Source organism: Gorilla gorilla, chromosome 18 (assembly GCF_029281585.2).
Source record: "Gorilla gorilla gorilla isolate KB3781 chromosome 18, NHGRI_mGorGor1-v2.1_pri, whole genome shotgun sequence".
NCBI lineage: Eukaryota > Metazoa > Chordata > Mammalia > Primates > Hominidae > Gorilla > Gorilla gorilla.
This window is the reverse complement of record NC_073242.2, coordinates 4,485,950-4,624,329: the sequence shown is the minus strand read 5'-3', so window position 1 is coordinate 4,624,329 and position 138,380 is coordinate 4,485,950. Positions and strand designations below refer to the sequence as shown.

At 57.6% G+C, this 138,380-nt stretch overlaps 5 protein-coding genes across 17 annotated transcripts; 4 read left to right on the top strand and 1 right to left on the bottom strand.

Moving 5' to 3' along the window:
- Positions 1–888: 888 nt before the first annotated feature.
- SOX8 (SRY-box transcription factor 8) lies at positions 889–6,248 on the bottom strand. Its single transcript, XM_004056919.5, has 3 exons — positions 5,520–6,248; positions 3,904–4,136; positions 889–3,163 (listed from the first exon to the last, which is right to left on the bottom strand). The coding sequence occupies exons 1-3, from the start codon at positions 6,206–6,208 to the stop codon at positions 2,478–2,480; spliced, it is 1,608 nt and encodes a 535-aa protein (XP_004056967.3). The 5' UTR covers positions 6,209–6,248; the 3' UTR covers positions 889–2,477.
- Positions 6,249–6,278: 30 nt separating this feature from the next.
- LOC129527491 (collagen alpha-2(I) chain-like) lies at positions 6,279–12,007 on the top strand. 12 transcript variants are annotated; one of them, XR_008672452.2, is made up of 5 exons: positions 6,284–6,753; positions 7,624–7,823; positions 8,135–8,293; positions 8,782–8,867; positions 10,675–12,007. XR_008672452.2 is itself a non-coding variant. In XM_055364866.2 (4 exons), the coding sequence occupies exons 1-2, from the start codon at positions 6,938–6,940 to the stop codon at positions 8,218–8,220; spliced, it is 972 nt and encodes a 323-aa protein (XP_055220841.1). In that variant the 5' UTR covers positions 6,279–6,937; the 3' UTR covers positions 8,221–8,293; positions 8,643–8,867; positions 10,675–12,007. The 12 variants fall into 12 exon arrangements, 7 of the variants coding, with proteins under 7 accessions (XP_055220841.1, XP_055220840.1, XP_055220837.1 ...); XR_008672453.2 differs by lacking the exon at positions 7,624–7,823 and having other exon boundaries at positions 6,296–6,753; positions 10,675–10,990; positions 11,697–12,007; XM_055364866.2 differs by having other exon boundaries at positions 6,279–7,823; positions 8,643–8,867.
- A 4,585-nt stretch (positions 12,008–16,592) lies between these two features.
- LOC129527492 (lipase maturation factor 1-like) lies at positions 16,593–41,481 on the top strand. Its single transcript, XM_055364867.2, has 2 exons — positions 16,593–16,800; positions 41,168–41,481. Exons 1-2 carry the CDS (start codon positions 16,608–16,610, stop codon positions 41,479–41,481), a joined length of 507 nt encoding a protein of 168 aa, XP_055220842.2. The 5' UTR covers positions 16,593–16,607.
- A 19,453-nt stretch (positions 41,482–60,934) lies between these two features.
- Positions 60,935–138,073, top strand: LMF1 (lipase maturation factor 1). 2 transcript variants are annotated; one of them, XM_055364858.2, is made up of 10 exons: positions 60,935–61,164; positions 83,461–83,609; positions 100,666–100,731; positions 111,198–111,365; positions 112,950–113,117; positions 121,864–122,044; positions 122,418–122,571; positions 123,234–123,417; positions 124,253–124,365; positions 136,965–138,073. In XM_055364858.2, the coding sequence occupies exons 2-10, from the start codon at positions 83,598–83,600 to the stop codon at positions 137,137–137,139; spliced, it is 1,221 nt and encodes a 406-aa protein (XP_055220833.2). In that variant the 5' UTR covers positions 60,935–61,164; positions 83,461–83,597; the 3' UTR covers positions 137,140–138,073. The 2 variants fall into 2 exon arrangements, with proteins under 2 accessions (XP_055220833.2, XP_055220834.2); XM_055364859.2 differs by lacking the exon at positions 111,198–111,365 and having other exon boundaries at positions 60,967–61,164.
- Positions 88,869–91,784, top strand: LOC134757518 (serine/arginine repetitive matrix protein 2). The gene is given in 14 exon segments (XM_063700311.1): positions 88,869–88,886; positions 89,107–89,231; positions 89,279–89,330; positions 89,332–89,545; positions 89,548–89,787; positions 89,882–90,020; positions 90,112–90,171; positions 90,203–90,297; positions 90,345–90,442; positions 90,444–90,464; positions 90,466–90,662; positions 90,715–90,854; positions 90,948–91,225; positions 91,554–91,784. Coding segments are annotated over 14 exon segments (1,908 nt in total).
- Positions 138,074–138,380: the final 307 nt, after the last annotated feature.

Below are 138,380 nucleotides of genomic sequence, written 5' to 3'. Positions count from 1 at the left end.
CCGTGGGGCTTGGCACACCCCACCCCCAAGGAACCGTCATAAATCCGCACAGCGCCTCCCCCTGCTGCTCTTGGCAGGCCCTGGAACGGGATCCCCACTGTGGGGTGAGGGGCAGGGCGGCCAGGCGGGCAAGGAGACGGGGTGGGTGGCCCCCTACCCAGGCCACCGTGTTAAAATTGTAGATGCGGCTGTCTTTCGAATTTGGGTTCCTGTGAGCAGTGCATCCTCTGCCACCCCCGACCAAGATGCCTTGAGAAGCCGGGTGTCTGCACTCCAGGGGCGGCCCCCAGCCCCGAGATGCCCCCGCACCAGCCTCAGGTGCCCGGGAGACCTGGCAAAGGGACCGGCTGCCCCTCACTGGCTGTCACTCCCACAGCCATTTTCTCCCTGGAAACTTTCCTCCAACCAGACAGCTCTGCCGGCTCCTGCGGGGCGCTTTCATCCACTCCCAGCCTGGCTCTATGCCAAGGCCCGAAAGATGCCGTCGGCTTCCTGGCGTTGCACAGCCACCCAGAAACCAGCTCTGGGATTCGCCTGGGAGGAAAAACACAGCCCCGAATCGGGCCCATCCAGACCCATTTTGCCTACCAAGGAGGCCCTCCAGGAAGGAAGACGAGGAGCTTGGTTCCCAGAGGCCGCGACGGGATTCGCGAAGGGCATGGCTGTTTCCATTCTGACTGAAGCCTGCTGACGCCTCGTGGCACGACGGGCTGCCCCTGCCACTCGGGGGTCCGGGTGGGCTCGCGGCCGCCCTCCTTGCCGCCCAGCGTGGAGGGCACCGGGGTGAGGCTGGCGGCCGCGTGGCACGGCCTGATCCTGCCTTTGCTGGACACCTTTACCCCGGGAGCCCCAGGCTCACACAAAGCAACACACAAAATGCAGCCCACGTCCATAAAAAGCACTTTGTTTAATTTTATCAAATCGATCTATACAAAAGTTAGCGTTGCTTGGTCAGAAAGGAGTGAAGGCAGCAGGCGAGTGAGGGTGCGTCCTCCGAACGCGGCGCCGAGGGAGACGCTGCATGAAACGGGTCTGCGGCAGCTCCCGGCCCCCACCCCCATCCCCAGAGAAATAGAAGCAGAGGCATTATCTTTTTTTTCTACAAAAAAGTAGGAAAAGTAGAAAAAGTACAAAGAAGCAACTTCTCGGCTGTGTTTAAATTTACAAAGTTTAAAGGCACAAGTTTCCGTGAAGTAGGCGCTATCGTATGCTCTATGCTCAGCACACAGGGGAAGCAGTGCAGGTGAATCAGGTATGACTCGTCTAGAACTGAGGCCCTAACGACGTTTAGTGGAGAAGGTTTAGTTTCACAGCTTGGTAGGTGGCACTGGTGCCTGCGAGCCAAGATCACTTCTGAAGCCACCACTTCCCAGGAATTCCTGTGTCCTGTGTCCTACCACATGGCACAGTCGTGGGCAAGGACCCAGGAATTCCTGTGTCCTATGTGTCCCACCATGTGGCACAGTCGGGGACAGGGACAGAGTCCTGCTTCCCAAACCCCAAACTGGTACTGGGTGCTGGGGCACCCCAACCTGATCAGAGATGTCACAAGGCAGGTCCCTTCTCCTCCCTCGGGTTTTCGGTTGCCAAGCTCGAGGCATGAGGGGCCCAGTCCTCCCAGGGACCTTGGGACCTCCGGGCCCTGCAGGGAGGCCTCCCATAAGCCGAGCAACGTGATGCCGGCCAACAGCTGCAACCCCACCTCCTGTCTGCCCTCAAGGGAAGCTTCCCAGCTTCCGTTTTGTCTTAAATTCTACTCTTTGCCCGAATTACCTCATTAATTAAAGATAAAATAATACAGAACATAAATACATCTTCAACAGCTTTCAGAAGAAACACATTTAAGCTTCAAAAATAAAAATTATCAAAAACATAAAAATAAAAGAGAGATGTGTTCATCACAGCCAGCCCTCGCGTGGGCGCACTCTGCCAGCAAGGAGACACCTCAGATCTGACAGGCGGGTCCCGGAGATGCTCGAGCAGACGCGTCCCAGAGGGTCTGCGGACAGACACCCCGGATCCCGGACAGCCCGTGCAGCCGCTGTCGAGGGAATGTGGCCGTGAGTGCAGGGGCTCTCAGTGCCAAGGCCGGCCTGGACCTCACAGCGCCCTGCAAGGCCCCTGCCACCCCCTCCTTTGGTCCTTGGGCTGTGCTGCCGTTTCTCCTCTACCGAGATGCAAAGCGAAGGTGCTGGTGCCGCCAGTCCTCACAGAAGAGGGACCAAACGGCAGCCCTTCTTTGTGGAATAATCCCACCACCTCAAAAAGAAAGAAGGGAGAGGGAGCTGGTCCGTCGTCGGCGGAGGAGTGGCCATCTGGAGGCCGAGGGCCACAGGCAGCAAGCATGTTTCCCTGCAGACTTCAGCAGGCACTTGATGGAGCTCAGCCACTGGGGCCCCTCCCGCCCCGGCCACACACTCTGGGCCGGGACAAGGCTGCCCCCTGACGCCTGCGAGTCCCTCCCCACGGCTGGGCCCTCAGGGCCTGGTCAGGGTGGTGTACACTGGCTGGTCCCAGTGACTGGTGGGGCTGTGGGCGGGCGGCAGGGCCAGGCCGTTGAGCAGGGGCGAGGCGTAGGGTCGGCGCGGCGAGTGGAAGCAGGGGTACTGGTAGAGGCCGGGTGCGTAGCCGGGGTAGGCGCCGTAGTAGCTGGAGGCCTGCAGGTCGCCGTAGTCGCCCTGTGCGCCGGCGAAGGGGCCGGCGGGGGCGGCCGGGGTGGCGCTGGCCTGGCCACCGCAGGAACCGTAGTCGGGCGAGCCTCGGGGCTGGTCGCCGTAGTGGCCGGGGCTCGGCTGCTCCGTCTTGATGTGCGGCCGCGGGGGACCCGTCTCGGTGGGCGACGCGGAGGCCGACGGGGCACTCTTGTGGGCCCACACGGGAGACGCCCCGGCGTGGAAGTAGGCGCCCCCGTAGGCCTGGCCAGGCTCGGGTGGGGCGGGGCCGCCCAGGGGCAGGTACTGGTCGAACTCGTGGACGTCGAAGGCGTCCATGGTGCCCATGACCTCGCTGCTGAGCTCCGAGATGTCCACGTTGCTGAAGTCGATGTTCTGGCGCCCGCTGTCCGCCGGCCGGCGTCCCTCCAGCTTCAGCTCGGGCTTGGCGCCCGCCTGCTGCAGCTCCGTCTTGGGGGTGGTGGGCGGGGTGGGCGGCCCGTGGGTCTGCCCTGGAGACAGGAGAGCAGGCTTCAGGGATGAATGCCCCTTCTGTGGGGCGGGTGGGGCCGGCCAGGCTGGAAGGGGAGGGACGCCCGCACTAACTGCCAGGGGGATCAACGGCTTTTTGTTTCTTTACATTTCCCAGAAATTCCAGCAAAGTCAGACCTAGACCTCACTCCTCGGCCGAGAAAATTCTGTGAAGCGCTGTGCTATGGGAAGACCCGAGGCCCCTCCCAGAGACCAAGGTGGGGGAAAGAAGCCGACAGGCCCAGCCTGGCCAGAGCTGGCGTTTACAGGGCGCTGGGGGACCACACAGACCCTGTTCCTCCCCGGGCCAGCCAAGCACTCTGAGGCTGGCGGGCGTCAGCCAGCCTGACCGAGGCCCCGGCAGGACTCCACCCTGTCAGTCTGGCCCTGAAGCTGGGGCTGCTGAGTGCCGTGTGGGCAGCAGTTCGGTGTGGGAAGAGGAGCCCGCATTGGACGGAGTCTTGCTGAAAACACCACCTCTCGGAGTCCCTGCCAAGCAAAGCTGTCAGCCCCTCAGCACTCAAGGCGGCTAAGCAGGTCCCTCGTGCACCAAAAACAGGGGCGGCCGGGGCCTTGGGAGCTTTTTCAGGGAACCCGGGGAAGGCCCGGTTCTCTCGAGGGCGCCTGCCCCCCTCCACCATCATGCACCCTTCTCAGCCAGAAACCCCACAGCTGCCTCCCGTACAGGGACCCTCAGATATGCCGGGGGCCTGGAGCCCACCTGTGTGGTCGCCATGGTGGTGCCCATCTCCAAGCCCTGCTTCAGCCTTGTACACGGCACCGCCGCCAGGGTGGGGTCCCAGCTCCGCGCCCGAGTCGGAGTCGCTGTGGCCGGCTTTGGCGCTCTTCCTGCGCCGTGGCTGGTACTTGTAGTCGGGGTGGTCCTTCTTGTGCTGCACGCGAAGGCGCTCTGCCTCCTCCACGAAGGGCCGCTTCTCGCTCTCGCTCAGCAAGCTGCAGCACAGGGCAGAGGCAGGGATGGCCAGGGCGCCCACTGTGCCCTCGGCGCAGGCACACATCACAGGGGGAACCGGCAGCAGAGGCCGGGGCCAGGAGGCTCTGACCAGGGAAACCCGCCTGCCGTGCGCTCCGGAGCCTCCCGTGGCACCAGGCAGTACACTCCTCTGGGAGAACCGGCCGGCGCCTGTTTGGGAAGGTTGGTATGCTTACGACAGCCAAAGAAGAACAAGCCCCACGCCTCCCATCTTCTTCCTTCTATTTCCCCCCATTCCGGGCCTGCTGTTCCCTCCCTCTGGGGCTTTCTAAGGGAGGCGGGGGAGGCGGGCAGGACCCAGCCGGCAGTGGACAAAAGCGAGGCTTCCCGGGAACGGTGCCGGCCTTCGGCGGGCAGCTGGGCTGCTGTCCCTCCATTCCCAGGCACCCAGAAGCCCTGGCAGGGCCCAGGCGCCCGGGCCTCACTGAGCCACAGGACACACTCCCTGGGACTCTTCCCGAGGCTCCCTCCAACCGCCTGTGCGGCAGGACTTGGGGGAGCAGGGGCCTGCCGTCCACAGCGCCCCGTGGCTGCGCCCTAGATCCAGACAGAAGGCAGGAGGTGCAAATACGCAAGCTCCAAGCTCCCTTCTTCCAGGTGAGGAGCAGGATACGGGAACCTGAGCCCCAAACCAAGAGAACCATTTTAAACCCAAGCAGAAGACACTCGGTGGGGGCGGCCTGTCCTCAACAACAAGTTCTTCACTCTGCAGTCCTAATTTCTGGAAAACTGACCGGCCCCACCACGCCAAGGCGTGCACACGGCGCACCCCGTCATCTCCACTCCTGCCCTCCCTGCTTCGGACCGAGGGTGTCCAAGAGAAGGAGAAACTGCGGGGAGGGTACTCGCAGGCAAACCTGCTGCCCACCCATCCGCCTGCCGCACTCCCTCCCCATGGGTGGTCCAGGAGCCGGAGGAGCTGAGCCCTTTCTAAGGAGGGGGCACCTCCAGAGAGCCGCATGCAACTTGCTCTCGTGCCGGGCGGGCCTCCCGGGGCTGGGGCCACTCGTAGCGGCTGGAGGGCACGTCGGGGTGCCAGCCATGGCCCTCCGCAGGGTGTTCCCCGCCAGGAGAACTGGCTCCAGAGCGCACCCGCCACGAGGGTGCACACCCCAGGCGCTGTCCTCCGCGGATCCCGACTCCCATAGCTGGCGCCGGACCCCGGCTGGCCAGAGGGTGTTTTTCCACTGGGACCCGCCCTGACACCCGCCCGGGGTGCAGAGCCCGGAGCCTGCGTGTGGCCACCACCTCCGCGAGCTCTGCGCCCTCCAGGCCCCCGCTCGCAGTCCGAGACCAGGGGCGGCCAAGGTCCCGAACCCCACCCCCGGGGCGCCGGCACTCACCGCCACAGCTTGCCCAGCGTCTTGCTGAGCTCGGCGTTGTGCAGGTGCGGGTACTGGTCGGCCAGCTTGCGGCGCGCCGCCTGCGCCCACACCATGAATGCGTTCATGGGCCGCTTCACGTGCGGCTTGGCTTTGAGCGCGCCGCCGCCGCCGCCGCGCACCGGCATGGGCACCAGACTCCAGTCGTAGCCCTTGAGCACCTGCGACACGGCGTCGCGGATGCAGGCCGGGAAGCGCTCGTCCGCCGCCTCCGCCGGGTCGCCCCGGGCGCCCCCCACCGCGCCCCCCGCGCGGCCCAGGCCCTCGGAGCCGGCGGGAGACGGCGGCGCGTCGGAGTCCGAGTCCTCCACGTGCGACATAGAGCTGGCGGTGCCGGACGGGCTGCAGGGCGGCTGGGAGCGGGCCTCGCTCATGTCCAGCATCGGGGCCACGCGCGGAGGGGCGCGCACAGCAGACGCGCACCGCGGCCGGCGCCCGGGGCTGCCCTGCGGTCGCTCCGGGACCCGAGGTCGCCGCGCGGTGGCCCCGACCCTCGCCCCTGACGCCGCCGCCGCCGCCGCCGCCGCCGCCGCCGCCGCCGCCGCCGCCGCCGCCGCCGCCGCCGCCGAAGCTCGGTTCCCGCTCCGGGACCCGCAACAAGTTTCTTTAAGCGGCGGCCCCGCGGCCCCGCCCCGCGCCCGGCTACCCATTGGCGGAGCGCGCCCCGATCCCCCGGAGGCGGAGCCCGGCCGCCCCCGCCCCCCCACCCCCCCACCCATAAAGAAAGCTCCGCGGCTCTCGCCGCGCCCCCGCCTGCCCCGCCCAGCGCCGCACCACGTGGGCCAGGCGCCCCACGCCTGGAGCTCCCCTCTCTGGAGCCCCGGGAAGGGAAGCGGGGCAGGGAGGCCGGGTGGGAGCAGGGGGGGTCTCCTGCGCTTCCTCTCCTCTGCGGGCGCCGCGCGGCTCCTGTGAGTCCGCCCCCCGTCCTGACGCTCAGCTAGGAAGCGGGTCCTCGGGCCCCTCCCCCGACACAGACACACACACACACACACACACACACACACACTCTCTCTCTCTCTCTCTCTCTCTCTCACACACACACACACACACACACAGAGCCCGTCTCGCGCCCGAGGTCTCGCCCGCAGGCCGGTGGCGCGGGGTCAGCTGCTGCCTGCGGTCCGGGACAGGGTCGGTTCCGCCGCGCAGCGCCCAGGCTCAGCTCGTCCAGAGTCTGCGGACAGCGCACGTCCAGGTAACGCGCGCCAAGGGGCCGCGGCTCGGAGCTGGGGGACCCCGGGCCGCTCTCCCCATACGAGTGCGAGCGTGGAGAGCGCGGGCGGGGGCGCGGTCCCGGGGGCCGGGCAGCTGGAGGGGGCGGGAGCGCTGGGCGGGGCCTGCGCTGACCCCGGCGCTGAGTCCCTGGGGCCGCCGGGCGGATGGCGTGGCCGGACGCGGGGGCCCCGGGCCTTCCGGGCGTGACCCAGGGCTCGGGGGCGGGGAGGCCCCTCCGGCGGGGCGGCCCTGGGTGGTCCGGCAGAGGCGGAGGCCGCTCCGAGCCTGTGAGCCCTGGGCGCCTGCGGAGGCGGGGAGAGGGCGGGGTGTGCCGCCCTGGTGGGGACCGCGGGGTCGGAGAGGGGACATTGCCCCCCCGAGGCGAACGCCCAACCGCGGGTCCGGGTCCCCGCCCAAGGCCGCCCCCGCGAGGTGGCCTCGGCCCGGTCGTCCCCGAGGGTGGCTCGGATCCTTTCAACCAGCGCGCTGGAGGCGAAGGGGCTGCGCCATTCCGGGTCAGGCAGCCAACGCGGGACACGCGCGTCTCCGAGCTTGCGGCCCGCGAAACCCGGGTGACCTACCGCGCCGGTGCCCCCAAAGCCCCCACGCCCGGGCCGGTGGCCTCTGCAGCCCCTGAGCCACGCGGTCTCCCCGGCCCGGTCGGCAGAAGGAGCTGGTCCGTTACTAGAAAAGTCCAGATGCAAAGTCGGGGGTCGTGCTGCCGCTTCCTGCCAGCGCACCGCACCCACCCGGGGCCGCCACCGACCGCACAGGACGCGCCTCCTACCCCCTGTTCTGGTCCGGCCGAGAGCTGGTGCCTCCAGCGGCCGCCCCCCCCCCCCGTCCGCAGACCCCGGGGCCCCTGCTGCTTTGCATTGGGAACAACCGGAGCCATGCATGAGGGGGCCAGGGCCTTTGGAGGAAGCATTGGCCTCCAGGCTGAAGAGCAAGGGCCGTGCCACCTGCCGGGAGGGCGGTCTCATCTCTGCAGCCAGGTCAGAGGAAGCAGCGGTGGGGAGACGGACTGCGCGCTGGGAGGCTCCACGCATCGTAGGTGGAGAGCTGGCTGCCAGCCTGGCCTGCCCTCTCTTCCCCGTCCCACCGTCTCGCTTGGCTCTGGCACCTGCCTGGGAAGACCCACACCTCCGTCTGCAGTGCCCCTTCCCCCTGGAGGCCCTGCCCTCCGCTCGGGGTCCTCGCATCCTTCCGTGGCCCTCAGAGCATCGCCTGGGGCGCCCGTGGAACTCCTCTGTTAGGCCTGGGATGCAGGCAGGCAGAAGTGGGGGTTTAAGTGGAAGCAGTGAGGGTGGGGGCCCGGCCCAAACTGTGCCACCTTTCACCCCCTGCCCCTGGGAGAGCAGACATCGCCCACTCGGGCTCACAGTGCCATCCGGGTGAGGACCTCCATGGAGAGCTTCTCTTTGCCAAAGAAAAGCAGTTGCATTAGGTCTGCGAGCAGGCAGGGTGGCCTCTTCCTGTCTCCCCATCCACCAAGGAAGCTTCAAGTTCCTGGGACACAGGTGGGGAACTCCGGCACCCCTGGAGGAAGGGAGACTGAGGTTGGGGGGTGGCATCCAGGCCCTAACTCTGGGGCACGGTGGTCTGTGCAACCGAGACCCTGCCTCAGGCTCCAACAGCGCCTGCTCCTTTCCTCAGGTTGCAGTGACCACCAGGGGAGGTGCCGGGCGTGCAGGCTGCCACAGGAGGGCGGGGGAGGTGGGGAGTCTCTGCGGCAGGGTGGTGGGGGCCTAGGCCAGTCAGCTGAGGACGTGTTGGTGCACTCCCGGGAGGGCGGTATGTGGGTGAGGATCCCCATGCAGTGGTGCCCACAAGTCCCCCTTCCAGAGTCATCTCTGGTCCACCTTGAAGTCCCCAGGAAAATGACCTCGTTCTCCGCGGGTGTGAGCCACTAGGCCTGAGAGGACGCCGGGACGGAGCTTTCAGAGAGGGAGGTGTCGGGATGGTTTGAGTGTCACCAGGTATTAATTAAGCACTTGCTGTGTGCCAGGCACTTTCCCACACAGGATGGAGCCGGGCCACCCTCACAGCTCCTGCCCTGCAGACGCTGGCCTTGTGGAGGGAGGTGGGCAGCAGGTAACTCCAAAAGCACCTCTCAGAGGCGGGGACTTCAGGAAAGATGGTCTGGGAAAGCATCTTTGGTGTCATTTAAGCTGAGCCCTGAAGCTTCTGATCTCCTGCAGGGAGAGGCCAGCGTGTTCCCTGGGGAAGCTAGAGCAGAGTGTCTGATGACAAGAGATGGACCCGGGGGTGGAGAGTGGAGGGGCAGCCATCGGAGCCACCTCTGAGTCCACCAGATGGGCCCATGTCCTCATCCAGGGGGGAGCTGCACACACACCATCCTCCCCTGTCTCCCATCCCTGCCCCAGCCCTTCAGCTGGGGCCGGCTCCGCCGTGTCTGCATGGCCCCACCCACCCTGACCTCACCACCTGCTAGTGGGCCTTGCAGTTTCAGGGGGAGTGTACATTTCAAGTATACCCTGATGGGGGAATCTGGACCAGGGCTGTCCCCTGGGCCGTGAGTGCCGGCCGTGGAGAGCTGGTGTAGATGACATTTGTAGCTCCACATGCCCTGGCCTGGGCGCCAAAGACAGCCGCAGAGAAGAATGTGGGTGGACAGGCTCTGCTGCCCACGAGATGGTGGAGGGATGGCCTGGGGGGACGCTTCCAGATGACAGACCACCCCACCCTACCCGTGGCTCCTAGGGATGGCGACCCCGGAGGCGCGTGTGTTCATGTGTGTGTGTGTGTGGTGTATGTGTGAAGATATATGTGTGTGGTATGTGTGTTTGTATGGCATGTAATGTGTGGTATGTGTATGGGATGTATGTATGGGGTGCGTTTATGGTGTGTGTGGTGCGTGTATAGTGCGTATGGTGTGTATGGTGCGTGGTATGTATGTGTATGATGTGTGTGATGTATGTGTGTGGGGTGTGTGTGTGGTGTGTGCGTGTGTATGTATGTGTGTGGTGTGTGTGTATGGTGTGTGGTGTATGTGTGTGGGGTGTGTGTATGGTGTGTGTGTGTGCATGTGTATGTATGTGTGTGGTGTGGTGTGTGTTTGGTGTGTATGTGTGTGGTGTGTGGGTGTGTGATGTGTGGTGTGCATGTGTATGATGTGTGTGTGTGTGTGTGGTGTGTGTTGGGCCCAGGGCACGAGGAGGAAGCAGGGCTGCCCAGGGAAATGCCACCCTGGAGAGGCCCCTGTCCCTCCCTGTCTGTCCTTCCCTGTGCCCCTCCGTCCCTCCCTGTGCCCCTCTGTCCCTCCCTGCCCGTCCTCCCTGTCCCCCTCCATCCACCCCCAACCCGGCCTTCCTCCTGCGGCAGGCAGCCCATCTTTTGTGCAGCCTCTGAGAAGCACAGGGAGGGCCCGGCGGGCGTGAACCCGCTGGCAGCCGGTGTGTGCACAGCCTTGGCCCGGGCCTCCCAGCCCCTGCATCCCGAGCACCCGTGGGGCAGTTGGCAGCGTCCTGGCATGGCCTGGGAGATTAATTGGTGCTTTTAATGACGGCTGGTCTGGCAGAGACAGAGTGACTACAGGCTTGGCCGGCGCAGGCTGTGAGCAGAGGCTGGGAAAGGCCCCGCCCCCGGACGGGTCTCCAGGGGAGAGGAGGGGTTCACAGGACCCCTCTCAAGACCCCCTTCGGGAGTCAGCTTCTTGGCCACGCACACTTGGAGCTCTGGGCTGGGTTGCAGCTCCCTGTACTGCACTGTCTCGGGTGCTGACAGTGCCAGCTGGGGCACGAGTTCCGGTTTGGGTCAAGGCTGGCCTGTTGGCTGGGGTGGCGTCTGCCTGAGAACTGGCCTTGTCTGTGCCTTAAGCTTCCTGGCGCTCACAGGGCAGTGGAAAACCACTCAGTGAATCTTTCTTGGCACCCTGCAGGAGCAATGCTTTCTGGGCCTCTGTGGCCAGAGCTGGCCCTGCTGCAGCTCACTTCTGCCTGCAGCCCAGACATCCTCCTGGTCCTCCTGATGCCCCCGACCTCCACGGAGGACGAGCATTTCCAGCCTAGCCCTCCCCATCTTCACCTCGCACTCCCCTGACACACTGGGAGCCTCCTGATCCGTGAACCCACGCTGGCGGGAGTAGCTACTGACCGCTGGGGACCCCTGCCCAGGCTGTTCGCATGTGGAAAGGATTCAGGGAGCAGGCGATGCGCAAAGCGTGGAGACCAGCACTGCTCTCTCCCCAGCGACAGGTGCACGCCCAGATCACGGATGTGTCGGGAACAGCTGTGCTCCTGCTGCTCAGCGTCCGTCACTCCAGGCTGGGAGCGGGTCCCCAAGCTTCCGGCTGGGCCTATCCGTCTCCACTCTCAGTGTGGGGGTGGGGGGCGCCAACAGCACGCATTTGCTCTCCGCACTTCTCGTCTGCTAATGGGCAGAGGGTCCTTCTGCAGCCCCAAAACATCCCTAGGCAGGAGCCCTGGGGCCCCAAGCAGCCAGGGAGGTGAGCACCAAGGACCTCCCAGAGAGCGTCACCTTCCGCCGAGGGAGGCCCAGCCTGGGGGTGGTGTCTGAGACTTGGAATCAGCGCTTCCATTGGTGGCAGTAAATCCTGTCCCTAACCCTGCAGTATAGCTGTGCCGTGTACAGGAGGGTACTGTCTGACGCCAGACACCTGGACTACAGATCGCAGCCCGATTCCTGGTCATTGCTCCACTGAACCCCAGACCCTAGCCTCATTCTGGGCCCTCATCCTCTAGATCCAGGGACCCCAGCCCCATTTCAGCCCTTGGGCCCTTGTAGGATGCAAGGGCCTGGGCCCCAGCCCCCAGCCCATCCGTGGCCCAGGCAGTGGGGGGCTGAGGTCCTCTGAGAAGGGACACAGGGCCTGGGGGGCTCTCTCAGCCCATCAGCAGGAGAGGACTGACTCCAGAAAAATCAGCGTTTGTACCCACTCAGGCTGCCAAGACCTGTGTCCGTCCTTCCAAGCTCAACCTTCAGAGTTCATGAGGCCCCTTGCCCTGAACGTCCACAGAGTTCACGAGGCTCCTTGCCCGGAATGTCCACGTTTGAAACCTCCCAACGCCGAGCCCCATTTCAAGTATAACCAGGAGGGAAAATGGTGCTTGAAATAAGCATGCCGCAAAGGAAAACCTGCTTTCTCGAAATGGGCCCTGGCCACCCAGGCCCTGACCTCCCCAGCCAGGATGGAACGTTCCAGAGACCCATTAGTGCCAAAGGCAAATGAAAACACACCCTGTGAAAATGTCTCTGCTGTCTCCCAAGTATTTATTTTTCTGAGCATGGGGAAGGAAGGCTTAATTTAAGATGCCCTCAGGCGGGTACGAGGGGCAAAGTGGGAGCAGGGAGCGTGCTTCCTCTGTGGCCTTGGTTCAGACAACAGCCTTCAGCAAAGCTTTGCTCTAGAGGCTCATAGGAAGGGACAGAGGGCACAGGCCCAGCTCTGCCTTTCCCCTGCCTTTCTTGGGGCCTGGGCATGGACAGCACCGCCCGGCGACACGCAACGGTGGGCTCTGAGGCTCTTTGTTACGCAGCATTAACGTGGCCGTCGGTGACCGCTACGCTGACTGATAACTGCACTGTGGGTAGAGCTCAGCCCGCAGGGCTCTGGTTTGTGACCTCTGGGCCAGGCAACTCTCAAGGCTTCTTCCAGTGCAGAATATGATTCCTAGAGAAAAAAAAAATTACACATTCGTTTCCTCACATAGGGCCCTGCAACCAGAGACCACCACCACATTGGGAGCTGTGCTTTCCACTCTGTCTAGAAACCATGGCTTGCCAGCTTGCAGGGTCACATGGAGCCACATCTCCTTCTGGGGTGCAGGGGTGGGAACACTCGTGACCTGTAGCTGAGGGTGCAGGGAGAGGACAGGGTGAGCCAAGCAGAACAGCCGTCTGTGAGTCATCATCCCAGGACAACCAGCAAATGGCACAACACCTGCTCTCTCAGCCCCCACCTGCACCTGCCAGCCTCACGTGGGGGGTGGGGGGATTGGCCGCTGGACAGTCACAGCAGGATCTGCCCAAACTGACCACCCTTCCAGGAGGAGGCAACAGATGTTAGCATCGATGGGTCCTGGGCCCCCCTTCCATATGCAGACTTCAGGACATGAAAAATTGGGGTAAATGAAGGGTGCACGATTAGCTTCGGGCCCACACTGGCTTCCTGCGGGTGCCAGAGACAGCTGCCACCGCATGCCAGGGACAATGGCCCCGAGGAGGCGGGAGCTGCCAGGCCAGGGTGCTGGGGGACAGCTGGACGAGGTGCCGACAGGGGCTCATTCCTCCCTGAAGCCGGCCCGCAGCTGCTGGGAGCCTGGCCAGCCACGGGCTTGTGTGTGCCTGGGTCCTGGGGGCTGTGCTGGCGCAGGCCGGGATGGCGGGGACAGGGTCCCACCTAGGGCAGGCTGGTCGGTCTCCGGGGAGGCAGCCCAGTCTTCAGCCTGCGCGTTCTTGGGGAGTCCCTCCCTCCCTCCCCACTGTCCTCCTCTTCTCAGCGTCTTCTCCTCCAGCACCGGGCAGCCCTGGGGTGGCCGAGCCTCATCTCCACTCCCTCAGGCCTCTCCTGGGTCAGCCTGGCTTTTTCTCTTAGAGTTTTTGCTTGACAGGGCACTCTCAGGACGCCCTCCTCCTCCTCCCGCCTCGGGTTGGTGTGAGGCGCTCAGGGCAGAGCCCACATGCCTGTGGTCACAGGACACTGAGCTGCAGGGTGAAAGGACCACACCTGGCCGATCTCCCGGCCACTGCTGCTCACTCTGGGTTTGCAGAGAAGCCTCTGTTTTTAAGTGAAGTGCCTTCTTAGAGAATAAGACACACCTGTATCTAAATGTTTTTTTTTGAGACGGAGTCTCGCTCTGTCTCCCAGGCTGGAGTGCAGTGGCGTGATCTCGGCTCACTGCAAGCTCCACCCCCCGGGTTCACTCCATTCTCCTGCCTCAGCCTCCCGAGTAGCTGGGACTACAGGCGCCTGCCACCATGCCCGGCTAATTTTGTTGTTATTGTTGTATTTTTAGTAGAGACGGGGCTTCACCATGTTAGCCAGGATGGTCTCGATCTCCTGACCTCGTGATCTGCCCGCCTCGGCCTCCCAAAGTGCTGGGATTACAGGCGTGAGCCCCGGTGCCCGGCCTCATTTTACTTTTCTAAAATTCGAGGCGAAATTCACATAGCATGAAATAAGCCACTTTCCGGTGAACGACTCAGTGGTGGTTAGCACCTCACAGTGCTGGGCAGCCATCACCTAGTTCCAGAACATTCTCATCAGCCCAAAAGGAAACGTCCTACCCCCAGAGCACTGGCTCCCCACTCCCCGTCCCCAGACCTGGACCACAGAGCTCCCTCCTTTCCCCGTGGCTTTGCCCGCCCCGGACATTTCATGTAAATGGGCTCACACAACTCATGACCTCCGCGTCTGTCCTGTCCCACTGAGCTTGATGTTCTGAGGTTCATCTGTGTTGTAGCATGTGTCAGAACTGGATTCCTTTTTATTTTATGTTTTACTTTAGTGAGACAGAGTCTCGCTCTGTGGCCCAGGCTGGAGTGCAGTGGCGCGATCTAGGCTCACTGCAACCTCCACCTCCCGGGTTCAAGCGATTCTCCTGTCACAGCCTCCCGAGCAGCTGTGATTACAGGTGCCCGCCACCACGCCTGGCTAATTTTTTTTGTATTTTTAGTAGAGGCGGGGTTTCACCATGTTGGCCAGGCTGGTCTTGAACTCCTGACCTCAGGTGATCCACCTGCTTCGGCCTCCCAAAGTGCTGGGATGACAGGCGCCCGGCTCCTGGATTCTTTTTTATGGCTGAATCATAACCCAGTGCACTTTTGATTAAATTCAGGCTGAAATGGGCACGAACAGAGCTGCTGGTCCACCTCTCCCCAGCCCAAGCCCTGCCCCCGGTGACCTGCTCTGGAACCATTCTAGGCAGTGGATGGGACCCCTGCGGTCAGCGTCTCAAGAGAGCAGACCCTGAGGGAAACTTGAGCTCAGAGAGAACAGGAGCTCCCAGCAGACCCTTCCGCTGACTGCTCCCACCCTGGGCAAACGCAGAGCCGGAGCCCGGAGCGCTGGAAGCTGAAACAAGAGGCCCTTTTCTGCTCTGCACAATGCTCCATTGTGCCCTTTGAGGGGAGAGCAGCTCGGCCCAGCGAGGGGAAGCTGTGCACAAAGCCTCCTTGTGAGGGCAGCCCCACCTGAGGACAGCGCAGGGCCACACCTGATGCAGGGCAGTCCCTCTCGCCGTCCGTCCCCTAGCAGGCCTGGCACCCAGACAGGGCCCGCTCTGCAGGCGTGGTCCCAGGGTGTGGGGCTTCCTGTTCCCCACAGAGGAGGGGAACAGTGCGGGCTGTGCCGACCCTTCCTAAGCTGGCCCCCAGGTCACGAGGAGAGGCACGGGTCGTGGGCTCTGTGGAGGGACTTGGGTGCCGGGCGCCAGCCAGGGCCGATGGCTCCTGCGATCCCCAAGGCTCCGAGCCCTCAGGCACACACCACGCTCCCAGAGGCTGGGCCAGCATGCGGAGGATGTTTGCGTGTTCGTACCCGTTGCAACATCTTTAACAGGGTCCCATTTCACAGCTGGGCTCCTAAGGGAGGTTTCATAGAAAAGAAATGGAAACTAAAAATGAATTAAACCATAAGATGTACACGTATGCTACGACCCCAGCAACACAGGGAAGGTGGAGGCTGAGAGGAAGCTCGGGCCACTGCTGGTCAGGCCTGGATTTGGGGGCCCGATGTCCACAGTCAGTCCCTGCCCACACGAGGCTCACACTGCAGGTGGTGAAGATATAATTAAACAGGTAATTAAACAAGCAATAAAGACGGGTCATTTGACCAACCCAGTGGCGATAATTGAGACGCCAAAACGCTAGGAACACTAGAGAGGCAAAAGAGAAGAATACATGAAAACAAAAACAAAAAACCAGGACAAATATTTCCAATATACACAAAAGAACAGGATTTTTCATACGTAAAGAGCTCTGACAAATGAATAAGGAGAAATCTGCACTTCCACCTAAGTGCCCCACAGTTTACTCGATAACCCGTAGGTCTCCAATGCCTACTCTAGCCTCACGCCCTTTCTTTCCTCTAAGGAATGCCTGTGACCCCAGCCCTTCCTAGCACCCACTTCGGATCAGCCCCCAGAACCCCGCTCCAGTCATCAGAGTGTAGAGTGCTGGCGTCCTCCTTCACGTTCTGTTTGGGGCATTGGGCAGTTAGCCCTTCCCTCCTGAGTCCTGAGTCCCCCTCTTCCCCCACAGCTTGAAGTCCAGTCCCAAGGGCTGGCAGGAGCTGGGCTGTGCAAAGGCGGAAGGGTGCTCAGGCTGGGAGAAAGGGGAGGGTCCCCCGAGCATTCCAGGCACAGCCCCGCCTACTCTGTCCCTTGCTGGCTGCGACGATCGCCCCAGCACCCTCCTCCGCAGAGAGTGAGTGTCAGCTGTGAGGCAGGGGCACGCAGTGGCAGCACCGCCAGGGTCTCTGCAGGTCTTCCCCAGGACCAGAGCTGGGAAGGCGCCTGGCTGGAGGAGGGCACCCGGCCTCTGCAACTCGGACTGACGGAAGGCACGCGTGCATGCCCCAGTGAGTTCGGGTCGGGCGACGCGCACCACCTCCCAGGTACCCGGCCCCGTGCCCTACCCGCAGCAGCGCCCAGCTAGAACTGCGAAGGAGGCAGGCTCCGGGCACCCACTCCCGCGCGTGGGCGGGGCTGGCTGGAGGGGGCGGGGCCTCCGGGACTGTGAGTGGGGCCTCCCGGGGTGTGGGTGGGGCCTTCGGCCGTGGGCAGGGCCGGCCAGGGAGAGGCGGGGCCTCCGAGAATGGGCGGAGCCTCCGGGAGTGCGCCCTCCCCGCACATGCGCCCTGACAGCCCAACAATGGAGGCGCCCGCGGAGTCGCTGAGGAGGCGGAAGACTGGGTACTCGGACCTGGAGCCTGAGTCGCCGCCCGCGCCGGGGCGTGACCCCGCAGGCTCTCCGGCCCATCTCCACACGGGCACCTTCTGGCTGACCCGGATCGTGCTCCTGAAGGCCCTAGCCTTCGTGTACTGTGAGTGCCGGGCGGGCCCGGGACATCCGCCAGTGTCACCTCCGCGCACCACGACCTCCGCCCTCCCTCGAGACTCCTCCGCGCGGTCTCGCGGCCGCGGCGCCCCCACGCAGCCCTCCTTCCTGCTGGGGCCCGGGCGAGGCGGGGCGGGCAGGGCAGGACAAGGCTTGCTGGCGACAGCGCACCCGGCCCTACCCCTGTCGCCGCCTCGAGCCTCCGGCCTGGGCTCCTGGGCTCCCGGCTCCACCCGCAGCCCCGAAGTTGCACGGCCGCGCCCGCCAGGACCGGCTCGGGGCTATGCGAGGCGGGGCCGGCCCGGGCCCTGGCCCAGGAGTTCCCAGGACAGCTGGGCAGGTGGAGGGTCACCCGTCCGTGGGCAGGTCGGGGGTCTGCGTCCTGGCTGCGGGGCGGGGGGCGGCCTGGAGAGGCGAGGCGCTCCTGCTGCCCCCGGCACAGCGCTGTGCTGACGGTGAAGGTTCCCACTGTAACTGGACGCCTGCACGCCACATCCCTACCGCGTGCGGCCCCTGCCAAAATCCGAGGAGCCGGCCCGGGAGCCTCCTTCGCGTCTCCCAGGGGCTGAGGGAAGGTGACTGGCTGGTGGCCAGACTGGAGTTTCTCCTTTAGTGTTCTCGACTAGCTCAGTCTGCGTTCGGGAAGATTCCCAGCGGAGGTCTGGGGGCAGCTCCGGAACCTCATCTGCAAGTGAAGCCTGCGCCTCACTGTGGGATGTGGTTGGCCGGGTCCACTGGCGGAGACCCTTCACCCCACAGCTGTGCGGGGCCCGCGTGCGCAGCCTACAGGGCAGAGCTCTGAGAAAAGTCAGTTCACGCTCAAAACCTCTGGATCCCCTGGCCAGGGGCAGCTGGCGATTCCAACTCGCTCTCTCCCCAGTCCCTACAACCCAGAACTGGTTTGGAAGAGAACGGTCCTGTGATCACAGGGACATGTGATCACACGGATACATGTTTCATAAGCCCAACGTGTCAGTAGCAACGAAGCCCAAACTGAGGCTCTCAAATGAGTATGGAAGTGAGAGGAGCCTGCCAGGCCGAGATGCAGCCAGCGGGGCGCGTGGGCAGTCACCCTCCCAGAGGGCTCCGGAGCTGCTGGCCCCGGGCGTTGCCCACGCGTTGGTTGTAGGCCGTGGGCATTGGATGTCTCCCTTTCCTTCCATCGTCTACTTCCCTCACGCGTGGAAGGAAAGGGTCAGGTTGCAGAAGTTCTTCTTTGCACAGCTTTTGTCCCACACACGTCGCGGGAAGTTTGGTAGCCTGGCTGTGCTGGAGTGATGCTCAGTTCGACGTTTTGTGTGACATTTGTGTGATACTTTCCACCTCCTGGTGCAAAGTGATGAGACGTGCTCATCACTACAAGGTTTCCTGTGGGATTGCAGTATCGGCTTCAACTGGGTCTCTGTCTCTCTCTCTCTTTCTTTAAAGCAACTATTTTATTTTATTTATTTATTTTTTTCGAGATGGAGTCTCACTCTGTTGCCCAGGCTGGAGCGCAATGGCACCATGTCGGCCCACTGCAACCTCCGTCTCCTGGGTTCCAGCGATTCTCCTGCCTCAGCCTTCCAAGTAGCTGGGATTACAGGCACGCACCACCACGCCTGGCTAATTTTTAAAAATATTTTTAGTAGAGACGGAGTTTCACCATGTTGGCCAGGCTGGTCTCGAACTTCTGACCTCAGGGCCTCCCAAAGTGCTGGGATTACAAGCGTGAGCCACCATGCCCGGCCTGCAATTATTTTAAAAAGTAGTTCTTCCCAGGTTGCTTTTCCCTCCACAGTATTAAACAGTCATTTTAAATGGTGGTGCTGTCACTTAGCAAACGATAAAGTAGAGATAAAGTGAAGCTGTGAGGCTCTAATAGGCCTTCCACAGGGGAGCCCGAGATACAGCAGGAAGTCCCAGTGGCCTTGCCTCGGGAGCACAGCTTCATAAAACCAGCTCGGACTCTTTCAAACGAGCTGAGGCTCCTTTGATCTCCGCAGGGATTCTCTGTTCAATTCAGAAGGAACTGCTTTTCAGCCACTGGGTCAAGCAGATATTTTAAGCCTGGTGCCCAGCATTGAACATTTCTCCTTGACATATGCACGTTCTTCTGTCTTGTGAGTACATTTGAGGTAGAATCAGTGTTTTTCTGCTGTATCAAGGAACCAGTTTCCCATCTTTCAGGGACATGGTTTTCTGGCTGAGCTGGCCCAGGGCAAGCAGGCAGTCAGCCTGCATTTATCTCCTTCTAGAAAGTTCTGGATTTTACTGGGACTGTGCGCTACTCCCTGTTCCTCAGAATCCCAGGGTTTTTCCAAGTTGCCATAGGGGGTCTCCAAATATTTCACTTGATACTGAATTTTACAATGTTTATAGCTATTGAAATACTTGTAATTAAACACATAACCAAATGTATTCTGTGGAAACTCCCCTTGTTAAAAGACATTGAACTGAAGGAGGCTTACCCTTAGGCAGATTGTCTCGGCAGACATGTAGTAAAGATGTACAGATCAGGAGAACACAGAAACGCCTGCCCTGTCGGGGAAGCTTCGAAGCCAGACCTGGAGAGGCCGGCTGCCAGCGACGGGCCTCTGCATTCAACCTGACTTTGCATCCGTCCTGGGGCTGGCTCCTTCCCACCGCGGGCCTGGGCGTTTCCATGTGCTGCCACCGAGGTGTGTAGGTGCTAGGGGTGTGCTCGCTGCACACAGACGTGCGTACCGTGGGCGTCCCGGGGTGTCGGGCATGCCCTGCTGTGCTGTGGGAGCCAGAGTGTGTTAGCGGAAAGCGGCATTTTCACAGGGCTCGGAGTTGAAGACACACCTGTCTTCCTGACGTGTGGACTCCGGTCCCTAGTGTGGTTACTGTGTTGAGCAGTTGCTGAAGTGGCACCCTGCCTGGTGCTGACCTCCTGGTGACAACGCCACTACCCCCAGTGGACAGCGAGGAAGCAGGGTCTGCCGCTGGCCCAGCTGTGCAGCGAGTGTCCGTAGGCCCTGGAGTTCAGCCCTGCCCTTCATTCACGCCACTGTGCAGCCTGCGTATCCTGGACACCCGGTTCACATCTGGGCAGCGGCGTTCTCGGGCCGTGACGGCCCCTGGGAGGACCGAGGCTGCCCGAGGTGGTCGGGGACGCCTGACACTGAGCTTCCCCTCAGCACAGATGTCACTCCCAGGAATGGCTGAAATCCGGATGAGTAAAAGCTTATGTGACAGGAGTTTCCGGCCTAAGCAGCGGGACCTGGGTGCTATGTTCTTGGTGTGTAGGGGCAGTGCCGGCCGCCCATGGGTGCCGGTGCCTCCTGCAGTCAGGCCTGCTGCCGTCTGTGTGCGGAATAAGGAAACCGAACCCAAGAGTGGGCACCATGCCCAGGCTCACCAGAACAGAGGGCAGAGCAGCCTGGCCAGAATCCCTCACTGTTTTATGGCAGGAACCCCTACGGTCATGCGCTGACGTTGTGGCCCAGCGTTCCCCGCGGAAGATTGAGGCCCTCACTGGTCAACCCTGCAGTACGAGGGCGTGTGTGGCAAACAGCTGGTCTGGAGCCTCGTCAGCCAGGCCGGCTCCTTGATGCTTTGAAATCCCCCTCCCAGGGGGCCTGGCCAGGTCGGTCCATGGGCGGCCACAGGCAGCTGGGGCTGGACTCCTGGAATTTCCAGCAGCCCTGCGTCTGTTACAGCGCCAGTGGTAGAGCTGGATTCCCTGACAAGACGGGGGAAGGACAGCCTTGCAGGTGCTACTGAAGACACCCTAGGCTAGAGCTGCCCACCCCGGCTGGGTTCTCCTGGACTGAACTGACGTTGGTTTGCTATTGATGAGAGTCACATAGTATATGTACACAATGCATTTTAACTGCCTCAGAATTAAGGTGTTATCTGGAAACAGTGTAATTACAGTTGGTCAGAATTGGGTTGATAGCAGTTCACTGCAGAGAACTTTCTGGAAGCTGTGACAGGTGGAAGTAGTGGGGCTCAGGGTTGGTGGGCCACACCTTAGCTGTGTGGCCTTGGCCAAGTTGCTCATCAAGACCTTCCTGTCACTGACGAGGTGAGAGTGACCGCTGGGCCGTCCTGAGGCTGACATGGGATTCCTTGCCTGTGCACACTTCCCAGAAGGCGGACCGAGGACACACCGGCCCGGGAGACGGCTCGCAGGCGGCCACGGAGTATATCTGAACGTCGGAAAGGACCTTTCCTTTGAAGCTCAAACATTTATGAGATATTGTTACAATTCGGAAGGGATCTGTAGGTGAAATGTGACATGAAGACTGGGTAACGTTGGCATTTGCAGACTGACTTTATGACTGGCACTTTTCGTGGGTGCCATGGCGTCGGCGCAGAGACACTCCTGAGGGATTTGGTCTGTCGGTCCATGTGTTTGTGGGGGCCGAGTCCTGGACAGGCCTAGGAGGGAACCGCCCCGGCCAAGGCCGGCTGCTCGGCGCCTGCACAGGGCATGAGTGCTGGGGGCTTTGGGACACACGCTCCCTGCTGCCTCTGGGGCAGATGTTCACCTGCACTGCTTACAGTGAGAGGCTGGGGCCCCAGTGGACGAGCCGTGGTGCCTGAACTGCTCCCGCTGTGTCCCCGCCACGTGAGGCATCTCTTCCTGACCGTGGTCCTGAGACCACCTGGCCTCTGCCTTCCCAGGGTTAACTGTACTTGTTCTCTCCGTGGCTGCCGACGCCCTTCCGGCCTTCAGACTTAGCCCTCATCACTCCTGGACTCCTGACCCCACCCAGGGCTGACCACCGGAGCCCTGCTCTCTGCTTCCTTTGCGGCTGATATTGTCCCCATTCCAGTGTTGTTCTTGTGCCTATCTCCCCTCTAGCTCCTTGCAGTCAGGGAGAGGACTTTGTTTATACCTCTATCCCTTGTCTTCTAGGGGCATCTCCTGCTCAGTGAAATGTGCTGACCCGTAGCAGGTGGTCTCTACCAGGGCTTAGTGTCAGCATGGGACACTTTTCCAGCCATTACCCCTTCTTCCCCCTTCACCCACCTCCAGCCCCGAGGTGCGGCCCAGCAGGACAGATACTGCCACAGCCCTCCCTTGGTTGTGTTCATACTTCCTGGGCTGCTCATGCCTTCCTGTTTGCTGGTGGATTCTCTTTTTGCTGGAGTGTATCCCCAAGCAGCTTTTCCAGAAAGGACCAACTTGCCCGGATCTCTAATTCTCCATCAAAGCCACTTTCCCTCAGAGCTTTAGAGCATTGAGGAGGCATCTTCAAACATCTGACTCTTCTTCTCCCTGGAAGCTTCTAGAGTCTCAGTACCTTGCCCTCCTGCGCTCCACCTTTGCTCTCTGTTCTGGTTATTTATCGAGGAGTCTCTGAGGCTCTTTTTTTTGCTCTCTTGTAGTGGCCTCGGTGAGCTCTTCAGCCTCAAGGCATGTCCTTGGCTCTGGATGAGGCTCTTCTGGCCTCTCCCCAATCTGCCCACGTGTTCCAAACACCGCATGCCCCAGCTGGGTTCCAAACAGGGCGGGTGGGGGCCACTCTCCTGTCTAGCTTCCTAGCGTGGGCTGGAACCTGGGAAGGTCTCTCCATGAAGCTGAATGGAGAGGAACATGGCTTCCCCAAGGCCCTAGGAGCCAAGCACCACACAGAACCCACCGCTTGGCTGTGATCCCGAGTGACGGGGACAGCCTGGACTGCAGAAGGAACGCCCAACGCTGGCGGGAACGGAGGGGTTTTTCTTGCTTGTCTTTCCAGTTCCACATTGTCACACTGGAGTCCTGGGCTCAGTGAGATTATGTTGAAAATCCGACCTCTAGGGGATCTCCATGCTAGTTTTGTCCTTTAGGCGTGGAGGCATGCGTGCCGCACTGTGGCATCTATTCTGTGCACCTGCTCACCGCCCTTCCTTCTTTTCCGCGTGGGGCAGTTTTATCGCTTCTCCCCGGCAGCTGCTCCGGCGAGGTGGGGCCGCGGTGCCAACGGTAGCGTGTCTCTGAGTCTCACCGCAGCCCTTGTAGCTTGGCATCCTCCTCAGATGACACCCAAGGCAGGGTTGACATGGCAAGCAGAATCGTTTGCACCCATATTTGCTAAACTCTCAGCTGTTCTTCAGAAAATTTGAGGAGAAAATGAAACCAAAAAGAATACTTGAAACCCTGCTCAGTTGGTTTTGTTCTGAGCTTTCAGTGGCTCTAAGAGCTCATGGGAAATGAGTTCTTTTTCTTTTCTCCAGGCCACTTGAGTTCTAATGAAATGCACCACTTGGTTTTACAAGTTCTTCTATAAAATACTTGCTTGTTTAGAAAGCAAACAGCACTGCCCTACCTCGGAGCTCTGCAGCACATACCTTTAAAGAAAAAATACTTGAGGTCACTGTGCTGAGGCCCAGAATTTAACCACGGCCAGTAAGAACCATCACAGAGAACGGCATTTCTGGGATGACTGTTTTAATTTTACAACAATTTATCTGAAAGGAGAAAAGAGAAAGCTGATTTTTTTTTTCTGATTCTTTTTTTTTTTTTTTTTTTGAGATGGAGTTTCACTTTTTCGCCCAGGCTGGAGTGCAGTGGTGCAATCTCCTCTCACTACAACCTCCGCCTTCCGGTTTCAAGAGATTCTCCTGCCTCAGCCTCCCGAGTAGCTGGGGCTACAGGCACAGGCTGCCAAGCCCAGCTATTTCTTTCTGATTCTGAAACAAAGTATTTATCAGCCATGCCTGCTGTTGGCTGCTCGGGCGACACGGTATTTCCTCGGTATTTCCTCGTTGCAGCTCCCAGGTGAGGCTCTGGGTCCCTGTGAGAGGCAGGTGGTCGCCATGGCTCTGCCTCCTCCCGTGTGGGGTAGTGACGGGGCCTTCCGAAGCTTGACTGCTTGGTTAGTTTTGCTTTGAGAGCCTGTGATGTTTCAAGATTTTTACTGCATCTTTTTATGTAGCTATTTTTATAACATGAGTAGAGGTTGAAATAGTTTTTTTTCTCTGAAATCTCAATTCAGTCTGTCTTCCTTTTTCCTGATAAGCAGGAAGCATCCTATGCTTCTTGCCTTAGAATTACTGATTTAGGCTATTGCTTTGGTGAGGCCACATCTTGTTTTCCTCTGTGGTCCTGGAGTTTGCGTTGTGGTGAGGGGTGGAGCACATCCACCCTTCAGCCAGCGCCAATTAGGTCCCTGTGGGAAAGGGGCCCCAGCCTAGCACCAATGAGGGCTGGGCCCTGGAGTGTGCAGTGGCTGAACAGTCACCACCTGTGTTTCTCCCACCTGCATACATGCCAGGACATACACACACGCATCCCTGCACATGCACACATACATGTATACATGTGCACACATGTACAGAGACATGCATACACCCCTGCACACATGGACACAGGGCATCCATGCACAGGTGCACATGTATGCATGTGCACATGTGTACAGACACATGCACACACACAGGGACACACGGGCATGTCATACCCATATGCACACACACTGGCCTGAGCTCCTGTGGAAGCTGCTGGTGTGGTCCCTGCACGTGTGGCCGCCGGGGCTGAGGGTCCCTGCGCGTGTGGCTGCCGGGGCTGAGGGCCTGCCGCGAGGTGTCCTCTATGTTGCTAGGAGGTCAGCGCTCACAACTCAGGTCCCTTCCACCCAGTGGTGGAGGCGGTAGGGGTGTGGGGAGCCTTCTGCTGCAGCCCTGTGACCCACCCCGTGTCCCCTCTGTGTCCCACCCCATGTCCACCCTGTGTCCAGTCTGTGTCCCGCCCTGTGTCTGCCCCACGTCTGCCCTTTGTTTACCCTGTGTCCATCCCGTGGCCGCCTGTGTCCACCCTCTTCCTCCTCACTTGGAGCTGCCCCCACCCACCTGCCGTCGCAGCCCCTTTAGAGGTCACCAGCCCTGGCCCTTTCGTCGCCCAGGGCCCTGCGGTGCTCTGCCTGTGGCCCTGCTCCTGCTGCCTTGGAGGGAGGCTGCTCACAGCGCTTCATGCCGGGCACTGAGTGGTGTAGAGTCTTCGAGAAACCTTTACTTTTTAAAATTTTTTTATTAAAAATAAAACTATTAACTGAAACTGCAGACTCTATGGCTTTTCCACCCGTGCCTGTTCCGTTCTGGGACCCGGTTTTGTCCTGGCGTCTCCTCCCTCCCTCCCTGGTCTGTGAGTCTCCCAGACTTTCCTGTGTTTTCCGACCTTGACGGTGTCGAGCAGGCCTGTCATGGTGTCTGTAGAGCGTCCCTCACGTTGGGTCCGTCTCGTGTTTTCTCGCAGTTAGACTGGGTGATGGGTTTTGGGAAGATGCCCACAGAGGTGCGGGGCCCTTCCCGTCACACCGTATCAGGGTCCTGACGTCCGCACAGCTTTCTGATCACCTGGCCAAGGTCTGCCTGCCAGGTGTGCACTCTGACAGGTCCCTGCTTTCCCGCCCTCTCTGTCCTCTGGAAGCCGCTCAATGGGTCCAGCCTCTGCCTCCCAGAGGGAGTGTCTGCGGACATTATGTGGAATTCCTCTGTGGGGAAGATCTTGTTACTTACTTGTTTGTGGTCACTGATTTTGTCACTGTGGACCCACGCCCATTTATTTTCCCTCTGGGTCGTGATCCCGTGCTGTCACCGTGAGTCTGTGTCTGGGTGGTGATCCCGTGCTGTCACCGTGAGTCTGTGTCTGGGTCGTGATCCCGTGCTGTCACCGTGAGTCTGTGTCTGGGTGGTGATCCCGTGCTGTCACCGTGAGTCTGTGTCTGGGTCGTGATCCCGTGCTGTCACCGTGAGTCTGTGTCTGGGTCGTGATCCCGTGCTGTCACCGTGAGTCTGTGTCTGGGTCGTGATCCCGTGCTGTCACCGTGAGTCTGTGTCTGGGTCGTGATCCCGTGCTGTCACCGTGAGTCTGTGTCTGGGTCGTGATCCCGTGCTGTCACCGTGAGTCTGTGTCTGGGTCGTGATCCCGTGCTGTCACCGTGAGTCTGTGTCTGGGTCGTGATCCCGTGCTGTCACCGTGAGTCTGTGTCTGGGTCGTGATCCCGTGCTGTCACCGTGAGTCTGTGTCTGGGACGTGATCCCGTGCTGTCACGGTGAGTCTGTGTCTGGGTCGTGATCCCGTGCTGTCACCGTGAGTCTGTGTCTGGGTCGTGATCCCGTGCTGTCACCGTGAGTCTGTGTCTGGGTCGTCATCCCGTGCTGTCACCGTGAGTCTGTGTCTGGGTCGTGATCCCGTGTTGTCACCGTGAGTCTGTGTCTGGGTCGTGATCCGGTGTTGTCACCGTGAGTCTGTGTCTGGGTCGTGATCCCGTGTTGTCACCGTGAGTCTGTGTCTGGGTCGTGATCCCGTGCTGTCACCGTGAGTCTGTGTCTGGGTCGTGATCCCGTGCTGTCACCGTGAGTCTGTGTCTGGGTCGTGATCCCGTGCTGTCACCGTGAGTCTGTGTCTGGGTCGTGATCCCGTGTTGTCACCGTGAGTCTGTGTGTGGGTTGTGATCCAGTGTTGTCACTGTGAATCTGTGTCTGGGTTATGATCCAGTGCTGTCACTGTGAGTTTGCTGCTCAGCTCCTCCACCTTTGACCACTGGTGGGTTTCCCCTCCTTCCCCACGGGGATGCTTCCGGCCCAGCTTCTGTTTCTCTGCCCCAGCCCTAGAATGAGTTGTCTCCAAGGAGCCCTGGTTCTTTTTAGGGGAGCATAGAAACTTCAGTCTGGGCACTGGGAGGGCCGTTGCTCCCGGGGTGTCACAGCTGCTGGCCCTCTTCCTGGGCAGAGCTAGGCTCTGTGTGTCACTGTCTCATTTCACACATTTGATTGCTTCTCTGTTGTATCCACCTATCCATCTGTAAGTATACGAAGGTCAACCTGGTCCATGCCGATGACTCTGACTCTCACCTGGCACACGGTGTATTCCAGCCTCCCGTCCTGGCACACGGTGTATTCCAGCCTCCCGTCCTGGAACATGGTGTATTCCAGCCTCCCGTCCTGGCACACGGTGTATTCCAGTCTTCCCTGCTGGCCCATCTGAATCCTCCCTCTCTGCTAGTGGGAACCTGGCTCCCCTGACTCCTCTAGCATCTGCTCAGCCCTGGTGCACGTGCGAGAATTGCCCACCCAGGCCCAGGGGCAAAAGCCCTGGAGTGCAGCGTTTGTGTACAGCTCCTTCTGGCCTTGCGGTCTCCGCTCAGAACATTTTCCGGAGTTGCTTAGGCGGCTCCTGCCCTCTGGCCAGTGTGTTTCTGTTTCACATCCCTGCGTGTGGAGCCTGTATTCTATCTGCATACCCCAACCTCCTGGTCGGGTCTTCCCCCAATAGTTTGTGCACATTGAAGTTCATCTTGTGTAATGCTCAGTGCTGTGGGCTTTGCCTCCATCACCCCAGCTCCAGCCCCAAGTCCCCCGTGCATGGGAGTGACCACTTCCCCTGCACCAGCCCCTGGCACGCCCGGGTCTGTCTCCTGTCCCTCTGGTTTTGCCTTTTCCAGCGTGACATACGAATGAAATCACTCAGTATATAGCCTGTTGGGTCTAGATTCTTCTGCTTAGCAAAATGCACTTAAGATTCATCCATGTTATTGCCTGAACCAACAGCTGCATTCTTATCTCTGATTATTTTTCTGTTGCACAAATGCACCTCCGGTTATTTATCCACTTCCACCGTGAAGGATGTCTTCCTTGTTTCTAGTTTTTAGTGACTATGAACAGAGCTGCTATGAGCATCTGCACGAGGCTTCTGTGTGAGCACGCTTTCAGGTTGAAGGCCTGAGAGGCGCAGTAGTTGCTTTGTAAGGTAACCCTTCATTACCTGGGTCAGACGCCACCATCTGCATCCACAGTGGTACGCCACAGCATCCCCGGCACAGCGAGGGCACTCCTGCTGTCCCGAACCTTCTGCAGCATTGGGCACTGTCCATTTTCGTTTTTTTTTTTTTTTTTTTTTTTTTTTTTGAGACAGTCTTACTCTGTCGCCGAGGCTGGAGTGCAGTGGCACTGTGTCGGCTCACTCCAACCTCTGCCTCCTGGGTTCAAGCAATTCTCCTGCCTCAGCCTCTCGAGTAGCTGGGATTACAGGTGTGCACCACCACGCCCAGCTAATTTTTGTATGTTTAGTAGAGACGGGGTTTCACCACATTGGCCAGGCTGGTCTTGAACTCCTGACCTCAGGTGATCTGCCCACCTCGGCCTCCCAAAGCGCTGGGATTACAGGCATGAGCCACCGCACCCGGCCTGGGCACTGTCCATTTTCAAGCACTTCGGCCATGTGACGTGTGTGTGGTGACAGCACGCTGTGGTTTTCATGGGCATTTCCGCAGTGATGAAGGATGTTGAGCATCTTTTCACGTGTTATTTGCCATCCGTACACCTTTCCTTTGTCTGTTCAGATCTTGTGGCCTGGTTTTTTCTTCCCATCTTTAACATTGGGTTGTTTGTTTTCTAATTATGGAATTTTAAAAGTTCTTTAAGTATTCTAGATACAGATCCTTTATCAGTTGTGTGATTTGCCAGTATTTTCTTCCAATCTGCGGCTTGTGTTTTCATTCTGTTAAAAGTAGCTTTTGCAGATGAAAAGTTTTTCAGTTTGATAAAGTTCAATTTACAGTTTTTAATTTCATAGATTATGCTTTTGGTGTTGTATCTAAAAACTTGTTGCCAAACCCAAGTCACATAGATTTTCTTCTATATTTCCATCTAGAAGTCTTATGCTTTTATGTTTTACATTTAGGTCTATGATCCTTTTTGGTTAATTTTTGTGTAAGGTGTGAAGTGTGTTCAGGTCCAACTTTTTGCATGTGGACATCCATCTGTTCCAACATGATTGTTAGAGAGACTCTTCTTTGTTTTTTTATTTATTTTGTAGAGACTGAGTCTCACTATGTTGCCCAGGCTGCTCTGGAATTCCTGGGCTCAAGCGATCCTCCTGCCTCAGTCTCCCAAAGTGCTGGGATGACAGGTGTGAGCCACCGCGCCCGGCCCAAGGCTGCTCTTTGTCTGTGTAGTTGCCTTTGAACCTTTGTCAGAATTTGTTAACTCTGTGTGTCAGGTCGGGGGCAGGGGGGCTGTGTCTGGGCCGTCTCTTCCATTCCATTGAGTTCTGTGGCTCTTCCTTAATCAATACTGCGCTGTCTTGATGTGGTCTTGATTAGCTTTTTAGTAAGTCTTGAAATTGGGTAACATGAGTCCTCCACCTCTGTTCTTTTCCAGATGATTTTGGCTTTTTAATCCCTTTGCTCTCCCATGTATAGTCTAGAATCAGCTTGTCAGCCTCGGCGGAAGCACTGACTGGGTGTTTGGTTCAGATTGTGCCGAATTTATGGATCAAATTGACACCTTAATGATTTTGATTTTTCCAATCCATGAACATGGTCTATCTCTTCATATAGTTAGATCTTGTTTCATTTTTTTATCAGTGTTTTGTAGTTTTCCATGTGCAGATTCCGTTTATATATTTTTAGATTTATAAATGCACGGGGAAAAGTACATGTACTAGCTTCCTACATGTCTACACAGACACTCACTCCAAACCAGCACGCACAGTTACACAGACATGGACCCCAAGCCAGCTTCCTACACACAGTAGGAAGCCGCATGTACTTGTGGGGTTGCTCTTGTGATATTTTTATCTTCTTTTATCCCTGTGTCATTACTTGTTTGTAAATCGATTTTTTTCCTTTTGAGATGGAGTCTCTGTTGCCCAGGCTGGAGTGCAATGGCACCATCTTGGCTCACTGCAGCCTCCCGGGTTCAAGTGATTCTCCTGCCTCAGCCTCCCAAGTAGGTGGGACTACCGGGGTGCACCACCACATCCGACTAATTTTTGTATTTTTTAAGTAGAGACAGGGTTTTGCCATATTGGCCAGGCTGGTCCCAAACTCCTGACCTCAGGTGATCCACCCGCCTCAGCCTCCCAAAGTGCTGGAATTACAGGCGTGAGCCACCGTGCCCGACCCTTAAATCTACTTTTTTTTTTTTTGACATGGAGTTTTGCTCTTGTCATCCAGGCTGGAGTGCAGTGGCGCAATCTCGGCTCACTGCACCCTCCACCTCCCAGGTTCAAGCCATTCTCCTGCCTCAGCCTCCTGAGTAGCTGGGATTACAGGTGCCCGCCAAAACGCCCAGCTAATTTTTGTATTTTTAGTAGAGGTGGGGTTTTTCCATGTTGCCCAGGCTGGTCTCAAACTCCTGATCTCAGGTGATCTGCCTGCCGTGGCCTCCCAAAGTGCTGGGATTACAGGCGTGAGCCACCCTGCCCGGCCTTTAAATCTACTTTTTATGATGTTAATAGAGCCACTTCCACTTTCTTCGGTTTGTATTTTTTAATTTTTTTTTTAAATTTTTTTCAGCCATGATGAATTAGATCCAGCTTTCTTTTGATTCACATTTGCATGGTGTATCTATTTTACTTTCAGCCTACTTTTTCATTCTTCATGTTTACACACGGGAATGTGGTTCTCTCACCTGTCAACATCTCTCGGTAAGCATTCAGTGTTCTACAAATACTGACGTCCAGAGGAAGTGAGAGAGCCATTGTGGGGTGGGTGCCGTCAGATGTGAACTCGCAGACCTGTGGATGTGAGAGTACCGTTGTGGGGTGGGCGCCGTGAGACGTGAACTCGGAGACCTCTGGCTGTGACAGTGCCGTTGTGGAGTGGGCGCCGTGAGACGTGAACTAGCAGACCTGTGGCTGTGACATTGCCGTTGTGGGGTGGGCGCTGTGAGACGCCAACTCGGAGACCTGTGGATGTGAGAGAGCCGTTGTGGGGTGGGTGCCGTGAGACGTGAACTCGGAGACCTGTGGCTGTGACAGTGCCGTTGTGGGGTGGGCGCCGTGAGACGTGAACTCGGAGACCTGCGGATGTGACAGAGCCGTTGTGGGGTGGGCGCCGTGAGACGTGAACTCGGAGACCTGTGGCTGTGACATTGCCGTTGTGGGGTCGGAGCCGTGAGACGTGAACTCGGAGACCTGTGGATGTGAGACAGCCGTTGTGGGGTGGGCGCCGTGAGACGTGAACTCGGAGACCTGTGGATGTGAGACAGCCGTTGTGGGGTGGGCGCCGTGAGACGTGAACTCGGAGACCTGTGGATGTGAGAGAGCCGTTGTGGCGTGGGCGACGTGAGACGTGAACTCGGAGACCTGTGGATGTGACAGACCCGTTGTGGGGTGGGCGTCGTGAGACGTGAACTCGGAGACCTGTGGATGTGACAGTGCCGTTGTGGGGTGGGCGCCGTGAGACGTGAACTCGTCGACCTGTGGCTGTGACAGTGCCCTTGTGGGGTGGGCTCCGTGAGACGTGAACTCGGAGACCTATGGCTGTGACAGTGCCGTTGTGGGGTGGGCGCCGTGAGACGTGAGCTCGGAGACCTGTGGATGTGAGAGAGCCGTTGTGGGGTGGGCGCCATGAGACGTGAACTCGGAGACCTGTGGATGTGAGAGAGCCGTTGTGGGGTGGGCGCCGTTGGACGTGAACTTGGAGACCTGTGGATGTGAGAGAGCCGTTGTGGGGTGGGCGCCATGAGACGTGAACTCGGAGACCTGTGGATGTGAGAGATCCGTTGTGGGGTGGGCGCCGTGAGATGTGAACTCGGAGACCTATGGCTGTCACATTGCCGTTGTGGGGTGGGCTACGTTGGACGCGAACTAGGAGACCTGTGGCTGTGACATTGCCGTAGTGGTGTGGGCCCCATGAGACGTGAACTCGGAGACCTGTGGATGTGAGAGAGCCGTTGTGGGGTGGGCGCCGTGAGACGTGAACTCGGAGACCTGTGGCTGTGACAGTGCCGTTGTGGGGTGGGCGCCGTGAGACGTGAACTCGGAGACCTGCGGATGTGACAGAGCCGTTGTGGGGTGGGCGCCGTGAGACGTGAACTCAGAGACCTGTGGCTGTGACATTGCCGTTGTGGGGTCGGAGCCGTGAGACGTGAACTCGGAGACCTGTGGCTGTGAGAGAGCCGTTGTGGGGTGGGCGCCATGAGCCGTGAACTCGGAGACCTGTGGCTGTGACAGTGCCGTTGTGGGGTCGGAGCCGTGAGACGTGAACTCAGAGACCTGTGGCTGTGAGAGAGCCGTTGTGGGGTGGGTGCCGTGAGACGTGAACTCAGAGAACTGTGGCTGGGGGAGACCCGTTGAGGGGTGGGCGCCGTGAGACGTGAACTCGGAGACCTGTGGATGTGAGAGAGCCGTTGTGGGGTGGGCGCCGTGAGACGTGAACTCGGCGACCTGTAGATGTGAGAGAGCCGTTGTGGGGTGGGCGCCGTGAGACGTGAACTCGGAGACCTGTGGCTGGCAGAGACCCATTGTGTGGTGGGCGCGGTGAGACGTGAACTCGGAGACCTGTGGCTGTGACAGTGCCGTTGTGGGGTGGGCGCCGTGAGACGTGAACTCGGAGACCTGCGGATGTGAGAGACCCGTTGTGGGGTGGGCGCCGTGAGAAGTGAACTCGGAGACCTGTGGATGTGAGTGACCCGTTGTGGGGTGGGCGCCGTGAGACGTGAACTCGGAGACCTGCGGATGTGAGAGAGCCGTTGTGGGGTGGGCGCCGTGAGACGTGAACTCGGAGACGTATGGCTGTGACATTCCCGTTGTGGGGTGGGCGCCGTTGGACGTGAACTAGGAGACCTTTGGCTGTGACATTGCCGTTGTGGGGTGGGCGCCGTGAGACGTCAACTTGGAGACCTGTGGATGTGAGAGAGCCGTTGTGGGGTGGGCGCCGTGAGACGTGAACTCGGAGACCTGGGGCTGTGACAGTTCCGTCGTGGGGTGGGCGCCGTGAGACGTGAACTCGGAGACCTGTGGATGTGAGAGAGCCGTTATGGGGTGGGCGTCGTGAGACGTGAACTCGGAGACCTGTGGATGTGACACTGCCGTTGTGGGGTGGGCGCCGTGAGACGTGAACTCGGAGACCTGTGGATGTGAGACAGCCGTTGTGGGGTGGGCGCCGTGAGACGTGAAGTCGGAGACCTGTGGATGTGAGAGAGCCTTTGTGGGGTTGGCGCCGTGAGACGTGAACTCGGAGACCTATGGCTGTGACATTGCCGTTGTGGGGTGGGCCCCGTTGGACGTGAACTCGGAGACCTGTGGATGTGAGAGAGCCGTTGTGGGGTGGGCGCCGTGAGACGTGAACTCGGAGACCTGTGGATGTGAGAGTGCCGTTCTGGGGTGGGCGCCGTGAGACGTGAACTCGGAGACCTGTGGCTGTGAGAGAGCCGTTGTGGGGTGGGCGCCGTGAGACGTGAACTCGGAGACTTGTGGATGTGAGAGAGCCGTTGTGGGGTGGGCGCCGTGAGACGTGAACTCGGAGACCTATGGCTGTGACAGTGCCGTTGTGGGGTGGGCGCCATGAGACGTGAACTAGCAGACCTGTGGCTGTGACATTGCCGTTGTGGGGTGGGCGCCGTGAGACGTCAACTCGGAGAGCTGTGGATGTGAGAGAGCCGTTGTAGGGTGGGCGCCGTGAGACGTGAACTCGGAGACCTGTGGATGTGAGAGAGCCGTTGTGGTGTGGGCTGCGGGAGACGTGAACTCGGAGACCTGTGGATGTGAGAGAGCCGTTGTGGGGTGGGCGCCGTGAGACGTGAACTCGGGGACGTGTGGATGTGAGAGAGCCGTTGTGGGGTGGGCGCCGTTGGACGTGAACTCGGAGACCTGTGGATGTGAGAGGGCCGTTGTGGGGTGGGCGCCGTGAGACGTGAACGCGAAGACCTATGGCTGTGACATTGCCGTTGTGGGGTGGGCTACGTTGGACGTGAACTAGGAGACCTGTGGCTGTGACATTGCCGTTGTGGGGTGGGCGCCATGAGACGTGAACTCGGAGACCTGTGGATGTGAGAGAGCCGTTGTGGGGTGGGCGCCGTGAGACGTGAACTCGGAGACCTGTGGCTGTGACAGTGCCGTTGGGTGGGCGCCGTGAGACGTGAACTCAGAGACCTGCGGATGTGACAGAGCCTTTGTGGGGTGGGCGCCGTGAGACGTGAACTCGGAGACCTATGGCTGTGACATTGCCGTTGTGGGGTCGGAGCCGTGAGATGTGAACTCGGAGACCTGTGGCTGTGAGAGAGCCGTTGTGGGATGGGCGCCGTGAGACGTGAACTTGGAGACCTGTGGCTGTGACAGTGCCGTTGTGGGATCGGAGCCGTGAGACGTGAACTCGGAGACCTGTGGATGTCAGAGAGCCGTTGTGGGGTGGGGGCCGTGAGACGTGAACTCGGAGACCTGCGGATGTGAGACAGCCGTTCTGGGGTGGGTGCCGTGAGACGTGAACTCGGAGACCTGTGGCTGTGACATTGCCGTTGTGGGGTCGGAGCCGTGAGACGTGAACTCGGAGACCTGTGGATGTGAGAGAGCCGTTGTGGGGTGGGCGCCGTGAGACGTGAACTCGGAGACCTGTGGATGTGAGAGAGCCGTTGTGGGGTGGGCGCCGTGAGACGTGAACTCGGAGACCTGTGGATGTGAGAGAGCCGTTGTGGGGTGGGCGCCGTGAGACGTGAACTCGGAGACCTGTGGATGTGACAGTGCCGTTGTGGGGTGGGCGCCGTGACACGTGAACTCGGAGACCTGTGGATGTGACAGTGCCGTTGTGGGGTGGGCGCCGTGAGACGTGAACTCGGAGACCTGCGGATGTGAGAGAGCCGTTGTGGGGTGGGCGCCGTGAGACGTGAACTCGGAGACCTGCGGATGTGAGAGAGCCGTTGTGGGGTCGGCGCCGTGAGACGTGAACTCGGAGACCTGCGGATGTGAGAGAGCCGTTGTGTGGTGGGCGCCGTGAGACGTGAACTCGGAGACCTGCGGATGTGACAGAGCCGTTGTGGGGTGGGCGCCGTGAGACGTGAACTCGGAGACCTGTGGCTGTGACATTGCATTCGTGGGGTCGGTGACGTGAGACGTGAACTCGGAGACCTGTGGATGTGACAGAGCCGTTGTGGGGTGGGCGCCGTGAGACGTGAACTCGGAGACCTGGGGCTGTGACAGTTCCGTCGTGGGGTGGGCGCCGTGAGACGTGAACTCGGAGACCTGTGGCTGTGACAGTGCCGTTGTGGGGTGGGCGCCGTGAGACGTGAACTCGGAGACCTGTGGATGTGAGAGAGCCGTTGTGGGGTGGGCGCCGTTGGACGTGAACTCGGAGACCTGTGGATGTGAGAGAGCCGTTGTGGGGTGGGCGCCGTGAGACGTGAACTCAGAGACCTGCGGATGTGACAGAGCCGTTGTGGGGTGGGCGCCGTGAGACGTGAACTCGGAGACCTATGGCTGTGACATTGCCGTTGTGGGGTCGGAGCCGTGAGATGTGAACTCGGAGACCTGTGGCTGTGAGAGAGCCGTTGTGGGATGGGCGCCGTGAGACGTGAACTCGGAGACCTGTGGCTGTGACAGTGCCGTTGTGGGATCGGAGCCGTGAGACGTGAACTCGGAGACCTGTGGATTTGAGAGAGCCGTTGTGGGGTGGGGGCCCTGAGACGTGAACTCGGAGACCTGCGGATGTGAGAGAGCCGTTCTGGGGTGGGTGCCGTGAGACGTGAACTCGGAGACCTGTGGCTGTGACATTGCCGTTGTGGGGTCGGAGCCGTGAGACGTGAACTCGGAGACCTGTGGATGTGAGAGAGCCGTTGTGGGGTGGGCGCCGTGAGACGTGAACTCGGAGACCTGTGGATGTGAGAGAGCCGTTGTGGGGTGGGCGCCGTGGGACGTGAACTCGGAGACCGGTGGATGTGTGAGAGCCGTTGTGGGGTGAGCGCCGTGAGACGTGAACTGGGAGACCTGTGGATGTGAGATAGCCGTTGTGGGGTAGGCGCCGTGAGACGTGAACTCGGAGACCTGTGGATGTGAGATAGCCGTTGTGGGGTAGGCGCCGTGAGACGTGAACTCGGAGACCTGTGGATGTGAGAGAGCCGTTGTGGGGTGGGCGCCGTGAGACGTGAACTCGAAGACCTATGGCTGTGACATTGCCGTTGTGGGGTGGGCTACGTTGGACGTGAACTAGGAGACCTGTGGCTGTGACATTGCCGTTGTGGGGTGGGCGCCATGAGACGTGAACTCGGAGACCTGTGGATGTGATAGAGCCGTTGTGGGGTGAGCGCCGTGAGACGTGAATTCGGAGACCTGTGGCTGTGACACTGCCGTTGCGGGGTGGGCGCCGTGAGACGTGAACTCAGAGACCTGCGGATGTGACAGAGCCGTTGTAGGGTGGGCGCCGTGAGACGTGAACTCGGAGACCTGTGGCTGTGACATTGCCGTTGTGGGGTCGGAGCCGTGAGACGTGAACTCGGAGACCTGTGGCTGTGAGAGAGCCGTTGTTAGATGGGCGCCGTGAGACGTGAACTCGGAGACCTGTGGATGTGAGATAGACGTTGTGGGGTGGGCGCCGTGAGACGTGAACTCGGAGACCTGTGGATGTGAGAGAGCCGTTGTGGGGTGGGCGCCGTGAGACGTGAACTCTGCGACCTGTGGATGTGAGAGAGCCGTTGTGGGGTGGGCGCCGTGAGACGTGAACTCGAAGACCTATGGCTGTGACATTGCCGTTGTGGGGTGGGCTACGTTGGACGTGAACTAGGAGACCTGTGGCTGTGACATTGCCGTTGTGGTGTGGGCTGCGGGAGACGTGAACTCGGAGACCTGTGGATGTGAGAGAGCCGTTGTGGGGTGGGCGCCGTGAGACGTGAATTCGGAGACCTGTGGCTGTGACAGTGCCGTTGTGGGGTGGGCGCCGTGAGACGTGAACTCAGATACCTGCGGATGTGACAGAGCCGTTGTGGGGTGGGCGCCGTGAGACGTGAACTCGGAGACCTGTGGCTGTGACATTGCCGTTGTGGGGTCGGAGCCGTGAGACGTGAACTCGGAGACCTGTGGCTGTGAGAGAGCCGTTGTGGGATGGGCGCCGTGAGACGTGAACTCGGAGACCTGTGGCTGTGACAGTGCCGTTGTGGGATCGGAGCCGTGAGACGTGAACTCGGAGACCTGTGGATGTGAGAGAGCCGTTGTGGGGTGGGGGCCGTGAGACGTGAACTCGGAGACCTGCGGATGTGAGAGAGCCGTTCTGGGGTGGGTGCCGTGAGACGTGAACTCGGAGACCTGTGGCTGTGACATTGCCGTTGTGGGGTCGGAGCCGTGAGACCTGAACTCGGAGACCTGTGGATGTGAGAGAGCCGTTGTGGGGTGGGCGCCGTGAGACGTGAACTCGGAGACCTGTGGCTGTGAGAGAGCCGTTGTGGGATCGGAGCCGTGAGACGTGAACTCGGAGACCTGTGGATGTGAGAGAGCCGTTGTGGGGTCGGAGCCGTGAGACGTGAACTCAGAGACCTGTGGATGTGAGAGAGCCGTTGTGGGGTGGGCGCCGTGAGACGTGAACTCGGAGACCTGTGGCTGTGACAGTGCCGTTGTGGGGTGGGCTCCGTGAGACGTGAACTCGGAGACCTGTGGCTGTGACAGTGCCGTTGTGGGGTGGGCGCCATGAGACGTGAACTAGCAGACCTGTGGCTGTGACATTGCCGTTGTGGGGTGGGCGCCGTGAGACGTCAACTTGGAGACCTGTGGATGTGAGAGAGCCGTTGTGGGGTGGGCGCCGTGAGACGTGAACTCGGAGACCTGTGCATGTGAGAGAGCCGTTGTGGGGTGGGAGCCGTGAGACGTGAACTCGGAGACCTGTGGATGTGACAGTGCCGTTGTGGGATGGGCGCCGTGAGACATGAACTCGGAGACCTGTGGCTGTGACAGTGCCGTTGTGGGGTGGGCGCCGTGAGACGTGAACTCGGAGACCTGTGGCTGTGACAGTGCCGTTGTGGGGTGGGCGCCGTGAGACGTGAACTAGGAGACCTGTGGCTGTGACATTGCCGTTGTGGGGTGGGCGCCGTGAGACGTGAACTCGGAGACCTGTTGATGTGAGAGAGCCGTTGTGGGGTGGGCGCCGTGAGACGTGAACTTGGAGACCTGTGGATGTGACAGTGCCGTTGTGGGGTGGGCGCCGTTGGACGTGAACTAGGAGACCTGTGGCTGTGACAGTGCCGTTGTGGGGTGGGCGCCGTGAGATGTAAACTCGGAGACCTGTGGATGTGAGAGAGCCGTTGTGGGGTGGGCGCTGTGAGACGTGAACTCGGAGACCTGTGGATGTGAGAGAGCCGTTGTGAGGTGGGCGCCGTGAGACGTGAACTCGGAGATCTGCGGATGTGAGAGAGCCGTTGTGTGGTGGGCTCCGTGAGACGTGAACTCGGAGACCTGCGGATGTGAGAGAGCCATTCTGGGGTCGGCGCCGTGAGACGTGAACTCGGAGACCTGTGGCTGTGACATTGCCGTTGTGGGGTCGGAGCCGTGAGACGTGAACTCGGAGACCTGTGGCTGTGAGAGGGCCGTTGTGGGGTGGGCGCCGTGAGACGTGAACTCGGAGACCTGTGGATGTGACAGTGCCATTCTGGGGTGGGCGCCGTGAGACGTGAACTCGGAGACCTGTGGCTGTGAGAGAGCCGTTGTGGGGTGGGCGCCGTGAGACGTGAACTCGGAGACCTGTGGATGTGAGAGAGCCGTTGTGGGGTGGGCGCCGTGAGACGTGAACTCGGAGACCTGTGGCTGTGACAGTGCCGTTGTGGGGTGGGCGCCGTGAGACGTGAACTCGGAGACCTGTGGATGTGAGAGAGCCGTTGTGGGGTGGGCGCCGTGAGACGTGAACTCGGAGACCTGTGGATGTGAGAGAGCCGTTGTGGGGTGGGCGCCGTGAGACCTGAACTCGGAGACCTATGGCTGTGACAGTGCCGTTGTTGGGTGGGCGCCATGAGACGTGAACTAGCAGACCTGTGGCTGTGACATTGCCGTTGTGGGGTGGGCGCCGTGAGACGTCAACTCGGAGACCTGTGGATGTGAGAGAGCCGTTGTAGGGTGGGCGCCGTGAGACGTGAACTCGGAGACCTGTGGATGTGAGAGAGCCGTTGTGGGGTGGGCGCCGTGAGACGTGAACTCGGAGACCTGTGGATGTGACAGTGCCGTTGTGGGGTGGGCGCCGTGAGACGTGAACTCGGAGACCTGTGGATGTGAGAGAGCCGTTATGGGGTGGGCGCCGTGAGACGTGAACTCGGAGACCTGTGGATGTGAGAGAGCCGTTGTGGGGTGGGCGCCGTGAGACGTGAACTCGGAGACCTGTGGCTGTGACATTGCCGTTGTGGGGTCGGAGCCGTGGGACGTGAACTCGGAGACCTGTGGCTGTGACAGTGCCGTTGTGGGGTCGGAGCCGTGGGACGTGAACTCGGAGACCTGTGGCTGTGACATTGCCGTTGTGGGGTCGGAGCCGTGAGACGTGAACTCGGAGACCTGTGGCTGTGAGAGAGCCATTGTGGGGTGGGCGCCGTGAAACGTGAACTCGGAGACCTGTGGCTGTGACAGTGCCATTGTGGGGTGGGCGCCGTGAGACGTGAACTCGGAGACCTGTGGATGTGAGAGAGCCGTTATGGGGTGGGCGCCGTGAGACGTGAACTCGGAGACCTGTGGATGTGAGAGAGCCGTTGTGGCGTGGGCGCCGGGAGACGTGAACTCGGAGACCTGTGGATGTGAGAGAGCCGTTGTGCGGTGGGCGCCGTGAGACGTGAACTCGGAGACCTGTGGATGTGACAGTGCCGTTGTGGGGTGGGCGTCGTGAGACGTGAACTCGGAAACATGTGGATGTGAGAGAGCCGTCGTGGGGTGGGCCCCGTGAGACGTGAACTCGGAGACCTGTGGCTGTGACAGTGCCGTTGTGGGGTGGGCGCCGTGAGACGTGAACTCGGAGACCTGTGGATGTGAGAGAGCCGTTGTGGGGTGGGCGCCGTGAGACGTGAACTCGGAGACCTGTGGATGTGAGAGAGCCGTTGTGGGGTGGGCGCCGTGAGACGTGAACTCGGAGACCTGTGGGTGTGACAGTGCCATTATGGGGTGGGCGCCGTGAGACGTGAACTCGGAGACCTGTGGCTGTGACCGTGCTGTTGTGGGGTGGGCGCCGTGCGACGTGATCTCGGAGACCTGTGGATGTGACAGTGCCGTTGTCGGGTGGGCGCCGTGAGACGTGAAGTCGGAGACCTGTGGATGTGACATTGCCGTTGTGGGGTGGGCGCCATGAGACGTGAACTCGGAGACCTGTGGTCTGCGTACAGGGCAAGCGTGGCTCACCTGTAGGCCGTAAGCGTCAAGCCCTTCAGCGTGTGCTGGGAGTGACGCCGTTGACCACAGCCAGGGTCATCAGGTTGTGTTTCGTAATGGTGAATGCTGAGTGCAGTCCGAGTGGTCAGCTGGTTGTCTGTGTGTAGCCAGGCACGCAATTTATATACACGTGTTTTGTTTACTTCTATGTGTGTGCGTGTATACACACTGCATCTGCTGCAGACACGCAATTTATATACACGCATCTAGTTTGCTTCTGTGTGTATGCCTGTATGCACACACCGCGTCTGCTGCAGACACGCATTTTATGTAACGTGTCTGGTTTACTTAGATGTGTATGCGTGTATGCACACACTCCATCTGCTGCAGGTACGCATTTTTTGTAACGTGTCTGGTTTACTTAGATGTGTGTGCATGTATGCACACTACGTCTGCTGCAGGCACGCATTTTATGTAGTGTGTCTAGTTTACTTAGATGTGTATGCACACACCCCGTCTGCTGCAGGCACGCATATTATGTAACGTGTCTAGCTTACTTAGATGTGTATGTGTGTATGCACACACTGCATCTGCTGCAGGCACGCATTTTATGTAACGTGTCTGATTTACTTAGATGTGTGTGCGTGTATGCACACACCCCGTCTGCTGCAGGCACGTATTTTATGTAACGTGTCTAATTTACTTAGATGTGTGTGTGTGTATGCACACACCGCGTCTGCAGCAGGCACGCATTTTATGTGACGTGTCTAGTTTGCTTAGATGTGTATGCGTGTATGCACACACCGCGTCTGCTGCAGGCACGCATTTTATGTGACGTGTCTGGTTTGCTTAGTTGTGTATGCGTGTATACACACACCGCGTCTGCTGCAGGCACGCGTTTTACGTCACGTGTCTGGTTTACTTAGATGTGTGTGCGTGTATACACACACCGCGTCTGCAGCAGGCACGCATTTTATGTCACGTGTCTGGTTTACTTAGATGTGTGTGTGTGTATACACACACTGCGTCTGCTGCAGGCATGCATTTTATGTAACGTGTCTGGTTTACTTAGATGTGTGTGCGTGTATGCACACACTGCGTCTGCTGCAGGCACTCATTTTATGTAACGTGTCTAGTTTACTTAGATGTGTGTGCGTGTATGCACACACCGCGTCTGCTGCAGGTTGGCTTTTCCAGTGTTTCCCCCAAGATCTTGAGAAAGTACTCAGACTCCTGAGTCTAGGGTTTGGACCCCAAACCGTCGGCCAGGCTCTGCCTCCCCTTCCCGCCCGCCTCGCCCCACAATCTGAGCTGTGCCCATGGTGTCCACATGTGGTTTATTCCTAGTTACGCTTGTTTTGTCTTCTTTTTCTTCCAGTCGTGGCATTCCTGGTGGCTTTCCATCAGAACAAGCAGCTCATCGGTGACAGGGGGCTGCTTCCCTGCAGAGTGTTCCTGAAGAATTTCCAGCAGTACTTCCAGGACAGGACGAGCTGGGAAGTCTTCAGCTACATGCCCACCATCCTCTGGCTGATGGACTGGTCAGACATGAACTCCAACCTGGACTTGCTGGCTCTTCTCGGACTGGGCATCTCGTCTTTCGTACTGATCACGGGCTGCGCCAACATGCTTCTCATGGCTGCCCTGTGGGGCCTCTACGTGTCCCTGGTCAATGTGGGCCATGTCTGGTGAGTAGCAGGAACGGGGCAGTCGGAGCTCAGGGCTTGCTGTCACTTAGCACAGACACCGCCAGGTCTCCTGGCACTTGGAAAGACTGGACGAGTGTTTATCTTAAATTCATTCAGGAGGGTATCGTCATTTTACTTAGGCCATGGCAGAGCGGCCAGTGCACCAGCCACAGCAGCCACCCATCTTCAGGATTAAAACCCCACCTCTTTGCAATAGCTCCTCCTTACTTACAGGACTGCATTGCCAGCTTACTAGAGCCGGAGGGTTGGGGAAAGGGAGGCAGAAGCAGTGGGTCTGTGTCTGTGTTGACATGTAGGAAGCTGGTGTGGGGTGGGTGTCTGTGTGGAAGTGTAGGCAGCTGGTTTCGGGTCCTTGTCTGTGTGGACGTGCAGGAGGCTGGTTTGGGGTGGGTGTCTGTGTGGACGTGCAGGAGGCTGGTTTGGGGTGGGTGTCTGTGTGGACGTGCAGGAGGCTGGTTTGGGGTGGGTGTCTGTGTGGACCTGCAGGAGGCTGGTTTGGGGTGGGTGTCTGTGTGGACGTGTAGGAGGCTGGTTTGGGGTCCGTGTCTGTGTGGACATGCAGGAGGCTGGTTTGGGGTGGGTGTCTGTGTGGACATGCAGGAAGCTGGGGATGCGCTGGTTCCTGCGTGCCCAGCTTGGTTCCGCCCTCGATGGGACAGCTGGGCTTTGCATGGAGACTGAGGACAGCTCTTGTGTCTTTCGTGGACGGGAGACAGGAGGCAGCTGGCTCAGGGCTGAGTGGTCGGAACCAGGACCCTGTCCCAGGATGGAAGGCTGTGGTGGTGAGTTGGTGCGGGCAGGGTGCAGCCTTGGGCTGTGGAGCCTGTGTTTTCCATCCTGGTCAGGGCGGCTGAGTTGAGGTTGGAGTGTCTGGGGCCACGTGTGCTTCCGGGAGCCTGAATGCTCTGCCTCCAGCACAGTGCCTGTGGCTCCGGTGTTCCCTGGTCGGAGGCTCAGGTTGCTGTGATCTGGGCTTGGTGGCACAGCCCAGGCCCTGCAGGCTTATGCAGGGAGGGCTGCAGCTGGCATCGGGGCACCTGTGGGGGGGGGGTCCCCACTTTGTGGCTGTGCTGGAGTGGGCACTTGTAAGGGGGGTCCCCACTGTGTGGCTTTGCCGGGGTGGGCACCGCTGCCAGGTCCAGTTGCTGGTGTTTCCTCAGGTCTCAGCTACACTTGAGTGCGTCACCTCATTCAACAAGCAGGTCAGACAGTGTCACCAGGGCAGGGCAGGAGGCCTGGGGATGCCTTGGGCACCCACAACGTGGCTCTGCCCCAGGGCCCCTCCACACACACAGGCCTGACTTTGCCGAGGCACCCATGAGCTGTCAGCACAGGCTGAAGTGGTGTGCTGGGGTCAGGCGCTCTCACGGGAGTCTGCAGGCCTGGGGCCACGTGCAATGCATGTGGCTGTTTGTGGTTTGCCCCCGAAGCCCCAGGCCCTGTGACGCACCTCCCCCGCACATCACATTCACATGAGCTGTCTCTGCCGACGGTGGCCTGGTGGGGGCTGTGCTTCTTGGGTGTCTGGACGGTGAAGCGGCTTTTTCTCCCTTCACCGCATGCTCTTGGTGAGGATGTCGCTCTGCAGTCTTCACTGGAGGTGTGAGGTTCCGCCCGCCTCCGGGGGGCTGCAGGAGTCTTGAGCCCACCTGCATGGGAGGCTTCTCTCTGCTCCCCATTTAAAGTTCACCTGAGCGTGGTTTGTGGCAGCGTGGACTTGCACGTTTTTGTTTTGGTACTTTGGGGGTCTGTATTCTTGGTCTAGAAATTTAAACATCTGGGGGTTTGGCAACATTTATGACAGAGAGAGCCACAGCTTAATAATTGTTGCATAAAACTCTAAGTGATTTTAGAGAGGACTCTGACTCTGCTCAGAGCTGGCCTTCCTGTTACATAAAACCATGCAGCCTTGCAGGACGCTGGAGCCCTGAGCACAGCATCTGCTGCAGTATCTGAAGTCGCTTCAGCTTTTCCAAAACGTTGGCTCTGACTCCGTCGTTGGCTCTGACTCCGTCATTGGCTGACTCTGTCGTTGGCTGACTCTGTCGTTGTCTCTGACTCTGTCGTTGGCTGACTCTGTCGTTGGCTGACTCTGTCGGCTGACTCTGTCGTTGGCTGACTCTGTCGTTGGCTGACTCTGTCGTTGGCTGACTCTGTCGTTGGCTCTGACTCTGTCATCTCTGACTCAGTCATCGTCTCTGACTCTGTCGTTGTCTCTGACTGTCATTGTCTCTGACTGTCGTTGTCTCTGACTCTGTCGTTGGCTGACTCTGTCATTGGCTTTGACTCTGTCGTTGGCTGACTCCTGTCGTTGTCTCTAACTCTGTCGTTGTCTCTGACTGTCGTTGTCTCTGACTCTGTCGTTGGCTCTGACTCTTTCGTTGGCTGACTCTGTCGTTGGCTCTGACTCTGTCGTTGGCTGACTCTGTCGTTGGCTGACTCTGTCGTTGGCTCTGACTCTGTCGTTGTCTCTGACTGTCTTTGGCTGACTCTGTCATTGTCTCTGACTCTGTCGTTGGCTGACTCTGTCGTTGGCTGACTGTCGTTGGCTGACTCTGTCATTGGCTGACTGTCGTTGGCTGACTCTGTTGTTGGCTGACTCTGTCGTTGTCTCTAAGTGTGTCGTTGGCTGACTCTGTCATTGGCTGACTCTGTCGTTGTCTCTGACTCTGTCATTAGCTGACTCTGTCGTTGGCTCTGACTCTGTCGTTGGCTCTGACTGTCGTCCGCGCTTGGCTTTGGCAGTGGCCCTGCAGGCTGCTTTGCTGCTCTTCAGCACGGCAACACCGCCATCCCTTCCCCACTGTCTCGACCCCAAAAGGAAGGAAAGATCCTCTCCAGAAACTTGGACCAAAGTCAGGACACCTCAGGGGTCCTCCTTCCTGTGGAGGGAGCTGCCCTTGGAGCTTCCTTCCTGGGCAGGACAGATGGTGGCTCCACTTCAAAGAGTGCTGAGAGCAGCGCCAGGGCTGGAGGGGACGCTGGGAGGCCGCCAGCGCCCAGGGACACTGCCCTGGGTGCTTCATTTCTCACTGACGATGAACAGCATGTTTGGGCTCCAGGACTTCAATGTAAGGAGGTTCCACAAGTACCTGCAACACCTTTTCCACCACCTGCCCCTGCGTAGCCCCAACTGGGTGGGTGGGGCCCTCCGGGCTGGGCTGCAGCCTCTGTCTCTGTGTTAATGCATGGGAAGGGATTTGACAAGGCGTAGACATATTTGATGGTAAAAGTGACGTCCTCTTCATTTCACAAGGTTCAGGGACCCCGTGGTGGGAGGGGTGGCGGTTGCCACACAAGGCCAGGCACTCAGAGAGCCCACCCTGGGCGTCTCTTCTATCAGCCGGGTCATGGTCGTGTCCTCCTTCGAAATGGCGTGGGAAAAGCCTGACCCTGTTGCTGTGTGCTGGGTGTCTTTGTCTGTGATATCTGACTCCTGCCTAGCACTCGGTCCTGCCTGTGAGCTGACCTCTGAAACAACAGAGTTACCTTCCTGGCTAGACGGGGATTAGTCTCCAGAGCCTGGCAGGTGGGTGAGCGTCTCTCATGTGGGAGCCTGTGTGTGTCTGCTGGCGCAACTGTCATCACTCGGGTCATTTACACAGCTGGCAGATACTTGCTGAGCCCCTGCTTGGCACCATGGGCACTGAGGAGGGGGCGCCCTGACTTCAGCTTGGTCAGGCCCACCAGGGCACGTGGGGTCCCTTGAGAGGCAGCAGAATCCATGGCAGGGCATGGGCCGTGTAGGTGACTGAGCCCATGTTGTTTGGCTTGAGGTTGGAACTGTGAACGTTCTCTGTTAAGCCCACCTTCCGAACAGCGTACCTGGAGACGGGAACTCCCACGGGAGGGGCCTGTGAGCCCTCACCTTTCCAGTCTGCTCTAAAAGTCTGCCATAGCCTCAGCAGGAAGACCAGGACTGTCCGGGCCTCACGCTGTAAAAGGCCTCTTCTGGCCTTGGATCAGTTGCCTTAGTGGACACCCTGCCCTGGATAGGAGGCCACAGGACAGCGTGGCCGTGGGTGCCTTCTGCAGAGGCTTATCCCCCTCCTCTCTAGGACTTGCTGGGAGAAGCGCTTCCTTCTGGCTTCCGCTCCTGCTTGGAGCTGTAATGGCAGAGTTGGGATCTGAGGTTTCTGGGATTTGCAACAATACAGTGAATTCGGAAAGCACAAGAGTGGCTTCATCCGCTGCCACCCAGCTGTCCCCTCCCCTTCGTGGCTGCTGCGGCACATGGGGCTGGCAGCCGCCGCACCTCGCCCTCCCTGGCTGGGCTGTGGTCGCGGGTCCACTTCAAAGGCGAAAGAACTCCCATGTCCCATGAGTCATTTGCAGATAACCACAGCTGAAGCCAGCTCCGAGACTCTGCATTGACTTCTTGGTGAACTCTGTGTCCACCATTAGCTTGTTTTGGAGTGAACTCTGTGTCCACCATTAGCTTGTTTTGGGGTGTCCATGTCAGCTGTTTCCAGAGGGTTTCCTATCATTGCTGCATAACAAGAGAAACATTTCAGGCAGCTGGACGCCGGGGGGAGAACAGTCTGTCTTTGCATCTTGTACTGAGGCTTTTCTGGTCCTGCGGGGACTTGGTAACCCAGTGTCCTGCATCCAGAGCTTTCTTCCACAGTAGCTGTGGTGTGTGAACCGTGACTTACTTCATTTTCTAGAGGTGAGTGGATTCCTTGAAGCCATGTAACATGTGTTTCCCAACCCTTTCTGCCGAGACCTTCTACTTCTCCAAATAGATTCCTGACCCTTTCTGCCAATGCCTTCTACTTCTCCAAATAGATTCCCAACCCTTTCTGCCAAGGCCTTCTAGTTATCCAAATAGATTGTGACCCTTTCCATTCTTAACCTAAATCTCTTTCACATTTTAAACAGATATTTTTTCTTTTTTAAATTTTTTAACTCTGACCCAGTGCCAGCTGAACTTTTTTCTTTTTTTTTTTTTTTTTGAGACAGGCTCTTGCTCTGTCACCCAGACTGGAATGCAGTCACACAGTCACAGCCCACTGCAGCCTCAACCTCCTGGGCTCAAGCAATCCTCCCTGCTCAGCTTCCCAAATAGCTGGGACTACAGGCACCCAGCACCACACCTGGCTAATATTTTTATTTTTTGTAGAGATGGATGTCTCACTATGTTGCCCAGGCTGGTCTTGAACTCCTGGGCTCAAAGTTCAATACTCCTATCTCAGCCTCCCAAAGTGCTAGGATTACAGGCATGAGCCACCGTGCCCAGCCAAATATTTTCCTTTTTTTTTTTTTTTTTTGAGATGGAGTCTCACTCTTGTCGCCCAGGCTGGAGTGCAGTGGTGCGAACTCGGGTCATTGCAGCCTCCACTTCCTGGGTTGAAGCGATTCTCCCACCTTAGCCTCCCAAGTAGCTGGGATTATAGGCATCTGCCACCACGCCTGGCCAATTTTTGTACTTTTAGTAGAGATGGGGTTTCACCATGTTGGTCAGGCTGGTCTCGAACTCCTGACCTCCAGTGATCCACCCGCCTTGGCCTCCCAAAGAGCTGGGATTACAGGCGTGAGCCACGGTGCCCAGCCCCCTATTTTTTTTTTAACCTAACAAGAGATATGTATTTCTTTGACTCTGAAGAGTACATCCCATAATCATCAGGGTGCACCAAAGGGGCAGGGATGACACTTGAGACGAGATGGGGTGTTTAGGGCGCTGGGGCCGTAGACAGGGCGAGACTTCAGCAGGCAGCAAGGAGGGGCCGTAGACAGGGCAAGCCTGGCAGGGGCAGTTTGAGGGAGAGGACGTCTCACATTGAAACAATAATTTAAAATAAGAGATTTGTCTCCATGGCCTCCATGCCCATCCATGGCAGAGTGGCAGGTGCAGGACGAGCCTCCCCACTATGAAACCGTCAGCAAGTGAAATACCAGAGGGCACAGGTGCCCAGGACTGCTGTCCCCGGAAAGGAGATACATACAGGGTGGCCTTGGTGGCCCCGGCCTTCTGCCTGAGCACCTTGTACACCACAGCTAGGGCACCCAGCAGAACACAAGGCGTCTCCAAGCTCAGGAGGCAGGGATCAGAGTTGAGGGCAGCTTGCATTTGTGCGGCAAGGCACCAGAGTAAAGGAGCTAACACAGACATCGCCACAGAAAGCTACATGGATTTCACTAAGTCTTTGGGTTTGTTCTAAGCTGTGAACGTGGAGAGTGAGAGTCTTTGAGGGTTGGTGGAAAGTGGCAGGTAGAGTCTTTGAGGGTTGGTGGAAAGTGGCAGGTAGGGAGTGGTGACCTTAGTGGTGAGTCTGAGGGTCCCACAGTGCTGGCTGGGAGACAAGCCTCCCCATCAGCCGGTCCGGAGGCGACTTGCATAAGACCCTAGGCACTCAGCCCATGCCCCCAGAAAGGCCACATCTTAGGAGGAGGGTTCCTCTCGCCCTAGAAAAGGGCTGTTCTAGACCGACCCTAATTGAGCTTTTGGAAAGACCAAGTTCATCCTCCAGTAGCTCAACTGCTTACCAGACAGACTCATTTACTCTCCAAAGGAAGCAGACAAAATTAACCTCTCAATGATGTTATGATCTTTCATAATGTCAACTAGAATCAGAAACTACTACACAAGTAAAGAAATAGGAAAATAGGATCCCTATACAGGAAACAAAAAAGGGTCACAAGAAACTGACCATGATAGCCAAGATACCACAAGTAGAAAAGAGGATTTGAGGCAGCCATTACAGATACACACCAGGACTCAAGGAAGTATTCCTCTTTTTTTTTTTTTTTTTTGAGACAGAGTCTCATTCTGTCCCCCAGGCTGGAGTGCAGTGGTGAGATCTTGGCTCACTGCAACCTCCACCTCGCAGGTTCAAACAATTTTCCTGCCTCAGCCTCCCAAGTAGCTGGGATTATAGGTGTGCACCACCACACCCAGCTAATTTTTGTATTTTTAATAGAAACGGTGTTTCACCATTGTTGGCCAGGCTGGTCTCAAACTCCTGACCTCAGGTGATCCACCCGCCTCGGCCTCCCAAAGCGCTGGGATTACAGGCATGAACTACCACACCTAGTCTAGTAGTGGTCTTAATGAATGAACACATGGGAAATTTAGCAGAGACTCTGAATCTTTTTTTTTTTTTTTTTTTTTTTTGAGATGGAGTCTCGCTCTGTCGCCCAGGCTGGAGTGCAGTGGCGCGATCTCGGCTCACTGCAAGCTCCACCTCCTGGGTTCCCGCCATTCTCCTGCCTCAGCCTCCTGAGTAGCTGGGACTGCAGGTGCCCACCACCACACCTGGCTAATTTTTTGTATTTTTAGTAGAGACAGCGTTTCACCGTGTTAGCCAGGATGGTCTCGATCTCCTGACCTCGTGATCCGCCCGCCTCGGCCTCCCAAAGTGCTGGGATTACAGGCGTGAGCCACCGTGCCCGGCCGAGACTCTGAATCTTTAAAGAAGAGCCAATTGGACATTTTAGAACTGAAAAGTACAGTATCTGTACTGAAAAATCTGTTGCCTGGGCTTAATAATAGGTTGGAGGTGGGTAGAAGATAGCCTCAATGAATTTTAAGAGAAATCTGTAGAAATTATCCAAGCTAAAGAACAAACAGAAAAAAGATTGAAATGAGCAGAGCTTCAGTGACATGTGGGATAGCACCAGGTGGTCTAACATACCTGTGACTGGAGCCCCACATAGAGAGGACACAGAGAATGGGGCATATAGCACCAGGTGGTTTAACATACATGTGATTGGAGCCCTACAGAGAGAGGACGCAGAGAATGGGGCATATAGCACCAGGTGGTCTAACATACATGTGATTGGAGCCCCACAGAGAGAGGACGCAGAGAATGGGGCATGTAGCACCAGGTGGTCTAACATACATGTGATTGGAGCCCCACAGAGAGAGGACGCAGAGAATGGGGCACGTAGTACCAGATGGTCTAACATATGTGTGATTGGAGCCCCACAGAGAGAGGACACAGAGAATGAGGCATATAGCACCAGGTGGTCTAACATATGTGTGATTGGAGCCCCACAGAGAGAGGACACAGAAAATGGGGCATAAAAAGTATTTAAAGAAATAATAGCTGAATGATATAAATGTGTAAATCCAAGAAGCTCAGCACACCGTAAGCAGTAAAAGTAAGAGAAAATGTTATCTGGGCACATTGTAGTCAAACTACCGAACACCAAAGACAAAGATAGCACCTGGAAGGAAAAAGACGTTACACTCAAAGAATAAAGATTCAAATATGTCTGGCTTCTTATAACCACTGGAGGCCAGAGGATGATGGACTGGCATCTTTAGAGTTCTAAAGAAAAACGATTGTCAACCCAGAGTTCTATCCAGTGACAATATCCTTCAAAAACAAAAGCAAAATAAAGACATTTTCAGATAATGGAAAACTGAGAGAAGGCTTTGCCAGCAGACACACTATAAGAAATGTTAAAGGAATATCTTCAGGCTGAAGGAATTATTGCTTGGCAGAAAGAATTATTGCTTGGCAGAAAGAATTATTGCTAGGCAGAAAGTCATCTATAGAAAGGAGTAAAATCCACTGGAAATGGTAAAGGTAGGGAAATATGAAATGTTCTCTATTTCTTTTTTTCTTAATATAGACACAACTAAGGCAAAAACTGTAATACTGTAATATACACAACATTAGCGCAAAGGAGGGAGGGGATCCTTCCTGAATCTGTAACATCACTGGCTCTCTAAATTCTACATGAAGTGAGAAAATATTAACCCCAGGTCTGTTGTGAGTAGGTGAGATACCTGTTGTTAGCCCTAGGGCAATCACTAAAAGTAGTGCAAAGATATGTAGCTGAGGAGCCCATGGAGTGATTGAAATGGAGTGTTAAACATGTTTGCTTCCAGTAAGAAGGCAAGAACAGAGGAACAGGATGAAAAACCAGGTGAGACTCTGAAAACAAAAAATAACCAATCAGCCATATCAATGATTACATTAAATGTAAATGACTAAATCTTCCAATTAAAAGACAGAGATTTAGAATCAGGCCAGGCACGGTGGCTCATACCTATAATCCCAGCACTTTGGGAGACCAAGGCAGGCGGATCACCTGAGGTCATCAGGAGTTCAAGACCAGCCTGGCCAACATGGCGAAACCTCATCTCTACTAAAAATACAAAAATTACCCGGGCATAGTTGCGTGTGCCTGTAGTCCCAGCCACTCAGGAGGATGAGGCAGGGAGAGTCACTTGAACCCAGGAGGCAGAGGTTGCAGTGAGCCACTGCACTCCAGCCTGGGCAACAGACTGAGACTCTGTCTCAAAAAAAAAAAATCAATTTAAAAAAATCAAGTATCAAGTATATGCAGTTTTCAAGAGCTATGCTTTAAATATAAAGGTACAAATGAGTTGAAAGAGGAAGGATAAAGATAAAGAAGGATAGACTACATAAATGTACTGGAAAGCTAGAGTGGCTGTATTAACTTTAGACAAAGTGAAGTTCAGCACACGGAGTATTACCAGAGGTGTACAGAGACATTTTGTGGTAATAAAAGAGTTAATTGATCACAAAGACATAAAGGCACCACATACTGAACCTCACAATATATGAAGCAAAAATTGCAGAACTCCGGGAAGAAATACACAAATTCACAATTCTGTTTGGAGATTTTTAACGTCAATCAGGCCTTCAATAATTGAAAGAACAACTAAACAAACAAAAAAAAGAGGACACAGAAGATCAGAACGGCACTATCAGCCACTTTGACATAATTGATGAACCCCTTTACCCTGCAATACTTCCGGGTGTATTTCCTAAGAAGAGTGTTCTTTTCATTCCCGCAGGGATCAGCTGCAGTAGGTTTAACACGGTTGCCGTTCTGGGACTGTGTCTCCTGCTCATTTTCCGGTTTGTCATCTGACCTAAGAATAATCCTTATAGCATTTACTTTCCAGAATAGGGTTCGGCATTGGGTTTAGTTGTCTGGTCTCTTCTGGGACATCCATCTTTTATGACACTGATATTTTAAAGTTATGCATTCCTTTAAATAAATGGTGTTCTTCTTTGGGGTTTCCCAGCTGTTTCCTGTGGTCGTCGTCCCAGGCAGGATGCTGCCTGCGGGGAGGACCCTCCCACACCACCTGCCTTGTCCTCCATGATATGCTGGTCCCCAGCATGATATGCTGCTCACCCCGGTGGGTGAGCCTGTGTTTCGAGGTGGTCAACAGGCAATGGAGATATGTCCAAACCACTTCCCATGGCCCCATGAGAGATGCACAGCGGCATTCTGCAGCCATGACAGTGACCACGTGGGGAGGCTTCAAACAAGAAACACTTACTCTCCCACAGTTCTTGAGGCCAGAAGTCCGAAATCAGGGTGTCGGCAGGGCCAGTTCCCCCCAAGTCTCTATGGGAGGAGGGACCTTCCCTTCCCTCCGAGTCTCTGCGGGAGGGTCCTTCCTCGTCTCTTCCAGCCCCTGGAGGCTCCGGGCACCCCCGGCTTGTGGACATATCAGTCGGTTCCCTGCCGCTTTTCCTCCTCCCCTTTGGTCTGTCTCAGGGTTCCTGGTACCTCTCTCTGATGAGGACGCCTGTGATCAGATAGTCCAGGACGCCCTCACCTCGAGATCGTTAACTTAATTACCTCCACAGAGACCCCCTTTTCCAAATAAGACAGGGTTCAGGCATTAAGATGTGGACAAGTCTTTCTGGGGGCCTCCTTTTAGCCCACTGCCCTGGGCTTCTCTCTAACAAAGGTGGGCTCAGACTGTGCACCCTGTTTTATTCCCTGTCCAGTCACTTAATTCTTAAACAATTTTCATTACCTGGTCCTTATGACAATATTGGAAATAACCAAAGTTTTTTTACTTCCCATCAAATCACAAGTATCTTCCCATCTCGCCGACGTTGTCTTACAGCAGCTTTGGTCAGCATGTACTGCTCCTGACAGAGGCAGAGGCCACGTGGAGAGTGGGCCGGGTCGCCGCAGACACAGCAGGGTCGAGGCCTGGCGCCGGCAGTCTCAGCGACGCACCAGTCAGCGCCCCAGATGCCACGCGCCCATCTGGACCTCCGCTGCTCGGCGGCACGTGTGGTGGCCACAGGGTGGTCTGTTACGTGTGTTTGCTCGTTGCGCCAAGCCCACCGGCCGGCACGTTGGTTGTTCCTGGTTTTTATTGCTGGAAGTGGCACCTCGGTGGCCAGCTTTGTGGCGCAGGGATATTTTGCAGGGGTGTGACTTACTGTGTGAACTAGCTCCTGAGGTGGGCTGCCGGGTCAGGATGTGCGTGGTGGACGGGTGCTGCCAGCCTGCACCCAGGGTTCGTGCTCACGGCGGGGGCAGCGTGCTGTTGTCCCGTTCCCTACTCAGAACATCCCATTTCCGAGAAACCACTGAGAGTTTATAAGTGAAAATAATGTTATTTAAATACGCATTTCTCTGCCAAGTTATTTTTCTTGGTTTTGCTCTTGTTGTTTCTCTGGGGATTTGTGTTTTGCCTTTGCCGTTCCCCTTCGGTGTGAATGTTCTTTGTTTATCCATCTGTAAGAGGCCCTGCTGTCCGGGAAGGTGAACGCACGTGGAAGGTGTAACCCCTCGGCCGCATCGCATTCTGTATGCACGGACTTTGCTTTCCGCACGGGTTTCCTCTTGTGTCCAGTCTGCCCGTCTTTCCCCATTTTCATTGCTGCCTTTGATGCTTCGTCGAAACGGCCTCCAGCACTTTTTCCTTACACTTTTAAGGGCTATTTACATCCTGTTTTAAATTGCTCACCTGTAGTGAATGGACTATGTACTCTGAGGTCGGTTTTCGCACAGTAATGGGAGCACTGTCCATCCATCCCTTCGTCTGTCCATCCGTCCATCTGTCCGTCGGAGCCACGCATGCACTTGGTGCTCCCTGCGCTGCCTGGCTTCAAAGCCCGGGTCCTCCCAACAGCCCTGGGACCTGGACTTCCTCTTGGCAGCTCCAGTAAGTGGCAACAGGCGACAGATGTTTGCAAAGACACCTCTCGTTATTACCATTTTATTTTCTCTGTTGTATGAACTTAAACATTAGGGTGGCAGCAGTCGTGTCTTCAGTGAACCAGTTGCCTCACTGGCGCTGCCGACCTGGTATGTGTGGTCCAGCCCCATCCCTGCCATCCCTGCGAGCTGCCATCCAGCCCCATCCCTGCTGTCCCTGCAAGTCGCCGTCCAGCCCCGTCCCTGCTGTCCCCGTGAGCCGCTGTCCAGCCCTGTCCCTGCTGTCCCCACGAGCCACCATCCAGCCCTGTCCCTGCAAGCCACTGTCCAGCCCCATCCCTGCCTTCCCCGTGAGCTGCTGTCCAGCCCCGTCCCTGCTGTCCCCACGAGCCACCATCCAGCCCTGTCCCTGCAAGCCGCTGTCCAGCCCCATCCCTGCCGTCCCCACAAGCCACTGTTCAGTCTAGCGCTTCCCTGTACCAGGCAGGCCATGGCCCTGCACAGCGGGACCCAGCGTCCTGGCCTTGCCAGTGCTAGCTGGCACCCCGTCCCGTGATTGAGTGGGAGGCACAGTGGTCTGGTGGGTGCTCCACCCCCTCTCCTGCGAGGCGGGTAGACACGGAAGCCCCCCAGTTGCTCTCACCCAAAGGTGCCCCTCTTTTTTTGTGGTATTTTTTTCTGGTAACTTCTGTAAATAAATCCACGTTTGGCCTTCACCACATGACAAAGACTTCAGTCTTGATGATGTGATCAGCTGCAGACACAAGTCAGGAACCCGGGCGTGGTTCAGGAGAACATGGTTCATGATTAAGTCCCTACTACACACTCTAGATAGGCCTCCAGCAAAGTTCTTTGCACTAGGCCAGAAACTGGAAGATTTCTTACAAATTTACAACTAGACTGCCCCAAAATGGGGAGCATAAAATTTAAAAAATATTTATACATGAAGCCTTTTTACAGATGATAAGTAGCTGGAACCAAATGTGTTTTTAAATCAAAAGCTTCCTATAGAAATGGGAGCCCCCATCAAGTTCAAGGGGCAGGGCCTGTGCTGGGGCCGTGTGCAGCATCTGCAGGGCATCGGAGGTCTTACTGCCTCCCTAGCACAGAGACCCCAATGACCTGTCAGTCAACAGAGACCCCAGCAGCCTGTCAGTCAACAGAGACCCCAGCAGCCTGTCAGTCAACAGAGACCCCAGCGGCCTGTCAGTCAACAGAGACCCCAGCGGCCTGTCAGTCAACAGAGACCCCAGCGGCCTGTCAGTCAACAGAGACCCCAGCGGCCTCTCAGTCAGGTGTGGGGGCTCACAGGGGAGCAGGTTCCTGACCTCACTAGGCAGTCAGAGGGAGCGTGTTAACCCCGAGCATCCAAAAGCAAAATCTACGTCCCGCTGTCCGGGGAAGGACTTGAGTTTCTTTAAAGAACAAAACAGCAGAACAAACCCAGAAGAACTCCATGGAGTCGGTATCTTCTAACGTGAGTTCCAACTGTTGAAAATATAATAAAAGCTATGAAAGTAATAAGACGTTTTAGTTTTTCATGTCATTACCTTAGCTAAAACCTGCTATTTAAAGATTCTTTTATCAGGAAGCCTTGAAATGCAAAATTCAAAGCAGGTGAAGTGACAGAAGAATGCGTTTTCAAACACCCTCAGCTGATGCGAAGGCAGCTGCGTCTGGACTCACCCCTTCTCTGCACAACGCTTGTATTTTGGTGGCCCTGAGTCACTGAAACTCTTCCAGGCCTTGGTCCCTTCGATAAAAGCGTGAGGCTGCGTCTTTTTAGCTAGGATCTCCCACCCTGTCGCCCAGGCTGGAGTGCAATAGTAGCGCGATCTTGGCTCACTGCAGGCTGGAACTCCTGGGCTTAAGCCATCTTCCAGCCTCGGCCCCAAAGTCACTGGGACTACAGGTGTGCGCCACCACACCTGGCTAATAAAAGAGCAAAGCTTTTATTCTCTATGGATTTTAAAAATCAGCTCCTTTTCCTTTCTCCGTTCAACTAAGGTTATATATTGGGAACATTTTGGGGGTAAATTTATTTCTAGCATTAGCCAGTGTGTACAGCGGCTGCTTGGAAGATTTTGGTCACGGAAAGGGGGGCAGGGGGTGTATCCTGCAGCCCACAGGGTGCCCTCTCTCCCTCCCAACCTCCTTCCTCAGCCCACACGGTGCCCCCTCTCCCTCCCAGCCTCCTTCCTCAGCCCACGGGGTGCCCCCTCTTCCTCCCAGCCTGCTTCCTCAGCCCACACGGTGCCCCCTCTCCCTCCCAGCCTCCTTCCTCAGCCCACGGGGTGCCCCCTCTCCCTCCCAGCCTGCTTCCTCAGCCCACGGGGTACCTCCTCTCTCCCAGCCTCCTTCCCCAGCCCACAGGGTGCCCCCTCTCTCTCCCAGCCACCTTCCTCAGCCCACGGGGTGCCCTCTCTCCCTCCCAGCCTCCTTCCTCAGCCCACACGGTGCCCCCTCTCCCTCCCAGCCTCCTTCCTCAGCCCACGGGGTACCCCCTCTCTCCCAGCCTCCTTCCTCAGCCCACGGGGTACCCCCCTCTCTCCCAGCCTCCTTCCTCAGCCAACACGGTGCCCTCTCTCCCTCCCAGCCTGCTTCCTCAGCCCACGGGGTGCCCCCTCTCTCTCCCAGCCACCTTCCTCAGCCCACACGGTGCCCCCTCTCCCTCCCAGCCTGCTTCCTCAGCCCACGGGGTGCCCTCTCTCCCTCCCAGCCTGCTTCCTCAGCCCACGGGGTGCCCCCTCTCTCTCCCAGCCACCTTCCTCAGCCCACACGGTGCCCCCTCTCCCTCCCAGCCTGCTTCCTCAGCCCACGGGGTGCCCTCTCTCCCTCCCAGCCTGCTTCCTCAGCCCACAGGGTGCCCCCTCTCTCTCCCAGCCACCTTCCTCAGCCCACGGGGTGCCCCCTCTCTCCCAGCCTCCTTCCTCAGCCCACAGGGTGCCCCCTCTCTCTCCCAGCCACCTTCCTCAGTCCACGGGGTGCCCTCTCCCTCCCAGCCTGCTTCCTCAGCCCACGGGGTGCCCCCTCTCCCTCCCAGCCTGCTTCCTCAGCCCACGGGGTACCCCCTCTCTCCCAGCCTCCTTCCTCAGCCCACGGGGTACCCCCTCTCTCCCAGCCTCCTTCCTCAGCCCACAGGGTGCCCCCTCTCTCTCCCAGCCACCTTCCTCAGCCCACAGGGTGCCCCCTCTCTCTCCCAGCCACCTTCCTCAGCCCACGGGGTGCCCCCTCTCTCCCAGCCTCCTTCCTCAGCCCACGGGGTGCCCTCTCTCCCTCCCAGCCTCCTTCCTCAGCCCACGGGGTGCCCCCTCTCCCTCCCAGCCTGCTTCCTCAGCCCACACGGTGCCCCCCCTCTCTCCCTCCCAGCCTCCTTCCTCAGCCCACGGGGTGCCCTCTCTCCCTCCCAGCCTCCTTCCTCTGGAGTGAAAAGCAAATCTAGACTTCGTACTCTTTTACCTATAAATAGTGTGGACCTCTACCGGGTAAGGGATGATTTAAAAAGATATCAGAGCCACTGCGGCAGCCACACACCTGATGCGGTTGAAGAATGAGCCCTCCAGTGCCCTGTCCCCGCCCACCTCCCCCACGGCTCAGATGTCGTTTGTCATGGCCTTTGCTGTGCTTTTATCATAATGTCAAGGTGGAAAATCACAGACATATTCAAAGGTCGGACGGTGTAGGGAGCCCTGGGATGGGCAGTGGGCCCTGAGGGCCGTCCCACACCCTGTAGCTTTTCATTCCTGTGGATTTCATTGGGCAACGTTGCTTCTTAATGTCTTTAGTGAGATAGAATTCACATACCATAAAACTGCATTTAAAGCAAGCTTGTCCACACGCAGCTCAGGATGGCTTTGAATGAGAGCCAACACAAATTCATACACTTTCTTAAAACATTATGAGGTTTTTTTTTTTTTTTAGCTCATCAGCTGTCACTAGTGTTAGTATATTTTATGTGTGGCCCAAGACAATTTTTCTTCTTCCATTGTAGCCCACAGAAGCCAAAAGATTGGATAACCGACAACCCTGATATAAAGTGTACAAGTCAGTGTACATATTCGTGGACTCTGAAGCCATCAGCACCAAGTTTAAAACATTCTGGCTGGGGCAGTTCACACCTGTCATCCCAGCACTTAGGGAGGCGGAGGCAGGAGGATTGCCTGAGTCTAGGAGTTTGAGAGCAGCCAGGGCAACATGGCAAAACCTCTATAGAAAATACAAAAATTAGTGGGGCATCATGGTGTACACCTGTGGTCCCAGCAACTCGGGAGGCTGAGGCGGGAAGATTGCTTCAGCCCAGGAGGTTGAGGTTGTAGTGAGCTTATGCACCGCTGCACTCCAACCTGGGTGATAGAATGAGACCGTGTCTCAAAAAAAAAAAAAAAATTCTGATCAACCCCAGGATAAACCTGGCAATCTACCTCCTGTGTCTGTGGACCGGCCTGTTCCGTACACTTCGTGTCCACAAACCACATGCTGTGCCTTCTGCGTCAGGTGTGGCACTGAGCACCTGAGGCAGGGCTCCTCATGCGGGCATTGGTGCGTCCTGCCCGCGTCTTGCAGGACCATAGGTGGCAGAGGGGGCTTCTTCTAGAGCCCAAGGGTAGGTCTTGCTGTGAGGTGGGGTGGGGTTAGAGAGGTCAGAGGTTGAGGCAGGTGTGGGATGCATTGGTGCTGCTTGCCCGCGGCTCTGCCTCCTCTAGACACGCGTGCTGCTTGCCCACGCCTCTGCTGTCTGAGGGTAAGAAGCGGGTCACAGCATCACTGAAGCCCCTTTTGGTTGGGATTCAATAGTAAAGACACAGGCCTTGCCCAGCCTTTCCCACCAATTCCTTTCATTTAAGATCCGTTTTCTAATGAGCTGCACTCGAGGTCATGTGATGTCCTTAAATTTTCAGATTCCAGAGTATGACATTTGCCGTGGCATTTAATTGATGCTGCAAAAAAATAAGAATTCACTCATTCGCAAAATACATATTTTCAAATTTCTATGGGTACTTAGTAGGTGTATCTTGGAATATGTTTTGGTTGCCTGTTCTGGGCCTGCCTGTGTGTGAGCCGTGGGGAGGGGCTCCTGTTCCCCTAATGCCCAGCGGGCAGGTCCTCCTCGCAGGGCTTCCCTGACCCCACGCCGTGCTGGGTGCCAGGGTGGGCTTCACTCAGTGGGGAAACAGTGGGTTTTTGGTTGAAACAAGCCAAAGTGTTAATACTCGTTTCTTCTTTTGTTTTTCAGGTACTCTTTCGGTAAGTGAGATGCATTTAGAGAAAGCTCTGCGAGAGTTGAGCGTTGTGTGTTTGGTATGTATCTTCACGCACTTTTCCTGGCCTCTCCCGTTCCTTAGCCTCTGCCATCAGCCTTCCCAGTATGCACGGTTGGCAGTGGTGGGCGCTTGTGATCTGATCCGTGCCTCCTCCCTGGATGTGGGAGCTCCTGGGCTTCCAGGCCCCGGGCACCTAGAGATGGGTGGCCGCACGCGTGATTGTGGGCATCTCACAGGTGTGATCACCACCACTTCCCTGGGGCAGAGGGAAAGCACCCACAGGCCCATCCCTCGTGGACACTCAAGGCTGTGTGCCCCTCGGCATAGAGGAGGTTCACGGTGCTCACGGCACTCACGCTGGCGGGCGCTTTGGCTCGTGCTTTGTTTGGTGGAGGGGACCGGAGGTCTTCCCCATCCCACACAACGCAGTCAATACTAGAGGGTGGGAAGAGGGCAGCCACCCAGTGGACAGGACAGGGCCGGGAGGACAGTGGATGTGACCTCCATTGGGCCCGGAGGCCTCCAGAATGTCATGGGACACACGGTGGCTTGGTAAGCAGACATGACTCCAGGACCTTGGGAAGGATGACCATACCCCACCCCTGCCTTTCTCCGTGACCTCAGGGCGCAGGCAGAGGGGCCCATCTTTGCTGGTAAAGGCCCTGGCCTGGGCCTCGCACTCAGGCTCTCTCTGCCCCGACCTCTCTGGCTCTCAGCCCCTTTCCCAGGAGAGCAGGGGTGGCCTGTCTGGGCGTGGATCTTTGCCTGCCCCCTTCACAGTCTCAGCCTTCAGGGCCTGTGTCCTTGCGGTAGAGGTCACTTTCTTCATTCTTTTATTCCTCACGTATTTTCATTCCTTCAATATTGAGTACCAGTGATGCTGGAAATCTGGATCGAATCAAAGAAAGGAAGAACATCAGAATCTGTTAAAACGTAAATACAAAGGAACCTTATTCCTGATTTTAATCACCTTGAAAGGCAGGTTCCTGTAATTGCAGACGACCAGGCCACCTTGGCCACTGTCACTCATGGGTTTCCTGGCTGCTGGGTGCCACCTGGCTCGGGGTGCACCGTCAGGGCGTGCGGCTCTGCATGCTTGCATCTGTTCATTGTTTCCATGTTTTTCTTAAAGCAAGAAGCAAGGAATTATTTCAGGAATTCCTTTTCTGTTTGCAAATCTGACACAGCCTGGTTGGAACCAGCTGGTTTTTTGCCTGCCAGTCCTGTGGCTGCATCAAGGGAGCAGAGTGCTCATGCATGTGGGAGCGAGTAGACGTGAGGAAGCGTGTGCGGCGGCCTGAGTCCCCTGGCCTCCCCCAGAGTGCGCCAGGATACATTCAGTATCAAAATGCCCACAGAGAAAACTACATTCTTCAACATTTAGATAAACAAATCTTTTCTTAGTAAATTTTATTTATTTAAAATTACAACAGGCTGGGTGCAGTGGCTCATGCCTATAATCTTAGCAGTTTGGGGGCTGAAGCAGGACCTCTTGAGCCCAGGAATTCCAGACCAGCCTGGGCAACATAGCAAGACCCTATCACCACAAAAAAAATTTTTTAAATTAAAATCGTACAATTACAACAGTATTATTTTTTCCCAGTTCTTATAAGGAGGGAAAGCTTTAGGTCCTGACACCTGTGTCTAGCGGGAGAAGTCCCTGCTGTCTGATGTTGTGAACTCTGAGCAGTGATCGCAAAATCGAGTCCGTGAGGCAAGAGCCCAGTGCGCGGGTCAGAGGGTCAGCACTGCGGGGGCTGTGAGCGGGCGGGCCAGGGCAGGCTCGGGGGGCAGCGGCTGAAGCTTGTGCGTTCCCTATGAGAGATGGGCCTGCGAGGCCACGGTGCTGCCCTGTCTCAGCACCGGGGCCACAGGACCCATCGCTGAGGATGAGAGGGCCTGGAGCCCACCCTCCCCGTGCCCTCGCCTGTGAGGCCTCCTGCGGAACACAGGCTCTACTCTAAGTAGGGTGCGGGGGAAGCGCCTGGGGAAGTGGACTCCCAGAGGCAGTGCTGGAGCGGCAGAGGCAGTCGAGGAGCCGGGCGACTCTGGAGCCGGCCTCCCGTGTCCCCAACCACTTGCTGAAGCAAAAGCAACGGGGTCTGCATGGGGGGTGGGACGTGAGCCTGTGTGGCCGCCATCGGGGGCTGCGCTTGCGCTCCCAGCCCAGGGAAGTCCGTCTTCTGCGTTTGCGGCTCCCTGGATGTTTTCAGGTGAGCGTCACACATTCTAACTGATTCTTCGGTAGCAGGTGGTAATTGTAGGGATTCAGAAGCGAATCATTGACTCATTAATGTTAATGTTTTCCGCCTGAGAGCCCTCGTGAGCCTGAGTTTCATGTTGTGTCTGACCCTGCAGCGGCTCAGCACGTCACTTTGGACTGTCGCGCAGAAATTCAGAAGACTCGTAGTAGCTTCGGCAGTGCTCTCCCTGCCTTCCGAGCAGCCATGCATCTTTGAACTGTCTTCCCTTCCCTGATCTTGGAGAACATAGAGCTGCCAGTTACTGAGGTATGACGCCGGGTGCTGGGCCTCAGAACAGCTAGACCAAAGGCACTGGAAGGTCAGGCCTCCTGATCTGAGACCTCTGGGGAGGCTCCTTTCCTGTGGCCTCGTTCGGGACGGCCTGGGAGAACGCAGTTTGTGCGTGCGTTCCTCAGCTCATCCGAGCCGCCTGTGCGTCTGTGTCCATCTCAGTGACATTCCTTGTCTTCATTTTGCACAATGGGCTTTAGTGGAGATCAGGTGGCTCAGGGCGGGGCGCAGGGTCGGTCACTGGGACCCTGCAGCCCGCAAAGCAGCATCCTCAGGCAGTTCGTGCCCCGAGGCAGCAGCCAGCCGGCTCTAGGTGGGCCAGGCTTCCAGGGCCCCCACCCAGCCCGGCCACTGGGCACATGTGTTTCTAAAATTAATTAAAACTAAATGAAATAAAAAGCTCCAGTCCTTGGTTGCGTGGGCTGCACCTCACGTGCTCCGTGGCTGCATGTAGCTGTGGCTTCCCCACTGGGCGGCCCCAGACCTTTTTTTTTTTTGAGATGGAGTCTCGCTCTGTCGCCCAGGCTGGAGAGCAGTGGCGCGACCTTGGCTCACTGCAAGCTCCGCCTCCTGGGTTCAGGTGATTCTCCTGCCTCAGCCTCCCGAGTAGCTGGGATTACAGGCGCCTGCCACCACGCCCGGCTATTTTTTGTATTTTTAGTAGAGATGGGGTTTCACAGTGTTGGCCAGCCTGGTCTCCAACTCCTGACCTCAGGTAACCCGCCCGCCTCAGCCTCCGAAAGTGCTGGGATTACAGGCATGAGCCATTGCGCCTGGCCCCAGACCATTCTCAGCCCAGCAGTCTGCAGAGGCTGCCAGTCAAAGATCCTAACATTTCACCAGCAGCAAACCCTGCCTTCTGAGGGCTCGTGGCTCGGCGTGGGCTCCCCGGGACATGCTCTCACAATGCTGTGGGTGTGAGCGGGACCCGCCTGAAAATATACACGGCTGCTCTTAGTGAAACGGCCGCTGGCCGGGAAGTCTGCACAGCCCCCGTCGCTACTGTCTTCCTTTTTCTCAGGATGACCACACCATCCACAGAATGTTTACGTTTCCTTTCTTTTCAAGGCAGGGTCTTGCTCTGTCACCCAGGCTGGAATGCAGTGGTGCAATCTCAGCTCCTTGACCTCCCGGGCTCAGGCGATCCTCCCGCCTCAGCCTCCCGATTAGCTGGGACTACAGGCGCACTATCATGGCCAGCTAATTTTTAACTTTTTGTGGAGACAGGGTCCCACTGTGCTGCCCAGGCTGGTCTTTGGGTCTCTGTTCACATTTCTCTACTGTTGTAAGAGCCCCTCCAATGAGCTTGCCTGCTGCTGTCCTGGGCTCTGTCCCAGGGCCCTGTGCCCCTGTTCACACGGACGCGACCGCTGCTGTCCTGGGCTCTGTGTCCCAGGGCCCTGTGCCCCTGTTCACACGGACGCGACCGCTGCTGTCCTGGGCTCTGTGTCCCAGGGCCCTGTGCCCCTGTTCACACGGACGCGACCGCTGCTGTCCTGGGCTCTATCCCAGGGCCCTGTGCCCCTGTTCACACGGACGCGACCGCTGCTGTCCTGGGCTCTGTGTCCCAGGGCCCTGTGCCCCTGTTCACACGGACGCGACCGCTGCTGTCCTGGGCTCTGTGTTCCAGGGCCCTGTGCCCCTGTTCACGCGGACGCGACCGCTGCTGTCCTGGGCTCTGTGTCCCAGGGCCGTGCGCCCTCGTTCACAGACGGACGTGACTGCTGAGCAGGATGAAGCTGCGTTCGTTAGGGCCGCGCTTTCCAGGACACAGGAAAACCACAATATTTGTTAAACCCCATTCTGCCGTCTGTGTTTCTGCTGGAGTTTAGATAGAGCTGAGCTTTGAGGGCCGCTGAGTTTGGTAACATTCACTTCAAAGAAGGAGCCTGACGGTAATGAATTCCGCAGCCCCGAATGTGGCCGCTTCCTGCCGCCCTGCAGCGAGTGCACCTTTTGATATTCAGTGAGCCTGGATCTGGCAGTCTCTCGAGCCTCCAGCCGCCCTTGCGCATTGGAAAGGACGCGGGAACCTGAGAGGACCTGCAGCAGCGGGTGGCAGGGCTCCGTGGGGCTGCCTGCTGTCCCTCCAGGACCAGACCGCCTTTGCCGGCACCCTCCCGACAATGCACCGTCCCCCAAGTGTGGGCCTGACCCCCAGCTTGGCCCCATCCCCTGAGTGTGGACCCTGTCCTCCAGCGTGGTCCCTGTCCCCCATGGGGCGCCATGCCTAGCACCTGGTTCTGTATGGAGAGCGGGCTCTGGGAAGGTGCTCCCGTCTGCAGAGTTCGGTGAGGTTGAAACAGCAAAGGCCACAGCCGTTGCTCTGGGACTGAGATCAGGGCCGGTCCCCAGTGCTTCTGGAGACGCTTTCTGGCCCCTCCCAGGCCTGGGGCAGCTGGGAGGGATGGCTGGGCTTTCAGGCGCGGGATGGGACAGCATTGTGATCCCACTGGCCGCTGAGATGTGACCAGGGGAAGGAGACACTCGTGGTGAGGCATTCTGGAACCAGGGGCAGCCTTGTGTGAGGAGGGGGCAGAGTTCACAGGCACCAGGGCAGGGCTTCCTCCGGCTCAGCTCCTGGGCCACTTTGCCGGGTCTTTGTGCCCAGATAGAGTCCCAGAGGAAGACCAACAGGTTCCCAAGGCCTTTGGATTGTTTTAGGCCCCCAAAATCGTTCTGTAATTTCTCTGTGATTTTAGCCTGATGGACTTGGGTGTGTACGGGTGTCTACCTCCAGGCGATCCTACCCCCATCTTGCACCACTGGGCCCCCATGGGGGTGTAGGGATGGGCCCGTGGGGGCGTGGGGTGGGCCCGTGGGGGTGTGGGATGGGCCCGTGGGGCGTGGGGATGGGCTCGTGCAGGGGACCAGGCTGTTGATGGTGACTGCCTGTGGGGAGGGGCTGGAGGCCTTTGCCCCCCTGCTCCCTCAGGGCAGTGAAGTGAGGGCGTCAGCTGGGGGCATGCAGAGGAGTGAGGGTCCCAGGACCCAGGAAAGGGTTCTGGAAGTCTCCACCTTCCCAGGATATTCCTTTGTAGGAGGTGGGTTCTGTTTCTTACTACAGTCCCATCCAGGGGAGGGTTGGACAGGCCAGGGCCTGAGGGAATTTGGGGTCCTTGGAGTAAGAAACTTCGTTGATGAATGATTGGTTTATCCTCATCTTCTGGAAGGCCAATGCCAGCTGGCCTGGGGCCTTCCTCCATGCTGGGCCAGGTGTCAGCGCCAACACACAGGTGGCCTGGGTCTCACTGGGATTGGACTGTGGTTATGCTGAAAACACGTGGAGGCTGTGGGGGCCCATCCACGTAGTGGGTGCGAGGAATGAATCTCAGCAGCAACGGGCGCTCCTGTGTGAGCCACGGAGGCGGGACGGCCGGGCTGTCCCAGCGTCGGGTGCCTGTGTGGGGCCGCGGCCCAGGTTTCGTTGCAGGTTGTGCTGGAATTAGGTTGTTTGTCGCTACATTCGGAGGCTTTCCAAGCGTACCAGGCGCCTCCTGGGTTTTGCTGCTGTGCTCTTGCCAAGCGGGAAACTTCCCCACCTCTCGGGTCTGCTTTCTAGGCTGTCCCCGCACAGGCCAAGTGTCGCCGTGCGTGTGCGGGGCCCCAGACACGGGGCTAGGGTGTTTTCCATTGCGGCAGCACCTCCCGCCAGCCATTGTGAATTAAATGCTCCCTGTGACCCTTCACCCTTGCCGCTCTTAAATTCGTGCTTTAAAAACAGCTTAATGAGGGGTTTACTGGCCCATCTGGAAGTTTTTATTAAGCCCTATTAGTGCTGGAGCAGAGCCTGCCTGCAGGAAGCGATTGCCGGGTGAGCTCCGCCTGGGCTGCACCAGGCTCCACCAAGCAGCCCCAGGCTTCGCCCTCCTGTCCCTGCTTTAGCTGATGGCCCTTCCCTCCCCTTCCCAGCTCCCAGGGTCAGGAATGCAGTTTCTTTTAATTAAATTATTCCCTAATCAGAGGCAGCCTCCACGGCCTCTGCCGTGAGCTCGCCCAGCTGCCAGGCTGCAACCGGCAGGCCGAGCCAGCTCCTCTCTGGGTCCTTTCTCTTGCATTCCTGTGTTGATTTAATTGCACGGCCCCTCCCTGGGGGAGAAGCATCCTGTAGAGTGTGGTTCCAGAGGGTTCCCTCAAACCGGGAGGCGGAGCCCTTCCATGTCACCTGGGGCGTGAGTGACTGTGGTCCTGCGTGTCTCTGGTCTCAGTGTCTGGTCGTGTTCTTCATAGGAAGGACAGGGAAGCCCACTTGGGTGACTTTTAGAGCCCCCCACGTGACATGGGCTAGCTGTGAGCCATCTCCACGGGCCATTTCCAAGGTGAGAAAGGGCTCTTGAACGGCTTCCGCCACTTCCTCACCACGAGCGGCCCTTGGTTGGCCATGAGAGAAGGAGAGGCTGCCCTCAGACTCGGCTCCATCTCTGGAGGCCTCTGGGCCTGAGTCTCTGCCTGGGTGCAGTGGCCCTTCTGGACCCTCCAGTGCTCTCCACTGGGGTCTCGGGGTGTTTTTTGGCTCCAGGAGTGGTGTTCTTGCCTGGTGGCTTCTCTGTCACTACTTGCCAGGCTGTCTTCTTGGGCCACAGGGACCCCAGCATAGGCCCGGGGTGCTGCCCGGGGAGGACTCCTGTGGCTAGAAGGGGAGGACTTGTGGAGAGGAGAGGTGGCAAATTGGGACCCGGGGAGCAGCTGACATCCTGGCTGTGACCTGCAGGGTCCCTGGGGTCCTGCATGCAGCCAGCACAGTGAAGGAGGAGAGGAAGCCTCTGGGTGGACGCCGGGACCCCTTAGGGTGTGTGCCGTGGTGCTGGGTTCCACCTTCTTCACACGTGTGCATGCACAACTTTGGTGGGCACTTGTTTTTAGGGTAGTCTTTTTTCATCCACCCTATGTTAACCTCCTGGTTCTGTCCATTCTTATCTTCATGCCAACTCAGATTTGTACCCAAACACAGACATATGCAAACACACATGCGCACATGCGCACAGACACACGTGTGCAGATCCTATGCAAACACACGAGTACACATGGACATACACAGACACGTATGCAGATCATGCAAACTACAAACATGGACACAATGCAGATCATATGCAAACACGTGTACACATGCACACACATATGCAGACCATATGCAAACCCACGTGCACACATGCACATGTATGCAGATCATGCGAACACGTGCATATGTGTGCACACAAATACGTGTGTAGATCACATGTAAACACGTGCACACATGTGCACACACATGCAGATCCTATGCAACCATGTGCATGTGTGCATGCAGACACATGTGTAGATCATATGCAAACACACGTGCACACATGCACACATGCAGATCATATGCAAACACGTGCACACATGCAGACACTTATGCAGATCATATGCAAACAGGTGCATGCATGTGCATACAGACCCACGTATGCAGATCATATGCAAACGTGTGCACACACGTACGCACATATGCAGACCATATGCAAACACAGGTGCACACATGCACACACAGACATATTCAGATCATATGCAAATGTGCACACATGGGCACACAGACCCATGTATGCAGATCATATGCAAACGTGTGCACACATGCACACACACGTATGCAGACCATATGCAAGCACACGTGCACGCATGCGTACAGATAGACACGTATGCAGATCATATGCAAACACATGCACACATGCACACACATAGACACACATGCAGATGCACATACAGGATTTAGGGGTAAATGTTTGCTTTACTCAAACAGGGCCATGTTAGATACATTTCTTTCATTCCCTTTTTTTTCACTTACTAATATCTGGTGAAAATTACTAAGTTGAACCTAGAAGAATAGCATATATATATATAGTTTTTCTTCAGAGACAGGGCCTTGCTCTCTTGTCCAAGCTGGACTGCACTGGCACAATCACGGCTCATTGCAGCCTCGACCTCCGCAGACCCAAGTGATCCTCCCACCTCAGCCTCCCAAGTAGCTAAGACCACAGGCATGAACCACCACACCCGATTAATTTTTTTATTTTCTTTTTTATAGTGACAGGGTCTTGCTATGTTGTCCAGGCTGGTCTTGAACTCCTAGGCTCAAACTGTCCTCCTCTCTTGCCCTCCCAAAGTGCTTTAGGGGATTACAGGCATGAGCCAGCACGCCCTTCCAGAAAATAGATTTTAAAGGCCATTTTGTCTCATTCACATGAGCATTAACATTTTGTTGGTTTTGAATTTCTCCCATCACGTTGTTAGCCATTTCTGTTTTAAAAAATTCTCTTTACTATGCAGAATTCTAAACTACTGAAGAACTGTTTTGTTGCTGTGATTCATACTTCCAGTGCTGAATCCACTTGGGTGGCTTTAATCTAGAATCTTCAACATGGCTTTTTAATTGTTTTTATTAGACTGTATGGATGCAGGATGTTTGGTGGCATCTGCTCTTCATTGGTAGTGGATTAGTGACAGTGACAGTGAGCAAGGGGCTTCCTGTGTGGCTGAAGAGGGCGGTTTTGTCACCACCCATTCCGCAGGGGGCAGCTCAGCCCAGCAGGCATTTGGGGACTTGCTCCCAGCACTCTGCGGATGGGGGTCTGACTGCACGTGCTCCTCCCCTCCACCCCCCACTGCTGCCGGCTGGAGGGCACAGTCTGTGCAGTGGCCTTACCACCCCCTAGCAGGTCTGCATCCATTCTCCCGCCTGGGCCTTAATACTTGTTTCCTCCTTTTCCTCACTTTCCCTTGCCTAAACCGCCATAGATCATCCCCTTTATGGGTCTGTTCAAAGAGCTGGTTTTATCTATCAGAATTTTAAAATATACTCTAGCTCATTCATTTTTGCCTCTTGTAGTTGCTTGCTTTTTCTGGGAGAAAGTGGTTTATCATTTCCAGTGCCTGGAGTTGGTTCAGCTATGTTCTGTCTCTTCTTCTCTAATGAAAGCCAACTGGAGGGCGGCTACCCACTTCTGGCTATGTCCCTGCCCTACCCTGTCATCTGAGACCCCTGGCTGCCCCTGACAGTGGCCGATGGTGTGGTTTTATAACCTTCAGCGCTAATGCCTGTAGACCAAGGACCACCTGGAGAAATGCTTCGAAAATGCCACATGCTCAGGGTTTTACAGGTGGCCTTTTGTTTCTCAACTTTGATTTTATTGCACTGTGGCCAATGTGCCCTGAAGATTGTTCTTTTAATTATTAAAAAAAATTAGGCATGTGCATGAATGGTCAAATTGTATTACACGACTTATAATAAAAACAGAAGCCCTTGCCGTACCACTTCTCAGCCACATGCTGTTCTCCAGACAACCCTTTTATCACTTCCTGCACTTAACTCTGGTATTTGTCTGTCTTTCTGACTGATAGGTTTATATGGGTTATTCTTTGCATATCACGGTTAGACACTGTGTATACATGTCCTCTTATGAACGACAGGGATTGCCCTCACACACCCTAATGTTCTTCTCATCATCATCAGTATAGCTGTGTCACAAGTATAATTTTTATTAGTTTAATTGTCTTTACATTATTTTGACTCTGTAAATATTGTGACTGCTGAGCCAAATAGTGAACTATAGTAACTTTTTTTCTAATAACTCTTCATTTTTCCTGGAGTTCATAGTTGCCTTTTCTATTTTGATTGGCTTCATTTTTCATCTCTGATCATATCTCACTCATTTGTTCCAACTTTACCAGCACAACTGGTCAACCCTTTCCAATACTGTTGTTTTTACAGAATCAAACACATTGGACAATCCATCAGTTTTTTCTCTCCACTTTGTGAAGATTTCCGCTCAGGACCTCATTGTTACTGCTTGGAGCAGATGCTTTGTAGGCCTCTGGATTTGGAGATTGTGGGGCAGGTTAACTCTGCCAGATTGGGTGCCACTGATGAGTTTGTCCCTCTGCCCATTCCAGGGATCCTAAGATGGTTCCCAGGAGCAGGTGACCTCATTGTATTGAGGGTAAGGCTCAGAGTCCACAGCCCCTCCTCCATGTCCTTCTAAAGCAGTGCTCTTAAGGAGGATTTCTCTTTTTTTAGAGCTGGGATATTGCTCTGTTGCTCAGGCTAGTCTCAACCTACTGGGCTCAAGCTGTGCTGCCGCCTCAGCCTCCTGAGTAGCCAGGACTATTGGCTTCCCTGAGAAGCCTGATGCTTTAGTGGGGAAGGTGTTTAGAGACCAAGATGTGGGTGCTGGGTGCCCGTTGCTACTGGGGTGCTGCAGCTTCTCAGCCCCTCAGCCGGCAGAGTTGGGAGATACATGGCTGTTCAGGAAGCCACGCAATGGGGAGGAATGAACTGTGGACAGCTGGGGACCCTCGTAGGCCACAGTGCACCGTGCCGGTGTTAGCAGCTGCCACATCCACCCCACACTCCTTGCCCCTGCTCTGTTTTGCCATGACGCAGATCCCAGGCATCACATTCCTGCATTTGGAAATACCTCCTCGTACACCTGAAGACAGGCCTTCGCAACAACACGACACCAACAGCACATCACACCCGAAAACCGAGGCGACTTTCACACAGGGCCTTTGCAACAACACGGCACCAGCACCACATCACACCCGAAAACCGAGGCGACTTTCACACAGGGCCTTCGCGACAACACGACACCAGCACCACATCACACCCGCAAACCGAGGCGACTTTCTTCACGTCTATGTTAGTAATGCCTTTACTCAGCTGTTTGTCCACACAAGGGCTGGCCGCATTAGGTGGACTCCCGTGCGCTGTCTCCCTGCTTCAGGTCCTGCTGGATCAGTTCCCCAGTGGCCGCTCTGCCTGCCATTCTGCCTACCTGGCTACCGGTCGCTGTGGGCTGGGGGTGAGAGCTCACAGCTGGATCAGAACCCCCTCTGTGGCCCCCCTTGGGAGGTGGCTGCCTTCTGCCACCTTGCTGTGGAGGCGAGATTGTGCAGGGACCAGAGGCTGCCCTGGTCTGCCTGTGAGAAAGCCCCTGGGTGGTTGCTGCCAAGGAGCATGGCTGGGCCTGCGAGACAGGGTGCCCCGATCTGCCTGGAAGTTTTCTGTCCAGGCCGCCCTCCCTCATCGCCTCTGTCCCGTGTCGGCTGCTTGGAATGCGTCTCTCTGGGCCTCATCTGGGATAAACAGCTGCTTCTCTCCCCTTACTCCTCAGCTGTGGGGAACGCTGGTTTCCAGGCCCGCTCACAGGATTTTTAATGTTCCGCCCAGACCTTGCTAACACCTCTCAGCGGCTAAGCCTAGTTCTGTAGATTCTCTTACTTCTGTTTTGTTTTTAAATTTTCTATGTAGTCAATCTTTTTACATTTCAAACCTTTTAACCTTTGTTTTTCTCCTAAGAATTGTATAGTAAAACCCGCACAGGGACTGCCTGGATGCCGTAGGTTCTGTTCACGGGGTTTGCTGCGTGGTTACATAGCGGGTCTCCTCGCCCATGTCCCCCGTCCCTGCGTCGGTGCTTCAGCGCACATCAGGGTGGGGCTGGTGTCAACGCTTCCCACGTCATTAGCTGGAACTCACCGCGCACTGCGTCTTTCCCTCGATAAAGAACTTGCACGAGCCCCATCAAGGTATAGGGAGTGGCCGTCACCCCAGAAAGTCCCGTCATCCCCACTCGTCACCGCCCCCATTTGTACAGAGATACAGCTGTCTTGTTCTAAGGGCGAGTCCCTGTGAGAATGCGTGGAGCGTTTTGTCTCTGCCCCCACACACTCCGCCAGGGGGTTTGGCTTTGTGCCGGTGCCTGGCTCGCGGGTGAACTTTCCACAGGGCCTGCCTTGTCCGCGTCTCTGCAGGGAGCGCAGGTCCGTGTGCCCACCCAGGAGGTCTTGGACCCAGTGGCCCCTCAAGAAGGGGTATGGCGACTGTGTTCACCACAGGAGGGCTCTGCACTGTCTGAAAAGGGGAACAGAATGCCCCAGTGGAAGCAGATTTGTAGGTGATATTAGGGAAGCTTCCTCCTGCCTTCTACTTACCTGGACTTCTTATCCTCCAAGGCGCTTGACTCACAGTCTTACCTCCTTGAGTTGCCTCCAGAAGAAAATGGTCTTTGTTTTACTGAGTTCCTTCTAAGCACAATCTGTGATGGGGCCCGTTCTGTCCTGTCCTCGCCCTGCTGAGCACTGAGACAGAGACCCAGGCGACCTGCTGACCGAGGCCAGCTCCCGCCACACCTGCTCTGGGCCAGGTGGTGCCGAGTTGCTTCCTCCTTCAGGCTCTGATGACACTGAAGCTCCCCGGGGAGAACAGCGGTGTCCTTTGCTGCGGGAGACACCTGCAGATGCCTGCTCTGGGCGTGCAGGGGCCTCTGGGGAAGGATCCGCGCCTGGCTCCCTCTCTCCATCTGTCCCTCGTTTTGGACGGGAAGTCGACTGTCATTCCTCACGTTCCAGTGTAACGTGTTATGTTTCTCTGATGGCTTTGGGGATTTTATCTTCAGTTGCCAGTTTTTTGACTATGATATGCCTACTTTTTACCAAATTTGGATAATTTTTGCCAATATTTGGGGGGGTTGCCCCATGTTCTTTCTCCTCTCCTGTGGCTCCATGGACATGGACATCAGGCCTCTCCCTGCCTTCCACGAGCTCCTGGGCCCTGTGCTTCTGTGTGGTGTTTTCTAAAAGCCTCTCATCTGTAGAATGAGTCACTGTGGCTGCTATGTCTTTGTGTTCACTGCCTTTTCTTTCATTCTCCACTCTGCTGCTGAGCTCAGCCAGGGGCATTTGTGCTCTGGAGATTTTAGTTCTTGATCTGGAGTGGGCCTGGCCTTCCTCTGAGACTCTGCGTCTCTGCTCAGCTCTCCAGACTGCCTGCCTGGCAAGCACGTTTTCCTGCGCTTTCCTGTCCTGATGCTTTCCTGCATCCGTGCGGAGCCAGCGCTTGGGGTGTGGTGTGGAGAGAGGGGAATGTGGACATGCAGTGCGTGCTGTGGGGGCTGACGGGCTGGGGCCGGTGTGGATGTCGTGTCGGGGGCTGAGCCAACGGGCCAGGGCCGGCGTGGATGTTGTGTTGGGGGTTGAGCCGACAGGCCAGGGCCACTGTGGATGTTGTGTTGGGAGCCGACGGGCTGGGGCCAGTGTGAATGTTGTGTCAGGGGCTGAGCCGACGGGCCAGGGCCGGTGTGGATGTCGTGTCGGGGGCCAAGCCGAGGGCCAGGGCCAGTGTGGATGTCATGTTGGGGGCCGACGGACTAGGGCCAGTGTGAATGTCTTGTTGGGGGCCCAGCCGGCGGGCCAGGGCTGGTGTGGATGTCGTGTTGGGGGCCGACAGGCTGGGGCCATTGTGGATGTCGTGTTGGGGGCTGAGCCGACGGGCCAGGGCCGGTGCAGATGTTGTGCTGGGGGCCGACAGGCTGGGGCCAGTGTGGATGTCCTGTCCAGCAAGGCCCTGGAGGTGGTGTCGGGGCAGAGTCTTGACCGAGGCCGGAAGGATGGTGCCGGGGGCAGGAGCCTGACTGCCTTGGAGGAAGGGGGTCCCGGGGCGGAGCTGTGGGGTGGGGAGCCCATTGTGGATGCTGGCTGCTTCACCCTCACCCCCAAGTTCTGTCTGTGGGTCTCCATGAGGCTCCTCCCAGGGCAGCCCTGCCACCTGCTGTAGCTGAAACCCAGTCCTCTCTGCACACCAGTGTTTCTAGGAAAACACTTCCTGTCTTTCTCCCCAAGACCTCCAGGACGTGGGCCTGAGGTCGTCGCTGCCTTCTTCAGTTGCTGCTGCCCGAGGCCCCCGAGAGTGACCCACATGAGACTGCGGCCCAGACGCCCTCCCTGCCTCTGAGGGCGCACACTGTCCACAGCAGGTCTGTGGGTGGTACGCCCTCCCTGCCCCCGAAGGCGCACACCGTCCAGAGCGGGTCTGTGGGTGGGACGCCCTCCCTGCCCCCGAGGGCGCACACCGTCCAGAGCGGGTCTGTGGGTGGGACGCCCTCCCTGCCCCCGAGGGCGCACACTGTCCAGAGTGGGTCTGTGGGTGGGACGCCCCCAGCGGCCTCCAGGCCCCTTGTCTGTGGGGCCTGTGCCCTGGTGCTGCCGGCACTGCTGTCCTCACGCGAGCGCCGGAGATATGAGCTTTCCCGGGGGGGCTCAGCAGTGATGGAGGTGGGGCGGGAGCTGTGTGTGTCCACCATAGGTCCTGACAGAGATGAGGCAGAGGCCACAGGGCTGCCCTGCCCCCTGCCCCGGGCATGTGGGGTGATTCCCGCCCACTTCCCAGGTGTGCCAACCCCCACGTTCCTTCCCTGTGAGTGTGTGAGCTCACATAACCCCTGGACGTGGGTCATCCACCCTCCACGTGGGGTGGATGGTGCCTGTTGGCCACACTGAGCACACCTGGAAACGCCGACTGCCGAGTGTCAGGGGAGGGTCTGGAAAAGCCGCGAGTGAAAACAGACTGTCTCCTGAGACTGTGTGGTGAGGGGAACACCTGATTCTGCAGCCTGGGAGTCCACGCCGACACGCCGACTGCCTACACAGGTGTCACGCAGGGATGTGGATGCTGCTGGGCTGTGCGGGCTCCAGCCCAGGAGGCCCCGTGGGAGGAGCAGGTGCCATGAGCTCGTCCCACGGCTGCTCGGGAGTGAGACCCACATCCCACAGGTGTCTCTGAGCAGGCGCCCACCCCAGGACTGGCTGAGAGTCAGGGTGCACCCCGGGACACCGGCCCCACATGAGAGTCGGGGTGCGCCCCGGGACACCCCCATATGGTCACTTAAATTCACATCCAAGTGAACCAAAGTTAAATGCGATTTAAAATGTGCTTCTCAGCCACGTGGGCTGCCTTTGAGTGCTTCAAGGCCTGAAGGGCCGGGGCCCTTGAGGCACACCGTGACCCAGGACAGCTCCGTGGGCACAACGTCCCCGCAGCCCACGATGGCCAGCACTTTTCTGGGGTCTCATGAGTCGCTTGGAGGCTCGGCACACTTCAGCCATTTTTCATGCCCGGGACACAAAAGACAAAGAAATGGTAAGGTGTGGTGCCCACCAGCCTGACTTAGGTGAAATACTTGGAATACATTAATCCTAAACAGTCTTTGCCGCGAAGTCTAATTTCCGTGGACGGGAAGCATTTTCGTATTTATCCAAAACCCATAAAGATAGCTAAGGTCATTACTGCGGATTTGTTTCCCGAGAGCTGGTGACACCTGCAGAGCTGAGCCACAGGGACACCTGGGGCTAGGAAGTCTGGTTGTCACGGCAACCAAGTATGCACAAGCCGCGCGGCCGGGCGCAGGGGTCACTGAGGCCACTTCCTGTTTCTCGGCAGCGCCCACGGACAGCCTTAAAATATGTAACAGTCCGCTAAATTACTCGTAACTGAGAGCGTGCAGTTAACGTAATTTTATCTAAAGCACGAAAGCCCTTAACCAGCACTTTCAGAGATGTCTGGTTACTAGAAAATGCCCTCTCGTTTGCCATCTGATCTCTGGTTTAACCCAGCCAGCCGCCCCGCGCCACGTCCCGACGCCATGTCCCCAGCTCTGCACCTGTATGTCTTGCGGGCAGCACAACGGCGACCCTCCTATGAAACGTCCTCAGGACGTGAGACATGGCCAGCGGGCAGATGCAGCTGTGAAGCTCAGGCCGGTTCTGGAGGTTCCTGTGCAGAGCTTGGCTCTGGGTGACCACAGGCCAGGGAGCTGCAGTCCACTCCAGACACAGCCTGGTCAATCCCAGAGGAGGGAAGGAGCCCACGGTCAGGAGGAGGCCAGGGGTGCCGGGCGAGCACAGCAGCACTCCTGTCCCCTGGAACACCTCTGGGGTGGGGCTGACATCAGGACCTCCCAGCACCCCTGCAAACAGCCCCAGTACGGGGGCAGGCATGTCTTTTAGGGGAGGGCAGCCCTGCCTGGTTATCTCCAGTGAGCCGGAGGGGTCAGCGGGCCTGGACAAGCCCCAGAATGGCGCCCGCCCGCAGCGCACACGTGTGGCATTTCTTCACGTGGGCCTGCGCAGCGTGTGCTCTGTGCGGCCACACCATGGCTGTGTGTTGCCCATGTGCTTGGGGGAGGTGAGATGGTGGTGACCCGTCCCCCATGGTACCGGGATGAGAGTGGCTTTGGGCCTGGTTCCGCACAGGATTGCTTCTGTGTGCTGGGCTGCAGATGGCCCCACACGCGTGACTTTAGCTCTGCCTTCAAGATGAGTTTGCAGCATGGCAGCCCCTGGGTGGCGTCTCCATCCCCGACGCTGAGCCGTACTCATGCTCTCAGAGCTGGCTGCGCAGAGAAATAGCCGTAACAGATCCGCAGCTCAACACTCAGGGGATCCCAGAGCTGGCTGTGCAGAGCAATGGCCATAACAGACCCGGAGCTCAACACTCAGGGGATCTGCGAGGGGACACCCGGGACGTGGCCAGTTGCCAGGAGAGGGGTGTTCCTGACGTACCTTCATTTGCTGCCAGGGAGCCAACGAGGCATCCCAAGGCTGCAGGCCTCAGTGGCAGAGCCCGCACTTGTCCCTCTGAAGCTTTTTCAAACATGGTCACAAAAGATGTTTTCCCCGTGGCCAGAGACATGGAGAAGTGCGGTCTGGGGCTCTGCATGTGGGCGGATCACAAAGGCCACCTGGTGTCCCGGGGCCACGTGGGTGTGGCCTACCAGTGCCCAGCCCCGCCACTGGCGCGCAGCGAGAGCCGAACTCCCCAGCCCCCATCATCCAGCCCCAGGGGCGTCTGTAGCCCACAGCCCCTGTTCCGTGATGGTGCAAAGTAAGATTTGCAGTGCTATTTTGTAACTTTTCAGCCTAAAATATAACCTGTAAAAACGAAGGAAACTTTTAAAAGCTCCCAGCTGTCTCTGGGGCCGCCATTAGAAGCCCCTGGGGTGGCAGAGGGCGGCCCGGCGCAGAGCTGAGTGACAGGCAGTCAAGAGGGAAGCGTTTTGCTCCCTCGTCCCCGATTTTAACAGCGAACTTAATGGATTTCCTGTTTCTAACGTGGATGGTGGCTGTCATTTTTGAAGGATCCATCTGTGCTATATTTAATGACTCTCTGTAAGTAACTAAAATAGTTTCCACAGAGTTAATGAGGCCTCAACTGGCGTTCTCTCCTACGGTGGCCATTGCAGTGACTTGCACCTCCAAAGCGTTGTGTTAAATCACGTTTCTTCCTTGGTCAGAGGCGGCTCAGCCCACAACCCACTGGCCCCTCATCCCTCCCTGTGCTGGAGGCTACCCCGTGTCCCTGCCTGTGTCCTGAGGGCTGCCCCCAGCCTGCACACCTTCTGCACCCTCCAAGCCTCTGCCCCTCACTGGTGGCCAGGCAGCGCCTGGGTGTCACCTGCCCCAGCTGCTGACTCTCACCTGCCCCGGCCCCCGCGTCTCACCTGCTCTGGCCCCCGGTGATGGTGCTCGTCTCACCCGCCGGAGGCACCGCAGTCGCCCCACCCTGCGTGTCTCTGGTCCCACACGGCTGCTGGCCTCCAGGACTTCCGTCTGGAAAACCCCATCTCAGGCTCCACCCCAGCACTCTGCCTGGCCAACAGTGCACCCTGACCCTAGGCTGGCCTGGGACCCTCCATCCGCTGATTGGGGTCGCCAAGGCTGGTGGTGCATGAGTGTGCTGCTGGCCGCCCAGCCCAGCCCAGAGCAGCCGCCAGGTGCCCCTCCACATGTTCCCACATGCCCCAGGCCGCCAGGCGCAGATCTCGCCTCTTGGTGGAGAATCTTCTGGTTCTTCAGTGGCAAAGGGTCCCTCCTCAACCTCTGATTCCCATAAATAGAAAAGAAAGGTGAGCACGCACCTCTGCCTGGGTTTTATTTGGGGAGCAGGTGCCTAGGACCTTGGCCGCGGAGTGAGGGACCCCGGCCGTTGTGAGGATGAAGAGGGCTCTCCGCACCACCCTGTGGTCTCTGCCTGCCCTCTGCCCCCATCCTGCGCCTGGCTCCTCTGGTGTTTCAGACCCATCCATACCCATGCCTCACACCTATGCACACAGGGCCCACCCAGCCTGAATGTCCCCAGAGTCACCCCTTGGTCGCCCCTTGGCTCTGCAGAGCCGGATCTAGGGTGAGTTTTTCTTTGGCTGTTTTTATATCAGTGGTATTAAAACAAGTAGCCCAGGACCCTGCCATCTAGGAAGGGAGCACGGGACGGTGAAAACCCTACAAGCCCTCAGGCCTCGGGGGATGCCCTTCCTGGGCCATCCGAGCAGGCAGCAGCGAGGCCGGAGTCCTTAGAGATGCCGATTTAGGGCTGAGAGCTGTGTGGCCCTCTGCGTCAGTCACTATGGAACATTACTGATTAGCACTCGGATATTTAGTTCAGAGAAACCACATTTCCATCTGATTCCAAGGCAGTAAAATGTTGTCACCAATGGTCATGGGAGAGAGGGAGATGGTCATGGGAAGGGAGGGAGGGAGGGAGTGTGTCACCAATGGTCATGGGAGAGAGGGAGGGAGTGTGTCACCAATGGTCATGAGGGAGGGAGTGTGTCACCAATGGTCATGAGGAGGGAGGGAGTGTGTCACCAATGGTCATGAGGGAGGGAGTGTGTCACCAATGGTCATGGGAGAGAGGGAGGGAGTGTGTCACCAATGGTCATGAGGGAGGGAGTGTGTCACCAATGGTCATGAGGAGGGAGGGAGTGTGTCACCAATGGTCATGAGGAGGGAGGGAGTGTGTCACCAATAGTCATGGGGAGGGAAGGAGAGTGTCACCAATGGTCATGGGAGAGAGGGAGTGTGTCACCAATGGTCATGAGGAGGGAGGGAGGGAGTGTGTCCCCAGTGGTCATGGGGAGGGACGGAGGGAGTGTGTCACCAATGGTCATGGGAGAGAGGGAGGGAGTGTGTCACCAATGGTCATGAGGGAGGGAGTGTGTCACCAATGGTCATGAGGAGGGAGGGAGTGTGTCACCAATGGTCATGAGGAGGGAGGCAGTGTGTCACCAATGGTCATGGGAGGGAGGGAGGGAGTGTGTCCCCAGTAGTCATGGGAGGGAGGGAGTGTGTCCCCAGTGGTCATGGGAGGGAGGGAGTGTGTCACCAATGGTCATGGGAGGGAGGGAGTGTGTCACCAATGGTCATGAGGAGGGAGGGAGTGTGTCACCAATGGTCATGGGAGGGAGGGAGGGAGTGTGTCACCAATGGTCATGGGAGGGAGGGAGTGTGTCACCAGTGGTCATGGGAAGGAGGGAGTGTGTCACCAGTGGTCATGAGGAGGGAGGGAGTGTGTCACCAGTGGTCATGGGGAGGGAGGGAGGGAGGGAGTGTGTCACCAATGGTCATGGGAAGGAGGGAGTGTGTCACCAGTGGTCATGGGAGGGAGGGAGTGTGTCACCAGTGGTCATGAGGAGGGAGGGAGTGTGTCACCAGTGGTCATGGGGAGGGAGGGAGGGAGTGTGTCACCAATGGTCATGGGGAGGGAGGGAGTGTGTCACCAATGGTCATGAGGAGGGAGGGAGTGTGGCACCAATGGTCATGAGGAGGGAGGGAGGGAGGGAGTGTGTCACCAATGGTCATGAGGAGGGAGGGAGGGAGTGTGTCACCAATGGTCATGAGGGAGGGAGGGAGTGTGTCACCAATAGTCATGGGGAGGGAGGGAGGGAGTGTGTCACCAATGGTCATGGGAGGGAGGGAGGGAGTGTGTCACCAATGGTCATGGGAGGGAGGGAGTGTGTCACCAGTGGTCATGAGGGAGGGAGGGAGGGAGTGTGTCACCAATGGTCATGGGAGGGAGGGAGGGAGGGAGTGTGTCACCAGTGGTCATGGGAAGGAGGGAGGGAGGGAGTGTGTCACCAGTGGTCATGGGAAGGAGGGAGGGAGGGAGTGTGTCACCAATGGTCATGAGGAGGGAGGGAGGGAGTGTGTCACCAATGGTCATGAGGAGGGAGGGAGGGTGTCACCAATGGTCATGAGGAGGGAGGGAGGGAGGGAGTGTGTCACCAATGGTCATGGGAGGGAGGGAGGGAGTGTGTCACCAATGGTCATGGGAGGGAGGGAGGGAGTGTGTCACCAGTGGTCATGGGAAGGAGGGAGGGAGGGAGTGTGTCACCAGTAGTCATGGGGAGGGAGGTAGGGAGTGTGTCACCAATGGTCATGGGGAGGGAGGGAGGGAATGTGTCACCAATGGTCATGAGGAGGGAGGGAGGGAGTGTGTCACCAATGGTCATGAGGAGGGAGGGAGGGAGTGTGTCACCAATAGTCATGGGGAGGGACGTAGGGAGTGTGTCACCAATGGTCATGGGGAGGGAGGGAGTGTGTCACCAATAGTCATGAGGAGGGAGGGAGGGAATGTGTCACCAATGGTCATGGGGAGGGAGGGAGGGAGGGAGTGTGTCAGCAATGGTCATGGGAAGGGAGGGAGGGAGGGAGTGTGTCACCAATAGTCGTGGGGAGGGAGGGAGGGAGTGCATCACCAATGGTCATGAGGGAGGGAGGGAGGGAGTGTGTCACCAATGGTCATAAGGAGGGAGGAAGTGTGTCACCAATGGTCATGGAAAGGAGGGAGAGAGTGTGTCACCAGTGGTCATGGGAAGGAGGGAGGGAGTGTGTCATCAATGGTCATGGAAAGGAGGGAGGGAGGGAGTGTGTCACCAATGGTCATGGAAAGGAGGGACGGAGGGAGTGTGTCACCAATGGTCATGGGAAGGAGGGAGGGAGGGAGTGTGTCACCAATGGTCATGGGGAGGGAGGAAGTGTGTCACCAGTGGTCATGGGAAGGAGGGAGGGAGTGTGTCTCCAATGGTCATGGAAGGGAGGGAGGGAGTGTGTCACCAGTGGTCATGGGAAGGAGGGAGGGAGTGTGTCACCAGTGGTCATGGGAAGGAGGGAGGGAGGGAGTGTGTCACCAATGGTCATGGGGAGGGAGGGAGTGTGTCACCAGTGGTCATGGGAAGGAGGGAGGGAGTGTGTCTCCGATGGTCATGGAAGGGAGGGAGGGAGCGTGTCTGGTTTTTCACTTGGAGAGCTGGAGCGATCACGGGGCTCAGGGCCCACAGCGGTGTGCATTCTCTCGTGGACCCTACGAGCAAGCATCTGGTCTGTGTCCTGCAGAGCAGGAAGGTCGGGTGTGGGGAGCCTCCCCAGGTGTTGGCCTGCCCAGCCTTATCCCCATTTGGGTCAGGGCTGTCTTCACAGGGTGCTGGAAGGGTTTGTACTGAAGCAACCTGCAGTCCCCCTTCAACGTGGAGACGTTTGCTCCCCTCCCAGGAGGGGTCAGGGACGGCCCAGGTTGCAGTGGTGGAGACGTTTGCTCCCCTCCCAGGAGGGGACAGGGGTGGCCCAGGTTGCAGTGGCGGGGATATCCCTGTCCCCAGGGCTCAGCATCTCGTAGGGCCTCAGAAGACCGTGCGTGTAGCTGCAGCCGCCCAGGCCTCGCGGTCCATCAACAATGGTGAGAACTGATTCCAAAGTCTAGAGCTCTGGGAAGCCACTCCAAGAGGTGCCATGTGGCATTCGCCATTGTCTGCAGATTTTCTCTTCCAGGTATTTCATCTTAAACTTCCATTATAAACCGAGGCCTCAGAATCCCTGTCGGGGTGTCGGGGGCCTGCAGGTCTGGCCCTGGCCTCGCCATGTGCCTCGGGCTGCCCCACGGCGAAGCCTCTCTCTTCTGTGTGCCCCACGCCTCCTGTGGCTGCAGACCTGACATCCAGAGCCTTCAAACCCTAAACTGTCTCCAGCAAGGCAGTTATGAGGCTGCATCCTTGTTTTTGCCTTTTCTGATGCCCCGAGACGTCTGTGAATGGCACAGTACAGTTACCTGCAGCGCTGGCTGGGCCTGCAGGCCACAGGCTCCTGCCTTGGGCACCAGCCTGGCTGTGGATCTGTGTGAATCCTGAGGGGGAGGGCAGCTGAGAAGCACCAGTGCCCACCTGTGCCTGGGTGCTGGGGCACCTGCATTTCCTCTGCACCAGCATCAGGGCATCCAGCAGGCAATGAGCCATTAACATGGGTGCACCGGGCGAGGCACCAGGGCAGGAGTGGGGCGTCGCACCCTGTCCAGCGGGCAGGGCTCAGGAGCGTCTCCCTGGACCCTGCACATGCAGCGTCTCCGCTGATTGGGCCAACGCTGTCTGTGTCACAGGAAGGAGAGCAGCGGCCGTGGAAGTGAATGTTTCCCACGAGAGCTACTGCCCCGTTCCCCAGGCAGAACGCGTCAGGCTCCTCACGGGGCTGTGCTCAGTCTCCCGGAAGGCCCAGCACAGCACGAGGTGGAAACGACGCCGGGGCCGTGGAGTGGAGCAGGGGCCCTCCCGGAGCCGTCCCCCTGGCTAAAGGGAAGGGAGGTCCCTGGGGAAGAGCAGGGCGTGCAGATGCTGGCGCCCAGCAGGCAGTGCGTGCAGCTGCGCAACGGGAAAGGCACTGAGGCGGGGGCGAGGACGGCTCCTCTCCCCGGCAGCGGCAGCGTGTGCTGTGGCCCTGCGTGTTGCCGCCTCGTTCAGGTGCCTGGGGCTCGCTTCAGGCAGCGCTGGTGTTTGCTGGGTGAGAGCTGCCTGGAGAGCCCTGGCCCTGGCCTTGGCGCTGAGGCCGCCCTGGCAGCGTGCTGCTTATTGACTTTCCTGGGGACGCACTGTCCGCCACGCTGAGGCGGAGAACAATGGCAGCCCTTGTGCACGCCGCGCAGCTGCTGGAATTCCTCAAGACCCAAGCAAAGAAAACAGAAGCAGGTGGGCCCAGGGCAACCCTTTTCTTCCCAGGGTGTCCGCAAGGCCCAGCCAGCCAGGCGGCTCTGGCTTCCGTGGGGAAGATGGGGCCCAGCGAGCCTGGGGCGTGAGCGAAGTGGAGGGGGTCCCGCTGAGAGACCAGCAGGTGTCAGCTTGGCAGCCTGTGCCCTCCATAAGCCGGGGCAGCATAAGGACCGACCGTCTGTCCATTCAGAGACCAGGGTCGCGCTGCCTCCACGCACGCCGATCTGTTTATTCAGTAATTGGCGCACGTCAGTGTGGATTTGCAGGCGTTTATTTTGTACTTTGGGTTACAATCCAGTGCTGCTGTAGCAGCTTCTTCACGGGCTTTTGACTTTACTGTAGTATCTCAGGTAGAGATGAGTTGCACCACTGGTTGGAGGAAGCTCCCCGCGAGCCTCCCTCCGCTTCCCCTCCGCACTCTCCCGTCCTCTCTGTGGCAGGTAGACACTTCCCCCACAAGCCTCCGTCCGCTTCCCCTCCGCATTCTCCCATCTGCTCTGTGGTGTGTAGATGCTGCCCCTGCGAGTCTCTGTCTGCATCCCCTCCGCACTCTTGCATCCGCTCTGTGGCGCATAGACACTGTGGTGTTGTGAGTCGTGTCATCGTTGTCATGCTGGGCAGCGGGTGGCCTCTGTCCCATCCAGCATCCTCAGAGCCCAGGAGGGAGCCCGGCCTGTGGGGTCTCTGGGGCCCTGGGATGTGACCTTCCATTGACAGATGCGAGCTGTGGGCAGTTTCCAGCAGCCACATTCACGGTGGCTTCACCTCTGAGAATAGCACTGGGATGGCAACCCGCATCCGCATTCTTATGCTGGGTTTCCAGTGCGAAGAATCCGTTGGGCCCCCACGTGTCCCCCGCATCCAGTGGCAGAGCTGCTGCCTTATCCTGGGCCTGTGAGGGGCTGACCAGTGTTGGTTCCGTGTGGACCCACCATGACCTGCCTCTGCATCCTTGCCTGGCTTCCATGCCCATCTGGGAAGGACAGGGCCAGAGGGAGACGCTGCCTCACATGGAGGCTGGGCTACCTCCCCAGTGCTGCCTCCCCAGTGCTGCCTCCCCCAGTGCTGCCCCCCCATTGCTGCCCCCCCAGTGCTGCCCTCCCGGTGCTGCCTCCCCCTTGCTGCCCCCCCAGTGCTGCCCCCCGATTGCTGCCCCCCGATTGCTGCCTCCCCAGTGCTGCTCCCCCTAGTGCTGCCCCCCCAGTGCTGCCCCCCCAGTGCTGCCTCCCCAGTGCTGCCTCCCCATTGCTGCCTCCCCATGCTGCTTCTGGGCTGGGAGGAAGGTGAAAGCTGTTTTCATGCAAACCTATGGGAGGGGAAAGGCTTCCCCCAAAGTCTGCCGGCAGCATGTTTGCAGGGCGCATTCTCAGATGTCAGGTCCGTGCAGCGTCCTGCAGGGTGGCAGGTGGCGGACCTCAGAGCGGGGCCTTTCCCTCCAGGGCGAAGGGTGCTGAGGTCACAGGAAGCCCCAACCTAGGCCCTGGGTCCCACGCCAGAGCTCCCACTCCTGCAGACCTGACCTTGCGTGTCGATGTTGAGACTAATACGTGGGGGCTGGTGCCTCTCAGTAGCAAGATCAGCCCTGTCTCAAGGACCGTCTCCATTAAACTGAGTTTCTGAAATGGTTTCTTTGTGAAATGTGTGGCTTCCATTAACTCACCTTTGGTATGTCTCGTTGTTTTAGGATGGGAGTCCCAGCTTCTGGAGACGGGGTTCCTGGGGATCTTCTTGTGCCCGCTGTGGACGCTGTCAAGGCTGCCCCAGCACACCCCCACATCCCGGATTGTCCTGTGGGGCTTCCGGTGGCTGATCTTCAGGATCATGCTCGGAGCAGTAAGTGGAGCTCTTCCGCATGGTGTTTGGGGAATAACAGTGGCTCTTGTAACCTGTGCGGCTTTTAGGAGAGGTGAGGCTGTTTCCTTCCTCCCCCTCTGCCCTCTGTCCTCCTGTCGGCCTGGCCTGGCCAGCTGCGCACTCTTCTGCCCCTTCAGGGGCCTGTGTTTGAATGCTGGGGACAGGCTGGCTTTTCCCGGGCATGTTCATGATCCCTGTTTCTGGGACAGAACCACACCTCTGAGTCTGTTTCAGGAGGAGACTCAGAGGAGCACTGGACGCCCTGCTTCCCCCACCAGCCCTCCTGAGCTTCCCCCACCAGCCCTCCTTTGCTTCCCGGAGTGTCCAAAATATTTCAGAGCTCGTTTTTAAATGACAGTCTCAGGCCGTGGTGGGCACGTTGGCAGACATATTAGGGTGAGGGAGGTATGAGACCCGCCGTCCTGACGCTCAGGGAAAGCGCGGCCTCCTCATGGTCTCTTGGCTGCGTCCTTCCTCCCGGGTGCTTTGCCTGCTTGGCTTTGACGTCTCTCGGGACGACCAGACTGTCCAGGTTCCCTGCTGAGCCCCGGGGTGGGGGTGGTGGGTTCCCTCCTGGGCCCTGGTGTGGGGGCGGCAGGCTGCGCGTGCTTCCTGCCCAGCCAGGGGCTGCTCATCTGCGTCTGCCCTGCAAACCGTGAATCACATGCCAGCCCCCTGTTCAACTTCAGTAATGTGACCTCTGAGTTCACAAAAACATGATGTGCACTTTAAAAGCAGGAGCGACGTGGTCCTTTTGACGTCTGCCACACTGACCAGAGCTACGCAGCTCTCACCTGCTCTTCCGCTTCACATGGTTTGGTAGTAAGATTTTCATTTTGTGCTGGAATGATAAAATCTTCATGTTTTTGTGTTGGAAACCATGTCATACAGATATGCTCTCTGAGCATCTGTTTGCTTAAGTGTTTCGTGGAGGATTCGCTGAAGACGTACGGAAGAGTTGGGCACTGCCCCAAGGAACTTGTGCCTGCCCCACCCGACAGCGCGCTCATGCCAGGGTCACGGCCAGAGTGTGCCACCGTCTTGGCCACTCCTTCAGTCCGGAACGTTCCTCTTCCTTCCCTGGCCTCGAGGCGTGGCTGCCATGCCTGTGTTCAGCTTCCGGTCATGCCGCAGGCAGGGGGCCCGAGTGCTGGGCAGCTCCTCTCACCCTGTCCCCCCGGGGCAGCTGCGGACCCTTTGGACACCCAGTCCTGAGACAGCACTGGCCACGGACTCAGGAAGCGACGACTCCGCGTGGTTTGGGGTATCATGTAGCACGAAGTGTCGCTCGGTGTAGCGTGTAGCATGGTTCAGTGTAGTGTGTAGTGTGGCTTGCTGTAGCGTGTAGCGTGGTTCTGCATAGTGTGGCTCGGTATAGCGTGTAGCGCGGCTCTGTAGCGTGTAGCGTGGTTCTGTGTAGCGTGGCTTGGTGTAGTGTTTAGTGTGGTTTGGTGCACTGTGAGGGGCTGTCTGGGCCCATTCCTCACCGTGTGTTCCCTGCATCATAACGTCCATGTCTGGGCATAGCTCTTCTTTCCATCTCGTTCAGCTCGGGGCTTTGTCCCCCTGTGGCTCCCATCTTCCCCAGCGCCCTCCTTTTCCCTCCCCCTCACTCACATCCCTTGCGTCTCACCTTGCGCCAGCCCTTAGCCAGTGCTGCAGAAACGTCAGCCATGCATGGAGTGAACTGGCCATTTCTTGAGGTGCTCCCTGGTGGTATGCGAGCACCTAATTCCCTTTATTCCTTTTCTGGGAGGGTTACATGGCCTCTCATGATGAGCACTTGCTGGGGTTGGGAGGGGTCACTGCAAGCTCAGCTGCACTAGCAGGAGACCCACAGAGAGGGACCTCAACACCAGGGGCCCTCTCACCCCCCAGGACAAGGTGTCCAGAGGGTTGTCCCAGGCAGGGAGCCTCCAGCTTTCCTCTCTGCCCTCTGTGGCATGCCAGCTTCAACCCAGGTGTTCCTGCCCCAGCCGCACGGGGGTGGTGGGCACCCGTCCGCGATGTCACGGCACACCTGTGGATGGCGGGCACCAGGGCGTCCCTGACAGGTTGGTTTTCTGGGGCTGTGGGGAGTCTTGGGTGCTTACTCTAGGTCCTCACTGTTTTTACTGTGTGAACCCTGCAGGGTGACTCCGCCTCCCAGGAGCCGCTCTCACATGCTGCAGCGTGGTGACCTCTGGGCTGGTGAGCTCAGTCTCTGCCCATGAGGCCAGGTGTCTGGGGAGGGCACTGGAAGCAGCTGGAGGCAGCAGGGCCTGACCTGCCCCATCCCCTCGAGGGCACGAGCAGGCCCCCAGGGCTTGTCAAGGGCCAGGGCCTTCCCATCTCTGCCTCCTTGCCCGGTCGGGTGTGCTCGGGGCCATGGCACAGCAGGAGGGAAACATGGGTGGGTGGGGTGTTTGGAGAGCTTTCTGGATGTGGTGTCGGGCAGGGTCCTGGCTGAGGGGTGGGTGAGTGGCTGCAGAGCCTTCTGGATGTGGTGTCGGGCAGGGTCCTGGCTGAGGGGTGGGTGAGTGGCTGCAGACAGTTGGCCATGGCTTGTTGGAGGAGGGCATAGCTGCAACCCGGCATCCAGATCCTGCAGGAAAGTGGGATGCTGTCTCTGGGTTTACTTTTCCATTTAATTAGAAATACTAGAGTTGTTTCCATGGCTCCTTTTAATGGGACATTGAAATTCTTCATTGTCTCCAGCCAGAATACAGATACTCTCACAGGCTGTGGGTCCTGATCTTTCCAGGGCTTAGTTTTAGGTTCCACCCTCTGCTGGCTTGAATATGCACAGACGTGTATGCAGCATTTCAAAGGACTCTGTGGACAGCAGCCGTGCGGGGGAAGCGCTGTCAGGCCGAAGCCCTGGGAGAGAAGCAGAGCTCCAGGGAGAGGAGCCGGCCCCGCAGAGGAGCCGCCAGGTGGTTGTATGCAAAGCTCCTGGTGCCAAGAGTTGAACAGCTCCCACAATGCCTAGTGGATGCAGGGACTCATCTGCTCATGGGAAGCACCTTTTATAGCATTTTGAGTGATTGCTAGTGCCAGCTGGAGAAGAAATTATCAGGTGCACTAAAAGGTATAATTACTTGATAGACTCCTATGTTGGGTGTGATTAATGTTCCTTTGGTGGAAAGCAGAGGGTGAGTTGATAAGAAAGAGCAACAGCAGCAGAGTGTCCACCTGTTGATGAGGAACTGCGCCTGTGGACAGAGCCAGCTAGGAAGGCACGCACACCCCTTCCCCTGCTCGTGCACTTGGGTCAGAACCAGCGCCGCACCGTCAGCTTGGCGGATTCACTCAGAAACCAGCACCTGTGGTTCTTTGGCCTGGAGGGTTTCAGATGCCCTAACCACTGGGTTCCTCAGAGCCATCTCCGGGGGAGCCCCGTGACCCTCCAGATGAGGGTGCCAAGCAGAAGGGAAGGAGAAGCCACAGCCTCTATGCCCGCCGGAGCTGGACGTCAGCTGCAGGCCTCAAGGCCACCACACAAAATCAGTTGTATTTCTTTTTTTTTTTTCTTTTTGAGATGGAGTCTCGCCTTGTCACCAAGGCTGGAGTGTAGTGGCACGATCTCGGCTCACTGCAAGCTCTGCCTCCTGGGTTCATGCCATTCTCCTGCCTCAGCCTCTTGAGTAGCTGGGACTACAGGAACCTGCCATCATGCCCGGCTGATTTTTTGTATTTTCAGTAGAGACTGGGTTTCGCCGTGTTAGCCAGGATGGTCTCCACCTCCTGACCTTGTGATCCACCTGCCTCAGCCTCCCAAAGTGCTGGGATTACAGGCGTGAGCCACTGCACCCGGCAAATCAGTTATATTTCTATATGCTGGGAGAAAATGTCAAAATGAAAATGTTAAGTATAGCATTTATAATAACATTCAGAACCATAAAATAGGAAATTTTAACAAAAGAAATGCAGCCTCTATGCCTCGAAAGATACCACACACTGCTGAAAGTAAGGAACACTTCAGTAAATGGAGAGGTATACCATGTTCATGAATCAGTCTTCATATTGTTAAACTGTCCATCGTCATCAGTTTGAGCTATAGATTCCATGACATCCCAAACAATCCCAGAAGGATTGTTTTTTCCAGAAATAGATAAACGGACTCTTAGATGTATATGGAAATGCCAAGGACCTAAATAGCCAAAACAATTTTGAAGAAGAATAAAGTTGCAGGAGGAGTCACACTACTTGATTCCAGGATTTACTGAAAAATGATCATAATGAAGACAGTGTGACACAGGTGTGTGTAGGGTTCCCTCAAGGGACAGAACTAACAGGATAAATATATATATAAAGGGGTTTATTGAGTATTAACTCCACAATCACAAGTCCCCACGATAGGCTGCCCGCAAGCTGAGGAGCAAGGAGAGCCGGTCCCGAGTCTCAGAATGAAAGAACCTGGAGTCCCATGTTTGAGGGCAGGAGGCGTCCAGCACAGAAGAAAGATGCGGGCTGGGAGGATAGGCCCGTCTCCCCTCTTCTCCTTTTTCTGCCTGCTTTATATTCTCTGGCAGCTGATGAGATGGTGCTCACCAGATTAAGCTTGGGTCTGCCTTCCCCAGCCCCCTGACCCAAATAGGAATCTCCTCTGGCAACACCCTCACAGACACACCCAGGATCAGTACTTTGCATCCTTCAACCCAATCAAGCTGACACTCAGTATTAACCATCACAAGGCGTGAGGACAGATAGCTGCATCCGCAAAATAGAGAACCAAGAAATAGTCCCACACCAAAGTCAGGATCAAATGATTCCTGGACAAGCCACCAAGTCAATTCAACTGAGAGAAGCCTTTGCAACAGTTGGTGCTGGAAGTTCTGGATATGCACCTGGATAAGTGAACCCCCCTCCGTCACCACACACAAACGTTAATTTGAGATGGATTGCAAACATAAAAGCTAAAACTATTAACACTTCTTGAAGGTAACATAGAATATTTTGTAATGTCATGATAGGCAAGAGTCTCTTAGGACACACAAAAAAATTAACCATAAAAGAAGAAAATGGCTGGGTGCAGTGGCTCACACCTTTAACCCCAGCATGTTAGGAGGCCGAGGCAGGAGCGTCCCTTGAGCTCAGGAGTTCAAGCCCAGACTGGGCAACATAGTGAGACCCTGAAAGAAAAAGAAACAAACACATACATTGGACTTCCTCAAAATTAAAGTCTTCTGTTCTTCAAAAGACACCACCGAGAAAATGACAAGGCACAGATCAGGAGAAAATATTCACAATGCCGTTATGCCTGACAAGGAACCTGTATCTGGAATACATAAAGAATTCATAAAGTTCAATAATAAAGATAATTTGATTTTTTAAAGAGGGAAAGGATTTTAGCAGGCACTTCACAAAAGGAAACATGCAAATGGCTCTCACAGCACTTGAAAAATCCCTCAGATGCACTGGCTATTAGGGAAATGCCGAGCTTATCTACGTTGAGACAATTCCTCCCCACAAGAACAGCTGAAATTAAACTGAGATACTTCCTCCTCACAAGAACGGCAGTGCAGAGGTCACCACCACACAGCAGAGACAGGCGTCCTGTGGGCAGTGCAGAGGTCACCACCACACAGCAGAGACGGGCGTCCTGTGGGCAGTGCAGAGGTCACCACCACGCAGCAGAGACAGGCGTCCCCACAGGCAGTGCAGAGGTCACCACCACGCAGCAGAGACAGGCGTCCTGTGGGCGGTGCAGAGGTCACCACCACACAGCAGAGACAGGCGTCCTGTGGGTGATACAGAGGTCACCACCACGCAGCAGAGACAGGCGTCCCCACGGGCAGTGCAGAGGTCACTACCACGCAGCAGAGACAGGCATCCCCACAGGCAGTGCAGAGGTCACCATCATGCAGCAGAGACAGGCATCCTGTGGGCGGTGCAGAGGTCACCACCACGCAGCAGAGACAGGCGTCCTGTGCGGTGCAGAGGTCACCACCACGCAGCAGAGACAGGCGTCCTGTGGGTGATACAGAGGTCACCACCACGCAGCAGAGACAGGCGTCCCCACGGGCAGTGCAGAGGTCACTACCACGCAGCAGAGACAGGCGTCCCCACAGGCAGTGCAGAGGTCACCACCACGCAGCAGAGACAGGCGTCCCCACGGGCGGTGCAGAGGTCACCACCACGCAGCAGAGACAGGCGTCCTGTGGGCGGTGCAGAGGTCACCACCACGCAGCAGAGACAGGCGTCCCCACAGGCAGTGCAGAGGTCACCACCACGCAGCAGAGACAGGCGTCCCCACAGGCGGTGCAGAGGTCACCACCACGCAGCAGAGACAGGCGTCCTGTGGGCGGTGCAGAGGTCACCACCACGCAGCAGAGACAGGCGTCCCCACGGGCAGTGCAGAGGTCACCACCACGCAGCAGAGACAGGCGTCCTGTGGGCGGTGCAGAGGTCATCACCACGCAGCAGAGACAGGCGTCCCCACAGGCAGTGCAGAGGTCACCACCACGCAGCAGAGACAGGCGTCCTGTGCGGTGCAGAGGTCACCACCACGCAGCAGAGACAGGCGTCCTGTGGGTGATACAGAGGTCACCACCACGCAGCAGAGACAGGCGTCCCCACGGGCAGTGCAGAGGTCACTACCACGCAGCAGAGACAGGCGTCCCCACAGGCAGTGCAGAGGTCACCACCACGCAGCAGAGACAGGCGTCCTGTGGGCGGTGCAGAGGTCACCACCACGCAGCAGAGACAGGCGTCCCCACGGGCAGTGCAGAGGTCACCACCACGCAGCAGAGACAGGCGTCCTGTGGGCGGTGCAGAGGTCACCACCATGCAGCAGAGACAGGCGTCCTGTGGGCGGTGCAGAGGTCACCACCACGCAGCAGAGACAGGCGTCCCCGTGGGCGGTGCAGAGGTCACCACCACGCAGCAGAGACAGGCGTCCCCACGGGCGGTGCAGAGGTCACCACCACGCAGCAGAGACAGGCGTCCCCACGGGCAGTGCAGAGGTCACCACCACGCAGCAGAGACAGGCGTCCTGTGGGCGGTGCAGAGGTCACCACCATGCAGCAGAGACAGGCGTCCCCACGGGCAGTGCAGAGGTCACCACCACGCAGCAGAGACAGGCGTCCTGTGCGGTGCAGAGGTCACCACCACGCAGCAGAGACAGGCGTCCTGTGGGCGGTGCAGAGGTCACCACCACGCAGCAGAGACAGGCGTCCCCACGGGCAGTGCAGAGGTCACCACCACGCAGCAGAGACAGGCGTCCCCACGGGCGGTGCAGAGGTCACCACCACGCAGCAGAGACAGGCGTCCTGTGGGCGGTGCAGAGGTCACCACCACGCAGCAGAGACAGGCGTCCCCGTGGGCGGTGCAGAGGTCACCACCACGCAGCAGAGACAGGCGTCCCCACGGGCGGTGCAGAGGTCACCACCACGCAGCAGAGACAGGCGTCCTGTGGGCGGTGCAGAGGTCACCACCACGCAGCAGAGACAGGCGTCCTGTGGGCGGTGCAGAGGTCACCACCACGCAGCAGAGACAGGCGTCCCCACGGGCGGTGCAGAGGTCACCACCACGCAGCAGAGACAGGCGTCCTGTGGGCGGTGCAGAGGTCACCACCACGCAGCAGAGACAGGCGTCCTGTGGGCGGTGCAGAGGTCACCACCACGCAGCAGAGACAGGCGTCCCCACGGGCGGTGCAGAGGTCACCACCACGCAGCAGAGACAGGCGTCCCCACGGGCGGTGCAGAGGTCACCACCATGCAGCAGAGACAGGCGTCCCCACGGGCGGTGCAGAGGTCACCACCACGCAGCAGAGACAGGCGTCCCCACGGGCAGTGCAGAGGTCACCACCACGCAGCAGAGACAGGCGTCCCCACAGGCAGTGCAGAGGTCACCACCATGCAGCAGAGACAGGCGTCCTGTGGGCGATGCAGAGGTCACCACCACGCAGCAGAGACGGGCGTCCCCATAGGCAGTGCAGAGGTCACCACACTGAGCCAGACTGTCTTCGGCCTTCCCTGGGTTGAGCACCAGATGAAAACCATGTGCTTTGAGCCCTGGAAAGACAATCAGCCCAGCCAGAGCCTGAAACAGGCAGCCCCCAGGGTGCAGCTGCAGGAAGCTGCATCCTCTCGTGGGCTCCAGCAAGGCGGGGGACGCTGTGTTCCCTCAGTGGCTTCTTGGTGCCCCTTGATGTCCAGGAGTGTGAGGTGAGGTGAGGGCTCTGAGCTGGGAAGCTGACAAGTCAGGGAGAATGCCAGGCCAGAAGCATTGGCCTGCGGGGGCTGGAGCAGAGCCTGGCACTCACTGTACTTGCTCCGTCTCACTCCGGCTGCTGCGCTGGCCCAGGGCTGTCCACCCCAGGCGTGTGGCAGAGCAAGCCTGGCTCCCAGAGCTCCCCTCAGGCCCTGGAGCGGCAGGCAGTGGGCATCCTCAGCCCAACCCGTGGCCGTGCCATGCACAGGACAGCTGAGCTTCCCGCTGCCACAGGGTGTCAGCGGGTTGGGGCAACAGACAGGGCCCCGGTGCTGGTGGCCAGGCTGGCTGTATGTGTGGGTCAGCTGCCACCTGACTGCGCTGGAACAAGAACCACCCCCACCCCACCCCCCACGGCTCTCCACCCGGTTCAGGGCCAGCCCTGGCTGGGCTTCGTGGATCCTCAGGTTGTACGGGTCATGGCTTCCTGGGGCTGGGCCAGAGCCATTATGGAGTCACCACGGTTCCTTGCAGACAGAGGCAGGGCAGGCGGCGCCTCTCCACCTTCCTTGCCTCAAGCTGCGGGGACAGCACCGAGAAGCCACGTGGACCCAGATGGCCTCGCCGGACTTCCTGACTCAGGGCCGCCTCCAGCCTACATCCTACCGGGGCTGCACACACAGATGGCTTCTCCTGGAACCCTGGAGCATTTCCCCCATGTTTCGGGTTTTCTGCTTTCAATGAGTTTATTTCAATCGTGTCAAAGTGAAGGTCTCTTTCACTCAGGACGTGGTCAATGGCGTGGCCATCAAGTCACAGCGTTGAAGGCAACAGATGGCCTTTAATGACGCTATTTAAAAAAATAATTTCCCCTTTCTTTCCCCATCCTGGTTTTGTGAGGACAGAGCATCGGCATCTCAGGGCAGGGTGGGTCTGCCTACTCTGTGGCCGGCACGCAGCAGATCCCTGTAGGTGGAGCCCACAGCTCTGTGTCCCGGCACCTCTGTGCCACCTGCACAGGGGCAGAGAGTGGGTTTTCCATGAGGCCCCCTGGAGCCAAACCACCGTTGATCACTTCCTCCTGATGAACTGGGCTGGGTTGGGGTGCAGAGCTCTCGGTTGCGTATGTTCTGGGAATTGAGCCAGGGTCCTTGTTGCTGGGAATTCTCAGACCTGGACAATATCAGTAGAGGAGACCACTTGATTTTTAGTTTGACCCATGGAGAATTGAAAAGCTGGAAATCTGTTTTCTGTACCTTCCCCCTCCCAACCCTCCCCCGACTCCCTACCTGGCTTCTGTCTGGAAGGGACGTCTGCATGGCTGTCCTGGGGTGGCTGCAGCTGTGCAGATGCTCACCGCCACTGTCTCCCCATTCCTGCTGGAGCCCACTTTGGTGTGAGTGTTGCCTGGCAGAGGCATCACAGGCCCACGGGAGGATAAAGAGAAGCCAGAGAACTCATAATTCCAAAAGCTGGCAAAGTTAAAACGTGATGTCTGGCCGGGTGCAGTGGCTCACACCTGTAATCCCAGCACTTTGGGAGGCTGAGATGGGCAGATCACCTGAGGTCAGGAGTTCGAGACCAGCCTGGCCAACATGGTGAAATCCCGTCTGTACTAAAAAAACACACACACACACATAAAAATTAGCGGGTATGCTGGCGGGTGCCTGTAATTCCAGTTATTCGGGAGGCTGAGGCAGGAGAATTGCTTGAACTTGGGAGGCGGAGGTTGCAGTGAGCCAAGATTGTGCCATTGCACTCCAGCCTGGGCAACAGAGTGAGACTCCAGCTCAAAAAAAGAAAAGAAAAGAATAAAATAAATAAAATAAGATGTCCAAACTCACACCTGTGCAGCTCATGGCTCTGCAGGGCTCACACCTGTGTGGCTCATGGTCTGGAGGGCTCACACCTGGCTACAGCACCCAGAGGTAGGGCCTTCTGATGCTCCTTGTGTGCAAACTGTCTTGGTCCTCATTAACACAAGAAGAAAAAGCAACGGCTGAAATGTGGAATACGTAAGCCCACAGTGTGAACCATTTTTGGGTCAGAATCGAGCAAAGGCCAGGAAGCCATAGCCAGGCTATGTGATTGCAGGCACTGTGGAAACTCCAGTAACTAAGATGGCACCATGAAGAGCTGCCTGGGATGTTACAGAAGCCTTAGGCCAGTCAGTGTGACAACTTAGATCAGATGGACAAAACCCTTGAAGAAGGGTGCAGGGGGAGTGCCAGGTGCAGTGACTTCTTTCCTCAAGGAAAGCCAGGATTTGGGACGCGTGTCGGAGCTGAACCCCACGTCTCTTTTTACACCCAGACCTGCTCACCTTTTGTGGGATTCAGGCCCGAGTGTGCGGCATCGTGCAGTGGAGCCTCCGACCCTCACGGGCAGGGCACGTCCCGCGTCCAGGGCGTGTGCCTCCCACGTGTGTGCTGCCACCCCAAGCCTTGTGGGGTCGGAAGGAAGGTGCCAGGGGCTCCACAGGTTTGCGCCTCCGTCGTCTGCTCTTTTCCCACAGGCCCAGGACTGTCTGCAAAGCGCCGAGCATGCTTCACCCCCGAGCGTGCCAGAGGGTCCGCAGCCCATGGGAGGTGTGGGTCATGGGCGGCGCTGAAAGGCAGACGTGGAGCGGTGCTGCCGACACCAAGACCTGACTTTGAAGTCCACAGGCTGCTGCTTGGCATCAGAGCCACTGGTGAAATCACATTAAACGTAATGGAATTGGTATCGGCATGCAGCCCTGTGAGGCCAGGATCAGGCAGATGGGCTGCCGTTTCCCCGACAGGCCTGCCCTGGTCCTGGGCAGCCACACTCCAGAACGAGAGTAATTATCCTAATTGCTTTATTGCATCAGTGTGGGGGCAGCTCGGGCAGCTCAGAGGAAAAGGGGCTTCTTTCAGGGCCCGTCGGCTTCAGGGCGACATGCACCACCTGGAAGGGGCAGACCTCTGACTCCGGCACGGAGGCGTCGTGGGAAGTTTTAGAAAATGATGTCTATGGCATCCTGACCTCTGGCCCCCAGCTGCAGCCCCCTGTGAGGCCGAGGCCCAGACCGGAGTCCCTGAAAGCGCTTTGTGCCTCCGACCTCCGGCGTTTTTGGCAGAGCTGGGGCAGGAGCCGGGGTGCTCCTCGCGGCTGAAGCGCATCAGCCTCCAGGGCGAGGGTGTCTCAGATCCCCACACAGCCCCTCACACAGCCCCTGGGACAATCACACAGGACAGTGCTCTCCTGTGATCTTCAAAGGATGTCCTGGGTTGTGGGGGCGCACAATAAAACTCTGCTACAAAGAGCATTAGTAATTCCTCTTCCCAACCGCACAGTTCAGCTCAAGCAATCTCCTGGTAACAGAACCAGCCGCTGTGCTTACCGTGAACACGCCTTTCTGGGTTCACGCCGAAGGTTTCTATTGAAGTGCACGTCGTTTGCCAAAAAATAAAAATAAAAATACGGTAAGTCCAAAATCTCTTCTGTCTGATTTCTAAGTTAAAACCGTGATCACAGCAAGAAGAATTTATGTGGTATGGTGACTAGGGCAGCAACTTCTGGAAGGCAAACCAATCCCGTCAGAGAGATAGGCGGCTGAGAGTCTACAGCAGACCTGCGCTTCGGAGACGAACTGCCCTCCTCTTAATTCCCCTCGCCCGACTAAGCTGCCAAGGCATGGTGATTCTTGGGGTCTTCGTGGTGTCTGGTGACCTGACAGCATGTGCCCCAAATCCTGGCCCCTGCACGGCCTGGCTGCCACCCCTTGGCTCTGCCCCCACCTGGGCTGCTCCAGGCCCCAGCAGCCAAGGCCTCGAGGGCACCCAGAGCCGGGGGAAGGAGCAGTTCAGGTGTTTTCAGACAGACAAGCCTCTGAGAACAGGCCTTAGATCCCGGAAGCCCAGGCTCTCCCGGCTGGCATTGGTCAGAAAGTCGGCAGTGTGGGTCCCCTAGGCTCTGGGGTGGCCCGACTGTCAGCTTGGGACAGCCTTTTCCAGGTGCTTGGGGAGGAAACAGTTGCCCTCAAACTCATGGGAATTCACTTCCAGGCAGCAAGCCAGCCCAGGGCGTTTGTCCAGGTCCAGGTCCCTTGGTCTGCAAGTTAGAGCCCAGCCAGTGTCGATGAGCCAGTCAGCTGCGTGTCTGAGGGAAGAGCTTTGTCCTCATTGTGAAGCCACGGGGGACCTGGGTCCCCTTCGTCAGGAGCCATGGAGACCCCGGCCCACTGCACTTTGATGCTCAGCCCACTGTTCTGAGGCATGAAGTGGCCCAGAGGCGAGGCCCCTCCTCCAGAGGACGCCTGCCGTGTACACAGCTCCTGGTGCAGCTGTGCCACAAGGAAGTCTGCGTGAGCTGAAGCACTTGGGGGCGGAGCCCACCTCCCATGCCAGTTCTCTCTTGCATGAGGGCAAGAAAGTGCGGACACCATCCCAGGAAGACAGGAGAGCCACGGAGCCAGGCGGGACCCCAGGCACCACCCCTGCTGCGGCTGGGCCCCCCTCAGATATGGAGACTCGAGGGTCTTGATAGACCCCACAGTGCCTCTGCCCACGGAGCCTGCCAGCAGTCCCCTCACCCTGAGGCACGGTTTCCACCCACCCACAGCTCTCAGAGCACTCGGGGAGAAGCAGTGGCTGTTGCAACAAGTCTGAGACCCCTGCAGCTGCTCACAAGGGCACTGGGTTGTGACCTGACTCCAGGACAAAGCTCTCCCCTTTGAGTCTCTCCTACGGAGGTAGGACCTGTCGCGAGTAATTCCCTGTGTTTACAGGTGGGGAGGAAGGGCCACTGATACAGGCGAGGGGACCCTAACGCCAGAAGGGTGGAGGAGGTTGTGGCTCGGAGGGAGGCCTGGCGGCGCCCCCTCCTCAAACACCACGTTAGCCGGTGCTTTCAGGGACTGTAGGGGCTGGGGGTCTGTCCTGAGCCACTGTGCAAGGGTACACAGGGGGCTGTCACTGCAGGGTGGATGGCGGCCTCTGGGGGCCAAGTGAGAGAAGCGGGGTCTCCACAGAGTCCTTCTCCGCATACGACCGTCAGACACTTCGAGTTTCCAGATGGCAGATTTGGGGAAGTGTGTCCCAGGACACACAGGCATCAGGAGAGGAGCTGCTGCAGCCACACGCTGCAAGGCGGGAACATCGTCGATGGGCCTGGAAAGTTCTGGCATTCTGAGCAGAGCGGGAGGGTGGCAAGGGCAGTGTGGGTCCCCGGCTCCCTTTGGGTCTGGTGCGTTTATTGGCCTGTCTGTGCCATTTTTTTTTTTTAGAATTAATTTTGGGCTGAAAAGCCTCAAAGAAGGCTTTGTTCCTTTGACACTTGCTCTGGGAGAAAAAAAAATCCGTGGAAAATCTGACATGTGCAATGTAGAGAGAAATCAATAGATGGGAGGAATATAATTATCTTCCACTCCTGAAAGAATTTTTCAGATTTTTAAGTGTCTCATATCAGCTTAGAATTTGAATGACATTTTAATTATTTTGTTTTTTTCTTCTTTTCCTGGTTTGAATCTCCATAGAGTTCCACTCTCGGATTCTGCAGGGAGCAGAGCTGGTGCTCATGCGGGGGGAGCAGTGGCGGTGGTTGTGCCCCTGCCCAGTGGAGCCGTGCATTTCATCAGAAGCAGCAGCTACCCTGGGTGTGGGCAGTGCCTTGAGGAGTGGGGCCTGCTCCGCCCGGTCAGCGGGACACCCTCGGCTGTTTTCATGCATGTTTGCAGAACAGGAGCCCAAGCGGGAAACAGTCTCCGGTGCTTTTGTGATCTGAGCAAACCCAGCCTCCAGAAGACCTGACTCTCGGTTTTTAAAGCAGTTCACCCTTCAGGTCTTTAAACAGTAACACTCCCGGGTGTTCGGTGCCCTCCCTGCCGTTGGGGGCACAGGGCGTGTGAGGGCAGGGGCGTACAGCAAGACCCTAGAGACGGCGATGCCGGACCCAGACATGGCCCCGCCAGAGGCAGCCTTCATAGTGCGCGGGGTGGCTGAGCCTCACAACCCCTCCGAGGCGTGTCTGTGGACCGTGCAGCCTGCGTGTGGGTGGCTGAGCCTCACAACCCCTCCGAGGCGTGTCTGTGGACCGTGCAGCCTGCGTGTGGGTGGCTGAGCCTCACAACCCCTCCGAGGCGTGTCTGTGGACCGTGCAGCCTGCGTGTGGGTGGCTGAGCCTCACAACACCTCCGAGGCGTGTCTGTGGACCGTGCAGCCTGCGTGTGGGTGGCTGAGCCTCACAACCCCTCCGAGGCGTGTCTGTGGACCGTGCAGCCTGCGTGTGGGTGGCGTCCCGTCTGGCTCACATGAGGAACAGGTGCCTGTTGCTTGGTGTTCCTGTAGGGCCGGGCTGGGCTCTTGGTCCCACTCCCCTGCCATTTCTCATTCGTGTCCCTCTCGGCATCGGTCACTTGAGCCACGTGCCGTCCTTCAGGGCGCAGTGCAGCCTCTCCTGGTTGTCCCACTCCCCCGCCAGTCTCGCGGGCCCCATGTTCCAAACACGTTGGAATTGGACACGCCCCTCCCCTGCCCAGGTCGTCCTGCACAGACAGCCGCAGAGCCTGCTGCCTTCTCGGTCACATGTAGCCAGAGAACCCGGCGGCTCCCATGCTGCCTGGCCCTGGCTAGGGGCCCTTGGCCACCCGAAGGCCCTCCTGTGTGTGATTGGTTTTCTGTTGGCCTGGCTGGCCTGGGGTCCCTGGTCCATCACCAAACACTGGCCTCCGTGCTACTGGGAGGTATTAATGTTTCGCAGATGTGGCTCCAGCCCATGATGGGCTGACCTGGGGAGGAGGATTCTACTGGGAGCCTGAGGCTGACCCGACCAGGCAGGAGACCTTGGCTGGAGCTGGGGCTCCCTGGAGAGGAGGAAATTCCATCCCAACAGCAGCTCTGGCCCCTGCTCTGGAGGTCCTGATGGCCCCGGCAGGCCTCAGGCTGCGCCCCCCGCTGTCTGGAGGCCAGTCTCCCGCAATGGGACCGCGACTAGCGCCGTGGCAGATGGGACCCTGCGTTCCAGGGGCTCCTGGGCCTCCCCCCGCGGCCTCCTCAGCCCTGCTGTACCCCACGCTTCTGCCTGAGGGGGGCGCCCTCACCCTCTCTTCCTCCCTCGTGGCCATCCCCCCCCGCCCCGGGGCTCCCTGCCCAGGACAGCCCTGTCAGCTCTGTCCGGGCCAAGGCTGGCCTCCGCTGTGAACAGATCGTGTTCCCCGAATTCCATTTCATGTGGAAACCCTGAGCCCAGCATCATGGTACCAGGAGCCAGGCCCGACACCCCAGCATGCCCACGGAGGGGAGCACTCGCTGATGGGAGGTGGCCATTACGAAAGTGTCCCCAGAGAGACCCTCACCCTCTTCCCACCGTGTGGGCAACAGTGAGACGGTGCTACCTGCAGCCCAATGCGGCTGCCCCAGAGCCCACCATGCTATACCCACCGCAGCCGTCGCCTCCGAACCTGCAGCATGGATTCCTGTCCTTTGTGTGCCACTGCGTCTGCCATGCCTAGTGGCCGTCCTGCCTCTCTGCACCTTGTCGCACCTGCGCCTGCAGCACACGGCCTCTATGGGGTGGAGCGGGGCCCGGCACCTCAAGGGCACTCAGTACTTATGTGCCAGGTGGAAGTCGGGTGGACAGGGGGATGGGTGGGCGGACGGCCAGGTGGACAGGGGACGAGTCGACGGACAGTCCAGTGGACAGGGGACGGGTGGGCGGACGGTCCGGTGGACAGGGGGACGGGTGGGCGGATGGCCAGGTGGACAGGGGGACAGGTGGGCGGACGGTCCGGTGGACAGGGGGACGGGTGGGTGGACGGTCCGGTGGACAGGGGGACGGGTGGGTGGACGGTCCGGTGGACAGGGGACGGGTGGGCGGATGGCCAGGTGGACAGGGGGACGGGTGGACAGGGGACGGGGGACAGGTGGGCAGACGGTCCAGTGGACAGGGGACGAGTGGGCAGACGGCCCGGTGGACAGGGGGACGGGTGGGTGGACGGCGGGGTGGACAGGTGGATGGATCCCAGGGGATTTGGCCGGGAGTGGTTGTGCAGTAGAAACCCCTGTCATGGAGGAGGCGGGACTCACTTCCACGTCTGTGCAGTTTCACCTCCCATGCACCAGTGTGTGAGAGACGCTGGATGTGAATCTGTGTCTCAGCGGTGATTTTAGGGTGAGCGGGAAGAGGGGACAATTTGTTTCTGACTTGTGAAGGAATCATCTGAAGCCGGGAGTGACCCAGGGAAAGCAGACGGGTGTGGGAGCCGACCCTTCCCCAGATGCTTCACTGTGGCCCTGGCACTGCGGAACCAACCCCCAGCCCCGCAGCTTCTCTGCCCAAGTCCCACCTTCCCCAGTGCTGGCGGCTCCCTCTGCAGGCCCCTGAAAGCCTGTCCCGTGCCCCAGGCGTCCTCACAGCAGGCGAGCTGCAGTGTGTGGGAGACACACGGGGCCTGCGCCGCCTCGGCTCCCTTTGTGCCGCAGGGGGCGGGGCTGAGACGCGTGTGCACTGGGTGCTCCCTCCGACTTTGGGCTCATCCTGGAGGCACTGAGAAGCTTCCCTCTGACACTGTCCGTGGGGTCTGTGCAGGGCGTGGTGCATTTGTCCTCTTTAAAGACACACAACTTCTGTAGCGTGGTGATGCGTGGAGCTCTGAGAATGAGTGTTGGGGAAGGCGCAACAGGCGCTGGCTATAAAAAGGAAGCCACTGTTGCTCACGCCCGCAGTGTGCACTTAACTCCTGTCCTCAAAGCAGCCCTGAATCTGCCCTCAAATTCTGCCTTCCTGAGTGTTTCATACGTAAGGTCTCCTCCCTCACGGCGCCTGCAGCCCAGATCCACGGCCTTCGTGGATGGTTCGTCTTCCTGGGAAGCTGTTTCTGTTGGGGCCGCCGCATCCCCAGCCCCCGTGACTGACTCTCCCTCTGCTCTCTTCCTTGCAGGGCCTGATCAAGATCCGGGGGGACCGGTGCTGGCGAGATCTCACCTGCATGGACTTCCACTACGAGGTGAGCGTGCCGTGAAGGGTGAGGGCAGGGCACCCAGTCTCACGCCGCCCCGTTCCCACTCTTGGCGGGGCTCAGTCCTGCACACCCTGGTGAGCTGTCGCATCACAGGGTCACCCCCATTGATTCAGGATGTCCTCTCCCTCCTTTCTCCGGGTGGGTGGTCACACGGGGGCTTGCTGGGGCTGCGGGGACGGGGTCTGTGGCCCTCCATGGTCTCGAGTGCAGCTGGTTTGCTCTGGTTCCTGCACCGACACCCTCCGCTGCTGTCCTTGGTCCTGCCCAGGCCTCCGGGCCGGCCCCTCCTTCCTGGAGTCCACAGCTCCCCACCGTCCCCTGACAGGTGCCTGTTGGGGGCTTCCTGGCTGCGTGCCCAGTCCCTGCCACATGGAGCTGTGGCTCCATCGTTACCTGGACACGGGCAGGTGTGTCCCACAGGGCAGGTGTGAACCACAGCACAGTTCCACTGTGCTTGGCCCCCAGGCCCAGGCTGAGTCCCTTCAGACGCCCCAGTTCCTGCCAACTGCTCACGTGTTCACGTGGGGGCTGGGGGTGGTCTGGGGCCTGGAGCTTGGATAGTCATTTGTTCTCAGTCTATGTGGGAGCCTCCTGGTAGCACCATCCCCACCCTGGGCCCGTGTGGTCATGGCCACGGTGCACCTAGAGCATCTCAGGCCTGGACACCCCTTCCTGCATTCGGCCCGTCACTCGCATCTGCACGCGGAAGCCATCATCGTCTGCGTGCCGCCGACAGCCAGTGACAGCTGTCTCATTGCCTTTGCGTTTTCTGCCAGGGTTGCTCTGGCACTCACCGCCTCCAAGCGTGGAGCTGGCACCGTCCTCAGGCGGCGCCTCTGCTGCGATTCCGGGTCTTGGTGCACGTGCCGGCCTGGCACAGGTGTTTGTGCCTGCATTTAGTGGCTGTGTCCTGACTTTATTCTTCAGGCTCTTGAGATGTCTCCATATCCCATCAAGTGCCCCGCCTTGCTGAGGACCCGTGAGCTCCTCTCTTTGTCCAAGAGCAGGTTCAGCTGACGGTCTGTGAAATACCAGAAAGTAAACACTCTCAGCTCTTTGGCTGGATGGTGCCAACACAGCCGTGACGGGGAGCAGCCGCAGAGCACGCGTGTGTGTGAGAGGCTTTCGCCAACAAAGCTGTGCACACCGCAGCCCACGCCAGTCACCCTGCCCCCGATAAGGTCCAGCGCCCTCAGCCCAGGTCAGGAAAGCTGAGGGGACCCGTGTCTCCAGACGCCCTCAGGACAGGTCAGAAAAGTGGGCAGGGGGGCCTGTGTCTCCCCCATCACCCTCAGGACAGGTCAGGAAAGTGGTGGAGGGTCCCGTGTCTCCAGATGCTCTCAGGACAGGTCAGGAAAGCTGGGTGGACCCCTTGTCTCCAGGCCAGAAGCTCCATAGCGCATCTCACTGAGCCCCCTGGCCCAGCACCGGTGGCGACAGCAGTGGTGCAGTGGGCTCAGGTCCACGAAGGCTGCGTGCTGGTGAGGACCGTCCCGCACAGCTTTCCATTGGCAAGAGACGCTGAGGCGCCCACCATGTCCCCACAAACAAACACTCTGATGCCTTCTCTACGGAGTGGCTGCATTTCAAAGCCGGCGTCAGGCATCCTGGGCTGCGTCTCTTCAGTGAATGTGGCTGCTCTGGGCCCAGGAGTGTCTCAGGATCCCCAGGACTTGCCTGGCCAGGACCACCAGGGTGTGGTGTTTCTGGGGGACGGGTCATGCCACAGCTGCACTCCGGCAAGGACGCAGGTCGCAACTCTTGGGGAGGCGGGCCGGGGGGGCCCACAGCTGCCTGTCAGCACTGCCTTCCCCTGTGTCCACGTGGCCAGCTGGGATGCAGTGGGTCCCTCCCGCCCCCGTGAGCACCCAGTTCTTCCTGTGCCTCAAAGGCCCAGGACTGCCCCTCACCAGAGCTCTCTGCTGTGCTGTGTGTGAGGAGTGCTCTGTGTCAGCCATCAACACCAGTTCAGACATGGCCCGAGACGGTGGACAGGGTGGGCCCGGCCTGGAGCACACAGGCAGGGGCAGCCTGGGCCGGAGGGATGGCCCTGGATGTCTCGAGGCACCCTCGGTGTCACTGCCATCCGGAGGGTTGGCCGCAGCAGTGTCAGGGCCTGCAGGCGGGGCCCAAACCCACTCTCCCTGGAGCTTGGAGCGTGGCTTTATCTGGGACCTCCTTGTGATTAGTTAAGATGAAGTCAGAGTGGACTGCTGAGCCCCAAATCCAGCGACTGTGTCCTTAGAAGAGGCCCAGACACATGGGGGGGTCCTGTGCCCACATGGCTGAGCTTCTGGAAGGTGGAGTCTCCTGGGAGGTTGGATTGTGGCTGGGGCCACTCCCATCTCCAGACACTGAGGCTGGAGTGCAGGGTGTGTGAGGTCAGGGCCCTTATCATCCACATCCCAGGACAGGCTGAGCCTTGGCTCACAGAGAGACATGAGCCTGATGTCCTGATGGTCACACGGGGTCCAGGGCCAAGCCAGGCAGCGTGAGGCTCTGGCAGCAGCTGCTGTCTCGGCGGGCCGGGCCGGCTCCTTCCAGCTGTGGAGGCTGTCATTGGGGAATCGCATTTCAAAACCCACTGTGACTTGAAGAGGCATGAGGGAGCCCCACTGAGTTGGGACGGGGCCCAGGAGCCCCTTTTCTTGCTTCCCGGGGGCCCCTTGGGGCTCCAGGAGCGAGTACCTGGAGCAGCGAGTGTTCAGAGCAGTGCGGCGCCGTGCCTGCAGTAGGTGGACCGCCGTGACACGGCTCTTTGCGGTTCACTGTGTCTCCTGGGGCAGGAATGGCCCATATACCGGCCTCAGGGCCCTGGACTCCACTCGACAGACGGAGCTGTGGCCATGCCCAGTCCAAGGCCAGAAGCACTGGGGGGTCCTAGGTACAGGGGGCAGTGTGTGGGGAGAGCGAGGACACCACATCTGGGGTGGGGTTTCAGGGACAGCTACATGGGGACCCCGGGAGAGGGATGCACAGGTAGGCAGCAGGGCCAGCCAGTGTCAGGCAGCAGCCGTGAGGCAGAGGGGTCCTCAGCTGGGACGGGAGCTGCATCCCCCCTCTCACCTCAGACTTGTGTCTCAGACGAGGATGCTCCCTCCCGCGTGTCTTGATGACGAGGCACTGGTGAAGGTTTCAGGAAGTCAGGGTGTCATCTGCGAGCCCAGGGCCCTGCGTGAATCCTCTCTCCAAGGAGGACCTGATTCTGGAAGGTGGCAGGCCCCTGCCTGCAGCCCCCGAGCCGTGCCCTCTGCCCCACAGCATTGTGGGCGGGGATCTCAGGCCCTTTTGCTGTCTTTCCGATTCTTGCTGGTCAGATAAGGAGTCAGAGGGGGGTGCCCCTTTCTTGGAGAGTTGCCCCTATGCTGTAGGGGACGCTGAGCCCCTCCAGGAGCCTGGAAACCTCCGGAAGTTTCAGCAGCACAGAGCAAGAGGCAGCCATGCACCCCGGGGACGCCTCCCTCGGGTCTCCTCCCTCCGGGCTTGGGAGCTCCGAGTGTGCAGACCTCTCCCCAGAAGGAACTGCTCCACCATGGCCATCCACAGCCTCACACCCACGGCCATCCGCAGCCTCACACCCACCGCCATCCGCAGCCTCACACCCATGGCCATCCGCAGTCTCACACCCACGGCCATCCGCAGCCTCACACCCCACACTCCCCGCTTTTTTCATCTGCTGGTAACGAAAGGCAGTTGCCGGCAAATTCAGTCGGTTAAGCCAGAAGCAGCAGGGAAGGCATCCCCAAGTTCCAAGAGAAGGGGCCAACCCCCTGGAGGGTGAAAGGCGACCGGGTGGCTCTGCCTGAAACTCCTGACAACAAGCCTGTGGCTTTCCTCACGTCGTGTTCCCAGATCTCTGTGGACTCCACCCGGGTGCCCTGCAGCTAACTCAGTTCTGACGACCTCTACCCAGGGTGAGTGCAGACCCCGCAGGCCAAGGGCTCGCTCCCATGAGACACCAGGGATGCACGGACGGCCGCTTGCTCTCAGCCAGCAGAGGGACCAGAGCCATGTCCTCAGCCCCGTCGCGAGGACCCCCAGGATCCCAGGGCCAGCATAGGACAGGGGTGACCAGGGACGGGCGCCGTCCAGAATGCAGCAGGCTGTGGGGAGGGTTGATGCGGTCCCCACATCGGAGCGGTTGCCTGATGACGCGGATGCAACAGCAGGTTGTGAATGTGGGGTCACGCAGCTGCTTTTAGCAGCAGGGATGGCACTAGCTGCTGAAAGGGAAAATCCGGGCCTGTCCTCTCTCTCCACTTGGGTTTTAGGAAGTCAGCTGTCATCAAGAAGGATGGAGTGAGGACTCCCACAGATGGTTCTGATGCAGAGAAAACTCACTGGATCTGGAGTACATGGACCCTGAACGTTGCAAACAATTCTCCATTGCTTTTTAGGGGAGTTGAACATAACTCTGTTGCTAGAGAGCTGCGGGAAATCCAACACTCTCATTCAGTCCCACGGCGCTCCTTCCATGCCCCTTCCGGAGCCACTTCCCAGACGCGGCACAGGGCAGCCCCTGCCAGGGCCTGGGCGGGCAGGGACCCACGGCCACTTCCCTTGCTGCCTGCAGGAGTACCCCACTGAGCTCCACCCCCTGCACCCCAAGGCTTGGGCCGAGGCCGGGCCTGTCTGTGAGCTTGGGCTGACGTCGTGGAGAACTACAATTCTGTCTGCCGAAGGATGCTGTCAGGGCTACAGACAGGCCCTGTGATGGGCACGGAGGCCCCCAGAGTCGACTCACCGCTGGGGACCAGGCCACACACCACAGACCCTCAGGGAGCTGCCTGACCAGGGCGGGGGTCCCCTGGATCTGCCTGGGGCCACCTACGCTCCTGGAGCAAGGGTGTCCCAGCCTGTGGCCAGCAGCCTGCAACTTGGGGGTGCGTCTCTGGGCTCCCACACCTGCAAGGGGAGTTTTAGGCCACTGGTTAAGTAGAGTGATCTGGAAGCACTGTCCCCGCCTGAGGTCACGGTCTGCACCCTGACTCCGGGCCCAGGCCACGGCCATGCCTTCCAGGGTACCTGCGACCACCCTGCTCACCCTGAGGTGCTCTCGGAGGCTAGAGGCCGTTCATGCTAGGAGCGCGCACTCTGTGTGGGGCGGACCACACAGAGCAGCCCTCTCTGGGCTGGGCTCCCAGAGTTCTGCAGGGCTTCCAGGCGTGGATGGGAGTGGCTGAGGGGGTGCAGAGCTGCTGTGGACGCCCCCCGGGGACATGGCCCTGCTGCCTAGAGCAGCCTTGCTGACAGAAGCCTCGGCTCACGCCCCCCTGCCCACCGAGCTCCCCCATGGGTACCGAGACCGCGTGTGCCCTAACACTCCCAGCAGGAGCTGCAGGAATCCGTGTTGAAGTGCTCAGCCTGGCCCGGCCAGCTTCCACGCAGTGTATCTTGTGGCTGGTGCATCCCCGTGTCAGGCAGGCGCCCCTTTCCAGCCTGCCCCCTCAAGGCTCACACAGAGCACAGCGGCTGGGGCTGCTCCTGGCTGACTCCCAACAGGGAAGCTCAACACAACCTTTTATCCTCCTGGTGTCCCAGGACCCACCCAGCAAGGATTTGGACCAGGAGATCCTGTAATGCCTTTAACTGCGACCAGGGGCCGTGGGCTGCCAGCCCGCTCAGACTGTGGGTCACCAAGCGCCCTCAGATATGGAGGCCCGCTAATGTGGGAATAATATATATCCAGGTTGGCGTCGCCCGTGAAGACTGTAAATGTCACCATCAGGGGAACCACGCCTGAATCCCATCCGGTGGCTGGGAGCCGAGGCTTCTCGCCTTGTCTTCTTGCTGTTTTATTGGTTTTTGTAAGAAGAGAATGTTTTTTCTGTGTGCTGGGGGCTGGGAAGGAAGGGCAGTGCTGGGCCTGGGGAATGTCGGGGTCTCGGGTGGGAGGGGCCTGGGGAACGTCGGGGGCCTGGGGTGGGAGGGGCTTGGGGAACATCGGGGTCTCGGGTGGGAGGGGCCTGGGGAACGCCGGGGGCCTAGGGTGGGAGGGGCCTGGGGAATGTCGGGGGTCTCGGGTGGGAGGGGCTTGGCCTGGCAGGTGGCCCGCTGCAGGGTGGTTTTGGCCGGGCGCGGCTCACAGCCCCAGGCCCGTGCCCTGGCATCACTCAGCAGAGCAGCCCACTGGGCGAGTGCAGGCCTGAGGAGACACTGACCTTCCGTGGGCCTGGATTTCCCGCTTGTTGTGGGGTCCTCTTGCCAGGGACAAGCCGTGGCTGGGGGAGACAGGGGTGGCGCCTCAAGGTCAGCAGTGCTCACGGCTGTTCTACCCACGCAGCCGAGGACAGCAGCGCCTGCATCTGAGCCCTGTTGTTATGCAGCCCTGTGCTGCCCATCCTCCATGCGCCCCTTACTGGCTTGTGTGATCCTGAGGAAGTTCTGTCTTTCCAGCTTTAAACTGATCACCCACTACCCTACGGTGGTTGTGAGAATCAAATGTCGTAACATGCACTGGAATGAAAGTTCCTTAAAGGCTCCAAAGAGACGGGGATTTTCCAGATATCTTTCTGTTACTGGTTTCTAATTTAATTCCTTTATTGTCAGAATATACTTGATATGCCTTGAGTCTTTTAAAATTTAGTCAGATTTGTTCTGTAGCCCAGAATATGGTTTGTCTTAGTGAAAGTTCCGTTTGAGCCAAAAATGAACAGACAGTGTTCTGTCAGGATTCATTAGATCAAATTGGCCAATAGTGTTTTTCGACTCTTCTGTACGTCCTCATTTTCTGCCTGTTTTATCAATTATTGAGATAAGGGAGATTGAGATCTCCAACTATAATTATGGATTTCTCTATGTCTGCTTACAGTTCTATCCATTTTTGCTTCATGTCTTTTGAAGCTCTATTATCAGGCGCATACGTGTTTGAGAGTCTTCTGACCTCCTGATGAACATTATGAAATGGCCTCCTGACTGCTGATCATATTCTCTGCTCTGAATTGTGCTTTGTCTGGTGTGATGGTGGCCAGTCCAGCCTTCTCGTCACTCGTGTTTGTATGGTATGTTTTTCCGTCCTTTACCTTTCGGCCTGTGTGTGTCTTTGTGTTTGAAGCGGATCTCTTAGAGCTGGCGTATGCTTGAGTCTTATGTTTAAATCCAGTCTGACAAGTCCTGCTCTTTATCTGGGTGTGTGGGCCTTTTGCATCCAATGCAGTCTTTCCTGGGGAAGGTTTCAGCCTGTTGTCTTGCGATTTGTTTTCTGATCCTCCCATGTGTTCTCTGTTCCTTTTTGTTGCTGTTATTTTACACCTTTTTCTGGATTAATTGAATATTTTTGTGACTCCTTTTTATTTTCTTTCTTGGCTGTAACTTTTTTGTCTTATTTGTGTGGTGGTTTTAGGGTTTATAGTATATGCCTTTAATCCATCACAGCTCACCTTCAAGTTATACTATGCCTATCTCATAAATGCTGAAAGAATTTTACAACAATATTCTCCCAACAGTATTTTCCCCTCCTGGCCTTTTGCTATTATTGCCAAACAGTTTGATTAAACAGTCCAGTTATCTTTCAGAGACATTTCATTCAATTGGAAGAACAGCCTCATTGTGTATCCATATACTTACCATTTCCAGAGCTCTTTTTTCCATCTGTGATCATTCTCCCTCCACCTAACATCACCATTTCCAGAGCTCTTCACTCCTGCGTGGAGATCCAGGCTTCCATCCATGATCATTCTCCCTCCACCTAACATCACCACTTCCAGAGCTCTTCACTCCTGTGTGGAGATCCAGGTTTCCATCCGTGATCATTCTCCCTCCACCTAACAGACTTGACATTTCTTCTAGCATAGGTTTGCTGGTGACAAGTTCTTTCAGCTTGTCAATGTCTGACAAAGTCTTTATTTCACCTTCATTTTTGAAAGAGATTGTTGTTGGGTATAGAATTCTAGGTTGACAGGTTTAGTACTTTAAAGATTGTACTCTATTCTCGTCTCATTTGCATTATTTCCTGTGACAACTCCTTATCTACATACTCTGTAACATCTTTATTTGCATGTAAGATTTTTATCACGAGTTTTAAGCAATATTCGATTATGATGTGTAGTTTGTAGTACTACTCTAAGAGGTCCGCTTCAAATACGAAGACACACAGGCTGAAAGGTAAAGGATAGAAAAACATACCAAAAACGTGAATGAGTGACAAGAAGGCTGGACTGGCCACCTTCACACCAGACATAGCAGAATTCAGAGCAAAGAATATGATCAGGAGTAAAGAGGCCATTTCACAGTGTTTATCAGGAGGTCAGAAGACTCAAACACGTATGCGCCTGATAATAGAACTTCAAAAGACATGAAGCAAAAATGGATAGAACTGTAAGCAGACACAGACAAATCCATAAAGTTGGAGATTTCAATAATAGATAAAGCAGGTAGATAGAAAATAAGGAAGGATGTAGAAGAGCTGAAAAACACTACTAACCAGCATGATCTAATTAACATTTATAGGCAGTTTGTGACAATTTGATTATTTGTCAATCAAACTACAATCAAAGTGATCAATAGTGTCATATCATCATGCAGTAAAATGTGACCATTTGGTTATTTGGTGGTGTTTTCCTCATATTTTGTGTGCTTGGAGTTCGCTGAGTTGCTTGAATCTATAGGTTTATCATTGTCATTACATTCGGAAAATATTTGGCCAGGGTTTCTTCAAATATTGTTTCTGTACCTCTCCAGGATGTGAGGAGGCTTACACGGGTACGAGTGCTGAGCCCTGTCTGGGGTGGAGGGTGTGTGAGTCAGTACTAAGTATCTGTTACCCAAAGACTCAGAAAGACTTTTACTTTGGTTTCTCTAAAATGGGGTTTCCCCACTAACATCAGAGTTCAACACTGTTTGGCTTCTGGATTCAGGCTGTTTCAGAGATCTGCTATTGCCCAACACACCCCAAGCCTCAGTGGCTTAGAGCAGCAGCATCTTTCTCCTGGTCCTGTGATAGGCTCTGCTGGGCAGCTCTTCTGCTGAGCAGCTCCTCTTTCTCCTGGTCCTGCAATGGGCTCCGCTGGGTGGCTCCTCTTTCTCCTGGTCCTGTGATAGGCTCTGCTGGGCAGCTCTTCTGCTGAGCAGCTCCTCTTTCTCCTGGTCCTGCGATGGGCCCCGCTGGGCAGCTCCTCTTTCTCCTGGTCCTGCGATGGGCTCCGCTGGGTGGCTCCTCTTTCTCCTGGTCCTGCGATGGGCTCCGCTGGGTGGCTCCTCTTTCTCCTGGTCCTGCGATGGGCTCTGCTGGGCGGCTTTTCTGCTGAACAGCAGCAGCTTTCTCCTGGTCCTGTGATGGGCTCTGCTGGGCAACTCCTCTTTCTCCTGGTCCTGTGATGGGCTCTGCTGGGCGGCTCCTCTTTCTCCTGGTCCTGTTGTGGGTTCCCCTGGGTGGCTCTTCTGCTGCACGTGGTGTCAGGTGGGGTCATTCACGAGCTGATAGCTAGGCCAGGAGGTCGAGGAAGGCTTCACTTGTACTGGAACCTAGTGCATCTCCCGGTGGCCTTGCCACATGGCCACCATTGGCTTCCTCACAGCTTGGTGGCCTCAGAGTAGAGGGACCTTTAATGGGGTTGGATCTGCCTCTTCAAGGACTGAGCTTGAAAGTTCAGAACATCACTCATGCTGCATTCTCTTGGCCAAAGCTGAGTCCCAAGGTCGGCTGGGATTCCAGGGGAGGCGAGCCACGCTCAGGAGGGGCAGTGGCCACCACAGCTGAGCCTGATGCTCTTCTCTTTTTAACACAGCATTGGGTCATGTCAGCCCCATGTCTGTTACATTTGTCACCATCTTTATCACTCATTGTCATTTTTCTCCATCTGTGGTTGCCTTGGTGGGAAGTGGGGGTTCCACGTCCACAAAGGCATCGCACTGTGTCCCTGCTGTGGCCCCTTCCCAGGTGAGGTTCTGAGAGCTGGTGGCAATTACCACTTTGGGACACAAACATCCAAGGGCCGCTTCCCACGGGGACGCTTGTGATTGGCTTGTTCCTGGAACACATGGGACCTCCTTCTTCATCCCAAGACCCTCACCTGATAAGCATAAGCAGCCCCCGCTCCCCTCCCCGTCAAAGCTCAGCTGACACACGTCAGCAGCCCCAGCATGCAAGAGGGAAGGAGAGGTTAAAGTCCCCCACCCCAAAAGCCAGACCAAGAGCTGGGACTTCGGGTGTGGGCCTAGCCCTGGAGATGCTTGTTCCCAACACCTGGCCAAGCCTGCTGCCTCCTGCATGGGTCTCGCCGCAACCCCAAACACACAACAAGCAGCCTAAAAGGGAAGTGGCAGACCAGGCGTTCCGGTTCTTTTCTGGCTTTTCCCCGTGGGCACTAGGGGGTGGGTCCCACATGGGGCACTTAAGCCCTAACAGACGATGCTCATTCTCCCCCAAGATCTGCTGCCTTCTAAGTCCCTAAACAGGTGTCGTCCCCTTCACTCTTTCCTCATGTTTTTCTTATTTAAAATTGTCTTTTTAGGAGAAGTTTGCAGGCTGTTTCCTGAGGTCTGGGCCAGCAGCACCGCCATGCCCTGACCCACCATTCCCCTGGCCGTGGGTTGAGTGTCCCGGCTGCACGGGAGCTCCTGGCCTTGCCTGCAGCGTGGACACTGCCACACCCACCTCACAGCTCACAGCCAAGTTTCAGGTCATGATGTTTTCTCCTAGCCTCAGTGTAAACAAAAATAACTCTTTGCCCTCTAAGCAAATGAGCAGAGGCCTCAGGACCCTCCCCAGCCCACGGCTCTTGGGGTGCACTGGGGCCTTGTGCCCGGACACCCCCTCGGGTGTGCACATGGCCGCCTCTCCTGCGCTTCCCACACCCCCACCCCGGAGCAAGCGCTGCCCAGCACAGCCCCTATGTGCGCTTTCTGCCACCTGGGGGCCCTGACTTCCACGTAGTCTCTCTGGACCCTGGGAGTCCCAGGACCTGGGTGCGGACTCTGAAGCGTCTGGGGGCCGCCTCCCTCCCTGCAGGGCGTGTTCATTGTTGTCCCTAGTGGGGTTTCTGCGGCTGTGCCAGGCCCCATGGCTCCCACGGGCTGTGCTAGCAAGGCCTTCAGCCCTGAGCAGCACACGGGCAGGCCCCTCCACAAAGCCAAGCAGAGCGTGCAGCATCGTCCGTCTCGGGCACTCTTCCCACCACCACCCTGGGCTCACCGACTCACACAGCCCTGGCAGTGCCACTCTGGGTCCCGTCGTTGGGGGCTTCCAAAAAACAGCGTGTGGGGGCCTGGGCCCCATTTGCCAGTGGGGTGTTCTCACTCCAGACAAGTCTGCACAACCACTCTGACTTGACTGATGGATCGACTGTCTGATACAAGGTCTTGTTCTGTTGCCTAGGCTGAGTGCCGTGGCACAGTCCTGGCTCACTGCAGCCTCCACCTCCTGGGTTCAGGCGATCCTCCTGACTCAGCCTCCTGGGTAGCTGGGGCTACAGGCACGCGCCACCATGCCTAGCTAATTTTTTATTTTTATAGAAATGGGGTCTTGATAAGTTGTCCAGGCTGGCTTCAAACTCCTGGGCTCAAGTGATCTGCCTGCCTTGGCCTCCCAAAGTGCTGGGATCACGGGCATGAGCCACCGTGCCTGGCCTTGATAGTTTTGAATTATGGTGCAGGGCAAGTTCCCACCCTTCCTCCTGGCTGGGCTGCTGAGTGGGACCGTAGGTGTGGGGACTCCTCTGTGCCTTGGCCTGGGAGGCTTCCAGGTCCCCACAGCCAGGTCTTGCGCTTAGAGCCTTGAGCTGGGCTTGGGACCCAGGCCCCATTCCTGCTGGTCCCCAACCGGCACGTCCCCACCCACGTGTCCATCCCCAGGGAAAGGGCATCCTGAGCCTGAGGGGCCGCCTGTGGACCCCAGCTCTTGGGGGTTGCAGCTTGGCCGCCTGTGGGCAGCAGGCGGCGCGTTCTCCGACTGCCTGTGTTCTCAAGCAGGGCACGGGGTTTACAGGTGCCGTCTCTCCTTCAGCTGGGGTGTGTATTCTTTGCTTTTAGATGGTAAAGATTTTAAGACAAAAATGAACACTTTGCTTTCGCTTCAAAAGCTCCCTGAATGTCTCTTGGCCCCTCTTAGCGTGGCAGGTGGGCTCCACGTGTGCAGGGCCAGGCGGGCCGGGGGGATCCTGTGTGCAGCAGGGGCCGGGCTCAGGGGGCCAGGGACCCACAAGCCTATCCCTAGCCCCGCCCCCCGAGATCGGCCAGGCACCTCACAGCCCCTCCTGTCCCTGCAGACCCAGCCGGTGCCCAATCCTGCGGCGTACTACCTGCACCACTCACCCTGGTGGTTCCATCGCTTCGAGACGCTCAGCAACCACTTCATCGAGCTCCTGGTGCCCTTCTTCCTCTTCCTCGGCCGGCGGGCGTGCGTCATCCACGGGGTGCTGCAGATCCTGTTCCAGGTGAGCCCGCGCCGCCCGCCCTGCCCCCTGTGTCCACAGAGACGCTGGCCCGTCGCCCTATTTCCGGCTGTCCCGCTGTCTGGGAGGACCCTGGGGCATTACAGGCCCCCTTTCTTGGGGACAGCCTGTCCTCCCCAGCCTTCCTTTGTGTCAGGGGCCCCACTGCAGCCCTGTCCCGGGCTGCAGGCTGAGGGTCTCCTTCCCAGGCTTCCTCCAAGGACTGGCTCCTCCCAAGAGCGTTTCCTGCAGCTGCGAGAGGCCCGGCCATGTCCTGGGCTCGGCAGTGGGACGGGGTCAGCATGCCAAGGCCCTGTGTGGACACCCCCACATTCCTGGGATCCACTCCTAAGATTCTTCCATTCTAGAGGTTTCCTTTCAAGTGTTCGTGTCAGTCCACGGGGAACCAGGGTCTGAGAGAGGCCAGGGTCATTTGCCTCCATGTGGGTGAGGGGCTGCCTCCCCCAGCCCGTGGAACCCCGGGTACCCCCTAACGCCCCGTCCTGCCCACAGTCACCGCCATCCCTGCCCCACAAGCCCCCTGCATTGAGGGTGCCTTGAAGGGCAGAGCACCCCCACGCTGCCTCCAGGGGGGCTGGGCCAGTCCCGGGCCTTTGCTTTTCCCTGTAAACGCTACATTCCCACTGTCAATTCCCAGGGAAAACGTGGTGGGGATTTTAAATGTGGTTCTCTCTCTCGATTGTTTCGATGGAGGTGTAACATACAGCCAGGGCAATGCACAGGTCCAGGGGGCGTTCCACGTGCTCTGGAAAACAGATGTACCTGGGTGTCCCACGCCCCTTCCCCTGTCCTGCCCGCCCCTGCCAGAGCACCGCCGCCTAGAGGGGCAAAGCTCCGTCAGCAGGCACGGGTGCCACGCCACGTTGGTGCACGTGGGGGCGCCCATGGTTGCTGGCCGGGTCCTGTTTCACGGTGTGTGCCTGCAGTCGGTTCACCCGTCCCGTCTGTGCATGTGTGGTGGTTTCTGGTTTTCACCACAGCCTGCCGTGCACAGGCGCAATCTCGTCATCCTGTGGATGTATTTTCAAGGGCGCTACTGTATCGTGAGCAGGCCTGTGATTCACCTTACTGGAAGCTGCACGTGTCCAGGGTGGCTGTGCCGTTCTTGACCCCTCCCCCCAGCAAGGACCCTCACTCTGGCCGCCGGGGCCCTGAGCAGCTCCTGACCCCCTCGGGCTTTTCCGCGTTAGCTGCTCGGAGGCTGGCACCGGTGCCCATCAGGTGATTTCCCTGTGGGCATCAATGTTGCCGTGAATCTAAGTGGGAAGAACGGACTTGCTCACAGATCGTCCCCCGTCCAGGACCACACGTTTCTCTCTGCAGCTGCTCAGGGCTCCTGGAATAGCTTCAGTCGGTTCCGTGTAGCCGGACCCCACGCGCGTCTGGGGGCTCCTGGAATAGCTTCAGTCGGTTCCGTGTAGCCGGACCCCACGCGCGTCGGGGGGCTCCTGGAATAGCTTCAGTGGATTCCTTGTAGCCGGACCCCACGCGCGTCTCGGGCCTCCTGGAATAGCTTCAGTGGATTCCTTGTAGCCGGACCCCACGCGCGTCTGGGGGCTCCTGGAATAGCTTCAGTCGGTTCCGTGTGGCCGGACCCCACGCGCGTCTAGGGGCTCCTGGGATAGCTTCAGTGGATTCCGTGTGGCCGGACCCCACGCGCGTCTGGGGGCTCCTGGAATAGCTTCAGTGGATTCCGTGTGGCCGAACCCCACGCGCATCTGGGGGCTCCTGGAATAGCTTCAGTCGGTTCCGTGTAGCCGGACCCCACGTGTGTTTGGGGGCTCCTGGAATAGCTTCAGTGGATTCTGTGTAGCCAGACCCCACACGCGTTTGTACGCCGCAGCTCCGAGGTGACTTCTTTTTGTTGATATTGTAAATGGTGCCCTTTTAAGTCACACTTCCTCCTCTTGGTGGCTAAGTGTGGGACTCTGGTGACCTTGACCTTTCTCGGACAACCTCTGCACTGGTACTACCCCTTCTGTCTGCGGGTCCCTCAGAGACGTGTCCGGTGGGTGATCTAGGGATTCTGCCGGTTCTGCGTCCATCCCTTTCTCCCCTGCTGGGCGGGGTCAAGTGCTGTCCTGGGTCTGGGGTCCCACAGCAGGGAGGGCCCCCCACCCCGCGCACTGCCTCTCACGATGCCGGCTGTGGGTTGTTTTCGTGGCTGCTTTTATTCACTTCTCCTTTGTGGGTTTTTAGCCATGAATGGATGTTGAGTTGTGGCGTTTCTCCATCAGTCACGAGATGACTTGTTCTTTCATCTGTAACGTGGCGAGTTACGTTAATGCTGTGGATGCTGAAGCAAGTTCACATTCCCAGAACATCTGAGCCTCTTCCTCTGCGGGAGTCTGGAAAGCAGAGGTGACCGTCCCTCACACCTGGCAGTGCTCCTGCATGAGGCCACCTGCGCCGCCAGGGTCTCTGTGACTGATCACCCATGCGGGCCGCAGGACACGCAGAGTTTCCATTCCTTCTTGACTTGAGGCAGTTTTTGTGGTGAACATTTCCCTGGGAATTTGTTCATCTGTTTTCAAATCTGTTGGCAAAAAAAGTCATAGTATTATCTTAGTTTTATAGCCTCTCAAGTAGTCGGGACTACAGGTGCCACCACGCCCAGCTATTTTTCATTTTTTGTAGAGCTGGGGGTCTCGCTGTGTTGCCCAGTCTGGTTTTGAACTCCAGGGCTCGAGCACTCCTCCTGCCTGACCTCCTAAAGTGCCGTGACTGCAGGTGTGCGCCCGGCCTCAAGGCCGGTGTCCTCACCGACACGCATCTCTGAGACAGCGGGGAGCAAGGTCATGCTTAGGGTCAGCGTGGCCGTCTTTCTCTTTTAAGTAACAGGCCCGTATATCTCAACTGATATATTTGGACGTATTTCCACATCTTTGTGTTTTTCTCTTTGTTCTTTGTATCTTTCTCTCTCATTTTTTACTGTTATTTTCCCTCCTCTAATGGATAAGGAAGACCCTCTGTTTCCTCAGTGGTTATCAGCCATGTTAACTTACTGAAGGTCTCAGTTTGGGCAGCATCTTTGCCACCATGACCCCCCGAGGTCCTCAGCCTGCCCAGCCTGCCCAGCCTGCCCAGCCCGCCCAGCCCACCTCTGTCCGAAGTCCTCAGCCCGCCCAGCCCGCCTCTGTCCGCCCCAAGCCACCTGCGTCCTTTGCTCCAGTGTTTCAGGTCTGTTTCGTTTTATTAATTGACTTATTTTAGAACAGTTTTAGGTTTTCGGAAAAACTGTGCAGAGACTACAGAGGTTCCCTTATCCCCCCCTTCCAGTTTCCCTGCGCTCAGCACCTTGCATTGGCCAGGACCTTGTATAGTTGATAGGCAGGACTGATAAACTGTTGCCAACTAGAGTCCCCGGCTGACAGGAGAGCCATTCGCAGTGTTGCTCATTCTGTGAGCTCCGACAAACGGACGACGACACGTGTCCCCATCACAGCTTCATGCAGAGTCGCTTGTGGCCCTGGAAGTTCTCTGTGCCCTGCCGACCCTCCATCTCCACGGTGCTGCCTCTTCTGCACGTCCTAGAGTGGGAAGCATCGTGCAGCCTTTGCGGACTGGCTTCCTGCCCTCCGCGGCCGCGCGTGGGCTCCCGCACCTCCTGCAGGCTCCACCGCTCGTTTCTCTCCGGTGCCGAGACGCCCGTGGTCCGCACGTGCCCCGGTTTGTTTCTCCACTCAGCCTCGGAAGGGCCACAGACGGAGCCCCGGGCACATGTGCTTCCCACAGGGCGCACAAGGAGGGTTGTGCTGAGCACAGGCGTGGGGCCAGGGCCGGCTGTGCCAGCCCCGGGTCCCACTGCCACCCAGGGAGGGGTGTCCAGCCTGAATGGAGGGGTGTGTTCCAGGATTCCTGACCTGGGTGGGGCCACGCACATGGGTGACTCCTGAGCCGTCTTCAGCCACGCGGTCCTGGGGTCCCAGCTGCTGGAGGAGGGCAGGGCTGGAGACTCCCGGGAGTCACCCCAACCCCCCACACCTCCTGCGTGGGCTGTGCTGCCCCAGGGTCCCGCCTGCCCCTGCCGGTGGAGAACACAGAGATGCCCACGCCAGGCTCGGGTCTGGTTCCGAGGCCGGTCCAAGGGCACCCCTGGACACACAGCCCAGGCAGGGGTGTTGGTCTGCTTGGCTCCGTGGCTGCCTGGCAGTGGGGAGTGCTCAGGATCCCACCTCCCGCTTGCATGGCCCGTGTACCCTGTAGCGTCCCTCCCTCAGGCTGTGCTGGCCAGTTCCACCACTGCCCCTCTCCCGATAAGCTGATGCTGGCTGGGAGAAGCTCTCATGAAAAGCAAGGTGCTGAGTTACTTAAGTAAATGGAGAAAGTGGGAATCACTTGAGGGCTGAGCTACCGTGACATGGAATGGGGAGGTGACCCTTGAACCAGAGGCTCAAAAACCTCCTTGTTTATTCAGAACGCAGGAACGTGGCCAGGAGTTTAGATGAGAATTGGACCAACGGGCCCTGGTGCAGGCAGACAGGGACCCTCCCAAGCATGACGGCCGGGCTGCGGGTTCCCTTAGTGCCGGTGCTGGGCCGGTTTTGGAGTCCGCTGCCTGGTGGGGTGAGTGGCGGTGGACAGTGGGGATGCTGGAAGGGGAGGGGACAGAGCTGGGCCTCACTGCACCTGGGACTCTGAGCACCACCCCCAAAGACCCGGCACAGGCAGCGCCTCCCTTCCAGGCCTCGGAGGTCAGGCCGTGTCATCCTCTCCAGCCCCACACTGTGTCCAGGACGAGGTGGAAGCACCAGGGTCGTGGCTGTGCTCTGCGGCGTGGCCTGGCGTCCCCCTTGGAAGACAAGACGGTCGGCCGGCAGTCCCGGCTGCGATGTATCCTGCCCCCTCACAGGCAGTGTAGGGTCTTGAACTAGGGCTTTTGCCCCCACAGGCGTACAGGGCAGAGGGTGTTTGGGGGATGATATGGTGTGGGGCTGAGAGTGACCCGCGCCCTCTAACATTGTAGTGTCCTGGCCGGGGCCGCGTCCTCCCCTGTGCCGCGCTGTGCCAGCCGAGTGCCCTGAGACTTCCGAGCACCGCCTCCCTGGAGCCCGTCCTGGTTCCATGTGTTCCCATCTGAGCGCCGCCCCCCGGAGCCCGTCCTGGTTCCGTGTTCCCATCTGAGCGCCGCCCCCTGGAGCCCGTCCTGGTTCCGTGTTTCCATCTGAGCGCCGCCCCCCGGAGCCTGTCCTGGTTCCCATGATCCTTCCGTTGGGGAGTTGTGGCATGAGCAGCCTCCCTCCTCCCACGCAGTTTACACAGCTGTTCCGGAGGGTTCCGCGGATCCCTGGGGCCACTGCCTGCCTGGAGAGGTGCACATGAGCAGTGACCGCAGAGCCCGGCCGCCCAGCCAGCACCCCCACGGGAGCCATCAGCCTCCACTAGGGCACGGGGGACAGGGAGACGCAGCCCGGGGCCGCCAGGGCAGGAGGGGCAGGGGGTGAGCTCAGGTCTGGAGCCTCTGAGGCGCCTGCTCACAGGGGGCTGTCCGGCCCCACCCCACCCCGCCCTGCCCAAAGGGCTCCTTGCCCTGTGGTGGCTGCACCCCATGCCCCTTCAAGACAGAGGCCCGGAGTCCCTGCCAGCCCCGCACACATAGGCCGGCTGTCCTGAGGCTCTGTCCCAGAGCTGGGCTCCCGGGCCCTTAGCTGTGTTTCGGTTGTGATGAAACAACACAGATAACGCAAAGTTCATGCTTTTGAAGTGAACTCGGGGGCGTCCAGTACGTTCACAGCGTGACGCAACCGCTGCCTCCGCGTGGTTCCAGAACTTCCCATACCCCCCCACACCTGGCAAAGGAGACCCTCACACCCGCTGCCGGGCCTCCACCAGCCACTGGGAGCTTCATCTCTGCATTCCCGACTCGGACGTTCCATGCAACTGGCATCCTACGATGTGCGGCCTCCGTCCAGCCTCCCTCCCTGAGCACCATGACCCTGGGTCTGTCCCTTTCGGGGCACGTGCTGAACTCCGATTCCTTTGCAAGGCTGGATGCGTTTCCGTGGGTCAGGCACAGGGCTCGGGGTCACTGCTGTCGTGGACGCTGATGGACTTGTGTTAGACCTCAGCAGATTCTCTCTCTACCTCCCACCATGTTCTCCATGTTCTTCTGCCCTCATCTCCTCTCTGTGACACCGAAGAGAGACCTGGGTTCACGCCCACCAGAGTGCCCTCCTGGGAACACAACGCATTTCCCCAGCAGAGGGTCCCCGCGAGCGCAGTCGTGTCCTCGGCGGAGGGTCCCCGCGAGCAGGCGTGTCCTCGGCGGAGGGTCCCCGTGAGCACAGGCGTGTCCTCGGCGGAGGGTCCCCGCGAGCAAGCGTGTCCTAGGCGGAGGGTCCCCGCGAGCGCAGGCGTGTCCTCGGCAGAGGGTCCCCGCGAGCAGGCGTGTCCTCGGCGGAGGGTCCCCACGAGCGCAGGCGTGTCCTCGGCAGAGGGTCCCCACAAGCCACCTGTTCTCCGTGGCAGCTGACAGGCAGGAAGCTGCATCCAGAGACGCCTCTCTTCCTTCTTGGGGCCATGCGCCGTTGGCCTCGGAACACCTGCTGCTCCGTCTCTTGGGCCCAGGATTCCATCACCTCAAGCTCCAGATCCTGTGCCAGCCTTGGGGACCCCCTCGGGCCTCGCCTCCGCTCCCAGCCACCGGCTGGGTCATCTGTGGGCCGCACAGCCTTGTGAGGACTCCGCCGGCGGGGGCGAGCACAGATGGGCCGTGAGAAGATTGATTTCCCTCTGAGGAGATGGCTCAGTGACGCTAGAAGAAAAACAAGGAAGACGAGGTCCCCCAGCAGCGCTCAGGCCGTGCACTCTAAGCGGAACTGCGTTTTCATAACAAAACAGCCGACCAGATGGAGGGCGAGAGATGCACCAGAGCAGCTGAACGGGGCGCAGCTGGGGATGCCTCTGCATGGAGCAGGGCCCCGAGCCCCGAAGCTTTCTTAGAAACAGGATCTGATGCCCAGATCTGTGCTCTCTAGAGCCCTAGTTCCCTGAGGCTAGAGTTCCCCACTGAGTCCACATCAGGATGACCCAAGGGGGCTTTGGAAATACGCTCAGGCGGGGCCCACCCTGACCAACGCAGGCAGGCGCTCAGGGCTGGGTGCTGCTCAAAGCTCCTGATGGTTCTGGCGTGGCCGAGCATCTGAATGGGCGCTGGTTCAGGCTATGCCCCAGGTCGCTTTGGTCCCATCTGCCAGTCGGGCTGACCACAGGGAAGGGCCAGAAAGACCCAAGCTTTTCCCACCAGGACATTCCAGTGTCACCTGTAGCGTCTCCTCCAAGAGTGGGCCCAAAGGTCAGACCTCAGTGCCCAGCCCTGCACCCTCCCTGTCACGGGAGCTCAGGGGCTCCCAGCCGCCCCACCCCAAACCAGGCCTGGTCACACTCAGGACGGAGGGCATGGGGGTCTGGACTGGCGGAGGGGAGCTGGTGGCAGAGGTGGCTAACCCCAGCCAGGGCGAGGTGGGGCTGTTTTTGGCACAGGGGTTTAGTAACCTTGTAGACAGTGGAGAATAAGAAATAACTGTTTTGGGGCTCAGAACCAGGAAAGCTATTTTTCCCAATTCCCAATTCACCCAGGGAGAGCCATGAATGCACAGTTCATAAAACACCATCACCGCCCATAAAACTGATGTGGCTGCCCTCACGAGTCCCTTCATTAGACATCAGTGTCCCTGCCCTCAACCTTCCTCCTGAGTTACGGGGATAAAGGCTGGGCTTTGATGCATCAAATCTGGCTGACTGAGCTGTCTGAGGAAGCCACGCCCGGGTCCTGCCGGCCCAGGGTCCACCGGCTCAGCTGCAGACCATCACCCATGCGGGGCGACAGGCCACGCAAGCCGCCCCTGTCTCCCTGATGCCTCCGCGGCAACGGCAGGGGTGAGGTTTGGCAGCACACCTGTGATATCACCCAACGGAGCTGCAGGGACAGCGGCTCAATCTCCAGTTTCGTCACCTAACGATCGCTGGCCTGCGGGGATGTCCAGAAGCGGGTCCCTCTGAGTCCCTCCTGCCGCGGTTTGCCTTTCCTGCTGCAGGTTTACTCACTGCTGCTGCTGAGTCTTTCCTTGGAGCTCTCCCAGCCGTGCTGCTCGGCCAGCCCGGCATGCAGCCCCTCCCCTCTCCTCCTGTTCATCTCTGTGGCACAGGGTCCGGTGCCTGTGTCTCACTCCCTTGCATTTCGTATTTTGGAGTGGGGGCGTTACTGGTGGCCCCCCCATGGCCCCTGTTGTCCATGTCACCCGTCGGCTGAGGGGCGTCCCCGGTACCCACTCTCCAAGCACAGCCTCCTCTGTTTGGGCGCAGCAGCCTTCCCCGGGCATGACCCCTGCAGGCGCCCTCTGAAGGTGAGGACTTCCAGGAGGGCACAGGGTCTGGTGATCTGGTCCGGCCCCCGCCTTGCAGATCACTAAAGCAAGGGACAGAACCTGCACAGAAACGTGCAGTCATGGGAGGAATGTTCTGGAAGCACCTGCCGGAAGGCACCTCTGAGGCGTCTGCTGTCCCCTCCATGAAGGCACAGCTGGGTTTCAGTTGTGATGCTGGGCCCGAGGGACAACAAGGGCAGAGCTGGGTGCAGGGCCCCCCACCCCGCTCCAGGAAGAGAGGCGCCAGCCCCCCTGCTCCGGGAAGAGAGGCGCCAGCCCCCCTGCTCCGGGAAGAGAGGCGCCAGCCGCCCGGGGGCCCCACACGAGCCCCTGCACGAGGCTCAGCTGCGGCGTCTCCACAGGCCGTCCTCATCATCAGCGGGAACCTCAGCTTCCTGAACTGGCTGACTATGGTGCCCAGCCTGGCCTGCTTTGATGACGCCACCCTGGGATTCTTGTTTCCCTCTGGGCCGGGCAGCCTGAAGGACCGAGTTCTGCAGATGCAGAGGGACATCCGAGGGGCCCGGCCCAAGCCCAGATTCGGTAGGTGGCTCAGCTGGGGGCCCTGCCCCAGTGCCCAAGGGCATGAGAAAGTCGGGTGGTGCCAGGCCCACAGCCTGCCCATGTGGGTTGGGGACGCCAGGGTAGGAGGAGAGTCAGCATACCCATGTGGGTTGGGGATGCCAGAGTAGGAGGAGAGTCAGCATACCCGTGTGGGTTGGGGACGCCAGGGTAGGAGGAGAGTCAGCGCCGTCTGCTGTGCAGCGTGCCAGGAACAAGGTGTGTGAGGTCGGGTGCTGCTCCGTCCCCAGGACCCAGGACAGCTGACCCTTAGGGAGCGGCAGCTGGGGTCTCCCCGGGGACAGGCCATGGGGCAGCTGGGAGCCCCACCTGGAAAATGTCACTCCCCTGCCAGGCTCCGTGGTGCGGCGTGCAGCCAACGTCTCGCTGGGCGTCCTGCTGGCCTGGCTCAGCGTGCCCGTGGTCCTCAACTTGCTGAGCTCCAGGCAGGTCATGAACACCCACTTCAACTCTCTTCACATCGTCAACACTTACGGGGCCTTCGGAAGGTATGAGCCTGGGGTCCCCGTCCCCCGGAGCTGGGTATATGGGGAGACTCAGCCCTGACCAGCCACATTCAGGTGGGGTTAGAGTGCAGGCCCCCATGACCCCACGTTTCCCCTGCCCCACCCCAGCCTGACCCAGGCACAGGCCGTGCTGTCCCCATTACTGGGCCTGGACACGCAGGCCTCCTCCGTCCTGGTCCCATGAGGCAAAGGGGCAGGGCCCGAGGTCACCAGGCAGGTGGGCTGCGGCCCTGGAATGCCTACTGGGGGCGTAAGGGAGAGGCCACCAGGCCCCAACCCCCTGCGTGGGAATGCCGGGTAGTGCCACCTGAACACAGGCACCATCCCTGCCCTGGGGCCAGCCCCTTGGCCTCTGTCCCCCTCGTGTCCACCCTGAGCTGCCGAGGGGCATGGGGCACATGCCGGCTGCAGCTGGGTCTTCAGGGGCAGAGAAGGTGTTCTCGAATGAGCCCCTGGGGCCACAGTTCCCAAAAGTTCTCCTCAGCCCCACCCAGCCTCTCAGTAGCCCCTGACCGGGAGGCAGGTGGAGGCTGTAGCCCTCCACCTGGGCCAGGATGGACAGTTGGGGAACCCCCCCCACCATGCACCCCACTCGGCCCAGCCAGTGTGTGACGTGGGCCTGGCCTGCCTCGGTCTCCCGGCAGCATCACCAAGGAGCGGGCGGAGGTGATCCTGCAGGGCACAGCCAGCTCCAACGCCAGCGCCCCCGACGCCGTGTGGGAGGACTACGAGTTCAAGTGCAAGCCAGGTGACCCCAGCAGACGGCCCTGCCTCATCTCCCCGTACCACTACCGCCTGGACTGGCTGATGTGGTTCGCGGCCTTCCAGGTGGGGGACGGTCCCTGGCGGGCGCATGGACCTGCCTGTACCCCACCCTCTTCTGCCTGCAGATGGCAGGTTTCTAGAACGCCCACTGAAGGGGCTGGTGGGGAGGGAGGCTGGGAGAGATGGGATCCTGCCTGAGCTGAGAACTGAGCCCACACGACATCCAGGCCCAGCCTTAGGAGGGGCCTCATGTGGCAGCCCAGCCCCACCATCCCCCAGGGTCTGCCAGGTGGTGTCTCATGCCAGGAATCCCAGCCTGGGTGCCATAGCGAGACACTGTATCTACGAAAAATACAAAAGTTAGCCAGTAGCTGAGGGTGGCGCCTGTGGTTTCAGCTACGCAGGAGGAGGAAGGATCGATTGAGCCCAACCCCTGCAGCCTCAAATGATGGCAGCGTTGCATTCCAGTCTGGGGGACAGAGCCAGACCCTGTCTCAGTGAACAGGAAAGAAGGAATCCCCAGGGCTGGGGGTAGCATAGGCACCCATGGACAGAGCTGCTGTTTCTGTCCTCCCGGTCCCGTCTCAGCCACCAGAAAACTGAGCCTCAGGGAGGCAAGGCCCAGACAGAGGGTGCTGGGGTGGACAGGCTCCAAGGCACCCAGCCAGGGGAGCGAAGCCAGCGGCCGACATGGGAATGAGTGGTCAGGGCTACAAGGAGCACGCGAAGCAGGCAGCCCCTTAAGGGGACCCCAGCCAAAGAACTGGAGTGCGGCTGCCCAGGGAACCCACCTCCAGGAAAGCCTCAGGAGGGAGTGGAGGGCACAGCCAAGCGTCTGGAGGGGCTGTGCCTGGACAGCGAGTGGCACAGCCGTCTCCAGCCTGACCTCTCCTCCCAGACCTACGAGCACAACGACTGGATCATCCACCTGGCTGGCAAGCTCCTAGCCAGTGACGCCGAGGCCTTGTCCCTGCTGGCACACAACCCCTTCGCGGGCAGGCCCCCGCCCAGGTAGGACACCCTCCCTGCCGCTGCTCAGGGGTCTCCCCCAAATCCAGGTGTCTGCTGGGATCCCACCACCTGTACCCGCACCCCCACCTGCTCACAGGAAGCGCCCCTTCCCTCCCGCAGAGGCAGGAGGTGGGGCCTGCTGGGAGCAAAAAGGCCCCCCCCCCCGCCACATCAGCCTTGGCATCAAGGCTGGTCCCACCCCTGCCTCATAGCCCACCTGAAACCAAACCGGCCGTGGTGAGAGGAGCCCAGGACAGCTGCTCTGGGCAGGGTGACCGCGGCTCACAGCTTTGTTGAGGTGTCATCCAGGTGCCACCTCTGCTCCTGGCCTGGAGAGGCAAGAAGGACAGGCAGGGCCCTCACTCCAGGAGCCCCAGGGGTCCATGGTGAACTGGGCAGGGGACTGCAGTGAGAGCCCTGTGGGCCCTGTAGCCTCGCCCACTCCGGCCAGTGACGTGGTGACATTCCAAGGAGGGAGCCCCGCAGGGTCAGATTCTCAGAAGCCAGAGGTGGTAGCCATGGGGGAAGTCACCCTCCTCTCCATACCAGGGATGACTTTCCAGACTCCATGCAGGGGAGCTGGGGTGCACAGGGAGACACTAAGGACCCTGAGCATTGTGACCAGAGGACAAGGTTTTGGGGAGAGCTGGGGCCTTCAGAAGAGAAGCAGGAGGCAGGGATGGGGCCCCACTGGGGTACGGGAGGGGATCTGAGGACAGTGTGGGGTGGGGTCCAGGGTGGGGCAGAGCATGGAGGATTGGAGACGTCCACGTGACCAGACCTGGGGCGGCCACTCTGACAAGCGTTTGTATCCCCTGCTCCACATGGTTGGGATTGAGCAGCCCCCTGGAGGTAGCAGGAACAGAGCAGAGTCTGGACAGCCCACCCCTCCCCTGCGCCATCAGCCACCGATTCTGACGGAAAACACAGCTCTGGATTTTCCCTCCAAGAACACTTGGGAGCCGGGACAGCTGCACCCTCTGGAGTTGCTCACAGCTGCCTGGAGGCCCCAGCCAAGGAGCTGGAGGGCGGGGATGGGAGGGGCGCCGATGTCCACAGAGGCAGTGGAGCAGCTGGGCCCGAGTCTGGCAGCCCAGGCAGGTGCTCCTGGCCAAGCGATGCTTCCAGGGCTGCTTCCCCAGCACGGGTATCACAGGGAGCTGGGGCAGAGGGGCGATGGGGTCCCTCCTCATGGGCCCGGCCTCAGGCAGTCCAGGGGAGTCTCCATCCCAGAGCCTCCGGTGGGGTGGCCGCCCTCCTAGCTGGCGCCCTCAGGGCCACCTTCCTGTGAATTAGCATCAAGCCCCAGGTGACTTGCCTGCCATGTGGCCACCAGCAGCCCTGGGAGCCTGAGACCTTGGAGCCTGGACAGGCGGCCGTTCCCCTGGCTCACTGGGGACCAGGCCCCAGAGCTTGTCCTTCCAGGCTCAATACGGGTCTTCTCTGTTACTGCCCCGTCTCAGCAGCCTTCAGAGCCCCCCACCCCAAATCGCAGCCTCCTCGGTGCCTGGGGACCCTGGAGCTGGCCCAGAGGAAGGTTTGCCATCGTCAGGTCGTGACAGAAGCCTCTTCTGGCCAAGCGCACAGTCGGATCATCTGTTTCTCAGCCAGGAGGTGCTGGAAAAAGTAATCATGTCACAGCAGCTTCAGGTCCATCCATGAGTCCCAAAGTCTACCTGAAAGGATGGATACTGTGAAAACCAAGTGTGAAAAGCAGTAACTATTAAGCAGTAACTATTTTATGTGAACCAGTAGTGAGTTAACATTTAGGGAAAACATTTAAAACATCTGAAATACTGAACACTGCCACACAGCACATCTCTCCCATCTCCATGATACACGTGTTTGGCAGCCGGAGCAGGCGGTACCATGACAGGCTGTGGCTAACCGTGGGCCTGCATTTAGTTCATCATCGACTTTAAAACTGGAAGATGGAGCAGACACTTATCCCTGTTCCTCCCACTAAGTGCAACCAAGATCCCTGGATGTTATACATAAAACAGGAAGACTGAAGGTGAGAGAAGAGAGCCACCAGCAGGGCCCTCGGGACGGAGCCACAGCCCCAAAATGGCGGTGATTGCCTAGGCTTGCTTTCGGCCTCATTTTCTAGACTTGGAGGTGAGGAAACTGGAAACCCAGTAATGCCAGCAAATGCAGACAAGAAACACCTCAACAAAAATCTGCTCTCTCTAACTAAAGGGCCAGAAAAGAGCAGCCTAGCAAGACAGGAAATTTACAGAAAATAATCACCACTCCAGGCAACACCACAGAAAAAACCATGGCCCCACCCACACCAGCAAGGTATGGAGTAGGGAGCCTGGACTCTCCTCCAAACGGCTCACTGGGGTGCTACCAGAGGAGGCCAAATAGGAAGCTGAGATTTTCATCCAAGTGGGCAGGAAGGACCCCCCGCTTCTGTGGTATCAGTGGAGACCACAGGATGAGCCTGGACTCCCCCAACCCCTGGCAGTACTGAAGGACTCCTCCCCTCCAGAGTGGTATTACATAATAACTAGCAGAAAGTCAGGACCTTCACCACCACCCAGCCAGCAGTGACTAGGCCACCCCCGCCATAGTGTCATGGAGGCCTAGTGCAGAGCCACGACTCCCACCCTACCCAGAAACAACAAGGAATACTCCCACTGCGTCCACTGGAGTTCTACCCCAACCTGGCAGGAGCAAGGTAATACCCCTGTCTCTACCAGCATGAGGTCAGAAGAAGTCATCTAAAGCAGAAAGTTTAAATAAGATCCAAAATCTCCTAATACACAAAATGTTCAGTTTTCAGTGGAAAAATTACTTGTCACAGCAGGAAACAGGAAGACACTGAACTGGTGAAAAAGGGCAGTCGACAGATGATAGCACCAAGATGAGAGAGGTATTAGAGTGACTTCACAGAGATGTGAATGCAGCCATCGAAAACGCATTCAGTAAGCAATTATGAACACAACTGATAAAAAATACAGCCTCAGCAAAGAAATAGGTTTTTTAAAGAACCAAATGAAAAGTTTAGAAGTGAAAAATATAACTGACACAAAACACTCGACATCTGAATGGCGAGGACAGAGAAAAGAATCAATAAACTTAAACATAGAAAGTACCCAGTGGGAACAAGTGAGAGGACATAGACGGGGAAAAACAGCAAGAGCCCCAGGGATCTGTGGGACTGAGACTGTAACAAAAGATCCAGAATTCATGTCATCAGAGTCCTAGGAGGAAGAGAGAGTGAGCTTTAGGGCTGAAAATGTACTTGGAGAAATAAGAACTGAAAACTTCCCAAGTTTGGCAAAACGGACAAACCTACCGAGTCAATAAACTGAGCAAACCCTAAATAGGAAAAACCCAAAGAAATTCAAACCTAAACACATCAAAGTCAAATTTCTAAAAACCAGAGATAATAAAACATTGCCAGCCTGGCCAACATGGTGAAGTCTCATCTCTACAAAAATAAAAAATGAGCGAGTATGGTGCCACATGCCTGTAATCCCAGCTACTCAGGAAGCTGAGCAGGAGAATTGCTTGAACGTGAGCTGAGATCACACCATCGCCCTCCAGCCTGGGCAACAGAGCGAGACTCAATCTCAAAAGAAAAAAGAAAAGACATGGGTAAATACAATAGACGTTCCTTCTCTTGAGTTCCAATCATGTTGGATGGTTAAGCAAAGGCTATAAAACTCTCTGAAGTAGTTCAAAGTTTATGTAGAGGAAGTAGTTAAGATAACTATAAATGGATGAGGGCAAATGGACATAGAGGTGAGGTTTCTATACTTAACTTGAAGTGGTAAAATGACATCAGTAGACTGTAAGTTACGTGCCAAGAACAGCCAGTAAAAAACAACCTATACTAAGAGATACATTGGAACACACTATTACCAAATCAAAATGGAATTCTAAAACACTTACATAACCCATAGGAAAGCAGGTTGGGAAAAACAAAGAAATCAGAAACAGAACAGATGGGAAGAAGTAAAATGACGGACTTTATATTCAATGCAAATGGTCTAAATAAGCCAATTAAGAGATAAAGATTGGCCAGGTGCAGTGGCTCACTCCTGTAATGTCAGCACTTTGGGAGCTGAGGCAGGTGTATCACTTGAAGTCAGGAGTTCAAAATCAGCCTGGCCATCGTGGCAAAACCCTCTCTTTACTAAAAATACAACAATTAGCCAGGCATGGTGGTGCATGCCTGTAATCCCAGCTACTCGGGAAGCTGAGGCTACAGTCACCCAAGACATGCCACTGCACTCCAGCCTGGGCGACACAACAAGACCCTATCTCAAAAAAAAAAGCTAGTAACTTAAATATATGCATAATGAGCTTATGCCCTGATAAATGCAGCATAAGTTGAAAATGTAAGTCAAAAATGCGTTTAGTACACCTACCAAACATCAATCGTAGCTTAGCCTAGCCTACTACCTTAATCGTGCTCAGAACACTTACAATTGACTACACTGGGCAAAATCATCTAGCACAGGCCTGTTTTATCATCCAGTGTTGAATATGTCATTTATTGAATACTGTATGAAAGTGAAAACAGGATAGTTGTCTGGGCACTCACAGTGCGGTTTCTACCGAGTGCGTATCACTCGCACCATTGTAAAGCTGAAAAACTGTCAGTGGAACTCTCATAAGTTAGGGACCCTCTGTATAGGCAGGTTGAAAGTAAAAGGATAGACAAAAATATGTGACTATTAATGAAAATAAAGGATTCATTGTATTAACCTCAAAGTAGACCTCAGTGCAAAAATTGTTGGAGACAAAGATGGACAATGAGAAAAGAATCAACCTGCCAAACAGACGTAGCAATCCTAAGTGTGTGCACTAAGCACAGATCTGCAAAACGTGAAGAAAAAGAACTGAAAGGAGAGCTCGACAAATCAACAATTACAGCTGGATGTTGCAACATCCTTCTCTCAGCAGTAGATAGAATAACTAGATGGAAATTGAGCAAGAACATAAAGGAGCACCATCATCGACAGGCAGGGCCTAATGATGTTTATAGAATATGCCACCCATTGCACTGAATGACATGTCACATTTTCTGGGATGTAGTTAAACTAGTGATGAGAGAGAAAGCACCAAATGCATACATTAGAAAAGAGACGTGAGAGGTTAGAAAACAGGAAGGATCTCACATCAATAATCTGACGTCAGCTGGGTGCCGTGGACGCACCTGTAGTCCCAGCTACTCAGGAGGCTGAGGTGGGAGGACTGTGTGAACCCAGGACGTTAACACCAGCCTCTTGCCATCAGGCAGCCCAGGAAGACCCCATCGCTTAAAAAAAAATAATAATAATCTAAGCTCAAGATCACATGAATAACTAGGAAAAAATTTAAAGCAAGGAGCAGTAAGAAAATAGTAAAAAGCAGAAAATGAAACTGAAAACAAACAATAGAGAAACTTACTGAAACAAAGAGATGGTTCTTTTAAAAGACAAATAAAATCAGCAACCCTCTAGTAAGAATAACAAGAGGAGAAGATGTGATTGCCAATATCAAAGATGAAAAAAGAGGTTGGGTGCGGTGGCTCACGCCTGAGATCACCGCACTTTGGGAGGCCAAGGCGGGTGGATCACCTGAACTCAGGAATTCAAGACCAGCATGGCCAACATGGTGAAACCCGGTCTCTACTAAAAATACAAAAACTTAGCTGGGCGTGGTGGCGGGTGCCTGTAGTCCCAGCTACTTGGGAGGCTGAAACACAAGAATTGCTCGAGCCGAGACTGCAGCACTGCACTCCAGCCTGGGCGACACCACATGATTCTGTCTCGAAACGAAAAAGAGATATCACTACAGACCCTGCAATCTGAAAAGGATAATAAGCGACTACGACAAACATCTACATACATAAATTTTATAACTTGGATGAAATAGACCAATTTCTCAAAAAACACAAACTACCACAACTCACCTGGTATGAAATAATAATTTAAATAGCCCTATAACTAGAAATTGAATTTGTAATTTTAAACTCCAAAAAGAAATATCCAGGCTCAGATGGTTTCACTGGAGAATTCTAAGATTAATTTCCCAGAAAATAGAAGAGAAGGAAAAGCATCAATTTATGTTTTATTTATTTATTTATTTATGTATTTATTTATTTTTTGAGACAGGTTCTCACTCTGTCACCCAGGCTGGAGTGCAATGGCACAAACATGGCTCACTGCAGCCTCGACCTCCTGAGCTCAAATTATCCTCCCGCCTCAGCCTCCCAGGTAGCTGGGACCACAGGCCCACACCACCACGCCTCACTAATTTTTTTAGTTTTTGTAGACACAGGATCTTGCCCTGGTGCCCTGGCTGGTCCCAAACTCCTGGGCTCAGGCAGTCCTCCCACCTCAGCCTCCCAAAGTGCTGGGATTACAGGCATGAGCCACTGTACCCAGCCTCAATTTATTTTATGAAGCTAATGGTTCTCTGACCAAAACCACACAAAGATAATACAAGAAAATAATATTACAAGCCAATATCCCTCAGTGATATAGACACAAAATTTTTTAACAAAATATTACTAAATAGACTGGGCACAGTGGCTCACACTTGTAATCCCAACACTTTGGGAGGCCGAGGTGAGCAGATCACCTGAGGTCAGGAGTTCAAGACCAGCCTGGCCAACATGGTGAAACCCTGTCTTTGCTAAAAATACAAAAATTAGCCGGGCATGGTGGTGGGTGCCTATAATCCCAGCTACTCGGCAGGTGGAGGTTGCAGTAAGCAGAGATGGTGCCACTGCACTCCAGCCTTGGCAACAGAGTGAGACTCTGCCTCAAAAAAAAAAATTACTAAATAGAATTTGGCAATATATAACAAAGAATTCTACACCATGACCAAGTAGGGATTATTCCAGGGATGAAGGTTGGTTCCGTATTTGAGAATCAGTCGATGAGATCCACACGTTACCAGCTACCGAAGATAACACACGATCACATCTGTCAGTGTGGGGAAGGCCCTTGACAAGTTTAACATCTATTCATGATTTAAACTTGGAAAAACAGAGAAGGAGAGGAACTTCCTCCGCTGGATAAAGAGCATCTGCACAAGCCCTGCAGCCAGCATTCTCCTCGAGGGGAAGGAATCACCCTTCACCATTCAGATCCGGAACAAGAAAGGACGTCTGCTCTAACCATCGGATCTGGCATGGTGCTGGAAGCACTGGGCACTGCAGTACTCAGGACAAGGAAAGAAAAGGCATGTCGATCACAGAGGAAGAAACGAAACTGCCTGTTTACAGATGACGTCGTTGTCTTTGTAGGAAATCCCAAGGCATCCACCAAAAACACTCCTAGAATTATGAAGCGACGCCGGGCGCAGCGGCTCACACCTGCAATCCCAGCACTGTGGGAGGCCAAGGCAGGCCAGTCACCTGAGGTCGGGAGTTCAAGACCAGCCTGACTAACATAGAGAAACCCTGTCTCTACTAAAAAAAATTCAAATTAGCCAGGCGTGGTGACGCATGCCTGTAACCCCAGCTACTCAGGAGGCTGAGGTGGGAGAATTGCTTGAACCGGGGAGGCAGAGGTTACAGTGAGCTGAGATTGCGTCACTGCACTCCAGCCTGGGCGACAGAGTGAAACTCCATCTCAAAAAAAAAAAAAAAAAAAAGAAAATTAATAAGTGAGTTCAGCAAGAAGACACAAGATCAACATAAATGATTCAATAGTATTCCTGTACGCTAGCAATGAACACACAGACACCTAAATTACATACGCAGAACCACTTAAAACCACTCCAAAAAGCAAAATACTTAGGTATAAACCTGAAAAAACATGCACAGAACTTACATGCTGAAAACTCAGCAATGCTGCTGAAAGACGTCAGCAGACACCTAGAGACACGGCCGCGTTCGTGGGTTGGAAGACACAACAATGTGGAGATGACAGGTCCTTCCAGATTGATGGACAGGTTTAATGCAATTCCTATTAAAAAAGCCCAGCAAGATGTGTTAATGGGTAAGGACAAGTCATCCCAAGTTTTCTATGGAAATGTAAAGGAGCGAAAATAGCTAAAACCATTTTGAAAGAGAACAAGGTGGAACGAATCAATCTACCCAGTTTCAAGACACAGAACTACAGTAGTCAACACAGAGTGGTACTGACAGAGGGACAGACATGCAATTCCATGGAACACAACAGAGAACCCACAAAGAGACCCAAACAAACATGCCCGGATGAGTTTTTTTTACAAAAGCACAAAAGCAATTCCATGGACAAAAACAAAATCTTCGACCCACGTCTCACCCCACACAAAAATAACTCACAACGGATCCTGGACTTCAACATAAAGCATAAGACAATCAACTTTCAGGGCCAGGCATGGTGGCCCACATCTGTAATCCCAGCACTTTGGGAGGCCAAGGTGGGCAGATTGCTTGAGCTCAGGAGTTTGAGACTAGCCTGAGCAACGTGGCAAAACTCCGTCTCTACTAAAAACACAAAAAATTAGCAGGGCCTGGTGGCACATGCCTGTAGTCCCAGCTACTCGGGAGGCTGAGGTGGGAGGATCACTTGAGCCTGGGAGGCAGAGGTTGCAGTGAGCCGAGATCACACCACCACACTCCAGCCTGGGCAACAGAGCTAGAGCCCATCTCAAAAAAAAAAAAAAAAAAAACTTTCAGGAAAAAATAGAAGAAAATCTTTGGGATCTACGGCCAGGCAGAGTCATTATACTTAATACTAAAAAGATGATCTGTAAAAGGAAAACTTGATTAATTGAAATTCATTAAAATTAAAAGCATTTGCTCCATAAAAAGACCCTGTTAAGAGAACAAAGATAATTTTTAAGCTACAGACAGAAAATATTTGCAAGCCACGTATCTGACAATAGTCTAAAATCTGGAATATGTAAAGAAGTTTCATAACTTAATACTAAAATAATCTTATTAGAAAATGAGCACAGACAGAAAGAGACGTTTCACCAAAGAAGGTGCACAGATGGCAGATAAGCTCAGGAGAAATGCCTGTCATTACAGAAGCAAAAACCACCATGACACCACTGCACACCCATCCGGTGACATCACTGCACACCCAACCCGTGACATCACTGCACACCCAACCCGTGACATCACTGCACACCCATCCCGTGACACCACTGCACACCCATCCCGTGACACCACTGCACACCCATCCCGTGACACCACTCACACCCATCCCGTGACACCACTGCACACCCATCCCGTGACACCACTCACACCCATCCCGTGACACCACTCACACCCATCCCGTGACACCACTCACACCCATCCCGTGACACCACTGCACACCCATCCCGTGACACCACTGCACACCCATCCCGTGACACCACTCACACCCATCCCGTGACACCACTGCACACCCATCCCGTGACACCACTGCACACCCATCCCGTGACACCACTGCACACCCATCCCGTGACACCACTCACACCCATCCCGTGACACCACTCACACCCATCCCGTGACACCACTGCACACCCATCCCGTGACACCACTGCACACCCGTCCCGTGACACCACTCACACCCGTCCCGTGACACCACTCACACCCGTCCCGTGACACCACTCACACCCGTCCCGTGACACCACTGCACACCCGTCCCGTGACACCACTCACACCCGTCCCGTGACACCACTCACACCCGTCCCGTGACACCACTGCACACCCGTCCCGAGACACCACTGCACACCCGTCCCGAGACACCACTGCACACCCGTCCCGAGACACCACTCACACCCGTCCCGAGACACCACTGCACACCCGTCCCATGACACCACTGCACACCCGTCCCGAGACACCACTGCACATCCGTCCCGAGACACCACTGCACACCCGTCCCGAGACACCACTGCACACCCGTCCCGAGACACCACTGCACACCCGTCCCGTGACACCACTGCACACCCATCAAAACGGCTGGAATAAAAGTAGCAACAACCCCACATGCCGGCAAAGATACCGAGAAATCGAGTCACTCGGCCGTTGCTGGGAGGGTAAAATGGCTCCTCAAAAACGACACCCGAAGTTGCAGTGGACTCAGCAGCTGCTTCCATGGACGTTTAAGCCAGAGAGTTGAAACCCAGGTTCACGCAGAAACCCGTGCAGAGGTTTACGGCAGCTGTAATAGACAAAAACTGCAAAGAGCTCAGCTGTCCTTCCACAAGAGAGCGACCGCACAAACTAGGGTGTGCTCACGCCGCAGACGCTGGTCAGCGACGAGGAGGAAGGAAGCCTCCATCACACGACCTGGCGGAACCTGAGAATTGGCATGAGAATCGCCTGCCCCGCGGGTACGTGTCGCAGGGTTCCACTCGTTCTTGAAATCATACGTTCTTGAAATCACACAAGGAGGCCAAGGTCGGGGGGTGGTGTGGAAGGACATGGGGGTCTGGGCGTGGATGGGACCCGTGTCTGTGGCCTCAGTGTCAGGCCCTGGCTGGGATCCCTACTATAGCTGTGCAAGATGCCCAGCTGTTGCCAGTAGGGTCTATTTCAAAAGGGCTGGGAGATCCCCTATTTTCAACACTCTCAAGCCCTCCGGGGCAGTGCCATGGCCTTCTCGGGTACTTTGTCTGCAGGAATGAAATGCAACCGTTCAGGCCGCTGGGGCCTGGGGCCCCTTCCCACCAACCTGCCAGTTGGCACAGAGGGTTCTGACCCTTTCCAAAACCCTTTCCAAACTGCAGTTCCAGCTCTTGATGTCAGAGACCAGGCCCCGGGCCCCCTAGGCCTTGACCCTGTCCTGGGAAGGAGCAGAAAGCAAGAGCAGGAATTTGGGAAAGATGGGCAATCCCACTGCAGGAGGCCTTCCCAGGATCCCCACCCTCCCAGCCTCACTAAATGCAGGGTTTGGGAGAGGGTGGGCCTGCCTGGGGACTGCATTGCCCTAGCAAGGCCCAGGAGAGTGTGCAGGGACCATGCTACCCGCACAGCCCAGCGCCCTCAGGGCCGCACCCCAGCCCGTCCCTTCAGTCTGCTGCTGAGCTGCTCAGAGGTCGACCTCGCGGTCCAGTGTGACTTCTCTGCCTGGCACCACCTGGCCTCAGTCCCCATGCTGGCCGCTGCTGTCCATATAGCCAAGGAAAACCATGGCAGCCTCAGGCCCAGGGGGTCCAGGAAAGACCCCTGGGGCCCAGGGCAGTGGGCAGTGCCCTCCTGGAGTGGACGGGAGCCACCAACTGCCAGCATCACCCTCAGTCTTGGCTGCCCGGGAGGTTTTCCAAAGGCCCGACCCCACTCCTCTTGGAGCTGCTGATCCCTCTCTCCCATCAGGCGCCTCAGGGACCCTCCTCCACCCAGAGGGTCTCTGTCTTCCCGGTTTTCCTGGCGTAATTCAGACTTGGGGAGAGAAGAATCATCATCCATCACACACCCAGACCCAAAGGGACTCAAAGCCAGGAGGAGCCGGGTGGACCCAGAGGCCCTTACCCTGCCAGCCTAAGGGGCATGGCCCAAGGTCTCCACCCCCAGCCCCCAGGGCACAGCTGTGTGCAGGTCACCAGAAGCCCCAAGTAATGACAGCAGCCCAGACAGTCGGTACCGGGCCCTGGTGCAGCGTGAAGCCTCTGGCACCTGCCTGGGCTCATTCCAGGGGCCATGAGAGGGTCCTGTTATGGCTGCACCATCACACCCACCGGGCAGCTGGGGCCCAGCTCTGCCATGGATCCCAGCCAGGCAGCAGCCGCCCTGTGGGCTGAGAAGCTTCCGCTCCTGCTGCACAACTGCGAAGGGGCCTGGAGGGCCGGGAGCTTGTGATGGTGACAACTCCGCCTGGCGCCTCCTCCTCCGGGGCAGCCGAGCAACGCTGGACATGAGGGGGCTTCGTCCCACCCCCAGGAGAAAATGCCCAGTCCTCCGAGAGTCCAGTGAGGGCTTGCCAGCCGGGGACCAAGACCCAGTATGGCCTAAACCACGCCTGGTCACCAGGGGTCAGGCGGGACCTTATACAGGGCTCAGCAGAGAGACCTGCCCGCTGCCCCGCTGCAGGGGAGATGGGGGTGGGGGCCTTCATCCCACTCGGGCATGACAGAGGAGAGCAGGCAGCCAGCATCTGCCCGTCTCAGGCAGGGAAGGGCCTGAAGCTCTGGGAAGCAGAGGCTGCGCCCTCAGGAAACAGGTCCCGGCCTCGCTCCCTCACAGCCTCGGACTGCCCCGTGGACCGAAAACCCCAGGCACCTTGCGCCAGGGCTGGCCTGATGGTGGAGACGCCACACCATGAGCAGTAGGTTCCTCTCCCCACCTTCCCAGGCGGGGGACACTTGGGGCTCAAACTGGGGCCTTGTGAACGGTCTCGGGCCTGCTCAGTGCCACCCTTGAAGCTCCTGGCCTTCCCCGGGCCGGTCCCTCTGCCAAGTGGGCCCTGCTGGGTCTCCTCTCCCGGAGCTGCCCCGCGTCCGCCCTTCCCCCTTGCTGTGCTGTTCACTGCTGAGGGTGCCGACTGGAACAGCTGCCCTGCCCAGGGTCTGCTGGGGGTCTGCCTGTGCTCCGGGTGGGGGCTCCTCATGCAGCCCCTCTGTCCGTGGGGGACCCCTGTGAGGAGCTGCAGCTCAGCAGCAGGCTGAGGAGCCAGGTCGGGGGTCAGGGGCCGGGAGTCCCAGCAGGCCCTGGGCTGACACCTGCCCCCTTGCAGGTGGGTCCGAGGAGAGCACTACAGGTACAAGTTCAGCCGTCCTGGGGGCAGGCACGCCGCCGAGGGCAAGTGGTGGGTGCGGAAGAGGATCGGAGCCTACTTCCCTCCGCTCAGCCTGGAGGAGCTGAGGCCCTACTTCAGGGACCGTGGGTGGCCTCTGCCCGGGCCCCTCTAGACGTGCACCAGAAATAAAGGCGAAGACCCAGCCCCTCGGCGGCTCAGCAACGTCTGCCCTTCCCTGCGCCCAGCCCAAGCTGGGCATCGCCAAGAGAGACGTGGAGAGGAGAGCGGTGGGACCCAGCCCCCAGCACGGGGGTCCTGGGTGGGATCTGCTGTCACACACTGTGGCGACTCCCAGGCCCTGCCCACCTGGGGCCCCACATCCAGGCCAACCCTTGTCCCAGGTGCCAGCCTTCTCAGGGGGCTCTGATCTCCCATCCATCCCACCCTCCTCCCAGAGGCCCAGCCTGGGGCTGTGCCGCCCACAGGAGTTGAGACAATGGCCATCCTGACACCTTCTTCCACTACAGCCCTGACCATAGACCCAGCCAGGTAGCTCTTGGGGTCTCTAGCGTCCCAGGGACTGGTTTCTGTTCCCTCCTCAATGGTGTGTTCCCAGCCAGGTCCTGACCCTCAGAGCCGAGTCCCTGTCACGTCTGGGGCAGCCGAACCCTCGCCCCACAGGGACCTGGACACGCCCGGCCAGGATGTGGGGTTGGACGGGCCATTTTCTGTCCTATCCCTCATCTCCACCCCCGCCACAGCCTACACGCATCCCACACATGCAGGCACACACAAGGGCACACACAGCCTGTGCACACATGTGTTCTTGGCCCGGTTTCATCCCCCCGTGACTGGTGTCTGTGAGGTGCAGATGGACACACCGCACACCCAGACCCTCCACCAGGCTGTGACCTCGCTGCCTCTGAGGCCTTGACAAGGCCCCTCAATCGGAGGACAGCCGGCCGTGCACACTTTCATCATCGTCGGACAAACAGCATCTACTGCACATTTTTCTTATTCCTATTCTTAAGCCATAGCTATGGCATATTCTACTATTCCTATTATACCATTTACCAGCTTACTCTAAAACACGCTGTTTAAATGAAGAAGTTCTTGTACCTCCCTCCCCTTGGCGGTGGCCGTGCCCCCAGCCCACACTCTGATGCTGGGGCAGCGGGTGACCGAGCGGGAGCTTGAGGGAGAGGTGAACGGGTGGTGCTTTGCCTGGCGACCCTTCCAGTGTCTGCTGCGGCAATACTTGGAGTAAATGGGAATGAGCGGGGGTGCCAGCCCTGCTGGAAGGAGGCAAAGCTCTGGGGCAATGTCCCCCACCAGGGATGCTGTGAGGCTGGGTCCTGGGAGAACTCAGAAGTGGGCCCCACCATAGGACAGAGGCCCTCTCCTCTCCCCCAG

Bases quoted from the DNA above. Each gene is read 5' to 3' on its own strand.
- SOX8 (XM_004056919.5), bottom strand. From the start codon at position 6,208: ATGGGTAGCCGGGCGCGGGGCGGGGCCGCGGGGCCGCCGCTTAAAGAA. The intron at 4,137-5,519 runs GTGAGTGCCGGC...CCTGTGCTGCAG, and splicing joins ACGCTGGGCAAGCTGTGGCG to CTTGCTGAGCGAGAGCGAGA. The intron at 3,164-3,903 runs GTGGGCTCCAGG...TCCTGTCTCCAG, and splicing joins CCACCATGGCGACCACACAG to GGCAGACCCACGGGCCGCCC.
- LOC129527491 (XM_063699876.1), top strand. From the start codon at position 6,938: ATGGCGTGGCCGGACGCGGGGGCCCCGGGCCTTCCGGGCGTGACCCAG.
- LOC129527492 (XM_055364867.2), top strand. From the start codon at position 16,608: ATGCGCCCTGACAGCCCAACAATGGAGGCGCCCGCGGAGTCGCTGAGG. The intron at 16,801-41,167 runs GTGAGTGCCGGG...TTTTTCTTCCAG, and splicing joins GGCCCTAGCCTTCGTGTACT to TCGTGGCATTCCTGGTGGCT.
- LMF1 (XM_055364858.2), top strand. The intron at 122,045-122,417 runs GTAGGTGGCTCA...CTCCCCTGCCAG, and splicing joins CCGGCCCAAGCCCAGATTCG to GCTCCGTGGTGCGGCGTGCA. The intron at 123,418-124,252 runs GTGGGGGACGGT...CTCTCCTCCCAG, and splicing joins TGTGGTTCGCGGCCTTCCAG to ACCTACGAGCACAACGACTG.